A 144,179-nucleotide genomic window follows, 5' to 3' on the forward strand; every position below is an offset into this window, starting at 1 on the left:
CATCTATTGCTGGAACTGGGGGTGTGGGGAGAAACCTAAGCTGTTGTAAAGTATATTATCTTAATTCTGCGGGTTACATAGAGACACCAAGGCAGGATACAGAAGAAATTTTAGGAGGAGATTTATTAATAAGCCGGCTACATGAGACTTACACGGGGTACAGCTAACCCAAATCGTGCCACCTCGAATATAGCTCTGAGGCTAGTTATATAGACTTGATGACACACAGGTTGGGAGGAAAAGAGGGGGCGCATGGCACAATAGTCAATCATTAACAAGCTTACAACATGTATCTATTGGATCTATTAAAAGGAAAAAAACATTCCTACACATTAAAACTTACAAGGTAACACATTAGCGATAAAAGTTGTTTTACGTATTAAGACATTCCCAAATTTTCCAGGGTCCTTACCACAACAGTGAAAAGTTTTTTAGCTTAGGATAAGGAAATAAGAAATCACCTTTGTTAAAAGTACTGAGGTTAGCTTTAGTTTACAAGTTTTATACATATAAAGGATTTCAAAAGGGATGATTATTAGAAAGCATATGCAGGTTTTTCAGGCAAGGGGAGTGGCCTTGTGATCCCTTTGTCTAGAGGTATACTTTACTCTCAGGACTCCAGGAGGGGAGGAAGAGTTAAAATCAGTGTAGGATATGTAAACATTGTCTCCTAAAGGATCTTATTGAAAGGGAAGAGGAAGTTTTCAGATAACCTTTATCTTCTTTGTTGTCTACCAAGTAATGGCCTCAGTCCTTACAGAGAACTATAGTTAAATTATGACTAGATGGCCTATTTGTCCTTGCAAGCCAGGACGCTTCTGCATTCCTCTCCCTCCATTCTCCACAGAAAGGAGGGTGCAAGAAGCCCAACCTTTCCTCTTTAAAATGGCGTTGCCAATACCAAGCCCTACAGTTCTTTGGTACCTTATCACAAAGCAACATTGAGGTTCTCTTAGTGAGGAAGCAGAAGTCAGTAACCAGCAGTGTCCACTTCACTATAATGCACGTTTGGTTAATTGATTGTACAGAGACCTACATATGATATCATATCTGTATATAAAACAGGAAATTTGGCATTATTTCTAAGAAAAAAATAAGTACAAATTTAAAGGTGTTACCCAATACCAATTTTTAAATGTACAGAAACAAGAATTTGATGATTTGAGCTGAGTGGAAAATTCTGGGATTATTGGAAACATAGTACCTGTCCTGAAATCTACAACCTTGTTAGAGCAACGCAACACTAAGAACTAGAGTAGCCTACTACATAAACAAATGAATTTTTTACCCACTCGGCCTATAGTTACTCGGTAATCACTATGAACAGAGAACTGTGTCAGGACTGTGGGAGATCCAAAGATAAAGCATAGTCCCCTCCTCCAAAGAATCCTACAAGCCAGTAGGCATGGCCACCATCACAGCCGCCTGGCCCATGCAGGTTCGCATTAGATTCAGACAGACGGTAATGAAACAATGGAGCCAAGAACTGGTGGGCCATTAGCTTTAATCCTAGCTTGCACCTGGTGGGCAAGAAATACACACAGTGGGAAAACACTTCTCTTTCCATTCAGGGCTCCCAAAGCCACTGACTTATCTGAGTTTCCTAGAATCAAAGGTTTCTAGCTCAGCAGCCTTATTCACCTCTGTTCCCCATCTCCTTCTCTCTGCACAAACTCTGCACAAACTGGCTTCTCCTTCAGCACTCTGCCATCTTGGCTGCTTCTCCTCTCCTCCACTTGGCCTTTCTCTGCTCGCCTCCTGCATGGGCTCCTCTGCCCCATTTTATAGTGTAGAAATCAAAACCTTTAATCAATATACAAACAAGGAAGTCTCTGATACAAAGTCACTTAAAATGGGAAAGGCTTAGTGACTAAGCCTTAGGCCAGGGGTCAGGAACCTTTTTGTCTGAGAGAGCCATGAATGCCACATATTTTAAAATGTAACTCCGTAAGAGCCATACAATATGTTTAACACTAAATACAAGTAAATGTGTGTGTTTTCTGTAAGATCAACACTTTTAAAGTACAATAAGTCTCTGAATTCTTTCTAATAACATTGTTATGCTGTTGCTAACCAATGATGAATAAAGTACTTCTTACCATTAATGTGACTTCTGGTGCTGCATGGTTTTGCTGATAGCTTTGTAGTCTGGTTGATGTATGGTGAGGTTAAGCTTCATGCAGGCATTGAGACTTCCATCCATTAAACGTGACCATAGGTTGGTCTTAACGTTCTTTCGATGTGAGAAAGACTGCTCACATGCATACATAGAGCCAAACATTGTCAGTACAGCAATACTCACACGCTGCAGTTGCTGTGGTACATGACAGGAAGCGTGTTCCAAGTTTTGACAATCAGCTGGTTCGCGAGTTGAAGTTTTTTCATTTCTCTCCACTTGTGTTTGCTTGCCAACTCTGCTTGCTGTCATGCAAGTCTTTCCAAATCTTCATTCAGTGACTTGAACTTATTCACTCACATGTCTGAGGCCTTCAGGTCAGCAGCTTGTAGCTCAAAATCTCTGATGGAGACAACGGGGATGTAACTCAGGTCAGTGCTGTCCACTGCACACTCATGTGGATGCTGATGAACTTAAAAAGACGAGTGCGCTCACAAAATTCTCGAAAGCACGCTTTGAATGACTGCAGGAGATTAGATGTGAAGCCCACTAGCTGCTGGAGATCAAGATGTTGAGCAGGGTCACCTCGCTGTGCATGCATCTTTAAACTCTCCCAGTTTTTCAAAGTGTAGTAAACGACCTGTTTCAATGTCGGCAATAAAGAGTTCCAGCTTGTTTTCAAATGCAAACACTGCTTGTTGAAGGGATAAGACTGTATTTCCAATGCCTTGCATTTTCACATTGAGCTGGTTCAGATGTTCAGTCATATCCACGAGATAGTAGAACTTCAGGAGCCACTCAGTGTTAGCTAACACAGGATGCTCGACATTTTTCATTTCAAGAAAAGTCCAGCCCTGGCCGGTTGGCTCAGTGGTAGAGCGTCGGCCTAGCGTGCGGAGGACCCGGGTTCGATTCCCGGCCAGGGCACACAGGAGAAGCGCCCATTTGCTTCTCCACCCCTCCGCAGCGCTTTCCTCTCTGTTTCTCTCTTCCCCTCCCGCAGCCAAGGCTCCATTGGAGCAAAGATGGCCCGGGCGCTGGGGATGGCTCTGTGGCCTCTTCCTCAGGCACTAGAGTGGCTCTGGTTGCGACATGGCGACGCCCCGGAGGGGCAGAGCATCGCCCCCTGGTGGGCAGAGCTTCGCCCCTGGTGGGCGTGCTGGGTGGATCCCGGTCGGGCGCATGCGGGAGTCTGTCTGACTGTCTCTCCCTGTTTCCAGCTTCAGAAAGATGGAAAAAAAAAGAAAAAGAAAAGTCCAGATTTCACTCAGATAAGCCATAAAATGGCTAAGCACCTTCCCTCTTATAAACCAATGCACACTGCAGTGCAGAAGCAGACCAGGATAATTATTCCCAACTTCATCCAGCAGTGTTTTAAACTGGCGATCATTTAAAATTCAGGCAACCATAAAGTTGAACACCCAAATGATCAGCGACATCACCTCACCAAGCTGCTCGCCACACATCTGAGCACAAAGCGCCTCCTGATGTAGGATGCAATAAAAAACTTAGGATGGGTCTCTTTTCATGTTCAGGAAGAGGTGCTACGAATCCTCTGTTTTTCTCCACCATGCACAGAGCACCATCAGTACACACCAAAATAAGTTTATCCATTGGTAGATTATTTTCTTTAGCAAACTCAGTCAAAGACTTGAATAAATCCTCCCCTCTTGTTTCTTTCATAGGCAAAACAGCAAGACTTTCCTCATGTAGTGTGTCACCAACAGCATACCTTGCAATCACGCTGAACTGGGATAAATGGCTTAAATCTATTGACTCATCCAAAGCGAGAGAAAAGAATGGTGCTGTATTTATGTCCTTCACTTGTGTTGCCTCAATTTGATTTACCATCATGATGGTACAATCATGAACAGTTCTTGCCGACAGAGGCATGTCTTTTATTCCTTTGATTATCTTGTCTTTATCCAAAAAGTCGTCAAAAAGTTCATTGGCAACATCAAGCATGAATGTTTTGGCATACTCCCCATCTGTGAATGGCTTTCCATTTCTCACAATTGCTAAAGCACCAGCAAAGCTAGCTGAATTCCAGTCACCTTGTTGGGTCCAAGCACGGAGTTGCTGCTGACTAGCTTGCATTCTGCACAGCTAGTCTGTCCCCCGCTGGATATTTCAATGCAAATGTAGTATGGCATGTGTTGAAGTGCCGCTTTATATTTGACCATTTCATCGATGCAATTTTATCATTGCATATTAGACATACTGCAGAACCTGTTCTCTCCACAAAGGTGAATTCCTATGTCCATTTCTGCTGAAAAGTACGATACTCCTCATCTTTTTTTCTTTTAGCCATCTTCTTCATCAAAAGGTTTCTGCAATTAGCTAGCTGACTACTTGATTAAAAGGAGAAAAGTTTACCTCCTGACCTCACAATGACCCATGTACATTATGCATTATTCAATAAAAATTTGGTGTTATCCCATTGGACAGCTGTGATTGGCTCCAGACACCCACATCCATGAACATGAGCAGTAGGAAATGAATGGATTGTAATACATGAGAATGTTTTATATTTTTAACGTTATTATTTTTTATTAAAGATTTGTCTGTGAGCCAGATGCAGCCATCAAAAGAACCACATCTGGCTTGTGAGCCATAGGTTCCCGACCCCTGCCTTAGGCTATAACGAAGCCTGCTTTACAGCCTGTCTCCCACACCCAATGCAAACTATAAGTGAGCAGAACTATACATTATATTTACAAACTTATTTGACCAACAAAGACACATACACAAATAATGATGGGTACAGCATATAAAAAGATAAGCACCAAAAAAAATGATGAAATAAGATGTATGGAAGCCCAGAGGAGGGCAACAGCCCCTGGGAAATACCATCTCTAGTGTTAGCCTTGAAAAATGGGGAGGTTCTTAATCACTGATGGTGGTGGCCAGAAGGGAAGGATTGGAGAGTGAGAAGATGGAAGAAATAAGCAGTTCCAGTGGGAGGAAAAAAAACAAAACTATAAAAAGTGAAACAAGTGATGTGGGTGTGAGAAAAGCAGGTATCCTCACTGAATTCCTGCTATAATCTCTTACCAACAGGAAGGCATAGATGACATCAAGTGTCAACTCATAGATGGAGAGAGCAAGACAAGGGCAGTTCCTGGGAAGAGAGTGGCCTGAGCCATCTGTGTAAGAAACAATGTCCTTGGGCAACCAGGAGTTGGAGTAGGCAAGGTAGGAGGTTAGGAAAGCAGACCCAACTTCATGGTTTATAACCCCTAAATATGAGTATCAAGGACAGAAAGAGTTTCTTTGGTGAATAAATTGGAACAACAACAAAATGATATGGAGGGAGAATCTGTTGATTAAAGGAGATCTAAAAGACACAGCAATCCATTGCAATGTGTAGACTTTATTTAAATTCTGCTTCAAAGCATCAACCACTAAAAAAAATATATATATTTTATAATACTTATGACACAATTGAATACAGAATATTTGAAGATGTCAGAATTATTGTAATTTTTAGCTAAAAATATTATAATTATTTTAGGTACTAGTATTGTGGTTATATTTTCGAAGAGTCCTTATCTTTTGGAGTTATATTCTGAAATACTTGGAATATAATTTGGGTAAAATGATGTTTGAGATGTCCTTCAAAATAATACAGGAAGCAAAGGAAAGGTACAAAGTAAGATTGGCCATGATTTAATTATTGTTGCAGGTGAGTGTTGAAGGTTTACCATACTATTCTGCCTACCTTTGTATATATTTGAAATTTATCATAATAGAAAACAAATTAACCTAGGGCAGTGGTTCTCAAACTTTTCGAAGTCGGGACCCATTTAAAATCCTACAAGTAATTGTAGGTGCATTATATACAAATTTCTGAGAAATATGTTGTAAGGTCGGTGGGCAATGGGGGAAGGTCACGTGAGGAACCAGGCCCGGGAACTTTGGCTGGAACCACCCACACACTCATGCACCCCGAAAGAAACTTCCCAGGAGTCCTTTGGAAAAAAGCGACCATCTGTCAGCCAATGACATTTTGCCATGACATATTACCTCAAACACCCTAAATGACCCTTTAAATTTCCCCCATGCAATTTCCTCCATATGATTTCTTTGTCCCCTGTCCCCCAGACCAGAGAACCTCGTCGGGCAGGATGCACTGTACTAAATAAAGCTTTTGCTATTCCACACTTCGTGGCTACACTTTTCCTTCTTTCTCGGCAGGGAAAAATACCTTACATATGTTATAATAATTAAGTCACATATTAAAGAAAAAAATATAAAGTCCAAATGTGCTTTTATGGTAATTAAATGAAATAAATACAACAAAATTAAATTTATTCTGACATTAAAAAACATTCTTATGTTACATTTTTTGTTATGCTTTTTAGAATTTGTAAAAAAGAGGAGTTAAAAATAAAAAGACAAGAAAGTTATCTTTTATATATATATAGATACATTCTTAGTAAGACTTAGTAAATTGGGCAGGTCCCGGCATGAATGTGTTAAGTTTTTTCATGCTTGTGTTTATGAGAAAAATGAGCCTGATATGTCCTAGCAATTTCTTCAATGTTTGGGCATATATTTGAAAGGCAAACTCTCATTTCCTTGTCAATACATTGAAGAATTTTTCTCTTTTAACTCTTAATTGTGTTGAGGGTAGAAAATCCTAATTCACATAAACAGGATGTTGAAAATTATAGTAAAATGTTCAAAGCTTTTTTAGATATTGCCACATATCCTTTTTTTTTTATAGAAACCCAAAAGGCTTCAAGAGACCATTCCTTATGTTTAATTATCAACCTACGATAGGTGGATATAGCTGCCAGTTCTTCTTCTTCTGTTAATGTTAAATCAAAATCACTTGAAGCTTCCATGAATGAGTTTCTAATCCAATCGTATTCAGTGTTAAGAGATGAAAAATGCTATGTTAAATTCTGCCCGTCAGCCTTGAAGTTCTATTTTATTTACACTTAACTTTTGCTCACTTCCAGAATCAGATTCTTTAATATCATGCTTCTTTCTGAGAAATCTATCCCTTTTATTTGGGTGTGTTTATCTAAAAATAATATAATGATGTGTTAATAATAAATATAAAAATGATGTATTAACAAAATGAACAGTATTTCTGTATTAAAATGGTATAATAGAGTAACTATATTTATTTTTATATCTGGGCACATGCCATGAACCAGCGCTGCTAGTAATTCCAGGTACCCAGTAGAAACTGGGTGCGGAATTAAGAAAATACTGGGTTGGAAGGGCCCTGTAATTACTGCCAACAAGAACAAAGCGTGCCCAAAAACCACATCTTGCTTTATTTATAGGGCAAAGTGGTCCATTAGCAAATCAATGAGATCTTTGATTGTTTCCAAGGCAACCCAAGAATTTTTACCAAGTGCAGAAAACCCCACCATACATATCATCTTAACTTTACACCGAACAAAGGATAGAAGAAACTTGCCTCTAGTCTTTCCAGGGAACATGGCAGGCAGTGTAAACAATTCAGCACCACAATTTAACAGCCTCTGGCAACCTAATCAGGCAAGTAAGTGGGGGGAGGGGGGGGGTTGGGCAGACTGCCAGCTTACAGCCAATTCCCCACACCTCTGTCCCCAAATATCTAAACTCCAAAAACCATGTTGGTTTAATGGTCCCCAACAGGCACATATTTCTCTGGAATACCATAGGGAGCACCTAGAAATCTTCTGGGGCGCACTTTCAGAACCGCCCTAGGTCCTAGGGCGACACTGAATGAATTATTTTAGGAAGCTCCACCTTCTGTGCCCGAGGCCCCGCCCCTTTGGGCCAAGGCCTCTCCTGCGATTTGCTCTTGCTGGTGTCCAGGATATAGTCTCTTCTGACTTTCTCCTTTCTCCACAGGAATCCATTCTCCTCACACCCCCTAAGTCGCTTTCAGTGTTCTCTTGAAACCTCAAAGAGGTCTCAGAGACCCCAGAAGAGGCTCACAGGCCCCAGACCCCGCGCTGCCACAGCGCGGCTTCCCCCACCTCCCTAGGGAACTTGGTCGCGCCCGGGCCTACCCCAGGAGCCCTACCGCGTCGTCTTGGCAACGCTCTGAGTTGTGGGCGGGAGAGGGCCAAGTCAGGTGCGGCGATCTTCTGAAGTAGGAGCAGTCCTGCGACCGGGGGCGGGGTGGCCCCCTTGGCCGCCCCTGAGCTGCCCTAGCAACCTGAACCTCTGGGAAGGGTCCGAGCGCAAGTCCATCTGGGCTGGGGCCAGGAGGGCTTGGGCCACGCAGGTTAATGGGGATGCGGTGGCGCGTGGGTCTAGGTCGACCCCTGCTCCTGACCCTAGCAGGGAAGGGAGTAAAGTGGGGCTGATGGGGCAGGCGTTTGCGGGATAGAGAGGTTGGGGCAGGGGATCCAGGACGTGGTGGGTGTAAAAGGGAGACAGGTTCACCCTTGGGGGTCAGTGCATTGGTGACGGTTTTGCCCTTTCTTGCACTTGCTTGAAGAAGGGCAGGGAATGCGAGGAAATCAGCGGCTGCGGCGTCGAAGGGGCTGGAAAATGAGCTTGGGGGCAGGGATGAAGCAAGTGAGGTGGAGGCTGCGCTGAAGTGTGGGGAAGCTTCAGCGATGCTACGGAGAAGGATGGGGGGGCGGGGAGAGAAACTTATTGCAGAAACCGATTATTGAGCACCTTCTTCAGTATAGTCAACTACATTTTGCTCAATGCCACAGACCTTTTGGGAATCTAAAGCTATGAACCATCTAAAAATAAATTTTAAAAAAGCACATAGAGCTCCACTCATGATTTCACGTTCAATGTCAGGGGCTTCACAGAGCAGTCCCCAGTCTGTGCAAATGCCCCAGGTTAAGATCTTTAGCTGGGGAAAATTAAAAATCTGTGGGGTTTGTAAAGTGCCATTACAAGGCAATAAATTGTTAGTGCCAGATGAGAAGTAGAGGCAGTAATTGTTAAGGAATGTTAAAGTATTGGGACCAGTGTGGACTTTATGAAGAAAGTAGAACTTAAAATGACTGTTCAGGCAAGGCTGATGAAGGGTATGACATGATCTGGGACCCTAGGTCCTCAGACAGAGCTAGGAAAGACCCAGTGGAGATGGAGGATGCCTATGGTGTCTACCTCCTCATTGCCCCAGAGAGGGACCCAGGAAGATGGCTCATAAATGCCAGTGTCCTGTACAGTGTCTCCAAATGTTAAAGAGTTTCACAGTCACATCTGAGAAACTGATTAGGAGAAATCTCAAAAAGAAGAGGCCTGTTTCTTCAACATTTTCCAAACGTATTCAGCTGTGTGAGAGCCTTTATTTTTTCCTTCACATGCCTCAACTAATAGCTCAAGAAGCATGTGAGAACTACATTCTGGGAAAAACTCTTGAGAATCAGGACCACAGAAGGGCTTTAACCAATGGCACGATATTGGGTCCTGATGTGTGATGCAGAAAAATTCGTGGGACAGCCGTGTGTCAGGACAGACTTGCCAGCAGAGAGACTAGAGGCGGGGCGGGCCTGAACCACAGTAAACTGTGCAATAACAAGAGGTACATTTGTCAAGGATTGAAAAAAAAACAAACATGTGTGTGTGGTTTCTCATGGATAATTAATTATACTGCTACTGTTTTCTGCCCAGGAATTGACCTTTGGCTCTAAAAAGAAGATTCCATTTTTCATGATAAAATGTCAGCCGTGAAAACCCCCAACAGAGAACTGAAGAATGCTGAGGAACCATTTAATAACGTATCGCCCTTTCTTTTGAAGAGCCTAGTTGAAGAGCCCAAGAAAAGAAGGGAAGTGCCTAATCACCTCCTAGAATCAAGTGAGTGCTTAGGAACATATTTACTGTACAACTCACAGCTTCCCAGAGGCTCCAAAGTCCATAAAGCAGAGTGGAATTTTGGGTGCTGATTTGTCTACATGGTGTTTTAGGCTCAGTGGTTTTTATTAAGAACAATGGTTCTATTTAGATCCATCCACTTAACTGATAGATTTTTTTGAGGTGTGAATTAGTCACCAAGTTCTATTGCTTCCACTTCCTCAAATATCTTTTCTATCTGTCCCCACTGCCTTGTCCCTCATCCTCAGTAGATCACCAGGGCCATTGCAATGCTCTTCACCCTGACCACACTCTCCTCCAGACCACCATTCATACCCTAGTCAGTTTCCTTTGTAGAATCCCAGCTGGGGCCCTGGCTGGTTGGCTCAGTGGTAGAGCATCCACCTGGCGTGTGGAAGTCCCTGGTTCAATTCCTGGCCAGGGCACACAGAAGAAGTGACCATCTGCTTCTCCACCTTTCCCCTCTCCTTTCTCTCTATCTATCTCTTCCCCTCCCGCAGCCAAGGCTCCATTGGAGCAAAGTTGACCCGGGTGCTGAGGATGGCTCCATGGCCTCCACCTCAGGCGCTAGAGTGGCTCCAGTTGCAATGGTGCAACGGCCCAGATGGGCAGAGTATCGCCTCTGGTGGGCTTGCGGGTGGATCCCAGTCGGGCACAGATGGGAGTCTATCTGTCTGCCTCCCCGCTTCTCACTTCAGAAAAATACAGGGGGAAAAAAAAGGAATCCCAACTGGTTTCTGTCCCTGTCCTACTGGAATACTCTGAGAGGTTCCCCTTGCATACAGAAAAAGTTGCAATTCCTTCCATTGACGTTTGGCCCTCTTTGTTGCTGATCTTGACCTGCCTACCCAGCATCACCGCCACTCCCGGCTCCAGCCCCTCCATTTTACTCCTGCTCTGCCAACACCTCAGGCATCTATACCTGCTTGCCTTTCCCCATGCATGTTCCTTAGCCTGAAAAGCCTGGTAAATTCTATAGCTATTTTGTAAAAGGCCAATCATTTTACCTACGTTATTTTCATTTAATTCAAATGACATCAACATCCTATTTCCATGTTACTGTCGGGGAAGCTGATACCCAGAGAGGTCAAATGAGTTCCCCTAAGTGGCACAACTAAATGGAGAGTTAGTGTCCAGCTTCCTCTTGTCATACTAGGTTGCTTCCTGTCTTCTTTCAAAGTGCAGTGCAAAAGCTGGAAATGTAATATTTGGTGTGGCTCTTTTGTCATTGTAGAACCTGTTGAGTGAAAATTAGTATACTTGACTATTTCTGGGCATTAAGAGAAATGCTTATTTGCATATATTTTATGCCCCTAAAAACAAAAACAAAACATTAAAAAATCATCAAATAATGTTAATTTTAATACTTAAATAATTACCAGATTACCTACAGAGACCGTCAGTCCCCCTGAAACCCATCCTTATCCCCATTCCAGCCCTTCAGTTTGGCCCAAAGCTGATGACAGCAGCAGCTCACCTGGTGAGAAGCAAAAACACAAATGTTTCACACCCACTTCAGGTGTATTCTAGAATCACAGTGAGCTCAGGGTGGGTGAGGGTGTCTGTGGCTCATGAGACTGGGATATAGTCAAAGTTGAAAATGATCCTTTATAAGAAACTGGATAATGTCTTTAAATTGAGGGAGGCAGTTTAGTGGTTAGAATGATGCAGACCTGGGCTTGATTTTTAACTACCAGCTGTGGGCAAGTTGCTTAATCTTGGTGAGTCGCACTCAGCTCTCTTATCTACAAAATGGAGATACACAGGGTTGGAGTGAGGATTACAAATGCACGTGTGGCATAACGCACTGGAGGCACGGAAACAATTGTACAGTGGGTTCTCGGTGCCTTCTCCATACATCTTGGCTCATGTCTGTATGAAGAGCAGGGGAAAGTTTGGTAGACCTGGGCCCTTTTGTGAGCTCAGCTGTTTTTAACCTTGTACTCAAAACTAGAAAGAAAAAAAAAGACACTCATATTACAATAACAGTTTGAGACTTACTCTCCAGAGCTATAATTATTCAGAGTTTTAAGATTGCTCTATATCAAATAATAGATATTACATAATATCCATTTTAAAAGATTACTATATATCACATTGTAATTCTATACAGAGGAAATCAAATAATAAGAGTTAAATATACAGTTAAACACTTAGTGTTCATATTCTTTGAACTGGCATTCAGTACATAATAAGTAGGCACTGTGCTGTGCAGAGCAAAGACAGGCCTGCACATTTTATGAGCTTGTGTTTTTCTAAAAATACTTGCACAATATGTAAAGGGCAAATTATTTTAATAGGTAATTAACAATGAAGATGAATTTCTATTATGATGATCTCTCCCAAGTAATGTGTAAAAATAGAAGGAAAGGCCCTACAGTTTTTGGAACAGATCATTAATCTTGTTGACAGCTATATCTTCTGAAACTTTCGTTTGCTTAAAATATTCTAATTTAAAAAGAGCCCATGTTAATAGAATTTTCTTTTACTTAACATTTTCTTTTATGTCTCATCTCATCATGTATTTATTTACATTGTTTTCATAGAAATTTATGCAAAACTTCTGAATAATAAGGTCATACAAGCCAAGCCTGGGATAGTGCACTTTGGAGGCTATCAAGTAGAAAAACAACACCAACAGTTTCTGGTAGGTACTTTGTAAGTGGATTAATTAATCATAATAGGCCCTGGCCTGTTGGCTCAGTGGTAGAGCATTGACCTGGTGCATGGATGTCCCAGGTTCTTTCTCCAGCAGCCAGTTGGAGAAAGTTGGCCCCAGGGCACTCAGGCTGGCTCCATGGCCTCACCTCAGGTGCTTAAAATAGCTCGGTTGCCAAGCAACAGAGCAATGGTTCCAGATGGGCAGAGCATCTCCCAGTAGTGGGCTTTCCCCATAGATCCGGGTTGAGGGCATGGAAAAGTCTGTCTCTCTGCCTCCTCGCTTCTCACTTAAGGAAAAAAAAATCATTAATCATAATAATGAGAGATATGGATTTTCTTCATTTAAACTACTCATTCATCTAATTAGCAACAGAAGTGCAGGTATAAATTGGGCCAGAAAGATAGTTCAAGGGTGAGAAATTTTCAAGTCACATCAATGTCCTTGGACAAGTTACTTCCCTCAGGCCAGAGGCTCTTCTCAGCTCTCTTAACAAATGGGTGTCCTTGCTGTGTGACTGTTCGAGGCAAGGAACTGTGCTTGTGTCTCACATAATTCAATTTAGTGCTATGCTAGCTCTGTGGAAGTTGTCATCTTCCTCTAATTATATAGATGTGGAAAACAAAATTCCAAAAGGTTAAATAGTTGGCTCAAAAACACAGAGCTACTAAGTGATGGAGACAGAGGGACTCAGGCTGCCTTCCTCCAAGCCAGCGCACTACTGATCCAGGCCCCTTCCTAAGAGGCCCCAGCGAGGGTTTTGTTTCACTTGCCCAAGTCAGAGGCCATGCCTAAATCAATCATCCTGGCCAAAGAGATTCTGGCCAGGTCTTGGATGGCAGGAATCAGCTCCATTGAATGAGCTGCAGAAGGGACAGATGAAGCCTACAGTGACTGCCATCTCCCACAGAGCCACATGGAGGCCCAGTCCTTGCTGGGTCCCTTCCATTGACCAGGACATTCAGACTGGAGTGGGTTATGCGTGACTGCAGCATTGCTAACTTCCATGCCAAAAGGGACCTGCATGTTTAAGTCTATACTGCAAACCTCGGTGGCCTCAGCACTGAGCTCATACCAAGCAGGACATCAGAACTACTCCAGCTGGACCTGAGAACAAAGCCGGACTGGCTTCTGAGCATGTGTTAGGAAGGCAGAGGTGGGCTTTCTCCACGTGGGCCCTCTGGGATCTGGCTTTGTATGTGATATCACCTTCTGTCCCCTGTCTCCCCACCAAGAGAGTCTCCACTTTTAAATGTACTACATTCTTAAAAGCCATGTCTTAAGTCAGGTAACTTTAAGAGAGAATTCTGACTGTTGTGTTAGACTTCTCAGAGGAGAATTGCTGAAAGAAACTGACAAGTGGCACAGCTTCTCGGGAAGAGAGGGCAGGCTTTCTCAAGCTGTCCTCAGTGAACAGAGTGTTCAGTTTTCATGAGTTCTTGCATCTCGCAGTGGGTGGAGAGAGGACAGGTCAGGAGAGAAACCTGGTAGGTGCCATGTGTTTCCACTCAGGAAAAGGGTTAGGATTTAAAACTGACTAGGAACTTCACCCATTAACCTACAGGGACACAATTCTTAGAACATTGCATCAAAGACCAAGGCTAGTAATACATTCTGGAGCTTGCTTTTCCTGGTTATTAGGTCTCCTGTCTAAATTATAGTAGGATAGATTTTAAATAATTAGCATTCATAAATATTCATTGTTTATAATGAATAAACAATTCACCACCCATCCCTAGCCCCCTCACTCTCCTCAACCCCCCACCCTAGGCAGCTACAATCTACTTTCTGTTGCGATAGATTTGCCTATTCTAGACATTCCATATAAAAGAAATTTATGGACATATGGTCTTTTGTGACTAGCTTTTTTCATTTAGCATGTTTTCCAGGCTTATTCAGCTTATAGTATATATCAGTACTTCATTTCTTTTAATGGCTGAATAATATTCAATTGTACAGATGTATATCATCACTTTGCTTATGCATTCATTTATCCATTGATGGACATTTGGGCTTATACTTTGGGACTATTTTGAATAATGAATGCTGTTATGAGCATTCATGCACATGTTTGTTTTTCGTTTTCTTTTTAAAAATTTTTATTTTTAATTTATTGTGTGGACATGGTTTCAAGTGCCCCACTCAATATAACACCCTCTACCCACCACATTGTGCCCCCATGCCCCATGCCAAGTCTCTTTCCACCCTATTCCCCACCTCGTACTCCTTGCAATTATTCGTATTTACTCTTTTATTTTATTTTTAAAGGAACATTTTTCTGAGGAAATACTATCTTTTTTATTACTATTGATTGCTTTTAGAAAGAGAGAGAGAGACAGAGAGAAGCATTAACTCATTGTTCCACTCAGTTGTTCCATTTAGTTGTGCACTCATTGATTGCTTCTCATATGTGCCCTGATCGGGGATTGGACCCACGAACTCGGTGCACCAGACAATGCTTTATTCACTGGGCCATCCAACCAGGGCATGTGCACATGCTTTTGTATGAACATAGTCTCTTGGATATATATTAAGGAGGAGAACATTAGTTTTCTGTGGCTGCCATAACAAATTACCACCATCTTAGGGCTTAAAAAGAAAAACCAGAAAATTATTCTGGATACCAGAGTCCAAAACCAAGGAGTCAGTAGGGCCATGTTCTCTTGAGAACTCTTGAGAAGACTCTTTCCTTGCTTCTTCCAGCTTCTGGGGCTCCAAGGGTTCTTTGTCCTGTGGCTACATAACTCTAGTCTCTACTTGCATCTTCACATGGATTGATTCCCTATATCTTTTCCTCTGGTACTTAAAAGGACTTTTTATTGGATGTAGGGCCTATTTGGGTAATCAGGATGTTCTCATTTCAAGGTCCAGCTTAATAATATCTGCAATGACCCTTTTCCCAAATAAGGTCACATTCTTAGGTTCCAGGTATTGGGGTGTGCACATATTTTTTGAGGCTACCATTCAACTTTTTTTATTTGCATTTTCTTAATGACTGATGATGTCAAGCATCTTCTCATTAGCTTCCTGGTCATGATGTAAAGAGGTTGTGCAGGGTAAGCTATTTGGGATAATCTGTGAACTAAGTGAGGAGTGGAGATGACATTCTGGGCCTGGAGGAGGTGGTGGAGAGGGGCGAGGGTAAGCCAGCATGCAGCACATTTGGAGACCTGTATGCAGTCTTGTTTACATGGGCTGAGGATTTTTCAAGGGAGGCAAAGCTTCATTCTGCTGAAAGACAGAGCTGCTTCTGTCTTTTGTATAACACAGTGCCTTCCACACAGAAGGCACCCAATAAACACTTGTGAAGATATTGAACACCACTTTATAGTGTCAACTAATGATTCTTGGTGCCAATTCAATGTCAACAGGAATCCCTAAATTGGGGTATAGTGAAGAAGGAAACTTTATTCCATGCAAACAGCTCAATTGTGCTACAGACTGACTGTGAAGCTCAGTTATGAAGCAGCACAGCCGTGAAGGTGGCCCGGGCCAAGATGGCCCTAGGGTGAGGTTGCGCTGCTCTGCTTTGGTCTGCTCCACTTGCTCTGTTCTGTTTCATTCTGCTTCATTCAACTTTGGTTTCTTCAGCTCCAGCCAGGAAAACAATCTTCTGTCTTCAGTAAAAAGGGAAAGTGCTTTCTCTGAGCCAGAGGGATGCTGGCTTATACAGAGAAAAGGCCCTGTCCCTTTTCCCTGATTGGTCCATACTCATACAAATAAAATCTCCAAGTCTTCAAAATTTGATTGGTCCCAAAGGCAATCTCCTGATTGGTCAAAATGGAGTCACTCTGATTGGTTAATGAAGATACTGGGTTTATAGCTGTGCAGCTCCAATTAGACAGAGTAAGCTTCAGTCCTGTTGGTTGAAATACAATTGCAGGAACTCCTTAATCAGGACTGACTCAGATGGCAGGAGACAGTGCGGACAGGAAGTTCAGTGTGGGAAGTAGGCAGCTTAGTGCAGGCTTATCGCTGAAGTATGGTTTGTGTTGATGTTTAGCAAGAGCTGTTAGGTACTTTTTTTTAAAGTTGACCCCAGTCATCCACCAGGAGCCCTTCTTGGTAGGTATCTTCTTTCTCGGGGTCCACAATTGGAAGTGAGTGACTTGGCAGAGACTCAGTAATTCCAAGTAAATGCAGATTAAAGTCTAAATTATCATACTGCTTCTTTTGGACTTTAAAACACACAAAAATAGCCTGACCAGGCATGGCACAGTGGATAGAACATCAGACTGGGATGCGGAAAGACCCAGGTTCAGAACCCAAGGTCACCAGCTTGAGCACGGGCTCATCTGGTTTGAGCAAGGCTCACCAGCTTGGACCCAAGGTCACTGGCTTGAGCATGGGGACACTCACTCTGCTGTAGCCCCCCCCCCTCCACCAGTCAAGGCACATATGAGAAAGCAATCAATGAACAACTAAAGTGCCACAATGAAAAATTGATGCTTCTCATCTCTCTCCCTTCCTGTCTGTCTGTCCCTATCTGACCCTCCCTCTGTCTCTCTCTGTCTCTGTCACAAAACAAACAAACAAACACAGAAATAAATAAAAACACAAAATGATTTCATCTTAATAACATTCTAGGAGATCTTGGAGAGCCAGCCTCCTGTTTCCTTCGGTAAAGTTAAGCAAAAGCTTAGGGCAATTACCTTGAGATTCTTGCCAAACAAGGGGGGACATCCAACTGCTTTTATCTTGGTTTTGCTACAGGAAACTATGCAAATTGCCCAAGAATGGAATGACTGAATGTGGGTTTAAAACCACAATGAACTGTTCACTAACATTTGAGATTGATCCAGACCTGTTAAAAGAAATGAAAGCATTTTGCTTGGATTTATATTTAAATCAATGCTTTCATTTACTTTAAAATTTGAAACAGTGATGTCCAGTGTTCTCAAAAACTAAAAATTCTTAAGTTCTTTTTCCCCTCTGTGTTAAGGTTTTGTCTGGGAAACTATATTTATTAGTTAAATAATAATTTCCCCATGAGACAGCCGGTGTTAATGTTGTCAGCCCAAAAGAAAGTTGTCAGCCTCAGCCTTGCCTTTCATGAATTCACAGTTCCTTCAGGCTTTCTGAAATAATAGTGTTTATCTTCAATTTCGTAGTGCAGCCATTAGAAACCCCCCCCCCCCAATCCCAGCAGCCTCTCCTCAGTGTGCAAGGGTGGGAGGCAAAGCCTGGGGGTGAGCTCAGAGCATTTCTGGGGCTTCCACTTTGCTCTCTTGTTTTAGAGAAATGCATTAGAGAGCAAAATTTTAGAGCAAAATGCATGACCAATGTGCATTTTAAGATTAAAAAGCTCTTTTAAGGCTGCTTAAATTTTGTCCCCAGACGCCTGGGGTTAAGTATTAACCTTCTCTGAGAAGCTGTGCCACTGAAGGGAAGTATTAAAAGATGCCAACCTCCTGTCTGAAATTTGTTTGGGGCAATACGATGAGAAGTGCTTGGGATTAAAGGTGAGCCCCTGTCCACCCGAAGCCAGGACTTCTCTGGAGGGTGGGTTTTGCTCTGTCCTGTCAGGGATGAGTGGACTCTCCTGAGAAGACCCAGAGGGGCAGTGATGGGAGGGGAAATGAAGAGTGCTGTGGGCAATATGGGGGAAATCGCTGTGACTCTCAAGTAAAAGCTATTAAACCCACTGGCTGAGTGGGTTTTCGTTTGTGTGTTGTGAGGATCAGTTCTGAAAAACTGAAGCTGGGGCTGAATTTCATGTGATTCCCTGATGAAGGGACATTAAGGTCATGAGGGCCAGGAGAAAGTCAGCCCATGGTGGACCAGATATCTTAGAGCAGTGGTCCCCAACCATTTTTGGGCCACGGACTGGTTTAATGTCAAAATATTTTCACGGACCAGCCTTTACGGTGGGACGGATAAATGTATCACGTGACCGAGACAAGTGTCAAGAGTGAGTCTTAGATGGATGTAACAGAGGCAATATGGTCATTTTTTAAAAATAAAACATCGTTCAGACTTAAATATAAATAAAATGGAAATAATGTAAGTTATTTATTCTTTCTCTGTGGACCGGTACCAAATGATTCACAGACCAGTACCGGTCCGCAGCCCAGGAGTTGGGGACCACTATCTTAGAGGGTTTGGGGACATCTACTGACCCCCAAAATGGGAAGACAGGGTAAGATTTTAGGCAAATCTCAAGGGTAACAGGGGTAATCATTCATGCTTTCTTATGTTTTCAAATAAACTGTTATTATTAATTTAAAATACACTTTCTCAACACTTCCTTCACCTTCTCAAGGCTCATTTTTCCTTGATTATTACTTTTCTCTCCAGTTTTAGTTGCAAGTAGGTAACTAAAAGGGCCCCTTGAAGGTCAAGAGATGTCGTAGCAACTTTTTAAAAAAGTTTTTAACATATATATGTGATGTGTCAAAACAAGGTCACAAAAATTGTGGTATTTTAAGAATGTTCACAGGTGACAAATGAGAACTTCCAACAAATGCAAACACCAGTGTAACCTCACCAAGAAATAATGCCTGAAGTCTAATTTAGGGCTTTGATAAATGTGAGGCTTTAGGCAATGGGCTCAGTGACAGTCCCAGCCTCTGCCCTAGACTTTGGAAACCAAAGACCTCTTAACTGTCCCTTGGCCCAGGCAGAGAAGCCCAGATCCGCAGAATAAGTCCTGCTCCCCTTTCAAGAGGAAGGAAAAACACCTCTATTCAGAGACTCAGTTGATTTATCCAGCAAGTTGTCCCGCTTCACAGGACTGGCCTCCTGTCACCATCAATGAACTCCCTAACTTGAGTTCTTTTTATTTTTTTTCAAAAAAATTTTTTTTAGATTTTATTTATTCATTTTTATTAGAGAGAGAGAGAGAGGGATAGATAAAGAACAGGGGGAGGAACAGGAAGCATCAACTCCCATATGTGCCTTGACCAGGCAAGCCCAGGGTTTTGAACCGGCAACCTCAGCATTCCAGGTCGACGCTTTATCAACTGCGCCACCACAGGTCAGGCCCTAACTTGAGTTCTTTTAAATTTCCATGGCCCTAGCCAGTGAGCTCAGTTGGTTAAGAGCATCATCTGAAATGACGAGGTTGTGGGATTGAGACTGATCAGGGCACACTCGGGAAGCAGCCAAATGCAGGACTGAGTGGAACAACAAATGAATACTTTCCTTATCTCTTCCTTCTCTCTCCCTTCTTTTATCTGTCTCTCAAATAAATAAATAAATAAATAAATAAATAAATAAATAAATAAAGACTTAAGCCCAGGCTAGATAGCTTGGTTGGTAGGAGCATCCTCCTGGAGTGTGGAGGTTGCCAGTTCAATTCCCTGGTCAGGGCACATACAGAAACAGCTTGATGTTCCTGTCTCTCTCTTTCTCTACCTCTCTCAGAAAAACGAAATTCCCCCGAGATGGATAGGAGGCTATCCTACCCACACTGCCACACTCTTTTTTTTTTTCCTTCTGATTTTTTGACTGCCTAAGTGTTTTGGGGTCCCCAGGACCAGTGGCATGTAATTAGAGAAACAGAGTTGGTGGGTGGCTGGCTTCTTAGCTCAGTTAAATCACAGTGCTAAATTAATTTCAACAAGAAGATTCACACAGTAACCTGTCAGGATTGGGGGTCCTGGCGGGGGCAAGGGGTACAGCCTCTGGTTCAAGTTCTTAAGCTGAGCAGGAGGCACATGGGCACATTTCATTATTCAATAAATGATGTTTGCTGTGTTTATTTCATTACTCTTTAAATGGCATTTGATAGATTTAGAAACTTTTTATTTATTTATTTTTATTTTATTATTTTACAAAGACAGAGAGAGTCAGTTGCTGGCTCAGCAACTTGGGGCTTGAAGCCAGCGACCTTTGGGCTCAAACCAGTGACCATGGGATCATGTCTATGATCCCATGCTCAAGCCAGCAACCCTGCACTCAAGCTGGTGAGCCTGTGCTCAAACTGGCAACCTCAGGGTTTCAAACCTCGGTCCTTTGTGTCCCAGTCCAAAGCTCTATCCACTGTGCCACCGCCTGGTCAGGCTAGAAACTTTTAAAAAATTAAAAAATACATTGTATCACCTGACCTGTGGTGGCACAGTGGATAAAGTGTCGACCTGGGAATGCTGAGGTCGCCGGTTCAAAACCCTGGGCTTGCCTGGTCAAGGCATGTATGAGAGTTGATGCTTTCTGCTCCTCTCCCTTCTCTCTCTCTCTCTCTAAAACAACTGAATAAAGTTAAAAATAAAATATTTAAAAAGAAAAAAATACATTGTATCTTCTCAAATCCCTTTAGGAATAAGATGAGGGATAAATAAATGAGGAAATGAATATGCAAATATTAAAACAATATGTTCATTCTGAATGCTTCTTTTTCTCTCCCAGCATCTGGTCAATGTTTCCAATGAGGACACACATGTTCATATTTTACCACCACAAACCAAATATTTTCAGATCAAATACGTGAAAAAGGTAAACTCCTTGGGATGGCCTGCTCTCCCGCGGTGCTCTTTGTTGGGTTGTGGTTTTCTGTGTCACAGTCACCTTGCGATAGGGGTGTAGCATGTTGTTAGCAGAGTCCTGTTCTCTGAGTGCTCTAGGGCTTGTGCCAACAGGCGTCCCTTGTCTTCTAGGAACACCGCCTTGTCCCTGGCTTGTCCCTAACGGTCACCATTACATTTTCTCCAGACGAGTGGCGATACTATTACGATTGCATCCATGTCCACTGTAAAGTAAGTTTCTTAAAATCAGGTTTTTGAGGGTGGGAAAAGTGTCAAAACTAATATCCTCAAGGGAAGAAGAGAGCTGGAAGGATAGATGTGATGTTTCTCAGCCTGTTGCCTGGAGCTCCTTATTCAGCCAGTCTGAGTGGCATAGGTTCCCACCCAGGGGGTCCCAGGTGGGCTGCGTTAGGCTGCTGAGAAGTGGGGCAGAGTGCAGATGCAGTCTGCAGCTGGTTTCCCACCTGCCCTGACCTCGAAACCTCATTCATCATCTGGAGCCGGTGGCTGATGACGACTTTTTCAATAACTCAGCCTCACTCCTTTAAGTGCTAGACCCCCGAGTTATGTTTATAAACACTGGGACTGTACTTTGTGTGGGAATGTCTCGGGGTGTACAGGATGTGGGAGCCTGTGTGGCCTGGCCCCAGGTGGCTGTCTGTGCTGTGCTGTGTGACTTCACATGAGCCTTTTCTAGGTCACCCAATTCATCCTTTGGCCTCCAGGCAGGGCCAGCGCCCTGCTGTTAATCCTCCTCTGACACCAGTCATTTCCACACTTCTCTCTGCTCTAATGTCCAGCCCCAGCTCTTGTAAGCTAAGAAGCCTTAAGGTTAATTAAATTCAAAATTTCAAAACTAAAATGGAAGAGTTTGCTTTAGTAACTAACAATTATCAATTTTTAAAAAGAAAAAGAAAACCTAAAACTGAAACTGGAATATTGTTTTCTGGAAAAAATTTTCATACCAAGAACACAAATCCCTAAGCCGGGCATTGTATAGAGTGCCCCATACCTCTCCTGCTCCTAATATGCTGCTCACAAAAATTTGGGGATATTTCAAAATGAATATGAAGCAATAAAAAAAAAGCATTTGATTTTTTATTATTAAACAAGAACATCAGGAAAGCAAACAAGTCAAAGAAAGTTGTTTGATTATGCAATTAAGATGCAAAATGAACTTTATATTTATTTATTTATTTATTTATTTATTTATTTATTTATTTATTACAGAGACAGAGAGTGAGTCAGAGAGAGGGATAGACAGGGACAGACAGACAGGAACAGAGAGAGATGAGAAGCATCAATCATTAGTTTTTCATTGCGCATTGCAACACCTTAGTTGTTCATTGATTGCTTTCTCATATGTGCCTTGACCGCGGGCCTTCAGCATACCGAGTAACCCCTTGCTGGAGCCAGCGACCTTGGGTTCAAGCTGGTGAGCTTTTACTCAAACCAGATGAGCCCGCGCTCAAGCTGGTGACCTCGGGGGTCTTGAACCTGGGTCCTCTGCATCCCAGTCCGACGCTCTATCCACTGCGCCACGGCCTGATCAGGCGCAAAATTAACTTTTATTTCATTGGTGAAAATGCACTATACCAAAGGCTGAAAGTACTGGAGTATTTGCACGTTCCCTGATCCCCTAATTTTTGTGAGCAGTAGTAGTACTAATAATACCTTGCATTGTTACAGTACTTTTAACTTCTTAAGGCCATCAGCTACTTTAATTCTCAAAAATACCTTTAACAAAAGGCAGAATATCCCTATTTTGCACAGGAAGAAATAGGCTGTAGAGGTTAACGGTCACGTTTAAGGTCCACCATGGTGCGGGACTAGAAGCAGCATCCATCCTCTTCCAGCCTCTGTTCGCTATTGGGCCCAGGAGCAGCTGTTCTGTGCTGGTTTCTCTTTCTCTCGGGCCACCAAGGGCTGTGTTTCCCTCTTTCTTTTATTTCTTTTCTTTCTTTCTTTTTTTTTTTTTTTTTTGTGACAGAGACAGAGAGAGAGGGACAGATAGGGACAGACAGACAGGAAGGGAGAGAGATGAGAAACATCTTCATTACACCACCTTAGTTGTTATTGACTGCTTTCTCATATGTGCTTTGAGGGTGGCAGGCTACAGCAGAATGAGTGACCCCTTGCTCAAGCCAGTGACCTTGGGCTTCAAGCCAGCAACCTTTGGGCTCAAGCCAGTGACCATCAGATCATGTCTATGATCCCACACTCAAGCCAGTGACCCCACACTCAAGCTGGTGAGCCTGCGCTCAAGCTGGCGACCTCGGGGTTTTGAACCTGGATCTACCGCGTCCCAGTTTGACGCTCTATCCATTGCACCACCATCTGGTCAGGCTCCCTCTTACTCTCTGAAATAGAAACAAACTACTATCTTTATGTCTATGTGAAGTCATATTTGTCTTTAGCTTTCCTGAATAATAATGAATATCATTTCAATGAGATATGTTTAAAATTATTTATGCTTTGTTTGTAGCTAAGAAAAATCAACATTTTAAATGCTGTATTTAAACACTTAAGTTTCTTAAGGAAATATTTTTTTAAGAAATATTTTTTAATGATAGAAAACAAAATAAAATAGCTACAAGTCATTTTTAAAACTTGTAGTCTTCAGTGTGTAAACTTGACATTTTCCCCATTACCTCTAGGATGATGAAACTTTGCTTATTCCCATCCATGCCTATCCTGTCATGAACACACTGGATTTCCCCTCATTTATAAATCTATCTAATGTGCTACTCGGTGAAAGGTGAGTTTATCAAAATGGCCATAGGATGTGAAAAGCTAAGAGATATTCACATACATAAAAACTCATATTTGTATTTTTTCTAATGGAAGGTTATCTTTCTAGCTGAGTTATACTGGACTATGACTGAAAAGAAAAAGAAAACACACACACAAAGTCAAAATACTATAAGCAAGAGAAGGAATTAATTGGGTCATTTAACTGAAAGATGCAAGATGGACCTTCAGGCATGCCTGGGTCTAGGAGTTTAACTCCGGTTGCAGGACCCTGACTCTGCCATGTCTTGGTTTTCTACAGGCTTCCTTTTCAGGCCCCTCTTCACGGGGCTGAGACAGCGGCCAGAAGCTCCAAACACTATTTGTAGCATGGGTGGTTGGAAGGGCTGGAGGGATTGGACATTTAAGCAAACTCTCAGGACCAAGTTTTAATAGAACAACTTGGAGCTCCCGCCCATCCACTAACCAATCTTTATTTTTAAATGAAGGGGGAAATGAATGCAGGGATGACAAACACAATAGACCGTCACTATAGAAGCCAAATTTCAGATTTCTCCTCCTTATTCTTGGGAAAATATTTGATAATTTCAGTTGTAATTTAATATATGTTTTGTTTTTTTCAGTAAATATTTATTAAACATCTACTACCAGGCACAGTGCTGTCTGTCCTCAAGGATATAAAAGGGATGGCTATTGAGCTGTTAGATATTGAGATATAATGGCCATGCCAGCTGTTAAAATACTGAAATACAGTACTTCTCTTCTAGTTCAGAAATACATACTGTCCCGAGTTCCACCTTCCATCCCTCCATCACCACTGCCTGACCCCTCTCTCCTGCCATCCAATCACCTCCCAATGATTCAGCAACTAAGTTGTTAATATCTAGCAATGTGGGGGTAGGGGAGGCACCTGCAGAATGTGGCTCCAGCCTTTTATCCATTCTAATTGCATACTGGGAAGTCCTGACTGAAGAGCAAAGGTTCCGACTCTAAAGGTCTTGCAGTCTAATAGGAATAGAACCCTGTCATCAATCAATTACACTAATTACCAAGCATGGTAATAGAGGCTCACACAGGGTCCTTTGTGGTCCCAGAGAAGCACAAAACTGACTGGAGACATGGGGATGGTCCTCACTAATATGGAGATGACATGTGGTTATACTAAGAGGACCCCGTGGGCTGGGGTGTGAGGATGACACTCCAGACAGGGAAATGGCATGCACAAAGGCATGGCAGCAGTGGAGAGCATGGGCTACATCTTGTAGGTGCTGAAGGGCCACTGGACGATATTTCTTTTTTGTTTTTAAAGAAAACTGTTTATTTGTATTCAACACAGTGCTTTCCAAATTTATTTGAGCATGTAAACATTTTTATATTATTAAAACATAGTTAACGATTATTTGCAATTATATAGCATTAGTTTGTACATTTATACATGGAAATATCAAATCAGATGTCCAAACAAGAAAAAATAGTGATAAAGAAAAGTGAAATTATCACATTTATATTTCACTTTAGCGTACACTACATTGTCATTAGGTGCTATATTATTTTAGTAAAGAATAAAATATTTGGTTATAGTCATATATTTCTCACCTTTAGTCTACCAATGATAAGAATACAAGGAAGTTCTGAATATTTTCCACCACATATAATTAGCTAGATCAACCAAAACCAGCTTACCATTTTTTCCCTTACAAATGCAGAGACTTTATTCTAAATTTTACCCTAAGACTACAAAGACAGACTGAAAAGGAGAAGCATAGCACTTACGTGAATAGCTGAAATATTCTAGAAACATTCTCTATACTTCCAATTAGCCTAAATTATTCAGATGTTTGCTTCCCTAAATGTTATAAAATAAGTTACACTTGGAAATAATTAGATTCTAATTATTAAAACAATAAAAGTTGCAGTTTAATATATGCTCAAAATAAGCTGTATGGGGAAGTACCATTTGTATTATTTCTCAATGCTCCTTGGTGGCCACAGCATATAATAGTTTATGTTTAGTTTGAACTGAGAACTAAAGATATAGTTGTTAAATAGCTGTGGCAGGATCAATTTATATTCTAACTTTGGCTTAAAAAAAAAGGTACAGGTTAATACAGTTTTGTTTACATTTATTTACTTTGCAGTATGATTGTAAGAAAAGTACCATGAGCTAACAGAATGTAATTATGACTTTGAGGGTCTTTACTTTTGATATCATTTTATTTTACAAAAAATTAAACTAACCAAAACAAACATAAATACCAATACAAAAAAATTACTAATTTTTTCTGTGTTCTTAAAAAGTTATTTTGCAACCATGCATTGCTCTTATTTTTTTCCTTTTCTTCTTTTTTTAAAATTAATTTTAATGGGGAGACATTGATAAATCAGGGTACATATGTTTAGAGAAAACATCTCCAGGTTATTTTGACATTTGATTATGCTCATTCCCATCACCCAAAGTCCAATTGTCTTCTGTCACCTTCTAACTGGTTTTCTTTGTGCCCCTTCCCTCCCCCACCCACTCCCTCTTCTCCCCCTCACCCCATAACCCCCACACTCTTGTACCTGTCTCTGAGTCTCATTTTTATGCCCCACCTATGTATGAAATCATATAGTTCTTAGTTTTTTCTGATTTACTTATTTCGCTCAGTATAATGTTATCAAGGTCCATCTATGTTGTTGTAAATGATCCGATGTTATCATTTCTTATGGCTGAGTAGTATTCCATAGTATACACGTACCAAAGCTTTTTAATCCACTCATCTACTGACGGACACTTGGGCTGTTTCCAGATCTTCACTATTGTGAACAATGCTGCCATAAACATGGGGGTGCATTTCTTCTTTTGAAACAGTGCTATGGTGTTCTTGGGGAATATTCCTAAAAGTGGGATAGCTGGGTCAAAAGGCAATTCAATTTTTCATTTCTTAAGGAATCTCCATAACGTTTTCCACAGTGGCTGCACCAGTCTGCATTCCCACCAGCAGTGCAGGAGGGTTTCATTTACTCCACATCCTCGCCAGGACTTATTCTATGTTGTTTTTTTGATGAGTGCCATTCTGACTGGCTTGAGGTGATATCTCATTGTGGTTTTAATTTACATTTCTCTAATGATTAGTGATGTTGAGCATTTTTTCATATGCCTATTGGCCATCTGTATCTTTGGAGAAGTGTCTATTCATTTCTTTCGCCCATTTTTTGATTAGATAGTTTGTCTTCCTGGTATTGAGTTTTACAAGTTCTTTATAAATTTTGGTTATTAACCCATTATCAGACGTATTGTCAAATATGTTCTCCCATTGTGTAGTTTGTCTTTTTATTCTGTTCTAATTGTCTTTAGCTGAGCAAAAGCTTTTTAGTTTGATATAGTCCCATTTGTTTATCCTGTCTTTTATTTCACTTGCCTTTGGAGATAAATCAGCAAATATATTGCTGCAAGAAATGTCAAAGAGTGTACTGCCTATTTTTCTTCTAAGATGCTTATGGTTTTATGGCTTAAATATAAGTCTTTTATCCATTTTGAGTTTATTTTTGTGAATGGTGTAAGTTGGTGTTCTAGTTTCATTTTTTTGCAAGTAGCTGTCCAATTTTCCCAACACCATTTGTTAAAGAGACTATCTTTACTCCATTGTATGCTCTTACCTCCTTTGTCAAATATCAGTTGTCTCTAAAGGTATGGGTTTATTTCTGGGTTCTCTGCTCTGTTCCATTGATCTATATGCCTGTTCTTATGCCAGTACTAGGCTGTTTTGAGTACAATGGCCTTATTGTATAACTTGATATCCGGAAGTGTGATACCTCCCACTTAATTCTTCCTTTTCAAGATTGCTGAGGCTATTTGTGTTCTCTTTTGGTTCCATATAAATTTTTGGAATATATGTTCTATATCTTTTAAGTAAATCATTAGTATTTTAATCGGTATTGCATTGAATTTATAAATTGCTTTGGGTAATATAAAGATTTTAATGATGTTTATTCATCCTAACCATGAAGCACGGTATATGCTTCCACTTGTTTGTATCTTCCCTGATTTCTTTTATCAATGTTTTATAATTTTCCGAGTACAAGTCTTTAATCTCCCTGGTTAAATTTATTCCCAGGTCCTTTATATTTTTTATTGCAATGGTGAAGGGAATTGCTTCCTTAATTTCTCTTTCTGACAGTTCATTGTGAGTGTATAAAAATGCCTCTGATTTCTGAGTATTAATTTTATATCCTGCCACCTTGCTGAATTCATTTATCAGGTCCAGTAGTTTTTTGGCTGAGACTTTAGGGTTTTTTATATACAATATCATATTATCTGCAAATAATGATAGTTTTACTTCTTCTTTTCCAATTTGGATGCCTTTTATTTCTTTTTCTTGCCTGAGTACTGTGGCTAGGACTTCCAGAACTATGTTGAATAAGAGTGGTGAAAGGGGGCACCCCTGCTTTGTTACAGATCTTAAGGGCATTGCTTTTAATTTTTGCCCATTGAGTATGATGTTGGCTGTGGGTTTGTCATAGATGGCCATTATCATATTGAGGTATGTTCCCTGTATTCCCACTTTGCTGAGAGTTTTGATCATGAATGGGTGTTGGATTTTATCAAATGGTTTTTTTTTTCTGCATCTATTGAAATTATCATGTAGTTTTTCTCCTTCCTTTTGTTTATGTGATGAATCACATTGATTGATTTGTGAATATTGTACCAGCCTTGCCACATGATCATGGTGTATGATTTTGTTCATATATTGCTGGATCCGGTTTGCTAATATTTTGTTGAGGATTTTAGCATCTAAATTCATCACGGATATTAGCCTATAATTTTCTTTCTTTGTGTCGTCTTTGCCCGATTTTGGAATCAGAATTATGCTTGCCTCATAAAAGGAGCTTGGAAGTGTTCCTTCTTCCTGAATTTTTTTTTTTAAAATTATTTATTTATTTTTACAGGGACAGAGAAAGAGTCAGAGAGAGGGACAGACAGACAGGAATGGAGACAGATGAGAAGCATCAATCATCAGTTTTTCATTGTGACATCTTAGTTGTTCATTGATTGCTTTCTCACATGTGCCTTAACCACAGGCCTTCAGCAGACCGAGTAACCCCTTGCTTGAGCCAGTGACCTTGGGTCCAAGCTGGAGAGCTTTTTGCTCAAGCCGGCAACCTCGGAGTCTCGAACCTGAGTCCTTCTGCATCCCGGTCTGACGCTCTATCCACTGCGCCACCACCTGGTCAGGCATTCCTGAATTTTTTGAAATAGCTTGAGAAGGATAGGAGTTAGTTCTTCTTTGAATATTTGGTAGAATTTACTTGTGAAGCCATCAGGCCCAGGACTTTTCTTTTTTGGGAGTTTTTTGATAACTGTTTTGATCTCATTTGTTGTAATCGGTCTGTTTGGGTTTTCTGATTCTTCCAGATTAATTTTTGGAAGATTATACATTTCAAGGAATTTTTCCATTTCATCTAGGTTGTCTAGTTTTTTGGTGTACAGTTCTTCATAGTATTTTCTTATAATATTTTGTATTTCTGTTGTGTCAGTTGTTATTTCTCCACTCTCATTTCTAATTTTAATTATTTGAGTCCTCTCTCTTTTTTTCTTTGTGAGTCTGGTTAAAGGTTCATCGATCTTGTTTACTTTTTCAAAGAACCAGCTCCTGTTTTCATTGATCCTCTGTATTGTTTCCTTAGCCTCTATGTCATTTATTTCTGCTATGATCTTGATTATTTCCTTCCTTCTACTAGCTCTGGGCTTTACTTGCTGTTCTTTTTCTAGTTCTTTTAGATGCTGGGTCAAGTTGTTTATTTGAGCTCTTTCTAGCTTCTTAAGGTTTGCCTGTAATGCTATGAACTTCCCTCTCAGGACTCTTTTGCTCTGTCCCATAAATTTTGAGTTGATGTATGCTTATTATCATTCGTTTCTAGGAATTTTTTTATTTCTTCTTTGCTCTCATTGTTAACCCATTCGTTATTTAATAACATGCTATTTAGTTTCCATGTGTTTGCGTATTTTTCAGTTTTTCTGTTGTTCATTTCTAGTTTCATGCCATTGTGATCAGAGAAAGTGCTCGATATGATTTCAGTCTTCTTCAATTTGTTAAAACCACTTTTGTGCCCTAACATGTGGTCTATCCTAGAAAATGTACCATGAGTACTTGAAAAGAATGTATATTCTGCTGCTCTGGGTTGAAAGATTCTGAAGATATCTATTAAATTGAGTTGATCTAGTGTGTCCTTTAAGTCTGCTGTTTTTTTGTTAATTTTCTTTCTTGAGGATCTATCTAGTGATGTTAGTGGGGTATTGAAATCTCCTACTATTATAGTATTGCTGTTGATCTTGCCCTTTATATCCATCAAAGTCTGCTTTAGGTGCTCCTATATTAGGTACGTAGATATTTATAATGGTTATATCTTCCTTTTGGATTGCTCCCATTATCATTATGTAGTGACTTTCTTTATCTCTTACTATAGCCTTTGTTTTAAAGTCTATTTTTCTGAAATAAGTATTGCTACCCTAGCTTTTTTTTTCATTTCCATTTGCATGAAATATTTTTTTTCCATCTTTTTATCTTCAGTCTATGTGCATCGTTTGTTTTAAGGTGTGTCCCTTGTAGACAGCATATGTACGGGTCCTGTTTTCTTATCCATGCAGCTACCCTATGTCTTTTATCCAATCATTTAATCCATTTACATTTAAAGTTATTATTGATATGTAGTTGTTTATTGCCATTTTATTCTTTAAAATGTATTTCTCTTTTGCTATATTCTTTTTCTCCTTTGATCTGTTTACAACAGGCCCCTTAACATTTCTTGCAGCATTGGTTTGGTGGTAGTGAATTTCTTGAGTTGTTTTTTTGTCTGTAAAGCTTTTTATTTCTCCTTCAATTTTAAATGATAGCCTTGCTGGATAAAGTATTCTTGGGTGTAGGCTCATGTTCTGCATTACTTTGAATATTTCTTGTCATTCCCTTCTGGCCTCAAGTGTTTCTGTTGAGAAGTCGGATGTCGTCCTTATGGGGGCTCCTTTGTAGGTGATAGTCTTTTTTTCTCTAGCAGCTTTTAATATTTTCTCTTTATCACTTAGCTTTGGTATTTTAATTATAATGTGTCTTGGTGTAGATTTTTTTGGGTTTCTCTTTAATGGAGGAGTTCTCTGTGCTTCTTGAACTTGTGAGACATATTCCTGCCTTAATTTAGGGAAGTTTTCAGCTATGATGTGTTTGAACAAAGTCTCTATCCCTTGTTCTTTCTCTTCTTCAGGAACCCCTATGATGTGGATGTTATTTCTCTTCATGTTGTCACAGAGCTCTTTTAGAATTTCCTCAGACTTTCTGAGTCTCTTTTCTTTTTTCTGCTCTGCTTCTATGCCTTCATTTATCTTGTCCTCTCACTTGCTGATTTGATTCTCAGCTTCATCCCACCTGCTTTTAATTCTTTCCATTGTGTTCTTCATTTCTGATATTGTATTTGTCATTTCTGACTGATTCTTTTTCTTATTTCAATGTCCTTTCTTATATTTGCTATCTCTTTATTTAGATGTTCGTAATGACCATCTATTGTTCTAAGATCTGTGAGCATCCTAACAATCATTATTTTAAATTCTGTATCTGGTAATTTGGTTATATCTGACTCATTCAGGTCCTTTTCTGGGGATTTCTCTTGATTCATTTGTGTTGCATTTCTCTGCCTTCTCATTTTGGCCACTGGAGTCCACTGGGTGTGGCCTCTGTGTTCCCTAGGTGTAGTCTGTCTGCAGGCCCACCATCCCCTCTGCTGCTGCTGCCTAGGGCATATGGGTATGGGCATTGCCAGTGTCAGCCCACTGGGGCTGTTGCTGTGGTTTCTGCCTTTCCTTCACAGGAGTGGCTGTGATCATGTGCTCGGTGTACAAGCCTTGGTGGCCTTGGCCTTTGCCCCACCCCTGTGGGTGGGCCACTGGAGTATTTTAATCCACCCAGAAGCTGGCATATACTAGCTGCCTCTTGCTACAGGCCCAGAGAGTGAGCAAAGACCTTGGGATTCAGCACATTCAAGTATGTGCAAGCAGTGCTGAGTAGGGAGGGGGTTACAGGTTGCTGGAATTAGAGAGGTGTAGCTGAACTCCTTTGGAGATGGTGGGGGGATTAGCATATATGAGTCTCAGGACCCTTCTATTTTAGTACTATCTGTTTTCCTTGAATAGAACTCCCAAATTTGCTCTGGTCCCATGGCTTTTGTTCAGCTGGTGAGTGGGTCTCTTCTCACCCCCAGGCCTTTCCATGAGCTTCTGACTCATATCTCATGTGATCTTTTTTTTTTAACAACTCTTTAAGAATTGTTAATAAATAAAACATACAAAAGAATACATAATGATCTATGAAAATTAATGAATAATAAAAATAGTATAATGAATAATAATATTAAGACATAAAACATTACCAGTAAATTTGCAACCACTATTTTGAATTTTGTGACCATTCTTTTCTGATTGATTGTAATAATTTTGACACACACATATGTATTATCCTTAAATAATATGTTGTTAGCTTTGCCAGTGCTTTATCTTTCTAGAAACATGATAATGGTGTCTGTAAGCTCTTTTGTAACTTGCTTTTTCCATTCAATATTATCTCTTTGTAGTTCAGCCATGTTAACGATTACAGCCATAGTTCATGGCTATAATGTCTGATGCATGGAGTTACCACAGTTATTTTTCTCCGTTCTATTCCTAATTTACTTATGGGTTGTTTTCACATTTGTTTTTTTGTTTGTTTGTTTTTTGCTTTGTCCAACACTTCTATTGTGTATCTTTGTACATGGCATGGGGCACATGTTCTAGAGTTTCACATGGGTATATACCTAGAAATGAAATTGCAGATTTAGCACAAATTCATTGTTACTATCTAATGTCAGATTATTTTCCAAAATGGTTGTACTATTCATACACCCACCTGCAGTGCATGAAAATTTGTTTTTCTACATCACTGCCAACAGTGGGTATTATCAGACTTTTACATTTTGGGTGACATATATTCTTGGCTCTTTGTTCTTTCATTTCCTGTTTATTGTCCCCCAAATTCTGCCAGAACTCTATCCCATTACTTCCTCACTATCCCTCTTCAGCCCTTCTCATCTTCACCTGGTCCTTCTCAGTATTAAGTGGTCTGTACAGGGACTTCAAGATTCACCTGACAGAGATGAATCCCTCCTGGTAAGATCCACTCACACTATGCATTTTGAGGCCAAATAGTTATTTCCTTTAAACAAGTGAATATAGCAATTTTTACCAAAATTGTAGTGGCAGAAAACAAGTAACTTTGTAATTCATTCTTTCTTTTTCCTCCCTCCCTTCCTTCCTTCCTTCTTTTCTTCCTTCTTTCCTTCCTTTCTTCCTTCCTTCCTTCCTTCCTTCCTTCCTTCCTTCCTTCCTTCCTTCCTTCCTTCCTTCCTTCTTCTTTCCTCCCCCTCTCTACTCTCCCACACATCTCTCTTTCCTTTATTTTCCTTCCCTCTCCTCTCTCTCTCTCTCTTTCTTTCTTTCTTTCTTTCTTTCTTTCTTTCTCTCTCTCTTTTGTCTGTTTCTTTCCATCCACAAATTACTTTTTATTTGGACCATAAACCAGGCTTATGAGAACACTGGTTTACTAAACTGGCGAAAATTATATGCCTTAAAATTCAAACATCAGTCTTGGTTAAAACACAAATCTATCAACTTCCCTACAGGTTTTTGGAGCTATTTTGTATATAATTTCCTTCATTTGTAATCAGAAAGAATATTTCAGTTAAATAGTTTATTAAACTGAGCTATTATGTATAATGATATATACATTTTTTAAATCTTTCAAAACACAACCATGCTGCTTTTTTTCCTGCCAACAGTCTGGCAGCCAGCAGTGTCTTCCTAAGACTTTGTGTACTCAATGACCCTGGCTGGTTGGCTCAGTGGTAGAGCATTGGCCCAGTGTGTGGAAGTTCTGGGTTCGATTCCCAGTTAGGGCACACAAGAAAAGTGACCATCTGCTTCTCCACCCCATCCCATTCTCTATCTCTCTAGCTCTCTCTTTCTTTTCTCTCCCACAACCATGACTTGATTGGTTTGAGCACATGGAACCCAGGTGCTGAGGATGGCTTCATGGAGCCTCTGCCTCAGGTGCTAAAAATAGCTCAGTTGCAAGCATGGCCCCAGATGGGCAGAGCATCCACCCCAGACAGGGGTTGTGGGGTGGATCCTGGTTGGGGCACATGTGGGGGTCTGCCACTCTATCTTCCATCCTCTCACTTGGAAAAAGAAGAAAAAGAAAAGAACCACAAGAGAAAAGCAGTTAGTTACCTACCAGGAAACTCCCATAAGACTGTCAGCTGATTTCTCAACAGAAACTTTGCAGACCATAGGGAATGACAAGAAATATTCAAAATGATGAAAACCAAGATTACTCTACCCAGCAAAGCTATCATTTAGAATCAAAGGACAGATAAAGAGCTTCCCAGACAAGAAAAAGCTAGAGTTCATCACCACCAAACTAGTATTACATGAAATGTTAGTGACTTCTTTAAGAAGTAGAAGAAGAAAAGATAAAAATATGAATATTAAAATGGCAATAAATATATCTATCAATAATTACTTTAAATAAAAATGGATTAAATGTTCCAATCAAAAGATACATGGTGGCCCTGGCCAGTTGGCGTAGTGGTAGAGCGTCGGCCTGGCGTGCGGGGGACCCAGGTTCGATTCCCGGCCAGGGTACATAGGAGAAGCGCCCATTTGCTTCTCCACCACCCCCCCCTTCCTCTCTGTCTCTCTCTTCCCCTCTTGCAGCCAAGGCTCCATTGGAGCAAAGATGGCCCGGGCGCTGGGGATGGCTCCTTGGTCTCTGCCCAGGCGCTAGAGTGGCTCTGGTTGCGGCATCGCCCCCTGGTGGGCAGAGCGTCGCCCCTGGTGGGCATGCCGGGTGGATCCCGGTCGGGTGCATACGGGAGTCTGTCTGACTGTCTCTCCCCATTTCCAGCTTCAGAAAAATAAATAAATAAAAAATAAAAAGATACATGGTGACTGAATGGGTAACAAAACAAGACTCTACATATATTGTCAACAAGAGACTCTGTTCAGATTGAAAGACACATACCAACTAAAAGTAATGGAATGCAAAAAGATGTTTATGAAAATGGAAACAAACCAATATGCTGGGGTAGCAATACTTACACCAGACAAAATAGATCTAAAAAACAAATGAGCAAGCAAAGCAGAAACATACTCATAGATACAGAGAACATTTTGATGGTTGCCAGATGGGAGGGGGATAAGCAAATGGGTGAAAAAGGTGAAAGGATTGAGAAATACAATTCAGTAGTTACAGAATATTCATGGGATGTAAAGTACAGCATGGAGAATATAGTCCATAATACTGTAATAACTATGCATGGTGTCAGATGGGTACTGGATTTGTTGTGGTGATCACTTTGTAAGTTATATAATGTCTAATCACCGGGTTATATACCTAAAACTAATATAATACTGTATGTCAACTGGAATTGAAAAATGTAATTATTATTTAAAGTTAAAAAAAAAAAAAGCAATGATTGCAAATATTTAAATGTAGCCATAGGACCTTAGGTCAGGTTCCTTAGAATTAGAAACAAGGGTTCTTTCCACATGATTTATGATATATTAAGGCATAACCCATAAAGTAGTGAAGGTTAGGGATGGGATGCCCAGCAACCCAGCCAAAAAGAAGTTCAAGGTGAAAGTCATCAGCCATAGCACTCCCAGATCTGGGTGATGGGTGCACCAGCTGATGAGAGAGAATGCTGTCAGCGTTCACTACAAATCTACAGCAAGCAGGTTGGTCTTGGATTTACACATCCACTTGTCAGTGCTCCATGTGACTTCATATATCTCTGGAATTATACTTACATGAAGCGATGGTATGGATTCCATGAACAGTTGAACAGTTATAAGCTGTCGCTTGGCACAGGTGATAATTTCCCAATGGATTGTATCAGAATTGGATAGTGCAGGGCTGATGAACTATCATCAGGATGCCTTCCCTCCCCAGGACAGGGACAGTGGTCTGGGCAGCCTCCAGGACTCACACTGGGGCTAGAAGTGGGTGGTAGAGTGGTCCTGCCTACATGAGAGCAATAATGAGAGTTCATTGTCTGTAGAAAAAATTTAAAAGACAACAAAACTTTTTGAATATTTTTATGTACCAACAATTCTAAATATTGTCAGTGATAAAATACTCCTTACAAGCCACTGTTAAGAAACATAAGGAGAAGTGATCACCTCGTCTGTGATCTCTGTCTCACTGTGGCCTCCAAGGTCACTGCTCTCATGTTTGCTCTTATCTGTGTCTCCTTGCCTGTGTGGCCCATCAGGCCCTCTTCCTCAGTGCTTGACGACCATCAGCTCCTGCTCTTCCTCTGCCTTAGTTTGAATCTCCTACTCCATATACTGTATGGAGGAATGCCTTCTTCAGAGGCTGCTTGTGAGATCAGGCTGTGGGACCAGAAACAGATGTGCCTCTGAATTGCTGCCTCTCTAAGCCTGTGCCAGATGTTTGACAGCTTCTGAGCCCAACCTCACCCATTTCTCTTCTTTATGCTACCAAACCAGAGGGGAGCTCCAGTCAGCACCTCCCTCAGCTCTACCATCTACCTGTCATTGTCTTCAATAGATGAGATGCCTGATTGCTTCCAGTTTTGCCCCTGGCTCATTCTACTCCCCTCTTAGCTCCTCAACTTCAGCCTTTCCATTTGTACCTCCTTAATGGAAAGTTGAAAGCCCAGGATGGTTTTACAAGGGATTTCTAGATTGTTGGAACGAAACAAAGAAGTGGTCCATCAATTCTCAAATCTTGTCTGAAGATGATTTTATAATCTCAACTTGTCATTGCTTCACCATTTACCCATCCATTCATCTATCCATCCATCCATCCATCCATTCATCTATCCTGATTTTGGCCTACTGGCCCCCATTTCATACTTCTTGACTTTTTTGTTTGTTTTTTATTGATTTTAATTTGTTGTGTTTACATAGTTACAAGTGTTCCCCGAATATATCTCCCTCCCTCCCCCCATATTCTACTTGATACCCCTTTGCCCTCCCCCACCATCTTCTCCCCTTCCCTCCATGACTTACTATCCTGCCCACTATCTCTCTGTGTTAAGTGTATATATTTTCATTACTGTCTTTTCTTTCTTTGATCCTCTCTTCTCATCCCCTTTCCTTCTGACTGCTTTCCCTCTGGACTCTTTGACCCCTTCTCTGCCTCTCTTTCATTCCTCAGTTCACCTTGTTCATTGGATTCCTCATATGAGTGAGGTCATATGACACTTTTCCTTCTCTGCCTGGTTTATTTCACTTAGCATAACAGACTCCAGGTCCATCCATATTATCACAAAGGGTAAGATTTCCTTCTTTTTCATGGCTGCATAGTATTCCATTGTGTATATGTACCACTGCTTTTTAATCCACTAGCCTACTGACGGACACTTGGGCTGTTTCCGGATCTTGGCTATTGCAAACAATGCTGCAATAAACATGGGGGTGCATTTTTTCTTTTGAGTCAGTGATTTCTTATTCTTAGAATATATTCTTAGAAGTGGAATAGCTGGGTCAAAAGGCAGTTTGATTTTTAATTTTTTTCTCTTTTTTATTTATTTACTTATTTATTAAATTTAATGCAGTGACATTGATAAATCAGGGTACATATGTTGAGAGAAAACATCTCTAGATTATTTTGACATTTGATTGTGCTGTATACTCCTCCCCCAAAGTTAAATTGTCTTCTGTCACCTTCTATCTGGTTTTCTTTGTGCCCCTCCCCTCACCCAACCCCTCACTCCTTCTTCGCCCCATCCCCTCTCCCCCACGTCCCACTCCTATTGCAATCACATTCTTGTTCATGTCTCTGAGTCTCATTTTTATGTCCCTTCTATGTATGGATTCATATAGTTCTTAGTTTTTTCTGATTTACTTATTTCACTCCATATAATGTTACCAAGGTCCATCCATGTTATTGTAAATGATCCGATGTCATCATTTCTTATGGTTGAGTAGTATTCCATAGTATATATGTACCAAAGCTTTTTAATCCACTCGTCCTCTGACGGACACTTGGGCTGTTTCCAGATCTTCGCTATTGTGAACAATGCTGCCACAAACATGGGGGGTACATTTCTCCTTTTGGAGCCGTTCTATGGTTTCCTTGGGGTATATTCCTAAAAGTGGGATAGCTGGGTCAAAAGGCAGTTCGATTTTCAGTTTTTTGAGGAATCTCCATACTGTTTTCCACAGTGGCTGCACCAGTCTGCATTCCCACCAGCAGTGCAGGAAGGTTCCCTTTTCTCCACATCCTCGCCAGCACTTATTCTGTGTTCTTTTGTTGATGAACGCTATTCTGGCTGGTTTGAGGTGATATCTCATTGTGGTTTTAATTTGCTTTTCTCTAATGATTAGTGATGTTGAGCATTTTTTCATATGCCTGTTGGCCATCTGTATGTCCTCTTTGGAGAAGTGTCTATTCATCTCTTTTGCCCATTTTTGGATTGGATTGTTTGTCTTCCTGGTGTTGAGATTTACAAGTTCTTTATAAATTTTGTTTATTAACCCCTTATCAGATGTATTGTCAAATATGTTCTCCCATTGTGTAGTTTGTCTTTTTATTCTGTTCTTGTTGTCTTTAAGTTATTATTGATATGTAGTTGTTCATTGCCATTTTATTCTTTAAAGGTGTATTCCTTTTTTGCTATATTCTTTTCCCACTTTGATCTGTTTACAACAGGCCCCTTTTCATTTCCTGCAACATTGGTTTGGTTGTAATGAATTCCTTGAGTTGCTTTTTGTCTGGGAAGCTTTTTATTTCTCCTTCAATTTTAAATGATAGCCTTGCTGGATAAAGTAGTCTTGGTTGTAGGCTCTTGTTCTGCATTACTTTGAATATTTCTTGCCATTCCCTTTTGGCCTCAAGTGTTTCTGTTGAGAAGTCGGATGTCATCCTTATGGGGGCTCCTTTGTAGGTGATAACTTTTTTTTCTCTTGCAGCTTTTAATATTTTCTCTTTATTGCTTAACTTTGGTATTTTAATTATGATGTGTCTTGGTGTAGGTTTCTTTGGGTTTCTCTTTAATGGAGTCCTCTGTGCTTCTTGGACTTGTGAGAGTTTCTCTTGCATTAATTTAGGGAAGTTTTCAGCTATGATATGATTGTTGAACAAAGTCTCTATCCCTTGTTCTTTTTCTTCTTCAGGAACCCCTATGATGCGGATGTTATTTCTCTTCATGTTGTCACAGAGCTCTCTAAGAGTTTCCTCTGACTTTTTGAGTCTCTTTTCTCTTTTCTTCTCTGCTTTCATGCCTTCATTCCAGTTGTCCTCCAACTCGCTGATTCGATCTTCAGCTCTATCTATCCTGTTTTTAATTCCTTCCATTGTGGTCTTTATTTCTGATATTGTATTTGTCATCTCTGACTGATTCTTTTTTATACTTGCTATTTCTTTATTTTGGTGTTCATAATGACCATCCATTGTTGTTCTAAGATCCCTAGGCATCCTTACAATCATTATTTTGAACTCCGCATCTGGAAGTTTGATTATTTCTATATCACTCAGTTCATCTCCTGAAGGTGTCTCTTGTGGTTTCATTTGGATTGCACTTCTTTGTCTTCTCATTGTCTGTTTTTGGGTGTTTTATTTGTAGAGTTGGTTGAGTCTAGGCTTGGTGTTGCCTGCCTCCAGTTTTCAGATGTGTTATTTCTAGGTCTTCTTGGATTGATATCAGCTGTTATCTGTAATCCACTTTTGGATTTGGGCAGCTTTGAAGTCTTGATTTGTTTGTTTTCTTAACAGGTAATAGTCTTGTTTACTGATCTCAGCAGGGGGCTTCCTTGAAACTGTATCCAGGAATGCGATGGGTGTAACCTGAGTCTCTGAAGGCCTCTTTAGCCAAATAATCTCTCAGGGGGCAGGGTGTTTTCTCAGCTTCAGTAGGGGGAGGTGTATCTCAGATCTCCATGGAGACCTGAGTTACTGCCCCTCCTCCCCACTTCTTCTTTTCAGCTGTGTCTTGTTGCGCTGATTGGAGCTGGATAGATGTCCGGAGATCTCTGATCCGGAAGCAATTCAGCTCTGTTTTGTGAAAGGTTCAGTCCCTCCCCCAGCTATGGCCGCCTCCAGCACGGATGAGTCAGCTTTTTTCAGATCGTCTCCTGCATTGCTTAGCCCCTCACAGTCTGTCCCTCTCTCTTTCCTTTCCACTTGGGAGATAAGCTGGTCTTTTCAACACACCTTGCTCCCTGGTCGCCAGGCAAGTGACTGTGAGCAGTATTTTCTGCTCTTTTCCCTTGTGTGAGATCCCCTCTGGGCTCTCAGCCTCACCCCCCACCTCCGTTCCTGTAAGCAGAGGAGATTCAGGCGCTCTCTACCAGGTTTTTTGTGGCTTCTTCTTTGCTCCTTGGTTTTTGAGAGCTGTTCTTGTAGTTCAGAGTTGGTTTTTCATGCTGATTTTTCCTAAATTGATTTGTATTCCAGTTTGGTGGTGAGAGCTGGGCGTCTGTGTGTCCGCCTACTCCAGTGCCATCTTTTCAGTCCCTGATTTTTAATTTTTTGAGGAATCTCCGTACTGTTTTCCACAGTGACTGCAACAGTCTGCATTCCCATCAGCAGTGCAGGAGGGTTCCCTTTTCTTCACCCCCTCACCACATTTGTTATGTGTTGTTTTGTTGATGACTGCCATTCTGACTGGTGTGAGGTGATATCTCATTGTGGTTTTAATTTGCATTTCTCTAATGATTAGTGATGTTAAACATTTTTTCATATTCCCATTGGAGAAATGTCTATTCAGTTCTTTTCCCCAATTTTTGAATAGATTGTTTGCTTTCCTGGTGTTGAGTTTAACAAGTTCTTTGTAGATTTTGGTTATTAACTCCTTATCAGACATTTTGGCGATTATGTTCTCCCATTGTGTGGGTTGTCTTTTTTTTTTTTTACGTTGTCTTTTGCTGTGCAAAAGCTTTTTAGTTTGATGTAGTCTCATTTATTCAGCAAATATATTGCTGCAAGAAATGTCAGAGAGCTTACTGCCTATGTTTTCTTTCAAGATGACCATGGTTTCATGACTCACATTCAAGTCCTTTATCCATTTTGAGTTTATTTTTGTGAATGGTGAAAGTTGGTGATCTATTTTTATTTTTTTGCATGTACTTGTCCAATTTTCCCAGCACCATTTGTTAAAGAGACTGTCTTTACTCCATTGTATGCCCTTACCTCCTTTGTCAAATATCAGTTGGCCATAAAGGTGTGGGTGTATTTCTGGGTTCTCCATTCTGTTCCATTGATCTGTATGCTTGTTCTTATGCCAGTACCAAGCTGTTTTGAGTACAATGGCCTTGTAGTATAACTTGATATCAGGAAGTGTGATACCCCTGCTTTATTTTTCTTTTCCAAGATTGCTAAGGTTATTCGTGTTCTTTTTTGGTTCTATATAATTTTTTGGAATATTTGCTCTATATCTTTGAAGTATGATATTGATATTTTAATAGAAATTGCATTGAATTTATAGATTGATTTGGGCAGTATAGACATTTTAATGATGTTTACTCTTCCTATCCATGAACATGGTATATGTTTTCACTTGTTTGTATCTTCCTTGATTTCTTTTATCAATGTTTTATAATTTTCTGAGTACAGGTCTTTAACCTCCTTGGTTAAATTTATTCCTAGATACTTTATTTTTTTGGTTGCAATAGTAAAGGGAATTGTTTCCTTAATTTCTCTTTCAGACAGTTCATTGTGGGTGTATATAAATGCCACTGATTTCTGAATATTGATTTTATATCCTTCCACTTTACTGAATTCATTTATCAGTTCCAGTAGTTTTTTTGACTGAGACTTTAGGGTTTTCTATGTACAGTATCAAGTCATCAGCAAATAATGAAAGTTTTACTTCTTTTTTTCCAAATTGGATGCCTTTTGTTTCTTCTTCTTATCTTATTGCTGTGGCTAGGACTTCCAGAACTATGTTGAATAAGAGTGGTGAAAGGGGGCACCCCTGCCTTGTTCCTGTTCTTAAAGGAATTTCTTTTAATTTTTGCCCATTGAGTATGATGTTGGCTGTGGGTTTGTCATAGATGACCTTTATCATGTTGAGGTATATTTCCTGTATTCCCACTTTGTTGAGAGTTTTGATCATGAATGGGTGCTGGATTTTATCAAATGCTTTTTTCTGCATCTCTTGAAATTATCATGTGGTTTTTTTCCTTCCCTTTGTTTATGTGATGAATTACATTGATAGATTTGCAAATACTGTACCAGCCTTGCCTCCCCAGAATAAATCCCATTTGATCATGATGTATGACTTTTTTCATGTATTGCTGGATCTGATTTGCTAATATTTTGTTGAGAATTTTAGCATCTAAGTTTATTAGGGATATTGGCCTATTGTTTTCTTTCTTTGTAGTGTCTTTGCCTGGTTTTTGAATAAGGATTATGTTCACCTTGTAAAGGAGTTTGGAAGTTTTTCCTCTCTTGAATTTTTTGAAATAGCTTGAGAAGGATAGGAATTACAGTGGTACCTTGAGATACAAGTTTAATTCGTTCTGTAACTGAGCTCGTAAGTCACTCAACTAGAATATCAAACAAATTTCTCCCATTTAAAATAATTGACATAGACTTAATCTGTTCCAGCCCTGTGAAACATTCCCAAACCATCCTAAATTATGGAAAAAATACATGTTTTTAATTAAGAAACACACATATATACTTTACCAATGCATAACAAAATATATGAAATAAAAGAAAAAAAATGTTATTTAGTACTGTGTTCTTACCTTGGAGACAGAAGAGTGTGGCTAATGGAGGTAAATGGCAGAGGAGGAGGGAGGAAGGAAGGGATGCAGGCACTGTAGACACGTAAACTAAAACTGCACTTTCTTAACACTAAATGTAAACTAAAATTGCATTTTCTTTAAACAAAACTACAACTGCACTTTCTTTACTTAAAATGAAGCCACAAAAACTTAATTGTAAAAAAATGCACTTTCTTAACATTACGTATTTTTCATTCAATCATTACCTGTTTTTGCCTTTCTGGCTGCACTTTCGGCACTTTCACTTGCAGGACTTTTGAATAAAAATCTATCCAAAGAGGTTTGCTTTTGCCTGCCTTTTAAAATGTTATGGAAATGTGACAAACAAGTGTCATTAAAAAGTGCTGAAGCACAAACAATTGAAACTTTTTCTGGGTGTTTCTTTTCAATGAAACTTGAAAGCTTCTCCCACATTGCCAGCATGTCTTTAATTTCACAAACTGGACAACCTTCTTACACCATAAACAAGAATAAACTCAAAATGCATTAAAGATTTAAATGTTAGACTCGAAACCATAAAAATCCTAGAAAAAAACAGAGGCAGTAAAATCTTGGATATTTCTCATAGCAATATTTTTTTCTGATATGTCACCTCAGGCAAGGTAAACAAAAGAAAAAATAAACAAATAGGACTACATCAAACTACAAAGTTTTTATATACCAAAGGAAACCAACAACAAAATGAAAAGACAACCCACCAAATGGGAGAACATATTTACCAAAACATCTAATAAGGACTTGATATTCAAATTCATAAGGAAATTATAAAAATACCAAAAATCAATCCAATTAAGAAATGGGCAAAAGACCTAAATAGAGACGTCTCCAAAAAGAACATACATTTTGGGCGAGAAAACATTTCTGAATACACAGACCTACTCCAGGTCCAATACTGGTTGTTGGACTTCTAACCAATCAGGCTCTAGTGTATTTCCATCAAATAGCCCATAGTGTTGTTTGTTCTACCATGGTCTGGTTCCAAGCTCTGTAAGGGCAGGGACTTCCCAGCTTCTGTGAGGCCTGTTTGTCCAGTGGTTCCCTGGTGCCTTGGGGCCTGGTTTGTGAGGGAATGTCTTTCCCCTGTGATGGTGAGTAACCAACAGGATAAACCTGAAGTACCTGAGAGGCTGCAAGGACAGAGGCATTTGAAGTGTGGGCACTCAGAACAGTAGACCACCATTAAGTTCTGGTTCTGCCACTCCCTAGCCATGTCACATTGGGCTGGATACTTATTGTCTCTTGTGCCTCAGTTTCCTCTTCTGTAAATAGGGAGATTATAGTGTTACCACATAGGATTAGAATAGTTCCTATCTGGGAAATGTGTAGAAGAGCTGGCACCTAGAAATTATTGTATTGGTTTTGACTATTGTCATTACTAGTTGTTCATTACATAAGTTGAGTATCTACTCTTTGGTATCAAAAGAGCTAGTTGCAAAGAAAAATGATATATTCTATTTTTCCCTTTTTGCAGCAAAAAATACATTATTCCTTTGCAGTGCAGCTGCCCTGTGGATTTTGAGTTTCATATCACTTTGATTCAGTCTCATCAAGCCTTTACTATTGAGCCAACATCAGGTAAGGAGATTCAAGATTCCAGGTTCTCAATTTCCTTAAGAGTTCTTAGATCACAGAGGATTTGTAGAGTGGGTGTCAAGTTAGAAAAGAGAATCATCCATATTGAAATATGTTATTTTCAAATGTATAGCAGTAACAGATTTTACTTGTCTGACATAATGTAAGTTGGAATTGGACACTTGAGAATAAGGACACTTGGGATCATTGTGACATCCAGATAATTTATAATAATGTCTGGGTACATTTCTTCTAAGATCAAAACTTGAAATCAGAAGTTAATCCATTCTAATTCTAATTTTGGCTCTTTGTACCTCCTTGGTTTTGTATTCACCTTTCAATTCAATTTGAAATAAAATAGGAGTATCATTTCTTCCCAGGCTTTCAGAATCTCAGTGAAATTTCAAATGAATTGTGGAAGTGTGCCTTTGCATGCCACAAAGGACACAGATCCCAGTGCTGCTCAGGGCCTTTAAAAGTGAAGTCTGCACTGAAGTGATTCTGCTCCTGTTTCTGTCTCTTTTTTTTTTTAAATTTTTATTTATTTATTTATTTTTTACAGAGACAGAGAGTGAGTCAGAGAGAGAGGGATAGACAGGGACAGACAGACAGGAATGGATAGAGATGAGAAGCATCAATCATTAGTTTTTCATTGCGTGTTGCAACACCTTAGTTGTTCATTGATTGCTTTCTCATATGTGCCTGACGCGGGCCTTCAGCAGACCGAGTAACCCCTTGCTGGAGCCAGCGACCTTGGGTCTAAGCTGGTGAGCTTTGCTCAAACCAGATGAGTCTGCACTCAAGCTGGCGACCTCGAAGTCTCAAACCTGGGTCCTTCCGCATCCCAGTCCAACGCTCTATCCACTGCGCCACCTCCTGGTCAGGCCTGTTTCTGTCTCTTGATGTTTCAGTTTGAGGTTTAAATATCTGTCCACAGTGGTCTGATGTGAACACTAAAATTTTGTTTTTAAATAAATGTCAGGGAAGTTATCCATATGTTGCCTGATCTTTCATCATTTCAGGTGCCTATTTTGTCCAAAATGAGGGTTCAAATCAGAAACCTTGAATCACTTCTTTTCTTTTAATGAGAGAGAGAGAGAGAAAGAGAAAGGGACAGACAGGGATTGACAGACAGGAAGGGAGAGTGATGAGAAGCATCAGCTCATAGTTGCAGCATCTTAGTTGTTCACTGATTGCTTTCTCATATGTGCCTTGACTGAGGGGCCTACAAACGAGCCAGTTACCCCTTCCTCAAGCCAACGACCTTGGGCTCAAGCCAGCGACCATGGGGTCATGTTTATGATGCCAAAATCAAGCCGGTGAGCCAGCACTTAAGCCAGCAACCTTGGAGTTTTTTGAACCTGAGTCCTCAGCATCCCAGGCCATTGCTCTATCCACTGTGCCACCGCCTGGTCAGGCTAGACTATTGATTTCGGAATTCTGCTTCTATGATTTTGAATGATCTGCATCATATGGAATGGTATTGCCAGCATGGCTTCACAAACTGGCCTCCTAGGCTGGACCACTCAGCCTTCTCAGTAGCTATTTGATGAGGCTTAGGCCATCCACTGCTCCACTGGTCTCTCAGGCATTTTCTTACTTTGGCTTCCCACTTTGTTGCTATCCTGCTTTGTTGATGTAGCTGTTGTACTTTTGAGGCTATAGAATTTAGGGCTGACTTTTCTCCACCTGCAATAAAACACCTCAGCTGCATGAACAGTGAAGGGCAGCACTCAGCCCTGACAAGCTCTGGGCTTTTCTCACTTGTCAGGCTTATAGATGGGCATTTGTGGATCACTTTTTTTGACTAGTGAGTCATTTTGCCTCCATTTCACAGATAAACTAAGAACCGTAGGCCAATTTTACACAGTCAACATGTGTATTTTGTAGACACTGTTCTACACACATCTTTGGTAACTGACTGTCTAAGGCTTGTGGAGATCTCTGTAATATATTATTTGGTTGTAAAGCAACATTTTCTCTGGTAACTAAAAGTATCATGTATCCATGCCTTGCAGGCATTTTGTGCTCAGGCTTGCCAAATGAAAACATTTGAATGAAGCTAATTCCATTTACAAGATATGAACCTAACATAGTGACCTCAACTTTAACTCAACTAGCCATTTGCCCACTGGGCATCCTTGAGGCACAAGTCTAGACCAGGGCTCTTAGAAGCTGAATCTAACAATGACTCTAAACTTTCCTGAGATTGAGGAAAAGAAGTGAAGGATTTTGTGGCCTACCTTGTACTGTTAACAAGAAATCATACACAAAACATCAGGATGCTCTGTTGATAATTTTGGAAGAGCCAATGATACACAAGTTTGGCCAAGATCTTATTAGTGTTGGAGACCAGCCAAATTCCACAAAAAGTTGTTGAACTTATTTACTTTCAATGACTTTGAGATTCTGGACATTCATTTGGTGTCACACACTCAGTAAGAATGTATCCAATTTATACAAATGGTGACTTGTAGCATCAAATGACTAGTTCCGCAAGAGTTCTTGGGGGTTACTGCCTGGAGTTCTTACTTCAATACTTTCATTCTCCTTTTCTTTTTCAACTATGATGAGCATTACAGGCATTTACAAGTAATTTTCTATTTTAATTTTCTTCCAAAATATACATTTTTACAACTTTATATTGATTTGGGAGTAATCCCAGAGCCTCTGCCCTTGCTTTGGCCTCAGGCTACATTTTGGTCATAGGCGTTACCCACAGGCCCCGGGCAACCCTCCCAGCAGGCAGCACATCTGGCAAAGAGCAAATTCCCTTCCCCCAGGATGAGCACTAGGACCACATGGACACTGCACCTGCTGTAGAGGTCCAAGGTACCCCTGTATACCTCCTGACCTGGGTGGCCCATCCAGACTTAGCCCCTAGTCCAGTTACATCACCTCTGTCAAATTCATTCATACTTCTACAATATTTGCCATCATGCTGTCCACATCCCAGCATTTAGATTTCAAAAAGAAGTGAGTTTTAAGCCCTGTTTGCCTTTTTTTCTCTCCAAAGGCCCCTTGACTAAGGTTTTGTTGTTGTTGTTGTATTTTTCTGAAGTTGGAAACTGGGGAGGCAGTCAGACAGACTCCCACATGCGCCAGACCGGGATCCACCCAGCACACCCACCAGGGGGCGATGCTCTGCCCATCTGGGGCTTCACTCTGTTGCAACCAGAGCCATTCTAGCTCCTGAGGCAGAGGCCACAGAGCCATTCTCAGTGCCCGGGCCAACTTATTTAATACTCCCAACAACTCTTATGAGTAGATTTTCTTAGACCATCCACTTTATAGATGTTATAGATGAGGAAGGGCCACATGGAGCATTTAGGTATGTCACCCAAGGGTAGAGCTGGGATCAGAACCCAGGGAATCTGGCACCACTCTCTGAGCTCAGGCACCCTAGGAGGATATCTCCCCAAACTGCTCTGTGCTCACGAGAGTCCCTACACTATCTGTTCTGCAAACTGCCCTTCTGTGGTCACTCACTCTCCACTCTCCTACCATGTCACCTACAGCCACCTTGGAAGCAGGCTTTGGGTCTAAGGACCAATGACAGTGGCTTATCAGCTCCCGTCTTTGTCATGATACCCACTTCTCCAGGGCCCTGCCACATTCCTGCACTTTGTCCTGTTAATCACAGAGTTGTTGGATATGTTCTCAGGGCTGGGACTCTTGCCTGAGGGGGACCCACTGTCCCCCCAGGGCTCAGCATGCCACATACCTCGGTTTCTCGTATTGGGCTGGCATGCTGCTCACCTGTGCTTTGTTTCCCTTGTTTAGTGGATTTCTCTTCTCTTTCGTTTGACATGTTTGTTTTCCCTTGTTGTTTTGGTGAGTTTCTCAGGAGGGTAGTCAGGTTAAAATAGCTCTAGTTCATCATCTTTCACCGGAAGTGCTGCTGGGTTTGTTTCTGCGGAGTGTGCTCCCTTCCCAATTTATTCATCCAGGCGTTCATTCCAGAATTCCCCAGCACCATGACGGGCTGCGATGCCACAGGGAACAGGACAGACACACTGCCTGCCCTGCTGGGGATGACATTCTAGTGGGGGACAGAGACAAGCACACAGAGAATAGCCTTGCTTAGAGTAGAAATGGTTGTGAAGAAAAATGAAACATGATGATGTGACCAGCTCACGCCTCCCAACTAGATGATCAGAAAAGGTGTCTCCAAGGAAAGGTGGTGTCAGCTTAGGCCTGATGGAGAAACAGGTGCCAGGCCTGGTTAGAGTTGGGCAGAGGAGTGCAAGCGGAGGAGGCTGTCAACGCAAAGGCCATGGGTGGAAGAGGTTTGGCACAGTCACATTGCAGGAGACAAGGAAGCCTAGTGTATCTGGAGGGTGTGAGCAAAGGGGTGGGGTTGTGAGACCAAATTGAAGAGGCTGACAGGGACTTCATCAGGTAGGAGCTGCAGTTTGGTTCTGAGCTACGTGTGAGTCCAATTGAAAGTTTCCAAGCAGCGTGGTGGCATGGCTTAATTTATGTTTAAAAAGGTCCCTTAGAGCCTGACCTGTGGTGTCACAGTGGATAAAGTGTTGACCTGGGAACGCTGAAGTCACTGATTCGAAGCCCTTGGCTTGCCTGCTCAAGGCACATATGGGAGTTGAAGCTTTCTGCTCCTCCCCTTCTTCCTCTCTCTCTCTCTTCTCTCTCTAAAAAAAAAAAAAAAAAAAAAAAAAATTTTAATAAATAAATTAATTAAATATATCTTTAAAAAAAAGGTCCCTTAGGCTCCGAGGGGAGAATGAACTAAAATAGTATAAGGAGCAAACAACCCCCTTAGGAAGGAGGCTGAGGTGGGTTTGGATGAGTACTGGCCATGGAGATGGTGAAGCGTCGATGGTGGAGTGGATGAGCCTCACTGAGGGCTGGTGAGGCTGGTGAGGTAGGATGTGGCTCCTGATTTTAGTTTGAGCAATGGACAGGTACAGGGGCTCTTTGCCATGCTGCGAGCTGTTCCTTGAGCTCAGCAGTAAGCATGGCTATACAGTCACACTGCCCTCACAGGGGCTGTGATGTGGTTCAAGATACAGTGCCCAGGACAGGGGGCATGCAGTACACGCGTGCCACACTCAGCTCCCAGCCAGCAGGTCTGAGACTCAACAGACATCAGCTTCTGAGCTAGCTAGTTTTCCCAGCATCCTTCACTCAAATTACTTCTCCTCAGCTTTCCATTTGACAGGCAATGCCCTGGGGTGTTCTTATCCTACTCCAATGACTGCATTTTGGGTGTTTAATGGACAGGGAGGAGGGGGAAGATTCCAATACTACGTATTTCTGTCTCCAGTCACAAAAGCTTACTGGAGGGAGAAGGGATTAAAGATTAGAAAAGGATTGGAAATATTAAGAACTCCAATGGGTCATGTTTTAGTTTTTCCAAGAAACTTTTCCTCTTCTTGACATTTTAATGGTAATTTCATATACAAGAAATTATAACTCATTTACTTGGCTCAGACATTGAGAAGGACACACACTATATGCCAAGCATTATCCAAGACCCATACATTATTTTCTCCTCCTCCCATTTCACAGGTGAGGAAAATGAGCATCAGGTAAAGTAGGCAAGCCAAGTTACAGAGCTTGTGGAAGTCTGACAAGGGCATGAGTCGGGCTGTGTGGTCTCAGGGGCCTTTCCTAGTCCACACTCCCTGGACATCGGTGACGGCCTACAGTGGTCCCACTAGGGAGCAAGTGCCTCACAGGGTGAGGCAGAGGGAAGGGACACCTTGAAGACATCTCTTCTGTAATCCAATAAATCAAAAACTTTTAGAGTTTACAATACAGTGTACAGAGATGTGCTATGGAATTTTGCCTCCAAAACCTGTATCATTTTGTGATCCAGTGTCACCCCATAAATTTAATTAAATTAAAAAAAACTGGAGAGACAAGATGACGATGGAGTAGGCAGACGTACCAATTTCTACCTCCCAGAACCAAAGTGGATTACAAACTAATTTTAAGAACCATCATCTGGAAAAACCAACTTTGTACTAAACTAAGAGGACTCTTCAACCAAGGAACACTGAAGAAGCCACACCAAAACTGGTAGGAAAAGCAGAAATGCAGAGAGGGCTGCCCAGCTCCCCGGAGCAAACAGCAGCTGGGAGAGACTCATGTGGCAGGAAGTGAGTTTAGCAGAGAGGGGAGGATCCTGAGTCCCAGGAACAAAGCCCCAGCCTGCAGCCCCAGAACCTAGAAGAGGCATATGGACAGTATTTAGCTGGAAACAAGTCAGGATACTGTTTGTGAGAAAGAGACTGATTTCTCAGACCCAGGATTCTTCTTAAAGGTACCACGCAGAATACCTCTCTCACAACCACTCACCCGGGGGACAGGGAGAGAGGAAAGGACCGGAGTAGCAGGAAGAGAGTGTAATCTAGGAGGCACAGGGAGAAACATTTTGAGAGACAGCCACCCTAATCTCTGGGATGAGTCACTCCCCAAATCTGAAGTGAATATTTCCCCTGGAAACAGCAATACCAGCGAAAGGAGGAGGGAACTTTCGGGACTACAGTAGTAAGTCTTAGGGTCTGAGCTGCAGCGCCCCCACCCACACGGCTGAGGGCTCGCAGGAGGGCGGGCGACTGCGGGACACGGTAGCGTGGTTCTGTCGGCAAGGGCGGAAGCCGGCTGGCCACCACTGAGGCCCTGGTGTGAGCTCAGTCTTGCCCGACTGGGGAGGAGGGGAGGCGCGAAAGTGGTCAAGCCCAGCTGCAGACTGCCTGCAATCCAGCCTGCAGGGAAAGGGCAGGAGCTCCGGAAGGGGTGGAGACCTGCCCTTGAGCAAGGGCACAGGAGCACACCCTTGCCTGGCCTGCAAAACCAAGGCTTGAGGCCTGACTTGGGAACCAGCCCCTCTGGCAGGGGTGGAGCCAAAAGCCCAGAACAGGCAGAGTCCCGCTACTGAGCATGGGCATGCAGTTCTATCCAGCATGTGGAGCCAAGGCTTGCAGCCGTCTCACCAGGGGGCTCCTCCTGCAGGGGCGGGTGAAAGCCCGGAATCAGGCAGAGACCCGCAGCTGAGCAAAGGTGCACACCCTTGCCCTCAGGGCCTAGCATAATGCCACCAGCGGGGGCAGGGTGAAGGCAAAGGCCAACAGGCTTGTACATGATCATAGCCACAACCCGTGAAGGAGAGGCAGAAACCACAAAAAAAGCCCCAGTGGGGAGGCACCAGCAATGTCCATACCTGAATGCTCTAGGCAGCAACAGCAGAGGGGGTGGCAGGCCTGCAGACAGACCACACCTAGGGAACACAGAGGCCACACCCAGTGGACTCAGGGGCCAAAACTTTCTTTTACACAGACAAAATGAGAAAGCAGAGAAATGCAACACAAATAAATCAAGAGAAATCCCCAGAAAAGGACCTGAATGAGTCAGATATAACCAAATTACCAGATGCAGAGTTTAAAATAATGATTGTTAGGATGTTCAAAGATACTAGAACAATAATAGATGGTCATTACAAACATCTAAATAAAGAGATAGCAAATATAAAAAAGGACATTGAAATAAGAAAAAGAATCAGTCAGAAATGACAAATACAATATCAGAAATGAATAACACAATGGAAGGAATTAAAAGCAGGATGGATGAAGCTGAGAATAGAATCAGTGATTTAGAGGACAAGATAAATAAAGGCATGGAAGCAGAGCAGAAAAAAGAAAAGAGACTCAAAAAGTCTGAGGAAACTCTAAGAGAGCTCTGTGACAACATGAAGAGAAATAACATCTGCATCATAGGGGTTCCTGAATAAGAAGAGAAAGAACAAGGGATAGAGACTTTGTTCAAACATATCATAGCTGAAAACTTCCCTAACTTAAGGTAGGAAACATCTCACAAGTTCAAGAAGCACAGAGAACTCCATTAAAGACAGGGGTCCCCAAACTACGGCCCGCGGGCCACATGCGGCCCCCTGAGGCCATTTATCTACCCCTGCTGCACTTCCAGAAGGGGCACCTCTTTCATTGGTGGTCAGTGAGAGGAGCATAGTTCCCAGTGAAATACTGGTCAGTTTGTTGATTTAAATTTACTTGTTCTTTATTTTAAATATTGTATTTGTTCCCGTTTTGTATTTTTACTTTAAAATAAGATATGTGCAGTGTGCATAGGGATTTGTTCATAGTTGTTTTTATAGTCCGGCCCTCCAATGGTCTGAGGGACAGTGAACTGGCCCCCTGTGTAAAAAGTTTGGGGACCCCTGATTAAAGAGAAACCCAAAAAAATCTACACCAAGACACATCATAATTAAAATACCAAAGCTAAGTGATAAAGAGAAAATATTAAAAGCTGCTAGAGAAAAAAAGACTATCACCTACAAAGGAGCCCCCATAAGGATGACATCCGACTTCTTAACAGAAACACTTTGAGGCCAGAAGGGAATGGCAAGAAATATTCAAAGTAATGCAGAACAAGAGCCTACACCCAAGACTACTTTATCCAGCAAGGCTATCATTTAAAATTGAAGGAGAAATAAAAAGCTTTCCAGACAAAAAAAAAACTCAAGGAATTTACTACAACCAAACCAATGCTGCAAGAAATGCTAAGAGGCCTGTTGTAAACAGATCAAAGGAGAAAAAGAATATAGCAAAAGAGGAATACAGTTTTAAAGAATAAAATGGCAATAAACAAACACATATCAATAATAACCTTAAATGTAAATGGATTAAATAATCTGATCAAAAGACATAGAGTAGCTGCATGGATAAGAAAACAGGACCCATACATATGCTGTCTATAAGAGACACACCTTAAAACAAAAGATGCACATAGACTGAAGATAAAAGGATAGAAAAAAAATATTTCACGCAAATGGAAATGAAAAAAAAGCTGGGATACCAATACTTATATCAGACAAAATGGACGTTAAAACAAAGACTATAGTAAGAGATAAAGAAGGTCACTACATAATGATAAAGGGAGCAATCCAACAGGAAGATATAACCGTTATAAATATCTATGCACCTAATATGGGAGCACCTAAATATATAAAGCAGACTTTGATGGATTTAAAGGGCGAGATCAACAGCAATACTATAATAGTAGGGGATTTCAATACCCCACTATTATCACTAGATAGGTCCTCAAGAAAGAAAATTAACAAAGAAACAGCAGACTTAAAGGACATACTAGATCAACTCGATTTATAGATATCTTCAGAACCTTTCATCCTAAATCAGCAGAATATACATTCTTTTCAAGTGCTCATGGTACATTTTCTAGGATAGACCACATGTTAGGGCACAAAAGTGGTCTCAACAAATTTAAGAAGATTGAAATCATATTGAGCACTTTCTCTGATCACAATGGCATGAAACTAGAAATCAATCACAACAGAAAAACTGAAAAATACTCAAACACTTGGAAACTAAATAGCATGTTATTAAATAACAAATGTGTTAACAATGAGAGCAAAGAAGAAATTTAAAAATTCCTAGACATGAACAATAAGTAGCATACATCTACTCAAAATTTATGGGATAGAGCAAAAGCAGTCCTAAGAGGGAAGTTCATAGCATTATAGGCAAACCTTAAGAAGCTAGAAAAAGCTCAAATAAACAACTTGACCCTGCATCTAAAAGAACTAGAAAAAGAACAGCAAGTAAAGCCCAGAGCTAGTAGAAGAAAGGAAATAATAAAGAAGAGAGCAGAAATAAATGACATAGAGGCTAAGGAAACAATACAGAGGATCAATGAAACTAGGAGCTGGTTCTTTGAAAAGGTAAACAAGATCGATGAACCTTTAACCAGACTCACCAAGAAAAAAAGAGGACTCAAATAATTAAAATTAGAAATGAGAGTGGAGAAATAATAACTGACACAACAGAAATACAAAATATTGTAAGAAAATACTATGAAGAACTGTATGCCAAAAAACTAGACAACCTAGACGAAATGGACAAATTCCTTGAGACATGTAGTCTTCCAAAAATTAATCTAGAAGAATCAGAAAACCTAAACAGACCAATTACAACAAATGAGATTAAAACAGTTATCAAAAAACTTCCAATATAGAAAAGTCCTGGGCCTGATGGCTTCACAAGTGAATTCTACCAAATATTCAAAGAAGAACTAACTCCTATCCTTCTCAAGCTATTTCAAAAAATTCAAGAGGAAGGAAAACTTTCAAGCTCCTTTTATGAGGCGAGCATAATTCTGATTCCAAAACCAGGCAAAGACAACACAAAGAAAGAAAATTATAGGCCAATATCCCTGATGAATTTAGATGCTAAAATTCTCAACAAAATATTAGCAAACCAGATCCAGCAATATATGAACAAAATCATACACCATGATCAAGTGGGATTTATTCTTGGGAGACAAGGCTGGTACAATATTCGCAAATCAATCAATATTATTCATCACATAAACAAAAGGAAGGAGAAAAAAATATATGATAATTTCAATAGATGCAAAAAAAGCATTTGATAAAATCCAATGCCTATTCCTGATCAAAACTCTCAGAAAAGTGGGAATACAGGGAACATACCTCAACATGGTAAAGACCATTTATGACAAACCCACAGTCAACTTCATACTCAATGGGCAAAAATTAAAAGCAATCCCCTTAAGATCAGGTACAAGGCAGGGGTGCCCCCTTTCACCACTCTTATTCAACATAGTTCTGGAAGTCCTAGCCACAGCAATCAGGCAAGAAAAAGAAATAAAAGGCATCCAAATTGGAAAAGAAGAAGTAAACCTATCATTATTTGCAGATGATATGATATTGTATATAAAAAACCCTAAAGTCTCAGTCAAAAAACTACTTGACCTAGTAAATGAATTCTGCAAGGTGGCAGAGTAGAAAATTAATACTCAAATCATAGGCATTTCTGTACACTAACAATGAACTGTCAGAAAGAGAAATTAAGGAAGCAATCTCCTTCACCATTGCAACCAAAAAGTAAAGTACCTAGGAATAAATTTAACCAGGGAGATTCAAAACATGTACTCGTAAAATTATAAAGCATTGATAAAAGAAATCAGGGAAGATACAAACAAGTGAAAGCATATACCATGCTTATGGTTAGGAAGAATAAACATCATTAAAATGTCTATATTACCCAAAGTAATTTATAAATTCAATACAATACCGATTAAAATACAGATGACTTACTTCAAAGATATAGAACACTTATTTCAAAACTTTATATGGAACCAAAAGAGAACACAAATAGCCTCAGCAATCTTGAAAAGGAAGAATTAAGTGGGAGTTATCACACTTCCGGATATCAAGTTATACTACAAGGCCATTGTACTCAAAACAGCCTGGTACTGGCATAAGAACAGGCATATAGATCAATGGAACAGAACAGGGAACCCAGAAATAAACCCACAGCTCTATGGACAACTGATATTTCACAAAGGAGGTAAGAGCATACAATGAAGTAAAGACAGCCTCTTTAATAAATGGTGTTGGGAAAATTGGACAGCTACCTGCAAAAAAATGAAACTAGACCACCAACTTACACCAACTCAAAATTGATAAAAGATTTAAATGTAAGCCGTGACAACATAAGCATCTTAGAAGAAAACATAGGCAGTAAGCTCTCCAACATCTCTCGCAGCAATATATTTACTGATTTATCTCCACGGGCAAGTGAAATAAAAAACAGGATAAACAAATGGAACTATATCAAACTAAAAAGCTCTGTACAGCGAAAGACAATAAGAACAGAATAAAAGACAAACTACACAATGGGAAAATATATTTGACAATACGTCTGATAAGGGTTTAATCACCAAAATTTATAAAGAACTTGTAAAACTCAATACCAGGAAGAGAAACAATCTAATCAAAAAATGGGCGAAAGAAATGAATATACACTTCTCCAAAGAGGACATACAGATGGCCTATAGGCATATGAAAACATGCTCAACATCACTAATCATTAGAGAAATGCAAATTAAAACCACAATGAAATATCACCTCACACCAGTCAGAATGGCACTCATCAACAAAAGAACACAGAATAAATGCTGGTGAGGATGTGTAGAAAAGCAAACCCTCCTGCACTACTGGTGGGAATGCAGACTGGTGCAGCCACTGTGGAAAACACTATGGAGATTCCTCAAGAAATTAAAAATTGAACTGCCTTTTGACCCAGCTATACCACTTATAGGAATATACCCCAAGAACACCATAGCACTGTTTCAAAAAAAGAAATGCACCCCCATGTTTATGGCAGCATTGTTCACAATCCCGAAGATCTGGAAACAGCCCAAGTGTCTGTCAGTGGACGAGTGGATTAAAAAACTTTGGTACATATATACTATGGAATACTACTCAGCCATAAGAAATGATGACATCAGACATTTACAGCAGCGGTTCTCAACCTGTGGGTCGCTACCCCGGCGGGGGTCGAACAACCAAAACACACGGGTCGCCTAAAGCCATCGGAAAATACATATTTATGACTATAGGCGACCCCTGTGTTTTGGTCGTTCGACCCCTGCCGGGGTATCGACCCACAGGTTGAGAACCGCTGATTTACAGCAACATGGATGGACCTTGATAACGTTGTTCTGAGCGAAATAGGTAAATCAGAGAGAACTAAGAACTGTATGATTCCATACATAGGTGGGGCATAAAAATGAGACTCAGAGACACGGACAAGAGTGTGGGGGTTATGGGGTGAGGGGGAGAAGAGGGAGTGGGTGGGGGAGGGGAGGGGCACAAAGAAAACCAGTTAGAAGGGGACGGAATACAATTGGACTTTGAGTGATAAGAATGCAGCATAATCAAATGTCAAAATAACCTAGAGATGTTTTCTCTAAACAAATGTATCCTGATTTATCAATGTCACCCCATTAAAATTAATTTAAAAAACTTAGAGTTTTTCAGCAGCTTGTTTAGGGAAATTTTTAAACTATGCAGCTATTCATTTCCAAGCTGAGACCTAAAGAAATTAAGAAGTTTTCCAAAATTCATAGCTAGTGAAATCCTAAATTTGGAAGGTTAAGATTAATACTTTCTAACACTTCAAGCATACAGGAGAATGGTTTGTACTTTCTGAGATTTTTGAAGAAAAAAGTTACTTAAAAATTATAACAACATTATTTCTAATTTGGCCTGACCAGGCGGTGGTGCAGTGGATTGAGCATCGGACTAGGATGCAGAGGACCCAGGTTCGAGACCCTGAGGTCACCAGCTTGAGCGAGGGCTCATCTGGTTTGAGCAAAGCTCATCAGCTTGGACCCAAGGTCACTGGCTTGAGCAAGGGGTTACTCAGTCTGCTGTAGCCCCATGGTCAAGGCACATATGAGAAAGCGATCAATGAACAACTAAAGTGTCACAATCAAAAACTAATGATTGATTCTTCTCATCTCTCTCTGTTCCTGTCTATCTGTCCCTATCTATCCCTCACTCTGACTCCCTCTCTGTCTCTGTAAAAAATAAATAAATAAATTATATATATAAAACTACATTGTAATAACAGTGTATGGACATGTAAAAGAAAAAAATTTTTAAATTATCCCCATCATGGGCCTTATATCCTAACAACTAAGGTATGTTCATATTTCCATCTCTGTTCAGCAGTTGCCCATATTGGGGCACGTTTTACATTATTGTAATCAAGAAGATAATAGTCGTATTTTCTGGTGACTTCACTTTTAAATGTTGTTACATTTTCTTCATAATATTCATTTTATTGATAAACTGGGGTTTTCTTAGCCTTTAGTTTATTCCTCTGTTTTGTTCTCTCTTCTCTTTCTCTCTGCCTCTTCACCCTCCCAGCCCTGTGATGTAACATTATCCTTGGTTGTATTAAGGGTAAAAATCTGAACTAAATTGAAGCCATAAAATCATGGTTTGGGTTTTTTTTAATGAAGTAGTAAAATTTGGGGTGCTTTTCTCACTTTTAAAACGTGAAACGAACTCTCGTTTCTTTCACCGTTCATTTTTGCCAACCAGGAAGCAATGACGACCTGGCACAGCTCTTGTGGCTGTTAACATCTGACAGTCAGATGCGGCCAAGTTCTGCTAACAGAGCTGTGTTAGCCATTGTCCCTGCTCATGGAAAAAGCAGTGTACTGTGGTTGCCTAGACTACAGACCCAGTGTGTGCTATGCATGAGGCCTGAGCTCGGAGCACTTAGAAGTAAATCAGCCAGGTCAAGGCAAACATTAATCCCTACTCTAGAACTTGTTCTTATTTTTTTTAATAAGCTGGAGCAGAAGCACTAGAATGTCCTTAGTCTAAAGCCCCCCAATGAATTGCAGGTCGAACCGGTGTATTTTCTGACCAAGTGGGTGGTCAAGGTATTGAACTCCAGGCCTTCGTGGCATTCCTGTTCTGCTGATCTTAGGTTGATGGCTACAATGGAGTACTTCTGTGGACTACTCTTCCCTGCATGGTCCCTTGAATCACTAGTGAGTGTTATGTAAAGATTTTTGCTTCTGTTCTCAGGAAATCAACAAATACTTATTTCTGACGCACTGTGCTTGGGATCCTGGAGGATGAAAGCGCTTTGGGTCTGTTATCTGCCTTCTGGGTGTGCAATCTAGTGAGGGCTTTGTAAACTTTGAAAGGTGACAGTTCAGGCAGCACCTGAATCCTGGAGAGCTGACAGAATTTTGGGAAGAGTCAGGAGTTTCATGCAATATGTAGGATGACATAGGCTTTGAAGTTTGGGTTTATTTGCTCCTATTGCAAATATTTATTGAGGTGAGAGCACTGTTATGAGGAGGCTTCTGCTTTTGTAAAATTTACACTCAGTGGCCCTGGCCGGTTGGCTCAGTGGTAGAGCATCGGCCTGGAGTGCAGAAGTCCCGGGTTTGATTCCCGGCCAGGGCACACAGGAGAAGCACCCATCTGCTTCTCCACCCCTCCCCCTCTCCTTCCTCTCTGTCTCTCTATTCCTCTCTCGCAGCCGAGGCTCCATTGGAGCAAAAGATGGCCCGGGCGCTGAGGATGGCTCTGTGGCCTCTGCCTCAGGCGCACGAGTGGCTCTGGTCTCAACAGAGTGACACCCCAGATGGGCAGAGCATCGCCCCCTGGTGGGCATGCCGGGTGGATCCCGGTTGGACGCATGCGGGAGTCTGTCTGACTGCCTCCCCATTTCCAGCTTCAGAAAAATACAAAAAAAAAAAAATTTATAATCAAAGCCAGGGAAATGCAGACAGTAGAGAGGTAATTTCAAAGAACAGGATGGAAAAACTAAAAGATCTGAGGAAGGGGCTCCCCAGGCTAAAGGAACAGCAGTGGCAAGCCTGAAGGCAGCAGAAGCCCATCATCTAAGGATTAGAGCAAAGGCCCCTTTTCCCCCAAATCTCAGCTGCAGCTTTTTCTCCCCAGAGAGGCCTTCCTGTTCATCCTGTCTCAGGGAGCATGTCAGATTTTGCTTGCCTCCCCATACCCTGCTTTATTTTCTTCTTGGTATTCATGATGTAATATTTTATTTTTGTTTGTTATTAGAACTTGGATCTGTGACAATGCTTTGTTTATTATTGGTTCTCAAGTGCCTAAAATGGTGCCTGGCACACAGTAAGTGCTCAAGGAATACTTAGGTGGCAGAGTGAGCAGCCCTGTGGTGAAGCATAGAGAGCAAGGATGGTCCAGGGTTCAGAGGAGGGTTAGATGGGAAGGGGGTATGTTGGGAATTTATGAGAGGATGTGCAAGGCCTCTGCAGGGACAGGAAAGGACAAATGCCCAGGGGCATAAGGAATCATCTAGAGAACCTTCTGTGGAGGTCAGAACATTAACCCCTCTCAAACTTAGCACGTTGGTCCTCCCTCCTCCTTCCTCTCTCCCTTTCTCCCTTTTACTTTTTCTGTTCACTCTTACTGAGCACTTACTATGTCCCAGATAGAAAACAACAGAGATTCAAGGGAGGAATAAGACATGGTGGGATATTTGCCTTTGAAGAGGACAGTTGTCCATCCTGAAGATTTTAAAGGAAAGAATCAAATTATACCAAAATGTAGGGAACAGAATTATCTGGACAAAAACTGTTATGTGCTCTCTTAGCTTTTCATTGTTGTTCACAGCACTAACATTGACCTCTGGTAATTAGTTTAAAGATGACAGTTCTGGGAATTTAACGTGATTTCTGATTGATATGTCTATGTTTATATAACTGTCACAATCAAATAATTATTATAAAGGATTAATGTAGTAATTGGTAGATAAAATCAATGTAAATACCAGAAGTCGATTCATGTGTATTTAAGGAAAAAAAAACTATATAAAAATGATAGAGCCCTGGCCGGTTGGCTCAGCGGTAGAGCGTCAGCCTAGCGTGCGGAGGACCCGGGTTCGATTCCCGGCCAGGGCACACAGGAGAAGCGCCCATTTGCTTCTCCATCCCTCCGCCGCGCTTTCCTCTCTGTCTCTCTCTTCCCCTCCCGCAGCCAAGGCTCCATTGGAGCAAAGATGGCCCGGGCGCTGGGGATGGCTCTGTGGCCTCTGCCCCAGGCGCTACAGTGGCTCTGGTCGCAACATGGCGACACCCAGGATGGGCAGAGCATCGCCCCCTGGTGGGCAGAGCTTCGCCCCTGGTGGGCGTGCCAGGTGGATCCCGGTCGGGCGCATGCGGGAGTCTGTCTGACTGTCTCTCCCTGTTTCCAGCTTCAGAAAAATGGAAAAGAAAAAAAAAAAATGATAGAAATACTTGTGCTTATATGGAAAGAATGCACACATGTACATGTGGTGGGGGGGGGGTGTATAAGATTCTTTGATGGGACTTTGCAAAGAAAAGGTATCATTATTTTTCTCATTTCTCCCCTCTCAGGAATAATCCCAGCAAATGGGAAAATGAATGTGACAGTAGAGTTCACGCCCCTGCAGTATGGGATGGCACAGATGAAAATGCAGCTGTGGGTCTCCCAGTTCAACTCTCAGCCCTATGAATGCGTCTTCACGGGGACATGCTACCCCAGCATGGCTTTAAAGTACTGCAGCTTTGGAATGTCTTTGTTTATTCTTAAAACTTTGTTTTAAAAAAGCCAAGTCTTCCTTCTATTCTATTTTTCTTTCTTGTAACCAAATTGTTCTCTCTCTCTCTCTCCCTCTCTCTCTCTCCTCTCTCTCTCTAATAAAAATGAATAAATAAAATCTAAAAAAAAAAAACTTACTTAAAATACACTTTAAAATATAATAGGCCTGACCAGGCGGTGGCGCAGTGGATAGAGCGTCAAACTGGGATGCGGAAGACCCAGGTTCGAGACCCTGAGGTCGCCAGCTTGAGCGCAGGCTCATCTGGTTTGAGCAAAAGCTCACCAGCTTGAATCCAAGGTCACTGGCTCCAGCAAGGGGTTACTCGGTCTGCTGAAGGCCCGCGTCAGGCACATATGAGAAAGCAATCAATGAACAACTAAGGTGTTGCAACGCGCAACAAAAAACTAATGATTGATGCTTCTTATCTCTCCATTTCTGTCTGTCTGACCCTGTCTATCCCTCTCTCTGACTCTCTCTCTGTCTCTGTAAAAAAAAAAAAAAAAAAAATATATATATATATAAAATAGATGGCTCTGGCCGGTTGGCTCAGTGGTCGGGCATCTGCCTGGTGTGTGGATGTCCCAGGTTTAATTGCTGGTCAGGGCACACAGGAGAAGTGCCCATCTGCTTCTCCACTCCTTTGCCTCCTCTCTTTCTCTCTCTGTCTTTCTCCCATAACCATGGCTCAATTGGCTCGAGCGAGTTAGCCCCAGGTGCTGAGGATGGCTCCATGGCCTCCACCTCAGGCAAAAAACTAGCTCAGCTGCTGAGCAACGGAGCATGCCAGATGGGCAAAGCATCACCCCACAGGGGGCTTTCCAGGTGGATCCCAGTCAGGGCACATGCAGGAGTCTGTCTCTGTGGCTCCCCTGCTCTCACTTAATTAAAAAATAAAAAATAAAGTAAAATAAAATAAAATATAATGGTAGTACATAGAATATTTCTATGCTTGTAGCAGTAATTGCTTCTGCCAAGAGGGGAAGCGTTGACTGATAAGAAGGTATTTTCAGGGGATACAAACTTTCTCTGAGACTATTGGTGTACTGTTAGAATTGTTGACCTTATGTATGTATTATTGTTTACTCAATTTAAATCACAGGGCCAGAATAATATGATTCTTTTCAAAGTTTCAATATAATATTTTAATTAATTGAGTGCCTGCTCTGGGAAGTGTCCATTGCAAAACCTCATGAGAAATGGTACACTGAAGATATCTACAACAGAGGAGTTGAAATAACTCATGTATATCAAGTGACTTTGGCATAGGCAGAAAGGGAAATGTGCCACATGAGAGGATTTTTTAAAACACCATCAGTGCTCAAGTCAGAGTAAAGATGTGAATTTGGCCTGACCTGTGGTGGCACAGTAGATAAAACATCAACTTGGAATGTTGAGGTCACTGGTCGCTTGCCTGGTCAAGGCACACATAAGAGCAATTACTATGAGTTGATGCTTCCTGCTCCTCTCCCCTCCTTTCTCTCTCTATCCTCTCTTTAAAATCAATAAATAAAATCTTCAATGCCTAACCAGGTGGTGGTGCAGTGGATAGAAAGTCGACCTAGGATGCTGAGGTCCCAGGTTCAGAACCCTGAGGTCTCCAGCTTGAGTGTAGACTCATCTGTCTTAATCGTGGGATCACCAGCTTCAGCATGGGGTTGCAGGCTTGAGCATGGGATCATAGACATGGTCTCTGGCTTGAGCCCAAAGGTTGCTGGCTTGAAGCCCAAGGTCACTGGCTTGATATGAGAAGGCAATCAATGAACAACTAAAGTAACCCCAACTAAGAGTTAATGCCTCTCATCTTTCTCCCTTCCAGTCTGTCTCTGTCTCTATCTCTGTCTCTTTCTTGCTAAAAATTAATTAATTAAGATCTTTAAAAAGAACAAGATATGGGCCCTGGCCGTTTGGCTCAGTAATCAAGTGTTGGCCCAGTGTGTCGACGTCCCAGGTTCAATTTTTAGTTAGGGCACACAGAACCATCTGCTTCTCTTCCCCTCCCTCTTCCCCTTCTCTTCCACTTCTCCTCTCACAGCCAGTGGCTTGATTGGTTCAAGCATTGACCTGAGCACTGAGGACAGCTCTGTTGATATGAGCATTGGCCCCAGACGGGGTGTTGTCCAATGGATCCCAGTCAGAGCACAGGAGGGAATCTTTCTCACTATCTCTCATCTTCTCAAAAAAAAAAAAAAAAAAAAGAAGATATGAAATGGGGTTGTGTTTCTTCATAACAAATACTTTCTGAAACTCTATTTTCATTTGAATGTGAGCTTCTATTTTTATATCCCAATGTATCTAGTTAATATTATAAGTTTTATACTAATATGTATAATTTTTATGAAAGTAAAAAGGTAAATTTGTCATGCTATATATATTAATCTTGAAAAATCCTTATGAATATTTTTTTTTTTTTTTACTTATGAATATTTTGAAAGTGATAAAGAAATAGCTTTTATTTTTCTCTTCTTATCATGCCCGGATATGCATTACACATTTACATCATAACACATATTAAGTGTAACTTCCTGATTTATCATTGCATATGTATGTCATGATTTTCTTCCTAAAGATATTACTTGAGCAGGATTTTTGCTTATATGTCTTTCTACAGATATGTTCTTAACTACATGAAAGCACTGGAAGGGAGGAGCACTATACGAGTGCTGACATATACTATGTCAGAACTATTGTTTTGGTTTCCCAACTAATTTAATGTCTTATTTAGCACAGTCTTGACATTTCAAAGGACTATGTCTCAAGACCTGCACATCTCCCCAAACTGCAAATAGTCCTATAACATATAAATTTTACCCTGAAGGAAAAAATTATGATTCTGGCTCCAGTGTTCTCAAAAAGTCTCATAGGTTGATTTTTCTGTTCCAGAATAGGGTCTATGATGGATTTACTCATGTCCTGAACTTGGCACAGCCAAATATCATGTGTCAGTCTTTAGTTTATCACTGTCTTAGACCACTCCATTTTTATTGTTAACACTAGCAATTAGATTTCTTAAGGAGATTGTTTTATAGCACCCTCGCGTTGTTGTTTCTCAATTTTACAGCAGAAGTGATGTCAGAGCTCTGTTGAAATGTGGGTGCTGAGCCACTGCTCCCTCCCTAACCAAGCACCTCATCCCTGCACACCAGTCACAGCACATCCATCAGTGTGCGTCTCACCAGAGGACAGGTTCTCCCATGCCAGGAACCTTTCAGGATACTCTTACTTAGATGATGTTACATTTGAGATTGGCATGTTGCTCATGTTGAGTGCTGGGTCCTGTGCACTAAGTGCTCAGCAAGTGCATATTGGCTGTCAGAATGAATGAACATCAGCATATTCTTATATCTATAATATCATGGAAACATGTATCCTGTAAAACAAAAGTGTTCAGGTATTCTTACTTAAAGAAATGCTTCCTAGGTAGCATTTATAAACATAATGTAGTTCTACTACATGTCATAATAAATGACTCGAATAGCTTTTGTAGGCCTATTAGCAGCACTATCTATGCCTACATATGTTCAAAGGCAGTTTGCAGTTACAAAAAAGATCTCAAACGTTGGTCTGAATCACCTTTTGAAGATCTTATTACAGACAGTGAGCATAATCATTCTTTTACTAGAAAGATAAATCAATGTAAGATTTTTTAAATATAGTAAATTTAGCTATTGAAAACCAATAGTCTAGAAATAAATTATGATAGACCATGAGAGCAATTTTCAGCATGTCATGTTTTCCACTTGTTATGTTCTTTGAGAATGTAAGGAAAAACAGCCATTGGTAAGCTATTTTGATGTAAATTGCTATCCTTTGGTATGCTGGCATTGCATTTTTTTTAGTAAACCAATGTTTCAGCACACCAGTTGATTTTCAATTACAAATTAATGGACTATACATCATGGCATCATCAGAAGGATGGTAAAAATAGGAATCCTGAGTTGTTGGATTATATACTAATTTAATGTCTGTTTTAAACTATAGATTAGAAGAATTTGAAAGATTAAACACTCTTTCTAAGAAGGTAGAGATTCCTCCAGAAAAGTCAATGACATGGATAAAGTTTCACCAACTGCCAGCAAAGTTAACACCTCCGAAGATTAAGGTAAATGGACATCATGCTGACCATAATGGGGAGGAATGAGAGAGAAACAAAATAGTGAATTTTTTCCTTCTTATTTGGTCCCAGGAAATTGAGTATCAGAACTTACGATTTCCAGTGGATTTATCAAATCCATTTGCTGTGGCAACTGTTTTAAACCAAGAACCAGGAAAATTAAAGATTAAAGAATTAAGAGAAGGTAACTAGCTGATCCACCATAAATCAGCACCTGGGCAGAATATGAAAGGATTACTGCTTGTGGCATTTACTATTTATATTTATGCACAATACCTACAGAACTCAGATGGCTAAGTTTTGCCATTAGAAAGGTGCGTTTCTCTCGGCAGATGACTTTTATTTGATTACTGGTGTAATCATTGTTTGCTCCCACCCTCAGTTTTGGACCAAGGAAATGGGATTTCAAAAACAAGACAGATGAAGGAAGCACTGTTTGAACAGAAAGTCAGACAGGAGACTTGTGAAGAGACTGAAAATCACCTTAAGTGGTAAATACTGAGCAATTATTTCTATCAGGTGACAGTGCTTTATTTTTGGTAATGGCTTTTCTATATGAAACAATGAAATGTCATAACTTTTGAGAAAATTAATGCTGATACAGTAATATTGTAGTCATCAGCCCGTGCACAAAAGTACCTAGTTGTCCTGTTACTGTCCTGTAGTTGTGGGTTTTGTTTTTGGAGAGGAGGAGTCCAGGGTCCAATCAAAGACCATACAATTTGTATTTAGTTTTCATGTCTCTCTAGTCTCCTTTATCTAAAACAGTTCTCTAGACACCCCCTTCCATTTTAAAACCACAGCTACTACTTATTTTGAACATGTGCCAGGCTTCATGAGATACAGTATACACCAGAGTTTTTTAAAATGTGATAAAATTCACAAAACATAAAATTCACCATTTTAATAATTTTAAAATGTACAATGCAGAGGTTTTAGATGTATTCACAGTGTTGTGTAGCTATCACCATTAATCAATCCCAGAACAATTCTATCACTCCAGAAAGAAACCCCACACCCATTAAGCAGTCGTTTCCGTTCCTCTCTCGCCCAGGCCCTGGCAACTGCCGGTCTACTTTCTATAGACTCTCCTGTTCCGGACATTGCATGCAAATGGAATCATACAATCTATGGCCTTTTGTAACTGGCTTCTTTCATTTAACATGTTTTCATGGTTCATCCATGTCATAACATCTATCAGGATTTCATCCCTTTTATGGCTCAATAATATCCCATATCCCACTGTACAGACATACTACATTTTGTTTATCCATTCATCAACTGATGAACATCTGGGTGTTTTTCTTTTTTGTGTGTGTGATTGTAAATAATGCTGTTATGAACATTAATGTACAGGTTTTTGTATGAACATATCTTTTTTGTTTTTATGGGCATATACTGAAGAGTGGATTGCTTGGTCATGTGGTAATGCTGTGTTTAACTTTTTGCAGAGCTGCCAAAGTTTTCCACAATGGCTAAATCATTTTATATTTCAATCAGAAATGTTTAAGTGTTCCAATTTCTTTACATCCTTGGAAATACCTGTTATTTTTCTTTGTTATTCTCACCATTGTCATCATTATCATCGTTGTCATCATCCTAGTGGGTGTGAAGTGGTATATCATTATAGTTTGATTTACATTTCCTTGATGACTAATGATATTGAACATCCAGATATTATTTTAAGTAAGAGGAAAAGAGATAGTGAGACAGACTCTCGCCTGCACCCAGACAGGGATCCACCCCGTAACCCCTGCCTGGGGTCGATGCTCAAATCAACCAAGCTATCCTCAGCACCCAGGGCCAACACTTGAACCAATCAAGTCACTGGCTGAGGGAGGAGAAGAGAGAGAGAAGGGAGAGAGGGAGAGAAAGAGAAGCAGATGGTCACTTCTCGTGTGTGCCCTGACCAGGGATTAAACCTGGGACATCTCTATGCTGGGCCTATGCTCTATTCACTAAGCCAACCAGCCAAGGCCCAGATTTATTTAATTCATAAATACTTCAGCATGTATCACTAAAAGATAAGCTTAATTTTATGGAATATTTTATTCATCTTAATTATGTTAAAGTTTACAACTTCTCTTTTCCATGGAGTCTCCTTTAATATCCTAGCATCCCTTTCAGTCAGAGACTATAGCTAAGACACTCCATTCTAAAATTGCCTACTGTATTCTGATGGGTTCTGGAAGTTGTTTTTTTTCTCCCCAGGCAGGTGCACCTTGGTAAAGATAGTATGTCTTTTAAATTTAGAAAAGACATTACTGAAGAGTGGCAAAGAGTAAACGCCAAATACAAGGTTAGAATCACTGCTAACTGGATATCATTTATTTCACTAACTGTTTGAATTCCTGCTGTAGGCAAGATGCCATTTCAAGGGAAAGAAAACAGTATTAAGTTGGAGGGAAGGAGACTGATGGCAAGTTAATTGTTAACTATAAATCAAGACTGGCTGTAAATGTCACAAGAGACCTCTCCAAAGTATTAGGGGGATCCAAATGCCAGAGAGGAGAGAGAACTCATCTCATTGGAAATCTTCCTTTGAGACACAGTATAATTTTGTAAAGTCATAAAGATGACAAAGGCATTCAATTGAGGAGGGAACGCTTCCAGTTTGAACTGGAATTCCAGGTGTGCAGTGATCTGTGATCTGCAGAGCATGAAGGTGAGAGAAACCCAAAGACAATAACCAGGAGCCATGCCAGACCCAGAGCCAGAGCCAGATCCAAACAAAAGTTCCAAGTGAGAGACATCCAAAGCAGCTGAGCAGAGAGGGGAAAACTGGGTGGGGGAGGAGGACACATCTGAGTCACCAGAGCCTCACCTGTAGGTACAGGGAAGGCAGCCATGGGACTGTGCAACCCCTGGGCTCACCATGGATGTTAGACATTGGTATGTGCTGGGCAGGTGCAGAGAACAGTAAGGGCAAGTCCATAATGGCTGAAGCACAGGACGCACAGCAGCCAAAAGTGATAGGACATAGCTGGGGCTTCGTGTCACAGGGGTTTAGACTTGATTGGTAGGACTTGCAGAATCATCACTTTGTATAATCAGCTAGGGCTGTCATACAAAATACAACAAACTGGGTGGCTTAAAGAACAGAAATTTATTTTTCACAGCTCTGGAGGCTGGAAGACCAAGATTAATGTTGGCAAGATTGGTTCCACCCGAGGCCTCTCTCCTTGGCTTGTAGATGACCACTTTTCCCCTGTACCTTCACACCGTTCTTCTTGTGTGTCCAAATTTCCTTCTCTTCTAAGAACATCAATCACATTGGATGTGGGCCCATTCTGCTAATCTCATTGTAACTTGTTTACCTCCTTAAATATCGTATCTCCTGACTAGGAGTTAGGATTTGAACCAATAAGTTTTGGAAGGACACAACTCAGTCATACACATATATTTAAGCTTTGGAGTATGTGCTCTCCACACTCGGAGCTGCCCACAGGGGCAGTGTTGGGTAGGAGGGACGGGCAAAACCATGTATCTTGTCAGGTATGAATATATTTCCCCTAGAGAACACATTTTCTTCCTAGATTTGGAGTCCAAATCAGATATTTAAATAAAGTAATTTATTTTTTTAAAAGGATGTAAAATCACTACATTGATAAATCTCAGCGTTTAGGAAAGGGACATATTAGATTAGCATTTAAATTTAGTGTGTTGTTCAGATCCTTTGCACACTATTTTAAAAACAAAATACCAAGTGTTTTCTGTGAACCATACAATGGAATATTTTCTGTTTAAAGATGAAAGGATACAGACATGCCACACCCAGTCAGTGTGAGAGCTAAGGCTGGAATCACCAGCATTTGAACAAACCCAACTGTTGATTCACTTGACACATGTATTGACTGAATGCCCATTGTATGTAGATTCTGTGCCAGAAAATGAGCCATAGTACCTGCCCTCAAGATCACAGTATAGAAGGGGCACATGTGATACACAGTGTGCCGGGGCAGCAATAAAGCTAGAACCTGTAGATAAATTGGAAATGGGGACTAAGGAAAGGGAGAACGGTTCCTAGGTTTCCAGCTTGCGCGTGCCTGTGTGGTTTTAAATAAGATCTCAAATATGGAGGAAAGTATGGCTTAGTCAAAGATGGAAAGTTTAATTTGGGACATGTTACATCTGGGATGAATGGAGGGCATCCAGCTAGTCGCTGAAGGAGCGAGTCTGAGCTGGAGACAGAAGCTAGAGAGTGATCAGCATAGAGTGGAAACGGAAATCATGTAACAAATGTGGTGACCTGGAGAAAGTATTTTGAGAAAGATGGCCAAGGCATGAATTCTAGAAAATTTCATGATGTAAGGAGAGAGCAGTAGAGACTAAGGAGATGGAGGAGAAATGGTTGGGAAATCAAGGGGCCTGGAGAACAGAGAGAGCAGATGTGCAGGCATCAGTCAAGTGGAGAGAGCATTCCAGAGTAATAAGGCCTGCAGAGTATGCAGTGGACATGGCCATGTGGAGGTCCCTGTGTGCCTCAAGGGATAGTAACTCCAGTAAACCTGAGGAGGGAAAAAGCCACACTATAATTCTCAAGGAATGCGTAGAAGTGAGTAGTTTCTGGAGAAGTTGAGATGAGCAGGAGCAAGTGAACCCTGAGCGAGAGGGAGTGTTCAAGGAAGGGGTGTTTTAATTGGAAGAACTTGAGCGTGTTTAGAGGCTGAGGGCAAAGGGCCATCACAGAGGGAAAGATTGTCTTTGAACAGGAGAAGGGACTGGAGAAGGCAAAGAAAGGATGGACTGTGGGTATAGTCAGGTTTGCACACAGAGAGGGAGCTACTGATCCCGGAAGAAAGGCCAGCTGCAGAGACTGTGGGGACAGGGTCTGGAGAGAGACTTGCAAAAGATATGGAGGGGAGCAGGAAAGGACCTGTCACATCCTCACCATCCATCACCAGAACAAGCAGAAGGAAGAGCAGGCCACCCTGAGACCCCAGGGCAGTGGAGGAGCAAGTGTTGCAGGACCCTGTTCTGTGTGGCCGGATTTCATCTGGCAGCTGAATCCTGGCAGGCGACCCAGTGGCAAAGAACACCTGGAAACCCAAGGCTTATGGCAAAAAGAAGGAGGGGGAGGGCTGGAGAATGTAGAGGGAGTCAGCACAATAGCTGCATGATGAGCCTGTGGGGAGAGCAATCATACTAAATTCTGAAATGTTTGCCATAAATAAGCAGAGTCCTAACCAAGACGTAAGAAATATTCCTCATTTTTTCTAGCTAAGAACCTATTTGCCATTCTTTAAGCTACCTGTTTTATTTTACTCTTAGTGGTTGTGGGGATCTGGGTCTTTCTCCACAAAATCTATATTTTGAACCCTAAGATCCACAATCTCAAATTCAACTTCCTGGTATGTACAAATCAGAACTCAACAGCTCACCACCCTGGAGACAGTACTGTAACTCTCTTAAATCTGAATGGGTGAGAATGTGGAAGACAGTACTTTACTCTCTTACCTCTGAATAATGTGGAAGACAGTACCATAACTCTCTTACGTCTGAATAGGGTGGAAATGTGGTGATCAGAAGAGGTTTCTTCTAGTTCAGTCTTTAAAAATGATTATGAACAGCCTGACCAGGTGGTGACGCAGTGGATAGAGTATTGGACTGGGATGCGGAGGACCCAAGTTCGAGACCACGAGGTCGCCAGCTTGAGCGCGGGCTCATTGGATTTGAGCTAGGCTCACCAGCTTGCGCCCAAGGTCGCTGGCTCAAGCAAGGGGTCACTCGGTCTGCTGTAGCCCCCTGGTCAAGGCACATATGAGAAATCAATCAATGAACAACTAAGGAACTGCAATGAAGAATTGATGTTTCTCATCTTTCTCCCTTCCTGTCTGTCTGTCCCTATCTGTCCCTCTCTCTGACTCTCTCTGTCTCTGCCACACACACACACAAAAGATTATGAACAGTGTACCTATGAGCCACGCTAGTTTTGGAAGTTAAAAACCAGAGAGGCGAAATCCTCTTTCCCATGGAGGCCAGCATGTGCAGACACCAATCCAAGCCCAGCCAGCCTCCCCTGACAGTGCCCATGGCTCCTGAGAGTAGGAAAGAGTAGTGGAAGCAGGGAGGGGAAGGGGAGCAGCCTGGGGGGCACGTACTCCAGGCAAGAGGCCGACTCCATCAACCTCCACCACGCAGGAAAGGTGGAGTTTGTCTTAATTAAAACCTGCTATTTGGATAATCAGCTCTGAAGAGCTTAACATTTCACTGGGACATTAAATTGCTTTTAAATCAAATCTCTATACTCCCATGGTTACACAGTTCCCTAAAATCCTTTCTGTGACTTTTAAATGTCTTAGAAATAATTTCCAGACACTCTCCTCTAGTTACAAAAAGAATGTATTGGGTTTGTGCTTATATAAAAACTCCCTATGTTTAAACAGTAAGTATAATTATAATGATCATTTTAACCTAATTATGTCATCACCCCTTCCAACAAGAACTTCTTGGGTAGATTTGACCAACTGTATATTGGGTTTCTAGCTATTTTAAAGAGAAATGAGGTTGTGTGCATTTGTGTTCAATTTTAATATTTTTGATGACTACAAAACCAGCTAGATAGAGGAGACCCAGTTTTGGATGAGGAATTTCAGCGACTGAAGACAGAAGTTATCCACAAACGGGTTGTTCACAACCTAGAAGAAGTGAGTAACTTTCCACTATTTGGAATGTAATTATTGGCAGCTCTTTATGTGCTTGCTTTTAAAATGCTAAACAATTTTAAAGAAACCCTTTTTGCAAGAGATATTTAACAATTTTTAGTATGCTTATGGCTTCAGAGTGCTTTTTACTACATCTTCACAAAGAAAGTATCAAAACTCCTAATTCATGTTTTCCTTGAAGTTAATAGCATTACATAATTTGGTTTGTCCTTCCCACTCCTCTACTTTCTCCTTCTTGGTCTCCTTTTCTGTTTTCCTTTGCTCTCCAGGCCCCTGTCTGGAGGTCCTCAGGGCAGGTCCTTGGGTCTCTGTTCATTGACTCTCCCATTGCTGTAAAGGGTACAGACAGGAAGTCAGAAGCTAGTGTTCTCGTCCCAGCTCTGCCCAGATCTGAGACCTGGGAAAAGCCCTTTGGGCCTTTGGGCCTTAGTCTCCTCAGATGCAGAATAGGGACAAAGGCCTGAGTCTCCGCTGTCATGTGATAGCTTCTGATTGAACTCTAATTTTTAATTTGAACAATGAAAAACTCTTCCTAATCTCCCCGCCTCCATTGTTCTCACTTTCCTTTTCTGAGTTTGCTACATCTGAATTATTTTAACCTCTTTTATTTCCCCTCACATTTAATCTGGCCACCAAGTCTTACCAGTATAGCTCTTCCACAAGGCCATACCCAAGTCAACCTTCATGTGTTACCACCTGCCCTCTCCAGCCCGCTGCATGTGCCCACGTGAGACTAATTTGTTTCTGATGCCTTTTTTTTTCATATTACTTCTATGTTCAAGAAGCTATAGCCAGAGGCTTTGGCAGGCCTCAGTCCACTGCCTGGCACTTTTTCCTCTGCATTTACTTACCCATCGGCACACGCGGGTGCCCAGACATGCAGACACCGTGCTGGTCCTGGGCGCAGGCTGAGCACAGCAGTCCCCGCCTCCACGGGCATCGCAGGTCTGCTCCTCGCCATTCTGATGGGGTGCCCGTCCCACCACTGCAGCTGAGTTCTGTACTACATTATTCTTATTCCTTAGGGCCGCGTGTGTTGGATTCAGCCTCCTGGACTTTAAATTTTTTAAAGCCCAAAGCTTCCACTTTGGCCCTCAACCCAAGAAATATCTCCTCTGATGCTGTTCATACTCAAAGTGTTTAATAAATGCTTATTATGCATCAGGACAAATAAATAATAACTAGATTAGAGATCAGACTCTAAAATGTTTTTATTAAATGTTTATACCAAGGGTTAAAATTCAAATCTAAGCTGGGCCTATATTTTGTATTCACAGAAAATCAAGGAATTTCATCCCAAATTTGATCCACTTACTAATATTCCTTGGGTCAGCAGGTTCAGGGCACAAAGACGGTTTCAACAAGCAGCACGTAAGGTAAGACTTACCACCAGATTGAAAACTTAATTTGTTTAGTTAGCAGCACAAGGAAATCAAACAGTAAGGTTTTTTTTATAACAGCTTTATTGAGATATAATTCACATACCATAAAATTTACTCTTGTAAAGTGTACAATTCAGTACATTTTAGTGTATTCACAGTTACACAGCTATCGCCACTATCTAATTTTAGAACACTTTTATCACCACAACAAGGAACCTGGTTCCCATCAGCAGTCACTCTCTGTCCCCCCAGGGCCTGGCAACCACTGATTTGCTCTCTGTCTCTATGGATCTCCTACCCTGGGCATTTCATAAAAATGGAATTATATAATACATGACCTTTTGTGACTGGCTTTTTTCCCTTAAGGTGTTTTCAAGGTTCCTCCATGTGGCAGCACAAATCAGTACTTCATTCCTCTTTATGGGGGCATTCTGTCCTATGACACAGAGAGTCCACATTTTGTTTATCCTTTGCCAGCTGGACCATTGGGGCTGTTCTCACTTTTTGGCTACTATAAATAATGGTGCTGTGAACGTTTGTGGATGACTTTGTGGACATGTTTTCAATTCTCTAGGGAGTCTATACCTAAGAGGAGTATTTCTGGGTCATGCGGTAACTCTGGACTAGTAGGATGTTGATCAGCACTTTCTAGAGAGAATAACTGAGCATTGCTGTGGGAGCTTGTCTCTTTCATTCTGGCTACGGCTTCCCCTTCATGGCAGCCAGCTCACCCTGCTCTGTCATCTACCACTGCTCGCCCTCAGCGGCTTCCTGGGACAAGAATAAAATGAAGATTTCTTAGCCTCTAATGCCAGTAACGGGTATAAGGTGGCTCCTTGGTCAGGCTGCAGCCACACCTCTCCAGCTGTCCCTTGTTCTGTGTTCCAGTCCTCATCTTCTTCCAAGTACATCAGCTTGTTCCCTGACACTGAGCTGTGTTTCTGCGCCTCCCCCTTCCTCCCCCTGACGTGCCATTCTCCCTCCCTTCCACCTGTTCACACCTGTCCTTTGGGCCAACTCAAGTCTACGCTTCCTCTGAGAAAGAGTCTCTTGTGAGCTGTAGCACTTAGCAATCTGTGTGGTGCCTCTTGCATCTCACCCTGCCGGCAGATAGATCTCTTGCCTCTAAACTGTGGCTGCCTGGAAGGGGGCAGGAGGCAAAGCCACTCCTCGGGCCAAGAGAGCAGAGGTAAAGACTTGGTCCCTGGAGCCGGGTGCCTGCCCTTCGTGCTTGGTGCCACTTCTTATGGCTTTCTAATCTGGGACAAGTTACAGAATGTCCATGCCTTGGTTTCCTCATCTACAACTGAGGATAACAATAAGGCTTGTCTCGTAGGGTTGGTCTGAAGAGTAAATGAGTAAATGTACCCAGAGGACTCTAAGTTTCTGATACAGGTATCTTTCAAACAGTGCTCTCTGACTGGATTGATGACAGTGATAACAGTGTAGGAGGAGAGCAACAGAGCCCCGCCTTCAAGGCCCTTGAGACTAGGGTCACCACCGAGGCTTTGTTTGGGTGCGCTCTGTATGGGTGCAGAACAGAGGTGGCCACAGGGTTCTCAGAATGGGGAAAATAAGGAGTGGAAGGAGGGGAGCAGAGCTGTGGCCAGTGGGTGGACAGACAATCACAAGGACAGGCTGGCTGGCTTCCCACTGGTGGGAGCCCTCAGCCCTTTTGGAACAAATCTGCTAGGGTGAAAACACTATTGTCAGCAGTTATGTGTTTGGTTCTGAGCGATGGCTCATTCCTTTGGCCACACTCCCCAGCAAGCACTGTCAGTTCAATGCAGGTATGTTCCCAACCTGACGACTTCCGGCCGTCCCCCCAGCTCCGTCGCAGCCCAGTCGTCTCCTGCCTGGACCCCAGAGGCAGAGTCCCCTGCCTCCCGTCTCCAGGCAGCAGCCAGGGTAGGGTCCCACAGCTGAGAGAGGCCATCTCTTCGTGGTGAGACCCTCCAAAGTCTTCCTGCTGCAATTAGAACCCAATGTATAATTTTACCGAGGTGACAAGGCCATACTCAATTTCTCTCAGCCCCTTCAACATGTCTCCTTTGTTTCTGAATCAGGATCTTTGTGCCTGCTGCTCAGAACTCCCTTCCCAAGATCATTGTCCCTTAGTCATTCAAGCCCCAGATCAACCCTCACCCCTCAGAGAAGCCTTCCCTAATTACCCTCACATAAATGGCCAGAGCACTCCCTTCCCAGCCCCTCAGCCCTGCTCTCCTGCATTTACTCTCTTTTATCTCCTTCGTGGTGATTACTTGGTTTATTTGTTTAAGTGTTTGCTACTATTTACTCTACACACACCCCCTCCCCCACATACACACACTTGGACCATCACTCCTGTCCAGGCTGACATCTGTTTGTTCCCACTGTATCTCCAGAACCTTGCACAGAGTAGCCACTTCATAACATCTACTAGATGAAAGGGTCTTTTACGTGATGGCAAGGAGGGCTACTGGAGCAGGGGCCCTGTCGCTGCAGCTCTCCGCCCAGGTGGTGCTCACGTTCGGTAGCAGCTGCTCTGAAAGCAGAGCTCCGTGGCATACAGTCACCACTGCCCATAGTGCAAGCCCTGTTTCCACAGGGCTGTCCATTCAGTCTGTCACCAACTCCGACAGCAGCAGGGTGGGGGCATTACTGGTCAGTTATACTGTAAAGAATGTAGAAATAGTCATTTTTTTACTCTGGAAATATGCAAAAACTGGTTGTCATAAATTGGGTGAGACAAGGCCAGATGACAACCTGGTCTTTTTTTTTTTTTTTTTTTTTTTCCAGGAAAGTCAACATCACCCTGACCTTGAAGCAGCCACTCTCCTTGGGAATTCTGACCTAGAGTAGTGGCCTCACCCCTTAGCTGTGGTTGGGAAAAATTAATTAAGTTAAAAGACAAAATAAGCATGTGCCAATTAATCATTTGAAATCATTATTCTTTCTAATTCTAGATCATGATTCATCGACGATTACTTAACATGCTGGACGCTATTCGTGACATGGACAGAGAGACCATAACAAGAAGGCTCAGTTACGGCAGACAATCGATAACACAAGGTGAGGTACAGCCAGGAAGCACAGCGATGCTTCAACCAGGAGTGGGCTGAGCACGAGGTTTCTTTATAATGAACTTAGCTGTGTAGAAATACAACATTTTCATAAATCACATGTATTGGTTTTCTAGGGCTGCTATAACATATCACCACACTTTGTGGCTTAAAACAATACAGATTTATTATCTCATAATTCTGGTGGTCAGAAACCTAAAATAAAGATATCAGCAGAGCTGGCTCCTTCCAGAGGCTCCAGGGGAGAATGTGCTCCTGGCCTCTTCCAGCTTCTGGAGGCTGCTTGCATCCCTTGGCTCGTGGCCAATTCCTCCCATCCCTCTGACCTCTTGCTTCTGTGATCATGTTTCCTTCTCTGACTCTGACCCTCCTGCTTCCCTCTTTTATGGATCCTGTGATTACTTCGGGCCCACCTAGATAACCCAGCACCATCTCCCCATCTCAATCAAGATCCTTAACTTAGCCTGACCAGACGGTGGCGCAGTGGATAGAGCGTCGGACTGGGATGCGGAAGACCCAGGTTCGAGACCCTGAGCTCACCAGCTTGAGCGCGGGCTCATCTGGTTTGAACCCAAGGTCGCTGGCTCCAGCAAGGGGTTACTCGGTCTGCTGAAGGCCCACGGTCAAGGCACATATGAGAAAGCAATCAATGAACAACTAAGGTGTTGCAACACGCAATGAAAAACTAATGATTGATGCTTCTCATCTCTCTCTGTTCCTGTCTGTCTCTCCCTGTCTATCCCTCTCTCTGACTCACTCTCTGTCTCTGTAAAAAATAAGTAAATGAATAAAATTTAAAAAAAAAAAAAAAAAAAAAAAAAAAAAAAAAGATCCTTAACTTAATCACATGGTCAAGTCCCTTTGACCATGTGAGGTCACCAGACACTAGGGTAGCAGGCACTTACACTTGTTGATTGATTAGCTGGATCTGGTTTTATCTCAATCTAACATTTATACATAAAGCTTTTTGTCTTATATTATATTAGTAGCTTCTGGAAGCCCAAAAGCCATGTCACCATGTTTTCCTAAAATACATATTTCCAATTTTTGGCTGATACACAGTTCCACAGGCAGATCCTGAGCTTTCCAGAGCCTTCCTCCCTTCCTGAGCCCAAGACACTGAACTTGTTCAGGCTTCCCTATCCCCACCCCTTCCCCCACCACCACCACCAAGGAGCAACATTTTGGAAGTAAAAATAAAATAAAATAATTTTTTTAATTGGAAAAGGGGTTGAGGTAAAGAACAAAGGAGACACTAAAAATGGGACTACATACAGAGATATATACATACTGTTTTTGAAATGGCACGTGGCAGGTATCAACTAATGATGTGTGACACGAATGTGCACCTGAAGATGGTGGTTTCATATAAAAATGCCTTAAGGAGCCCCAAAACATGCTGTTTTGTTTTTCCCTCATAGACAAGAATGCTTCCAAATACTTTCTGCAGTGGATCAGTCAAGATGATCACTCCAGCCGGATCTCTGTGTCGCCCAAGCAAGTGCTGCCCTTCGCCTTCCCATCCCACAGTCCTGCCCAGGGCTCCGACGAGCTGGTGGGTGCTCCAGGCTGGGATGGGGCGGGCATGATTAGACGGTGGTCAGGCAGACACCACAGCAGGCCCGATCTCAGTCTCGGTCCCTGGGCCTCCTGAGAGGCTCCCATGTGACCAGGGAATTGTGACCAGTAGGAAACCAGGGATCATCTACAGCCACCTGCCTGGCATCTGACATACCTGTGCAGAGCTTCCTGACAGCCTGGGCTGGGTCCTTTCCAGCCTGAAATGGCAAGAGCATGAGCCTGACTTGACAGCCTGGGGCCGAGCCCAAGAGCAAAGGAGCAGATGGAGAGCCCCAGAGGATCTGGCTAGGGGGTGAGGGACAGGCCTTGTCCGGCTGAGCCCTTCTGCTGTGTGAGCAAATAAATGGCAAGGCCAGAGAAGGATGGCCCAGAATCCAATAGTCAACCCACGAGACCCACAATTCCCTCTCTCTCCCTCTCTTTGCTGCTACAAGAGGTGTGACAGTTCATCCCTCTTGTCTAATGGGGACAGTGTCTTAAGTGCTCCAGTTGTACCAATTCTTCCATATGTGCTACAGTCCTCTTAGAGATGAGGAGAGAACTGAGACCAGGGCACATGGCCAGTAAAGAAATGCTGTCCGTGCTCATGGAGTTGACAATAAAAAATGTGTTTGAGATTGAAAATGCATATGCAGAATGTTTTATTAGTTTCAAAGAATAAACTTGCCATTCACATCCTAATATATGTTAAGCATTGCAGGTTGATCTACTCAAGAATTACAGGACTGACTTTGGAAACCCATGTCTTGTCTGCACTAGATAATTAAGTGACTTAAAAAATTAGAATACTTAGTTCCTAAATCTGTGATTTCCCAGCCACAGGAAAAGTCTGACACGGAGTAATTAGTTGGTGGAAGGGATCGCCACTGCACTGAGGAGCTTGTGTCACTCTGTTCTGATAGTTCAAAGCGTACGCTTTTCACTTGGTGCTTCTGCTAGTTCTGCAGAGCCTTCTCTGTGGCTCAGGGTGATGGAAAGCAGGCTTCTCAACATTCTTGCCTTTAAAGAATTTTCTAATTTATAACATGAATGCTATATTTTATCAATTCTGAGATCACTTTTTTAAATATTTAGCATCTTTGAAATTGGGAAGGGTCATAAGTGTTGGCATATTAACATTGCATCATACTAGTTCAAATGGTGTCTTAGATTAGTCAGAATACAGCGTTTATTGAGGGCCCATAATGTGGCAGGTGTTCTTCCGGGTTCTGTAGTTATCTGAGGCACATTGGCCTACAGGAAGTTTACAAGGTGGTGATTTGGGGCTTAGCAGCTGTGGAAGAAAGGTGGCAGGAGCAGGAGTGGACAGAGAAGCAGGATAGCTGACCTTCTTTGACAAAGACCTCAGCTGAATTCATCCTCATGACAGGGTGAGAGGACCCGGCACTTACACCTGCCTCAGCCTGTCATGGGAGGGGGCTGCCTTCAGAGGGGCGCACGTGGCCTTGACTGCCACAGCCCCTTCCGCCAAGGCATCTCCTGAGGAGGGCGATGCTGAGAATTGTTGGTGTCAACAGGACTCCTAGCAGCTGGGGGACTAAAACCTTCAAGCTTAAAGGGGATTCTGGGTGACACATGTAGCATACACAACAGCAGAAAATGAAAAACAACAATCACATACACTATAAGACCAGGAGGACCCGCACAGCCCACAGCAACTGTGGTTGCGGGAAGGACTACTTTAAGACTAGAACTGTCCATTTAATGTTCAAAATGTATAGGAAAAGAAGCATAGATGCTTCTGCTCAGTGTTGCTCATGTTTCAATTTCTTGAATTTTCACATTTTAGGCTCCTGATGGCCTTGGACCAGTTCCAATTAAATCTTCAGAAGTTCAAGTCAAGCATAGTCATTCCTTCTTCCGTCTGCAGGTCAGACCTGTCATATGGTGTTAGTTAATTAGGTTTCTTGTGAAGGAAACAAAATATTCTTGAATTTGAATTGCATTATGTTATTAGTTTGTTCTATGATGGGTTATATTGTGTAGCACACTGTGTATATTTTTCTGCTATTATTTTATGGCATGTGTGAGATATAACAGATCCTGTTTTCCTAATGTGGCTTACGGGAACCAGAATCCTTACTTTTTCTATGAAAATATCATATACTATACATGCACAAAGCTACCTGAACTACATATGTTAGAAACTTTAAGAAAAGCCACACATGTAGTAAAACCATTAGTCCTCCTTGAGTATCTATAACCACTTCTGGTTTTGAAAAAATATATAAATATTTTAAATTGACAAACCAGTACTTGATATATTCTGCAGTTCAGCCATAGGGTGCCAGAGAGTAACCATGAAAGTTCCCATGCACTGGCTGCAGACCAGGGCTCAGGGCCAGCACTGTTCTCCCTGGTGCTGGTCAAACCAACAGCAGCCACATCTGATGGCTACAAGGGGTGCACCAGCAGACGTGTCTCAGAAGTGCTGTTGTTGAGAGCAGGTCCCACTAAATGGTCTCAAGTTTTTATTCAGTCATCCTCTTTCACCCCCAGGTTCCTCAACTGTACAAAATTAAGGGGTATCAGCCATTCTTTGTTCAGAGGTCTTCAACAAGTTACAGACCTCAAAATCTTGCTCAGGCCCTGAAGCAAGGAGCGGAGGTAACACATACCCAACTTAGGAAGTGCCCTCTCCTGTCCCCTCTTGTTCTGGCATCAAGACTAACGCACAGCTCTTGGTCCTTGCACAGGATGAAGCCACTGCCATTACAGCCCTGCCAAAGCAGGACATCACCCTGCAGTTCCCTGGCCAGACCTCAGTCTTGAGCATGAAACCACCTGAGGCCTTAGCCGAGTCTCTGGATTATGACCCACTTTACATTTTTGTAAGTGACAATTGGCAGAAGTTTTGTGTTCCATGTTCCTTTATTTTATCAATTACTTTATAAGAAAACAGATACATTAACTGTGAATATTTTCACCTCTTTGGACTTTCAAGTTTTATACAATATTGCATCTTTGAAATAGCTTGCTTAGAGAATATCAATGTTTCTGTCTTTTAATAATTCCAGCATTTATTTTTATGAAATAGCTTTGTGATCTTTTCTAATTATATATTATATAATATATATTATATAATACATGTACACACACACACACACATAATGTTTAAAAAAGAGAAATTAAAAAAAACAATAAAAAATGAAAGCTGAGGATAGCCCAGCTGATTCAAACCTCAGCCCTGGACGGGGGTTGCTGGGGGGGTCCCCGTTGGGGCCCATGCGGAGTCACCTCACTAACCCCTCCTCTCACTTAGGAAAGGAAAAAAATAAAAAGAAAATAATGTAGGTCTCAAATTAATGTCCTCAGCCACCCCTTTCAGAAACTCAAAAAAGAAGAGCAGATAAAACTCAAACTAAGAGAAGAGAAATAATAAAGATCAGATTGAAAATCAGTGAAATAAAAAACAGAAAAATAGAGAAAAGCTGGTTCTTTGAGAAGATGAATAAAATGGATAAACCTAACTGATCAAGAAAATAAAAGGGTAAAAGACATAAGTGACCGAGAGAGGTGGCATCACCACAGATTCTACAGAACATTAAAAAGATAAGTTAATATCATGAAAAACTTCATGCCAGTAAGTTACCAAGTTAAATGAACACATTTCTTAAAATGTATAAAATATTTAAATCTTATTCAAGAAGAGATAGATCATTTCTACTAGTTCTTTACATATTAAAGAAGTTGAATTTGTGATTAAAAACCTTCCCACAAAGAAAACTGCAGGCCCAGATGCCTTCACTGGGAAATTCTGCCAAACATTTTAGACAGAAACAATGCCAAATCTACAAAAAGTCTTCCAGAAAAATGGAAGAGGAGATATTACCTCCCAACTCATTCTAGAAGTCAGTGTTACTTGGATACCAAAGCCAGACAGAGACTTTACAGGAAAAGAAGAGGTTAGAGCATCCTTCATAACTATAAATGCAAAATATAGTCAAACCAAATCAGATTCATCATTATATAAAAGGGATGTATCATGAGCAAATAGAGGTATATTCCAAGAATACAAAATTAGTTTAACATTCAAAACTCAATGTACTTCACCATATTAACAGGCTAAAAAAAACACAATATGATTATCTCAGTAGGTACAGAAAAAATTATCTGACATCATTCCTGATAAACACTCTGCAAATGAAGAACAGAAGGGAATTTTCTCAACTTGATAAAGGGCATCTGTTAAGACTTGTTGCTGGCCCTGGCCAGTTGGCTCAGTGGTAGAGCATCGGCCTGGCGTGCAGGAGTCTCGGTTTGATTCCCGGCCAGGGCACACAGGAGAAGCGCCCATCTGCTTCTCCACCCCTCCCCCTCTCCTTCCTCTCTGTCTCTCTCTTCCCCTCCTGCAGCCAAGGCTCCATTGGAGCAAAGTTGGCCCGGGCGCTGAGGATGGCTCCATGGCCTCTGCCTCAGGTGCTGGAATGGCTCTGAATGCAACAGAGCAATGCCCAGGATGGGCAGAGCATCGCCCCCTGATGGGCATGCCGGGTGGATCCCAGTCAGGCGCATGCGAGAGTCGGTCTGACTGCCTCCCTGTGTCCAACTTCAGAAAAATACAAAAAAAAACAAAAACTTTTTGCTAAAATCATACTGAATGGTAAGTAATTAAATGTTTTCCCCCTAACATCAGGAATAAGGCAAGAACATCTGCTCTTACTGACTATTCAAGATTGTAATAACAGTAGTGCAACTAGGCAGGAAAATGAAATTAAAGGCACGCTGATTTAAAAGGAAAAAGGAAAACTGTCTTTATTCACAAACAAAATTATTGCCTACATAGAAAATATAATAGAACCTACCCAAAAATTTACTAAAATTAGTAAGCGAACTTGCTAAGACTACAGGATCAATATATAACATTCAGTTATATTACTGTACACGCTGGGGCAAAAGTTGTTGTACAGTGGTTCATATGGAAATTAATAATAATACAAGAATAAACACAGTGTTTCATGTCCTCACAACTGTAAACCTACTTTTGCCCCACCATGTATACTAACTAGCAACAAACTATCCAAAATTAATATTTTTAAAAGCTGTCCCACATAATAGCATCAAAAAAGAAAAAAACACTTAGGGATAAATCTGACAAAAGTATATAAGATGGATAACCTGAAAATTAAGGAACATTGATGAGAGAAATCCAAGACTTAAATAAGAGGTAAATATACTGTGTGGTAGATTCAGAGATATAACATTAAGATGCCAGTTCTTTTCAAACTGATCTAAAAGTTCAACAATTCCCAATCAAAACCCAGCAGGCCTTTTTCCTTTTTCAGTAGAATTCAACAGACTTATTGTAAAATTGATACGGAATGCAAATATATACAAAACAACTTTGAAGGACAAAGTTGAAGGACTTACACGACCTGACTTCAAAGCTTATTGTAAAGCTACAGTGATCAAGGAAGTACAGTATTCACACAAAATAGACAAACAGACCATTGGAACAGAATAGAGAATCCAGAAACAGATACAGTCATACAATTGTGATCAGTTGATTGTTGACAAAGGTCAAAGACAATTCATTGAAGGAAGGAAATGTAGTTTTTCAAGAAATAGTGCTGGAGAATTTAGATATTCTTTTACCAAAAATAAAAATAAAGGACTTTAATCTGTACCTCCCATCATTAACAAACATAGAACTACAAATACCATCTAAAACTAGAAAACTTCTATGCTGTCTGGCCAGGTAGCTCAGTTGGTTGGAGCATTGTCCCGACACACCAAGGTTGCAGGTTCAGTCTCCTGTCAGGGCACAGACAAGAAGCAACCAATGAATGTACAACTAAGTGGAACAACAAACTGATGTTCCTCTCTCTCTTTCTCCTCTCTCTCTCTTTCTCTCTAAAATCAATCAATAAATTTTAAAAATTAAAATAAAAAGAAAGAAAACTTTTATGAAATACATAGGAGAACATCTTTGTGACCTTGGGTTAAACAAAGATTTCTTAGATATAACATCAAAACTATAATCCATAAATGGAAAAAATTGATTAATTGAACTTTCTCCAAATTAAGAATTTCTTATTTTCTAAAGATACTTTTAAGAAAATGAAAAGGTAAAGCAGACTTAGAAAATATTTGGAAATCACATATCTAATAAAAGACTTGTACGCAGAAAAAAGAATTCTTAAAACTTAACTGTCAGAGCCTGACCAGATGGTGGCACTGTGGATAGAGCATCGGACGCAGAGAACCCAGGTTCAAAACCCTGAGGTCACTGACTTGAGTGCGGACTCATCTGGCTTGAGCACCGGCTCACCAGCTTGAGTGCAGGGTCACTGGTTTGAGCCCAAAGGTTGCTGGCTTGAAACCCAAGGTCACTGGCTTGAAGTCCAAGGTTGCTGGCCTGAACAAGGGGTCACTCACATTGCTGTAGCCCCCCCCTCCCGTCAAGGCACATATAAGAAACCAATCAATGAACAACTAAGGAACTGCAACGAAAAACTGATGCTTCTCATCTCCTTTCATGTTTGTTTGTCCCTCTCTCTATCTCTGTCAAAAACAAACAAAAAACGTAACTGTCAGAAAACAAACAACCCAACTTTAAAATGGGCAAAATACTTCATTCACTAAAGAAGATACACAGATGGCAAGTATGCACATGAAAACATGCTCAAAATATGCATCATCAGCAAAGTGCAAATTAAAATCAATGCAGTATCTCTGTTAGACTATTTAAAATTTAAAAGACTGCTAGTGAGAATGTAAAGTGGTACAACTACTTTGGAAACAGCTTGGCAGTTTCTTAAAAAGTTAATAGTAAATATACGCCTACCATGTGATCCAGCTTTCTGCTCCTAGGTATTTACCCAACATAGATGGAAGCATAAGACTTGTGCAGGAATATCTATAGCGGCTGTATATATTCTCTAAACTGAAAAAAGTGTCCATCAACAGGTTAACGGACAAGCAAATTGGCTATTATTTATTATATAGTGGAATACTCTTCAGTAACTCTTGATAAACAACAACATGAATGGTTCTCAGAATAATTATGCTGGTTAAAAGAAATGAGACAAAAAAAGTATGCACTGTATGATTCCATTTCTATAAAACAAAAATAGAACATCTAAAGTAATCTACATATAAAGACAGAAAGCAGATTAGTGGCTTCCTGAGAATGAGTTTAGTGAATGGGTCAGCAGGGGCAGGAAGGAGGGATGGAAAGATTTGAGGGTGATGGTGATGTTTATTATTTGTATAGGAGTGATGGTTTTTCAGATGTAATATGATGAAATGGATCAAATTATATACTAAACTTTTTATATGTGAAGTTTATTGTATATCAATTATATACCAGTGTAGCTATAAAAGAAAGAATTTCAAACCCAAAGAAAAGAAAAGGAAAAGAAAAGAAAAGTAATACCACTTACAACCAGTAAAGCATCATAATGCAATTCTGGGATGATTTCTGCGAATTGGCCTAAACTCTGTCTGGGAGGTGGGGCTCTGTCTGGGAGGGCGGAGCCAGGGGAAAGGAAGAGGCTATGCCCTCCTAGTGCTGCTGGGGGGATGGAAACACCCAGGATTTTATAAAGGCATGACATTCAAGCAAAAAAAAAAAAAAAAAAAGCCATTATAAACTCCAGGGAGGGGGAGTGTCAACTAAAAATCAATACATAGAAAAGGTAAGGTATTTTTCCCCACCGAGAAGGAAGGAAGGGGGCCGGAGCCTCGAAGTGTGGAATAGTAAAAGGCTTTATTGAGTACAGAGTGCACATCCCACCTGACGAGGTTCCCTGGCCCCAAGGAAAGATGGAGGCCAAGGAAGTCGCAAGTGGTAACCCATGTGGGAGATATTTAAAGGGTCCCTAGGGTGGTCGAGCTAATATGATGTGGTGAAATCTTACCGGCTAGCAGACGGTTGCTTTTCTCCAAAGGACTCCTGGGAAGTTTCTTTTGGTGCGCTTGGTTGTGGGTGGTCCTAGCCAAAGTTCGTGGGCCTGAGCTTTCCCCATTATCCACCGACCTTACAGAAAACCCAACTAAAATTTGTTGTGATTTTTAGGAGTTGATGGCAAATACAAACAGAATCCACTTGGCCTTGACACCAGAACTCATCTCCATCAGAGGTCATGGCACTGAACCTTCACAAAAGAACTAGTCCAAGGCTCTGCTTGGCCTTGGCAGAAAAACATATTTACACAGTTGAGACAAAATAAATGCTATTTGCTAGTTTTCAACTTTGAGAGATAACCTATGAACAAGCACGAAAGCCTTGGGTGTTGCTCCGAAGAGTGAATGTAAACAACCTTAATTAATACTGTGGAGGGACAGGAATTTATCCAAACGGTGATGTTTTAATTTCACCAGAGGGGAAGGCAAAATAACTAGAGAAAAGGAAACAAGAAAGTTGCAAAGATAACCAACACTCAACTAAACTAAAAATAACATTGTAATTTTCTAAATTCAAAGGAAGATGTTGGGAAGGAGCATTTGTGTACATGAGCAAATCCTTATATCTTGCATAGTAATGAGTCAACAGATGCTGTCTGAGGATGATAACCAAGAAATTGAAGAATTAGAGTAATGTTTTGAGTTAGAATACTGACCATCAGTAGGGTGGGGGGGGTGGGGACCAGAAATAACGGAAAGAAAAGCATCTGGGATGTGGGTCTGGAGACAGGAAGGGCCCCAGAAGCAGTTCCTTCTCCTCGCAAATACTTCCAGCTGGGGTGAGTTGCCATTGTGTTCATGCATTACTTTGCAGAAAATTAAAATTAAAAGTGGGCAACCACTCAGATCACTTACTCCAGTGGCCACTCAGGGGAATCTGAAGTATGACAGCTATTAGAGACAATGATATTACCATTTTGAAAATATGTCACTCATTACATTTGGCCTAAGGCAGATCAAGAGAGCTGGCCACACAGCAATTCCCCATGCCCTCAGGGAACTAGTAGTGAAGACACTCCCAAAGGCCACACGGCTAATGTCCACTCCCTGGCGCTTTCCACCACCACCACATGGTATGGCCAGCCCTCTCCTCTATCACACCGCCTCCTGGTCAGCTGGGATCTCTGTCCCTCCTCCCCCAGTTCCTTTTGCGGTCCCTTCTCAGCACAGAGGTGACTCTGGCAATGAGAGTCAGCTATTTTCAGATCCTTACACTCCAGCCACTCCCCTTACCCATGAAGTAGAGCTGATGTCCTCTTCCCATTCTTCAGTCCTGCCTGCTGCCCCCACTTCCTGGCCGGGGATGGCCAAGGTTCTCCTCACTCTACTTCTGCACAGCTCTGTAATTATGTTCAGAGGACCTGGTCAGCCCAGGGTGGGAGCGCTCGCTCTGTCTTCTGTCCTTTCGTTCTCCTTCCACAACTGTCCTGCACTCAGAACTATTTAAGGTGACATGCACTGGAACAGGAAATGTCTCCCGCTTTTCCACCCACCACCTCCTGACACTCCTTCCTCTTCACCCCCCTTTCTCTGTAGTCTCAGGCCTCCCCTGCTTTGCCTCACCAGGGCCCCCACCTTTCACCTTGCTCCCTTCCAACCCTCCAGCCCCCAGGGGCTGAAAACCAATGTTGACATTCTCTTCTGTCTCTGCCACCACCCCATACAGTGCTATGAGGAAATGGAAGAGAACCTGCTGTTGTAAAAAAAGAAAAAAAATGTATATGTACCCTAACCCTTCCCTTAATGGCTTCTGGGAGTGTTGGCTTGTTTCTGCATTACTGTAGCCACTGCGGAACCCCTCAGTGGACATCTCCACCTGCTGGTGCTCCTCCTTCCTCTGAGTCATGAGCTCAGGCAAGGGCCCTCTCCCAGACTCTCCCTGGCCCTGAGGGTCAGTCAACTTCTCTGCCCGACTCCTACAGTTGTCCTGTCCTGGGTTAACACCAGCACCACACTGTGCTCGCTCACCCCTGGCCTCTGGGCCTCCCTGGTCTTGCCGCATTTCTCTTAAGCTGTGGGAGACATTTGTTTCTTGGCAATGAGATTGGGTTTCTATACAAGTCATGTGGAGTTGTATTGTTCTTTTGTTTGTTTGTTTTTTAAATTATACAAACAAATAAATAGAACAAAATCTCAGCCTAGTAGTTCTTAAACATCTGATATTAAACAACTGAAAGGGCAAAAGCTCTGTTGGACAAGAATGGAGTTTTTGTTGGACATGTCCTGGAAGGATCATTAAAAGGTCCTCTATTTTCATATTTTGGTATAATTGCTCTGTGCCTCCATTAGTTCTGCTGGAAAACTAATAACAAACAGGATCTTCCTTAAAACCAGGCTCCAAATGGAGCCCTCCTCAATTAAAAACATCACCCAAACAATGTTGAATGTTGACATTTCCTAATACAGCAAATGTCACCCTCTTTGTCTTCTTTTTAAAGTAGTTTTTTAAAAGGCTACTTTTTTTTAAAACCCGCAAGCTTACTTGCTTTTTCAAACCAGTTTGCTTATTTAATAAATCCCCCTAATTCATCAATTAAGAAACAAATACTTTAAGCTGTTTTAAGCTGTGATTTCAACTCTGCTTGTTTCCATGTGAGCTTAGCAAATTCATGTGGCATGTAATGAAACCCTCAAGCCAGAAAAGTGACATTTGTGAATGACTGTGACATTTAAGACACTGCCAATTTGAAGGTACCTCTGCTCTCCTGCTTCCCTTCCTCAGGGGCATGGACATGCAGTGAGAGGGCCCATGTCAGTGGGAGGCTGGAAGCATTAATGGACTCCTGTCCTCTGCCTGACTTAGAAACTAGTAAACAAATGGGAACCTTTTCTCTCTCTCTCTTCTGCAGTACCCCAACCCGGGACTATTTGCTGTGAAGCATCCTCTGACCTATGCAGAAACTCTGATAGATTACCATCTGTGCTCTCACCCCAAGTACAAGTTCACTAAGGAGTCCCACAGTGGGTCCAGCATTCCTCTCACCCAGAAGCAGTTTCTCCATCCCACGGTAATGCCATCACCACGCTCACTGGTAGAGCTGACTGGGCTATAGGGAAGGGCAGAGAACAAGAATGGGGGGTCACAGATGGAAATAAGACAAAAGATTTGCGGCTGTGGCTGCAGAACAGGAATGGTAACCACGGTGGCTGTGCACACTGGGTGCCATCAGCCCCAGCAGCACAGGTGAGACTCTATGCCACCTTGTCCTGTCCACACCCACCTCTCAGGCTGCCAGCTGCACTTTTTTGACATTCTCACTCTCTTTTTCCCTTGAGGATTATGCTTCATATTCATTTTATTCCTATTCCAACCACGTAAAAATGGTCACATGGCAGGCATAACCCCACAGTCGGCCTTCTCTTTCTCTGTGTGGAAACATCAGAATAGACAAGGTGATGATATGATAAGTGCACAGTAAGGAAGAGGCTTCAAAGAATTCTTTCTTCCCCTGGATAATCAACCTGACCTGAACATCCAGAGACATCTTTTGGGAGTTGCACTCAGAACCTTCAAATTCAGTAAATTCCTAACTCGTCATCATCTATGCCCTACTGCTGCCAACCACACCTCAGACTGCTCCCCTTCCTGCCTACCTTTTTGTTCTATGATTTGTGCAATTGCCATGTGATCCTTGATCCCTGCCCCCTCCCCATCCCCATCTCTAACCTTGACTGGATTGCACCAGTCTGCCTCAGCATGCGAATATCCCTCCACTCCCCCAGGGCCACCACTCTGCAGTCAGCCCTCTCCAGAGATCTGCCTTAGACACACACCCATCTAATCATGTTGTTTTCCAGTTTGAAGACGCTCTGTGGTCCTGCTGCCCAGGGGGAGAAGCTCCAAGCTCATCAGCTTGGACCATAGGCCCTTCGTGCCCAGCCGGCTGCTCCAGACCCATTTCCTGCAGTCTGGGCATCCATCCATCCCACACTCAGCCCAGCTGGTGCCCTTCTGACAGGTCCCTCCCCTGATCCTCACACACTTGCAGGTGCTGCGCCTGCCCGGATGCCATCTGATGAATCACCAGCCTCTTTGACCAGGGCTTTAGCACCATATTCACAATAACCAAACAGACTGAGGTTGAGTCTGCCTCTCTCACCAAGGCCTGGTGTTAACGTGCCTCCTGAATCGAGGGGAAGGAAAACACTCCTTTGGCCCTATTTTAATTCTGTGTTGCATTGCTTAATGCCTTTTGCTAGAGCAGTTGTCTTTTAGTTTCACAAAAAATTCAGTCAGACTGAATGAAATTATGAATTTTGGAGCTAAACTTATAAACAGAGTGAATGGTCAATTGGCTGAAATGGAAGCCTGTCCTTGACTTCTCCTTACCAAACAGTCCCTTTACATGTCATTGCTCTGTACTGACCTTCATTCCAGGACATTATACGTGGAGTGATGCACTGGAAGAGGTTCAAGTCACTGGATCTGTCATCTCTGCCCAAGACCTCCAAGACAGAGACGACACAGAGGTAAGCTCAGCTCAGTTGTCTGTCTCACAGAAACTGTGATTCCCAAACATGGAATGCCAGTCAGGTGTCAGAGCACGCTGTTAGTGCGTGGGGAAAGTTTGCTAGTCATGGAAACATGGTGATGTATAATGGATCTTCATATTTTGACTTGGTCTCAAGATACACTTTAAAAACAATTATTGTCACAGGAGGCTAGTTGGCCGTATCGCAATAAAAGTGGACAACAGTCCATATAATTCAGCTGAAACATTCATGGTCCGTTTTTAACATTTTAAGATTGCCAAGGTGAGCCTTCAACACCCTCCATGTCCAATTCCAAAGGGTCCACCTGTCTCTCATGCCCCAGCCTGAGAGACACCTACACTGAGGTCCCATGGTCACCACAGGAGACATAGTTCAAATCCAGATTTGGCCAATGGCTCAGCTCCAGAAACAGAATGGGTAGATGAGAATGCTATTGAACCAAAGAAAGAAGAAATTTAGAGGAACCACACCGTCCAATTTGCTTATACCACACTTCTTCGAAGCCCTAAGGTATCAAACAAGGAGCCTGGGGCCTTTCCTTTATGACTCTGCCTAGTCAATCACTCACTTCTGAATCCTTGAATTTGCTTCTTTAGTTGCTTGTCCTTATATACACAGTTAATAAGTGAGCAAATTGGACTAGTGTCCCAAAATCATTATTATCACCTATGTTCAAATCCTTGATTCAGAATGAAGCCTGCCCCAAGGTAAGAGCCCTGTCATGGTGCCAGGGGTGGTCAGGAAACCAAAGCTCTGCCACCAACCAAGATCAACAGGTGACCTGTCCTCCTAGCTCCCGCCAGTGTGTCGTGGATCCCCTGGCAGAGAAACTCAAGCTCCTCCCCCTCAGCAGAATGCCATACCACCTCGAGGAGCTGTGCACCTCAGCCAACTCTGAACCTAGTCCTCCCGCCCAGAAGACAAGGGGATTGAACCCGAGAAGACCCTTCTCAGTCTTGACATTTTTATTTAGTAGGAGGAGGAGAGCTTACCCAATATGCATAGCCCCGTGCATAGTACTGTCCACCAGCCCCTCCCCAGCATTTGAAGAGATAGTTGAAATCCAGTTTGTGACTCCAGAACACATCGTTTACTTCTTCCTTCTTTGCCAGCAGAAAAGCTTTTCCTGAATTAAGCAAAACTCAGCCTTGCTCCCGGAGGCTTTTCCATGTGCTGTCCCTTTGGGGTTACTCGCTAGTTCTTCTCTACTGCTCTCCTTTGCCTGGAGATTAACAGGAGACCAAGCATAGGATTTAGGACATGGTAGGAGTTTAAAAATATTAGTTTCTTTTCTATGAGTTTATTCACACCTCATCCACCCCACTGCCATCTCAGAATAAACTAAACATCTTTGTTCCTCATTTTAGCATATCTCTAAAGCCTGAAGTCTCCAGAACCGGAGCAAGACAGTGACAGGGTAGAGAAAGATGGCTTAGCGACTGAGAAACCTGCCACCATTCCTTGTTAGCTGTGTCCCAGCTCAGTGTCCTTGGGCAAGTAGCTTATTACTGAAGCCCTTTCTGCAACAATTTTCCCACCTGTGAGACAGGAAAGGTAATGGCATCCTCATCCCACTGTTGCTAGGATTAGAGTAACACGATGATGTGAAGCATCTAGCAGCTGCTTTAATAATTTTCTGCTCTTCTGCCCTCCTTACCTGCCCACTAAACCTGGCAATCACTGTGCTGCCACCAGATGGCGATGGTCTGCCACGACCTTGCCACACTGCCTCCTTTTGCTGTAGGGTAAGGACACTTCCAAATTGACCTATGTAATCTGTAAACATAGCTGGGTGTAGGGTACTGTCACTGACTAAGCAAAATGGGAAATGGTGAGAGGTGGAGCCTGTCTATGGCCACCAGCTGTCTGCCCCTACTCCCTCACAGGTCTCCAGAATTAAAGGGAGAAAATCCCTTTTTTCCTTCTAAAGCGATGCCTTTGGAAAAATTTCCCAAAGATGTTCTTTCAAAAAGCAGTCAGAAAGCAATTCCTTGGGCTTGAATTAAACATGAATTCTACATGAATTAAAGAAAATTCCCCACCACAAGTTGTCATTTTCAGCTTCTGTGTCTCAGTGTTCTGTTGGACCAATTTGTTTCAAAATAAACCATAATTGTACAACAGATTATAAAATCAAGAGGATTCTATACTTCCTTATTGTAGGCTTTTATGATGTAAGACTCTAGATCATGTTTTTATTTCTAAAAGGTGGCATTCTTTTTAAGTTCCTATAAATCCATTAATGATACTTCAACTTTGCAATCATTTTGCCTGAATAAATTACCTATTATTTATGAGATGTTTCCTTTGTGTCTTTTCCCCCTAAGAGTTATGTTTGGCCTGACCTGTGGTGGTGCAGTGGATAAAGCGTCAACCTGGAAACGCTGAGGTTGCCGGTTCAAAACCCTGGGCTTGCCTGGTCAAGGCACATATGGGAGTTGATGCTTCCTGCTCCTCCCCCCTTCTATCTCTCTCTCTCCCCCCTCTCTATAATGAATAAATAAAATCTTTAAAAAAAAAAAGAGTTATCTGTTTGCTATAACCATGTGATATAGTTATTTAGTGTTTATTTCTTCCAAGTCATTTTTGTATTCATAATAATACAGCTCAATTGGCTTCTTTACTCTTTAGTAAATTTAGAGAGAATTTGTTTAGTCTCTGGGACTTTCAAAAAATCTGAGAGTTGACAGCAACTGAAGAAGTTGTGCCCAGACTGTGGGGTTTTATAGATACATGAAATTGCCAGAAGAATTTTGGGACTGATTTAACATTCTCGGAGTTATCCTGTGCCAAGTAAGGTGTTAAAACAAAGAAAAACAGAACACCCAACCACCATCTGTTGTTGCCACTACTTCAGTTTCAGAAGAACCACACTTAAAAGGAAGAAGTAAGAGGAACATGGTCTGAGAACTTTAAAATTGAAAAAGTTTTGCCTCATGAAAAGCACTTCGCTGCTGCCATTCTGCCTTTGCCAGGCCAGCCGTTTCTGGCAAGCAGCCTGGGTTTCCCTCCCTCTTCTGGGTAGGGTCCCCTCCAAGTGCACCTGTGAGGCCATGATGGGGTTGTCCATTAGAACCTGATTCTTTGTCATAAGTCAGTCAACAGATGACTGGATGGTGGAGCCCAGATTCCTTTTAGTGAGGAATGATAGTAAAGACCAAAATGGGTGGGGTTGTTTCTTGGCCTCAGCAGATAAACCAGGGTGTGTATGTAGAGAAATACATATAAATATATATAGATACACACATGCATACATGCACACACATAGTATATGCACATATACATATATACATGAACATAAACATATGAACACATGCATATACAGTGTTTATTTCAGAAATCGTTCATTTATACCAATGCTTATCATTTCAATCCATACCTAAAGAGTTACTGCTCGCTTTCCCCCATTCCATATTTTTATGTTCCTTCTTTCTGTTGGAGAACCCTGGCTCCTAACACATTTACTCAATTTTATGGTGCATCTAAAACAGTTTCAGAATTACTGTGCCTATAACCACTTTAGTAAGCAAGCATACTAGAGTCCAGATTTGTAGTTTCTCCCTACCCTGATCTCATTTAAAGCTGGAAATATACAGTCAGGTACTATATTTATATATAGCACTTGACCCTTCCTTCCTTCCTTCCTTCCTTCCTTCCTTCCTTCCTTCCTTCCTTCCTTCCTTCCTTCCTTCCTTCCTCTTTATTTTTTCCTTTTTCTTTCTCTTCCTCCCTTTCTTCCTCTTTCTTTCCTTCTACTGTGATTATGGAATTCATGTGAAATGTTTCAGTTTGCCTTGTTTGGGCTTTTCTCTTTCCTTTCTCAAACCCCAGAACCACAGGAAGGCGTGCTCAGGGAAGTGTTGCTCCCTCCCGTCTCCCTCCCACCTTGTGGGTAACCTGCTTTGTCTTCTCACTTAACCGTCTTGTCCTTTGTTTCTCTTTATAATGCTAAGCAGAATGTTCCAATTTTTCTTACAGCCCCTTCTTTCTTATACAAAAATTATATGTTTCTAAACCCTGGAGATTGACTGGTACCTACCCACCCCTTGCCTTTGCCTCTAGGGAACCCTGAGTGGGCTTTCAGGAGTACAGGAAGACAGAAGGGCAAGGTCTCAGCTGGGATAAAATAAAAGGGCTCTAGAAAATTATACAAAGACCTCCAAGCCTGCTAACATGATCATTTATCTTTGGCTGCGTGTATGATTTTTCCACAGCTGTGATCCTCTCAATTCAGTTATGCTTCCTCTAAATGTCCCTGCCGTTCACAGTGCATTACCAGAAGAAGACAGACTGGAAACAGTTGAACGGTACAGTTTTCACCTTTGGTCTCTAAGGTAGTCTATTTAAAAAAAGTGTGGATGCTCTGAGAAATTTCAAAAGAGCACACAGTGCCTGACCTTGCAACCCAAATGAGATAAGGCTACACCTAGCCTTACCCCTAAGTAGATGAGATGCTAAGTGCATGGTAGGAAATATACGGCTTCAAATTTGCTGGTCTTCAGGTACTCCAGGAGAGCAAGGGAGGGGAGAACAGAGGCGGTGCTAAGTAGGTTTAGAAGGTTTCAGTGGTCATATGGACTTGGGTCCTTCCTTGATGGATAGGTAGGACTTGGAGAGGCATAAAGAAATATAGGCCCCAAACCAAGGCACAGTTGTGGATTTATTTAGTTATCTTCTTTGCAGTTGATTTCTATTTGAATTCCACTGGCCAGAGAATGTACTTTGAGTGATTTCAATCCTTTGAAATCATTCAGGCTTTCTTTACCAGCCCGGATATGGTCAATATTGATAAATGTTCCATGTGCACCTGAAAAGGAATATGAATTCTGTAACCCTTTTTTTAAAATTGCTTTTTATTCTCCAGTTATAAATAACCACTCCTACTGTTGTTCATTGGTGAAAAGCAATTTATCAGCCTTATGCTTTTCTTTTTTTTTTTTTTTTTTTTTTTACAGAGGCAGAGATAGACAGGGACAGACAGACAGGAACGGAGAGAGATGAGAAGCATCAATCATCAGTTTCTCGTTGCGCGTTGCGACTTCTTAGTTGTTCATTGATTGCTTTCTCACATGTGCCTTGACCGCGGGCCTTCAGCGGACCGAGTAACCCCCTGCTGGAGCTAGCGACCTTGGGTCCAAGCTGGTGAGCTCTTTGCTCAAGCCAGATGAGCCTGCGCTCAAGCTGGCGACCTTGGGGTCTCGAACCTGGGTCCTTCCGCATCCCAGTCCGATGCTCTATCCACTGCGCCACCACCTGGTCAGGCAACCTTATGCTTTTCTTAACACAGACTTAACACAAGTAGGCAGAACTGACATTGAAGGCCACAAGAATTACATAGCTCTTAAATGATCACAATAGTTCTCTATTTTATTCTGGGATGAAAAAACTGTTTCAGCTAAACCTTTTATTTTTTTCAGCGAGCTTTGTGAACAAAATATGGAAGTTATGTTGACTCCAGAAATGATTGAAGTGGAATTTACTATGTTGGACCAGAAAGACACCAAAAAGGAGAAGTAAGGGGACTCTTTCATGCCTAATAAGAGGTAGCCTTGGGTAAAATTGGTCCACCACAAAGCCCAGAAAGTCACATTGTCTGAATCTAAGTGTCTCAGGTTTCAATAGAGATAGAGAGGTTTCCAGTGCTTTCAATATTTAGATGTGTATTTGGGTTTAGTCATGGTTATATTCCCTTAAACATTGTTGGCCAAGTAAGCCTTTAAAAAACTGAATCCAGGCCCTGGCTGATGGGCTCAGTGGTAGAGCGTCGACCTGGCATGCGGATGTCCTAGGTTCAATTCCCAGTGAGGGCACACAGGAGAAGTGTCCATCTGCTTCTCCACCCTTCCTCCTTTCACTTCTCTCTATCTCTCTCTTCCCCTCCTGCAGCCATGGCTTGGTTGGAGCAAGTTGGCCCTGGGTACTGAGGGCGGCTCCATAGCCTTGTCACAAGTGCTAAAATAGCTCGGTTGCTGAACAACGGGGCAACGGCCTTAGATGGGCAGAGCATCGCCCCATAAGGGGCTTACCAGGTGGATCCCAGTTGGGGCACAGGCGGGAGTCTGTCTCTCTGCCTCCCCACTTCTCACTTAATAAAAAAGAAAAAGAAAAGAAAAGAAGAAAAAAGCTGAATTCAATTTTTCCAGTTGCTCATCATTTAATTTCAGAGATGTATTTTTTCCTACTGATAGCTAAATGAGTTTCATTCAGTATAAAGAACCCAGGCTCTGGAGCCAAATGATTTCTGTGGCTGAATCCCAGCTTCACCACTGATTACATGTGATATCTCCAGCCAGGTTACTTATCTTCTGTAACCTGGCTTCAGTTTCCTCATTTGTAGCATGCAGAATATAGACTCTGTTCACAGGCAGTTATAAAGATTAAATGAGACACAAATGCAAAGACTTCTAACTAGTTGCTTGATGTGACCTAGATGCTCAGAAAATGTGAATTTCTCCCTTTGCATCTATATCTGGGGCCAACTAGCTAAGCAAACATCATCATCACCTTGAAAGAAACTGGTGCTGATAAATACTTGTATATATACCATATTTCTCCATGTATAAGACGCACCTTTATTTTGGGTCCCAATATTTGAAAAAAAAAAGTATTACATAAAGTTATTGAACTCAAATTTTATTCATTATAAAATTCATACATTCCTCATCACTATCAATACTGCCATCCATTAGCTTGTCTTCATCTGTGTCTAATGACGAATCACTGTCTCCATATATTGCCTCGTCCTCAGTTCCATCTATGACATTTGAAATGCCACATTTCTTAAATGATTTGACAGTGATCTCAATCTTGATATTATCCCAGGATCTTTTCACCCAGGTAAAAACTTCTCCTATAGTTGGTTTCTTCACTCTTCCTGCTGGTGTCAAATTGTCCCCAGACTTCATCCATTGGTTCCATTCATCTCTCATGGCAGCTTTGAAGGGTTTGTTAATGCTGACAAGAGGTTGGAGCTGGGATGTCAAGCCTCCAGGTATGACAGCAAGTTTTGTTTTCTGCTTTGCAGCAATCCTTTTTGTGTTTTTTGTTATGTGTGCCCTGAACTGATCAAGCACCAATAGGGCAGGTTTGTATAAGAGCCCACCTGGTCTCCTTCTCCAGACTTTCTCAAACCAGATCTTCATCCCATCCTGATCCGTCCAACCCTTGTCATGAACATGTATAATCACTCCTCAAGGGATATCTTCTTTTGGCATTGTTTTGTGTTTGAAAATCAGCATAGGAGGCAGCTTGGTTCCGACGGCACAACAAGCTAGAACAACTGTATAATGGCTCTTTTCATGTCCTCTTGTCTTCACAGTTACAGTTTTCACCTCCTTCTTATCAACAGTTCTGTTACTTGGGACATCAAATTGCAGGGAGACTTCATCCATATTTGCAATCTGTCCCTTCTCAAACTGATGTGTCTGTCTTCCAACATTGAATGACAAAATGATGAAATTCAAGGACCTTTTGCTCATAGCTTTCAGGCATCTTTTGGGCAAGTCTGGTGCATGTATGCATGCTGAGTCCATTCCGTTTCATGAACCTGAAGCACCAATTGTGTCCTCCTTTGAAATCAGTAACTTCTTTTTCATCAGCAATTCTTCTTGCCTCATGCTGAACCATCTTCGTGGACACAGGAATTCCAATTGCCCTTTGCTCTTCAATTCACATCTTCAATTCCTCTCTAAATCAGGCCATTTTGCTGACCTGCCTCTCATGGTCTTCTTCTGCCATGGCGTTTTCAGTAGGGTTTCTACTTCCTGTAGCCAGTCTCGGATTAATTTCTCATTATGAGGAGGACCAAACTTATGTCAGCAGCACGATTTCCATTCACTTTTGCAAACTGGATCACTTTTAACTTTAATCCAGCACTGTACAAAAATCTTTTCTGAGCCATTTCTGGGCGGAACATGGCAAAACATAACCTACTGTAATATACCAGTAACAAGTTCGAAACAATGAGCAAAAGACAAGCAGGAAATGCAAGTAAAAAAATCTACAACAATGAGCACAAAAACAAGTGTGAAAAAATGGAAAATGAAAGTAAAAAAATGTATAACCACTATATAAGACACACCCAATTTTTAGACCCCACATTTTTCAAAAAATGGTTCATCTTATACATGGAAAGATACAGTAACCACATATGCTAGAAATGACTACACACAGTTCATATGGTTTATAAGTTTAAAATTTTACATATTCCTTTTATTTTAAATTTTCTTTTTATTTTATAAATGCTTTTTATTATTAAAAAATAAAAATACAGCCTGACCAGGCAGTGGCACAGTGGATAGAGTGTCGGACTGGGATGTGGAGGACCCAGGTTCAATACCCCGAGGTCACCAGCTTGAGCGAGGGCTTATCTGGTTTGAGCAAGGCTCACCAGCTTGAGCCCAAGGTCGCTGGTTTGAGCAAGGGGTCACTCGGTCTTCTGTAGCCCCCCAGTCAAGGCACATATGAGAAATCAATCAATGAACAACTAAGGAGCCGCAATGAAGAATTGATGTTTCTCATCTCTCTCCCTTTCTGTCTGTCTGTCCCTATCTGTGCCTCTCTCTGACTCTCTCTGTCTCTGCTACAAAATAAAAAAATAAATAAAAAATAAAAATACAGAAAAATATGAAGAATAGAATGAAAACAACAATTCTACCACCCAGAGGCAGTAACTTATACATTTTGACATATGGTCCTCCAAATACTTATTTATTTAAGTGTACAGATATGTGTTTTAACAAAATTCAATCATATTGTTCATATTATTTTGTCTTTTACGCTTTTATTTAGCAATTTATCATAAATATATATTTACAAAAACAGATATGCATCATTATATTTCACTGGGCAGTGTACCATAATTCAGTTAGGCAACCCTCTTCTGATGGTCATGTAAGTTCCTTTCAGTGTTTTGCTGTTACCAGTATGCTTCAATAAACATCCTTGTGCCATAATTTCTTGCAAACTTATCAGACTGTTTTCTTAAGATAAGTTCTTAGAAATGTATGTGCTAGATCAATGTGTACTATAAAGGTTTTTTTTTTTTTCCTTCTTTTTCCAAGTTAGAGGAAGGGAGATAGAGAAACAGACTCCCACATGCACCCTGACCAGGATCCACCCAGCAACCTCTATATAGGGCCAATGCTCTGCCCATCTGGGGCCATGCTCACAACCGGGTTATTTTTAGTGCCTGAAGCAGAGGCTCCAGAGAGCTATCCTCAGCACTTGGGGCCAGTGTGCTCAAATCAATCAATCGAGCCATGGCTGCTGGAGGGGAAGAGGGAGAGAGAAAGAAGCAGGAAAAAAAGCTTCTCCTGTACGCCCTTATGAGAAAGCAAACCTGGGACATCCACACACCAGACTGACGCTCTACCATTGAGCCAACCTGCCAGGGCCATAAAGTTTTAATATATATTGTTTCATTGCCATCCAGAAAATGCATTAACCTATCTCCTACCAGCAGAGACCAAGACTGCCCACATTCAAATGTCCATCTTCTTGTTTTAATTTTAACTTATTTCTTTTCAAGTCATATTAAGATTTTCTGATGCTTAGAAACTATTGTATTGTTCTTTTATGAGGGCCTTGTTTCGCCCATTTTATAAGAAATTTTAATTTTTTTCTTATATATTTGTAAGAATCCCTCATATATTAAGGATAACTACCCTTACTTATATGTGTTGTCAGTTTTCAGTTTGTCTTCTAACTAAGTTTGGGCTGTTTGGGGAGGCCCTGCCTTTTTTGAAAGGAATGCCCACATGTCTTAGAGTAGTCTGGGGTCCCTTGGGTGTGTTTGTGATAGTTTCAGAGGCCTACTGCAACCAGCACTCATCAGAAAATAGTTTGGCAGTGTGTGATAAAAGAAATTTAGGAAACAAAAATTTTAAATAGCATTTCAGTGAGCACCTGTTTTGATCAGTTAATTAGCAATAACTATCATGTTATACTACATAGCACATAAAACCTCTTCCACCTCAACAAAGAGGTGCTCTCTGCATTGCATTCTGTTTCAGGTTTCAGACAGTTGACTAGGAGTATTAAATAAAAATGTTTTTTAAAGTTTCCATTGATTTGAGAGAGAGAGAGAGAGGAAACATCCACTCATTGTTTCACCTAAGTTGTTCCATTTAGTTGTGCACTCCCTGATTGCTTCTCGTACTTGCCCTGACCGGGGATCAAACCCGAGACCTAGGTGGGCCTGGATGACACTTTATCCATGGAGTCACCCAGCCAGTGCTTTTTCTTTTTTGTCCTTTTTAAATCTATTTCAGCTACTTTATCAAACCAAGTGAACTAACAATAAACTCTAAACATTATTTTGCATGCCAAATTAGTTTTTAATTTTTTCAAAATACACATATATTTCAGCCATTTATTAACATAGCCATGCACTTGGAATTCACATATTTTGCCCTTTAAATTATTTTATGTACATTTTTTCCATATGCCAAAATTTTCAACATAATTATCATTTTATTAGCTGATTAGTATTTCAACAGGTTGATAGATATCCCAAAGAAGATTTTCAGAAGTTCTTGGTTCAGAAATTCTCTCCAGCTCTTATTAAGTATTATCCAATGCTCAGTTTTCTTTTCTGCCCTTTCTTGTTCCTTTTTCTCACCTCCTTCACCTCGACCAGAAGCTGACAGTCCTCACTGCCAGGCATACACACAACCAGAGCTTGGACAGACCAGGACAGAATAAGAGAAACACGTCGCTGGTGTTTAATTTCCCCAGGAAGACTGCTATCTATTTGGTTTCTGGCAAACAATATTTTCATGGATACAAAGAGAGACACTTCTGCTCTCCCACGACGGCTGTGATTAACCCGAAAGATCCTTTGCTGCCCTGGTGGTGGTCTCAGCCCTCCGAGACCCACTAAAGGAATTACATAAAACCTCCAAGAAATGAGAGACTAACTCTGGTTGCTGATACATCATTCAACACTCCTTAGAGTTTCACAATAGCACTCAATAATTAATATCTTTTTTAAAAAGACACAACCTATATATTTTTAATGATTTCATATAATGATGCTAATTAATTTTTTAAGTATATGTGTAAACATTTTAATTCTCTACTTTCAGTTTTTCTGCCTTTTCAAAACTACCCAGCATTTAAAGAACTTTCCATTTCGCCCTCTTTAGAAAATGTTTCAGAATCACTAGATTTCACTACTTCTATCTAGGTTGATCATATGACTGAGCTCACAATCTTTATACCACTGTCCTTTGAACCAAAGGCATTCATCATTTCCTTCTAAATATTGAGAAAGTTCTACCCAGCACTCCTTCCCCATACCCAGCAAAGGTCTGGGCTCCAGGTCAGCCACTGTACTCATTAGGTGCTTAACCCTCCCTCTTCTGGAGCCTTCGTCAGAGTCAGAGACACATACAAACATGAAAAATCAGCTATAGCCAACTGAGCATTTGGAAGACATCATGCTAGAATAATGTCTCATTTCACCTTCACAATAGTACTGGGTTATGGGAATTACCACCATTTCCACATCTGGGAAAGGAGACTGAAAGTTTAGGTAAATTGGCCATGCTAAGAAATCGGTGCAGCTGAGATTGGAAGCCAGATTTGAATCACTTAGCCAAGTTTTTGCTGGCAACTAAATTTTCACTAATATTACATATATATATATATATATATATAAAATGAACTATATATAGAATACATATTATGTATTACATATGCATAATGTGTATCCTTAATATGTAATATATATTACATAATATATATCATTATTATATATACATAAAAAACTCCTTAACCCTTCACTGGAGGCATTAGTAGTAACTTGATTGTTGTATGAAGCACCCTGATGTATCCTTGTCTGGTTCTTTGATCTCTAGGGAGGTGAGAGACCCAGCACAGCCCATGGAAAAGGCAGGAGAAAAGGTGCTGGAGGAGATGAAGAATTTGAGGGCCAAAGCTCTCAACTCCTATGTGATTCTGGAATAAAAGTCACTAGGTCAGTTCTTCTCATTTACTTTCTGCAAGTCACTGTGGTCCTTTGTGTCCACTTATATTCCAGCCATTTGGAATTAAAGTTTCTAGTAAAAAAAAAAAAATTGAAATGTGATGATGTATATATTTTTAAGTTGTAATTTTTCTTTCTAAAAATAAAATGTTATTAGTAGGATGGCAATGTTAAAGTTTCTTGTTTCAATAATCCTTGTTTTAGCCCTAGCCTGTTGGCTCAGTGATAGAGTGTCAACCCGGCATGTAGAAGTCCCAGATTCAACTCCTGGCCAGGGCACACAGGAGAAGCACCCATCTGCTTCTCCACCCTTCCCCCTCTCCTTTCTCTCTATTTGTCTCTTCCCCTCCTGCAGCCAAGGCTCCATTGGAGCAAAGTTGGCCTGGGCCCTGAGGATTGTTCCATGGCTTCTGCCTCAGGCGCTAGAACAGCTCTGGTTGCAACAGAGCAATGCTCCAGATGGGCAAAGCATTGCTCCCTAGTGGACATACCACGTGGATCCCAGTCGGGAACATGCGGGAGTCTGTCTCTCTGCCTCCCCGCTTCTCACTTCAGAAAAATACAAAAAAAAAAAGAAAAAAAGAGTTTTTGTTTCAAGAGTTCATGATGAGACTTTCCAAGCAAGGCATGAGCCTCTGTGATGAAAGGCTAAAGGCCAGGAGCTGGGAGTCTTTTGGAGGGGTGGTACCCTGTGGGGGGAGGAGCATGCATTTGGGGAAGAAGTTCTTTCTTTCCCGCCTCTGCACAGAACCAACCCCCTCTTCCCCCTAATCATCACTGACTCTGGCTTTGACGGCCATTCCCATAAAGATCAGCCTTGGTGAGGACACGGGCTCTCCCAGTAGCTATGTGATGGCAGACACTAGCAAGAGGGGATTAGAAATGGAGGGACAACTAGAGCTTGCAGACTGCTTTGGGAGCAATGGGAAAAACACCCCTCTGGGAACTCTCAGAACTACCTAGGGCAGATTATTGCCAAGGGGCCAGGAGTTAGTAAAAACCAGACCCTTGGCTGTGTTTGTTAATATGGCCTCATTCATTTGCATGAGCTGGTAAGGGTGATGGCATTTGGGCTATATTATAACAACCTATAATTATCCAAATATATTTGGATGTATTTCCTCCATTATTTTCATGCATATATTTAAATAGCAGCTATCAGACTGTGTATACAATTTTGAAAGGGCTCTTCATTAATTCATTGATTCCAACATTTTTCTGGGAGTTGTTATTCCATTATGAAACCAAGACCAAGACCATCTGGCACACCCAAAGCTATATTTTTTTCTGACCTGACAAAAAAAATAGGTATAATTTTGATTCATTGACATGATGGCTATGGTTGTGCTGGCTGTTGTTATTTTTTTATTTGAAAATGTAAGGGAAAAGAGGTCAGTGCCTCTGACTAAATAGTCAAGTATCACACATTGGTTGAAAATTGCTGGCTTAAGGAATAAAATGAAGTCACATTACTTTTACTACTCAAAGTTCAATACTTGTATCTCCCATCCACCTTTAAAAAAATGACATACTTGCCTTTCAGGGGTTAATTTTCTTCCCAAGATAATTCCAACCAGCCCAGGGTGCCATACAGTGCCCATGAGGCAGGTCCTGATGATCACTCGGGACCCTGAGCCTTGGCCGCCCCAGCATCGGGGTCTTTGCAGTTTGCTGGCCAGGAGCAGACAGGAGGAGCAGCCCCTCATGCCCATGCGGACTTGGGAGACAACACACATCACATGTGCACACATGCAGATTGCTGGGAAATTTTCCCAGGGCTGAAAGATCAGGGAAAGATGCTGACAAATCATCACATTAAGAGTTAATTAAAGACCCCCATAAATTCAATTAAAAAGTTTTCAAAAAAAGAAATGTAAATTGTGATTGTATCCCATCTTGGGTTCCCCCACATCCTCATTGGTGTTTGTTTTTGCTTTAGAGCAGGGGTCCCCAAACTACGGCCCGCCCCCCTGAGGCCATTTATCCCGCCCCCACCGCACTTCCGGAAGGGGCACCTCTTTCATTGGTGGTCGGTGAGAGGAGCATACTTCCCATTGAAATACTGGTCAGTTTGTTGATTTAAATTTACTTGTTCTTTATTTTAAATATTGTATTTGTTCTCATTTTGTTTTTTTACTTTAAAATAAGATATGTGCAGTGTGCATAGGGATTTGTTCATAGTTTTTTTTATAGTCTGGCCCTCCAACAGTCTGAGGGACAGTGAACTGGCCCCCTGTGTAAAAAGTTTGGGGACCCCTGCTTTAGAGAAAGTGACAGACAGGAAGGGAGAGATAGAAGCATCAACTCGTGGTTGCGCATCACTTTATGTTCCTTGATTGTTTCTCATATATATATGCCTTGACCTAGCAAGCCCAGGGTTTCAAACTAGTGACCTCAGTGTTCCAGGTCAAAGCTCTATTTATTCACTGCGCCACCACAGGCCAGGCTAAATGCCTGTTTCTTCGTCTATAAAATGGGACTAATCTGCTGCAAGGGTCCATAGACTTTTTCTGGAATGGACTGGTAGTAAAAATTAGGTTTCCTGGGCCAGGCTTTCTCTGCCCTCACTACTCAACTCTGCCCTTCTAGGGAAAGCAGCCATAGACAACTTGTAAAGACATAGTCCTGGCTCTATTCCAAAAAACCTTTATTTATAAAAATAGGTGGCAAGCTGGGTTTGGTGCAGAGGCAAGCGCATCCCTGACCTGGGAAGGTGAAGTGACAGCTGTGACGATGCTCTGTGGCCTGACTGTACAGCGTAAATCACTTGAGAGGAACTGGGGGGTGGGGCACTGCACGTGGTAATTTATATAAAGCCCAGAGCGCCCCTCGGCGGTGAGCGCTTCCACACAGGAAAGGTCACGGACCTGGCAGTAAGGCGCACATGGATTCCCATGATGGCTCTGCTATCAGCCGCCTCCTTCCCACGTGGAAACGCCGTTCTCTCCAGCGTTAAACCGAGCGACTAACCCACTGCGAGCACTTTGCAGGTTGCAGACCCACTTAACCCGCTGAGTCAGGAAGGGGCCTCCCAAGTGTCTGCAGTGCCGTTCGCCTAGACACGCCCTAGACACGCCCCCAGGGCCTGGCCAGGGTGCTGTGCGCCTAGACACGCCCCCAGGGCCTGGCCGGGGTGCTCTGCGCCTGGACACGCCCTAGACACGCCCCCAGGGCCTGGTGGGGGTGCTGTGCACCTGGACACGCCCTAGACTCGCCCCCAGGGCCTGGCCCCCTGGGGGGGGGTGCTGTGCACCTGGACACGCCCTGCGCACTCGCACTCAGTAGTGGCGGCGTGAGGGCGTGAGCTGCGGTGAGGAGGAGAGTGTTTGGGGAAGGTTGGGCTGGTGAGGGCAACCAGGGACTGATCCTCCTCTCCAGGTTCCTTGGGGGTAACGTTTTCGAGTCCCAGGAGTAGCCTAGGGGGCCCGGATGGAAGCAGGGGGGCAGGGGAGGTCCTCTTCTCACAGCTGCCTGAGTAATGCGAGGCGCTGCCCTCGAGGCCCACCTGGAGCGCGGGTTTGGCGCTGGTGGCCCTGGGGGGCACTGGGCCCCTAACAAGGACCCTTTCTTTCCTACCCTCAGTTTCCTCTTTGGAAAGGGGCCAAATTTTGTTACTCTCTAGAGTTTTTTATAAAAAATAAATACCCCACGTTCTTATTTGCAGCAGCTTATTTGTTAATTATACACTTTTCACAGGCAGGAAGACAGCTTCAACCAAAGTTAAGTAATTGTGAATTTTTCTGAAATGTTAAGGGATGAAATAAGGGGATGCCCGGGATGTATTTCCAAGTAAACCAGTTGGTGGGGGGCATGTGGTTGGGAGTAGAGATGAAGCGAGATTGGCCGTGATCTGATGATTGACGTTCATGTACTATTTTGTATACTTTTGTGTATGTTTGCAATTTAGTATTAAAGTTTTTTTCTAAAGTGAAGTTTTCTGTGAACGCCTGATAACCTCTGTTTAAATACTGTGCTTGTATTGGTCTGCTAGGGCTGCCATGGCATTACTGGGTGGCAGAAATTGATTTTTCTCAGCATTCTGGAGGCTGAAAGTTAAGATCAAGATGTTGCAGAGCTGGTTTCTCATTGGCTTGTAGATGATCACTTTTTCTCATGATCTTTCCAGTGGTTGTGTCTGTGTCCTGTTTTCATAAGGACATCATATTGGAATAGAGCCTATACTAATGACCTCATTTAACTTCATTACCTCTTGAGAGGCCCCATCTCTAAATACCATCTGACTTCCTAGGGGTTAAGACTTAAGCATACACATTTGGGTGGACCCAGTTCAGCTGTTAAATGCCACTTTAATAGTTTGGAAGTTTGACCAATTTACTTAGCTTGTCTCTGCCTCAGTTTTCACTGCTTTAAATAGGGGCAATAGCAGTACTTAGGTCATGGAGTTGTGAGCATTTGGTTGTGAGACAATAAATGTAAAGCTGTCAGGACTGTCTAGCATAGAGTTGTACTCAGTAAGTTGAACACATGCTTCACCTGTAAGTTAGCAGTCCATAGAGCCTTACTAGGGAATGAACAAGTGGAGTAAGGCAGTGGGATACTTAGTATTGTGGGAATAAAAATAGTAATCACAGATATTATCACAAGGGGTGTCCACTACTGTGTCAGATACTACTTGTTTTATTTGTGTTCATTCATTCCTCATCACAGCCATCCTAGTAGTGGGCCATTGTCACAAGGATGTGGCCCTGTGGGGGTGTCCAGTCCTGAAGGCAGATGGAGGGAACTGTTGGCTGACTTCTCTTTTTCTTGGCCCAGGTGTATAGTGGCGGCAGCATCCATGGCAGGCCCCCTGTGGTGGGCCACAGCGTTTGTGCAGAGACACAGGACAGGCCCGTTGGGGCCCAGATCTTGCACTACCTTTTCCCAGAGCTTGTGTTTCAATGGCTATATCAGTACTGGCCTCAGGGCCTGCCAGCTCCCCTCTCCCCAGAGCTGCAGAGATTCTTCCAAGAGGTGTTGCAGGACCTGGGAATCTCATCAAGCCATTGCTACAAGGCCTTCACCACCTTCACCTTCCAGCCTGTGAGTGCTGGCTTTCTGAGACTCCCTGCTGGGGCTATGGTGGGCATCCCCGCCAGCTTCCTGGGTACTCCAGTGACCAACACTTACCACCCTGTGGTTGTACATAGTCAAAGAATGGACTGGAAGAGCCCAGGAGGTGCCCGGCTGAGAGATGCCCTGGCTGTGCTCCATGACGGCCGGAAGTCCCCTTGGCCAGGGAGGCAGTGTGTCTGGAGAGCGGTGCAGCTGCTCTGCAGGCCCTGCCGACCCCAGCTTGCCTGGCAGGAATCTGCACTGAGCATGGGTGCCAAGCATGCCCTGGGGCTCTATGGAGGCCCCATGAAATTATGGGCTGCCTTCAACCTGGTGGCAGCAGTGATGGGCTTTGTGGCTTACACCTTCTCCACAGATTTTCTCACTCATGCCCTGGAAGTCTGGCTGAACCACCACGCAGCCTTCCTATCTGTAGCCTATACTCACGGTGGAATGGAATTCTATGAGAAGGTTCTGTCTGGCAACCTGGCCCTACGCAGTCTCTTGGGAAGGCCTGGAGAGAAGCAGTATACACCCAGCAGGAACATTGTTCCCAGACATTGGTTCCACATCAAACATTTACCCTTCACAACCCACCGGGACTCCATGCTGCAGATGTGGAGGGCCACAGTCAACCCAGGCCACTCCTGAAGGGCTCATCTCACAGACAATTTTAGCACGTGCAGACCCTGCCCTAGCATTGATCTTGGGGGCTCTCTTGGTGCCTCCCACAGCCTAACAACAGAAAAATCAGGGGTTTTAAGTCAAAACAGCCTAGATTCTACCCCAACCCATCTTTAATGATCTCAGCAACCGTGGGCACTTCCCTCTCTGAATCTGAGCTTTGGTTTCCTCTACTGTAAAATGGGGTCATGTAAAATAGCAGAATTGTGGGGTCTCCTGACAGAAGAAGTGTGCCATAAATAAACAGGATGTGCCTCCTTGTTCGTCTTCAGTTACCAGTGGGCTGTGAACACATCTCACCACCATAGGTGCAAGCACCATGTGAACATTTTCCTATAGTGGAGAACAACCCTGTATTTTACCTGTTGGTCAGATCCCAATTTCCTTCTAATTCAGTAGCGATTAAAAGCTTTCAGTAGCCAACGTAAGCTATTGTGTGCCTGTGAGGCTGGAAATAGGAGCTTGCAATAGGGCTTTAAGGGTGGTGTACCCAATACAGCTGGCATGCTCAGAGAGCTGGGCAGGAGAGCCCCTGGGCCTGAAGGGGAGAGGTGTTGCTGGAACCTGCCAAGACCTGTGGCAAGGGAGACCTGGTTGGAGCTCTGGCCAAAGGACAGGGAAGGAAAAAGCCTTGGCTAAACTGGCCTTGCAGGGACAGAGCCCACTGATGCGGTGTAGAACATGGGCAGGGCTTGCAGAGGAGAGGGAGTGAGGGGGGCTTAAGGGATAATGGAGAAGGGATGACCTTGGCTTACGGCCCAGTAATGAGAGCAGGATGGGGATGGACAGTGGACCAGCCCAGTGTCACACATTGTGGGGATGATAAGGAGAGTTGTGATCAGCAAGCCAGGCTTCCTGTATTGTTTTTGTTGGCAATTATGTTTTCCCTGGAAGAGCTAAAGAATTCTAGCGTGGTTGCCAGTGTAACTAGGAAAGGGATGAGCAGTGCTGGGGACAGGCGGTTCCTGCAGGGAACTGAATGGAGAGTGAGTGATGGGGAAGCACGCCTTCCTACTGGTTCCTATTCTGTGGTCTGGTATGTAGTACTCTGGCTCCATTCTGTTCCAGTCTGCAGCTCCCATATCAGGCCTAGGCAGACTGTACCTACCTCTCAGGTCCCTGGTACAGTGTTGGGCATAGGCTCAATATGTGCATAGAAGAATGGATGAGTTAGTGAATGGGTGAACAAGTCCCCACTCGGAAATACCACATTCAGCGGCCACTCAGCATGTCACCAGCGGCTGCTGCCACCACGTGGGACTGTCTTGGCTGGAGATGTGTTGTTTGGAGACTGGAATTGATGCACTCCACTTTCTCACCACTCCTGACCCACAACCCAGCTACTGTCAATTCTGCGAGAGCCAGGATGGTGTCATCAGGCATTCCTGCCCAAATGGTAAGATAAGGGAGCCCCGTTGTGCATGGGGGGGTCCCTAAAATGGCTGCTTACTAGGCTTCCTCTACTTTATATCAAATATTGTCTGCACTTCAGGGTTGTTCCAGTCCAACCTCCAAACCTTGGCTCACAGCCTCCATCCTGCGAGCTGTCCCTTATCCTTACTGCACTCCACACATCACCCATCCTGGCTCAAGCCTAAGCAGCATGAGCATCAGAAACCCTGCCACTGCAGCCCTCCCCTGGCACTTCCTTGCTCTCTGGCTAAAGTTTCATCTCTGAGCCGAGGCCTGCTGGCTTCCCTGCATCCCATTGCCCCAGCTCTGTGATTGGTAACCTCGTCAGAGTTGTGGTTCCTTAGGTGCCTCCCTTCCTTCCCCACGCAGGCCTTTACCACAGCTGTTCTTCACCTGAGGTGCTCGCTCTCCCCTAGAGGATGACTCAGGGACCTGACTGCAGTCACCATCCCCATTCATGCCATGTGGCACACCTTATGCCTCTCCCTAACCCTCACTGCTACTGTAATTAAATAAGCTGTTGTGGAGTTAGTGGCTTGACATTTCCTGCCAAAATGTACTATCTGCAAGGGCAGGGTTGTGTGTCTTGTTTACAGCTCTGGACTGAAGTTCTCAATATTTTTTAATACAAGAATGAGGCTCTTGGCTACAACAGACAGTCCTGGCACCTCAGAGTCTGAGCCATTACAGTAAGGCTGGCTTGATGTATAAATGGTATGTGATCCCAGCCCTGTCTTCCCAACTTGGGACTTTCCAAGGATAGGACCTGACCCTGATCTCCCATGATTACTGATTTCAGTGGGGAAACCAGGACACTTTTGGGTCACTTCCTACACAGATGACTACTCAGGGAACCAGGGACCCCAAGAGGCTTCAGGGACCTCCAAAATTGTGTGATATATTGGGTCCTGCACAGTTTGGGGGTTGATCCTAGAAAGATGAAAAAACATGGTCTAGGGCTTTGCAGATGGGCCAAGTGACAAGAAGTTACCTGTGAGCATTGCCTCGCGTCTTCCTTCTCAGATGCCTGCTGTGTGCCTCAGTCATCAGCACTTTGCCCTGGATCCCTAGGCAATGTTGTTCTATTGAGTCATGCCGCCCACATGTTCATGGTTCTCAGAGCTACCCCAATACACAGATACAACCCACCACATCCGAACATAGCCAGAATACAGGGAGGGTAGTCCCCAAGTCCTGGTGCTGGCATCAGCTCTGCCCAGCGCTAATCCTACTGTATTGCTTCTGTCCCCTCCAGCCAGTGTCCACAGTGCTGGGCCCGTGCAGCCATGCTAGTGCTGTGCACATGTACATGGACTGCAATCCCCACCTTTTTTGAGCCGTGGCATATTTTTTACATTTACAAAATCCTGGGGCACACCACCTACCAAAATGACACAAAATGACACTCTAACACAGTACATATTATACATATAGTTAATAATGTAGTTTCTAAATGTATTTATACTCACTTAGTGTGAAACCTGGGCCTGTTTCGATGAACACAAAAGGGATATCCTGGCAGGAATGGTAGAAAGATACACACGAAGCTCTTCCTCAACAGTTCTCAGTCTCTCTCTGTTTTTAGTTTTTATTGCAGTCAAGCTTGAGAAGCTCAGCTCACATAGATATATGGTCGAAAATAGGAGCAATGTCCAAAATAGCTTTGTTGGCCAGAATGGGGAAACTCCTTGGCAACAGATAACCAAAAACTGTCCAAAGGAAGATCAGCAAACTTTAGCTTCAAAGTTAGATAACATTGTGATGCATTGTATATCACCCTCTGCAGGGGCCTCTTTTAAAAAGAAAAAGGTCAAATATCTATATACACCATCAGGATAGACATAACAACCAGCTGAGGCTGAGGCTTCATCTAGTGGTGGCAACATTTACCTCCAGTCCTGACCAGGATTAGAAATCGGGACCATGGGGAGGAGTAGCAGCTTCAACTACTCCCCGCGGCCACACAATGACAAGTGCGCTGCAGCCCGAGCGGGGACCTTCCTGGGTGTGGATGAGAGGTGGCCTACTATTGGTTCATCGCTAGTGGTCGGGATGAATCCTAGAAGGTGATTGGTCAGTGAGCGTTCCCTGTGCCTTCACTCTTCCTGTCGCTGATAGCTGGAGGGATTGTGAAGGGAATATTTATGTTAGGATGGAGGTGGCTGGCAGCGGGCCGGATAAATAGCCTCCTCCGGCCATATCCGGCACGCAGGCTGTAGTTTGGGGACCCATGTTTAATTTCCCCATGGCACACCTGACCATGTCTCACGGCACACTGGTTGAAAAACACTGAGCTAGATCACAGGCAGGGTTCCAGATGGATGTGAGTCCTCACCCAGTGAGGGCGACCTCCTGCCCACATTGTAATGTTAATGGGGCTTTTTATTGTGTCCTAGACACTGTGCTGGGTTCTTAGAGGCATGTTTAAAAGTTTAATCACCAAATTGGAACATGTAGTTGGTAAGATTATTTCAATTTTACAGGCAAGCAGACAACACAGAAAGGTGAAGAAATTTGCCCCAAATCATAAAGCTTTGGAAGTGGCAGAACCAGGATTTGAAGCTAGTCATCTGGCTCCAGCTCCCATTCTTGAAACTACATTTATACTGTCCTGTTTATCCAGAGGGTTTCATGATACACTGCGGACTCTCCACTCTTTCTCTCCAGGCTGGTTAGAGGTGACCTTCCAGTCTCACCTCTTTTATCAGGAAAAAGTTTGGTCACTGAGCAGAGCCTCTGGAATTTCCAGGGCAGACCCTTTCAGCTAACTGAAGAGAAAGGGGCCACCAGATAGATATGTTTAGTGTTGAGGTGAGAATAGGGTGGAAGGGCAGTGTTATGGAACTCTCAGAGGCCCCAGCTGAGGACAAGGGCGTGTTAGGAGGCAGAGAAAGAGCACAGTCTGGGCAGCCAGCTGTGGGTTCAAATTCTGGTCCTGTCACTTTAGCAGAATAACCTTGAACAAGTGATTTCACATCTTTGATCTTCAGTTTTCTATCTATATAATTGGTATATTAGTATGTATCTTAACAGCATTGTTTTCACAATAAAAATGAAATAAAGTTTGTAAAACATGAAGCCCAGTGAGGGTATGTAGTAAGCTTTAAAAGAAGATTAGTTTCCTACATTTTATTATTTTTAAGTGGTACAAGTACCAGAGTGTTCAGGTCTTGGAGTTGCTACCCAAATACCAGCTATTCCTTGAGACTTGAACCTCTCAGGGAACTCACTGCTGCCTAGTACAACTCTGCGCTTACAGCTTTTCAAATCTCAGGACTGTTCTTTAGGTTACTGTTAGCTGACACCTTTTGAGAAATTACTTGGCAGCAACTGAATGCAAAGGATTAGGTGGCCATAGGGAGAGAGACCAGACTGGAGAAGAGGGCATTAAGATAGAGATAGTCTTTTACACCTACTGTACTGGTAATTTTTAAATATGGGAGCGTTTGGTATTAGTAAGACTGTGGTGAAATTGGCACAAGCATACGCACTTGTTGATGTTTGCAGTAAGCAGCTTCCACGACGGCCCCCACCAATCCCTGTTCTGTATTCTTGGTCTAGTGTCATCTTTCCTTTGCTCCCCTTTGTTTTAAGGGGACTACAGCAACATTAAAAGGATGTTGCTTCTGTAATTAAGTTACAAAAGATGTGACTTTTGTCTTGCTAGCAGGATGTTACCTTCTTGGATGCTTGCTTTGAATGAGCAAGTTGCCATATTGAAGAGGCCTACTTTGGAAGGAATGAAGGGCAACCTCTGGCCAACAGCTGGCTAAAACTGAGGTCATCAGTCTGGCAACCCCCAACAACCATGGGAACATGAAAGAGAACCGTTCCCCAGTTGGGTCTTCAGATGGTACCCCAGATGCTGTGACACCTTCATCTCAGCCTGTGACAGACCCTGAAGCAGGGGCACAGCTAAGGCACATCTGGATCCCTGATCCATAGGAACAGTGGAACAATAAGTGTGGGTTGTATTACACCACTTAGAGTATGATAGTATTTTCTTATGCAGCAATACACAAATAATACACATTGTTAATTGACTTAATGTTTTTAGAAAGTAATTTGTCAAAACTTGATACAATCGTAAAATTGCATTTTTGATCTAGTAACTTCAAACCTTGTAGTTTATCCTAGAATTATAATCCAACAGAAACTAAATAGTATACATATGCCCAAAGATGTATCTATATAAGAGCTGTAATACAAAAAAATAGGAATAATGAAAATATTGAACAGTAATGACTTAGGAAATTGTGCTACATCCATTTGTTGAATATTGTTCAGTCACTAAAAAGTATAATGATGGAGATTATAGTAGAAATATGGAAATATTAGTTATAAATATATCTTTAAGAAATATGAATTACTACTTGCACAATGATTGCAATAATGTAAGCATGATAAGACCTGAAGGAAATTCACACATTAAAATTAAAAGTAATTTTGTTATAGTGAAATTTTGATTGAATTTATATATAAGTACAAAGGCTTACTCTGGGAGGGCCATGGACCCACTCCCTATCTCTACATCAAGGTGACAGGTTCTGGCATCACTGGTTTTGGCCTTGTATCCTTGCATGTGACCAGCCTTCTGTTAGTTACCATGTCTGTCATGAAAATGTGCTGCACAGGTCTACTGTGGGACCAGACCTGACTGACAGCCCCAGCTGTTGTTTCTCCAGATTCAGCACCACATTTCCACTGAGGCCTTGCCTCCCACAGGCTGCTTTCAGCAAGGACTGGTCACTGTGGCAGTACCTATGCAGGCCCAACCAGGGAACTATAGGAGTTCTCCAGTGAGTGACTAAGGCTCAAGGACACCCCAGTGTCCTGGGCAGGTCTTTCTTAGAACGGCTCTGAAATCTGAGACCTTTCCTACCCTCCCCTCCTTCCTTCCTTCTCTCCTTCACAGGTGTCAGACCTGCACAGGCAGTATGAAGACTCTTCCTACCTTCTCCTGTTCCCTCCCCCTTTGTGCTCAGGCACTTCCCTCAGTACATTTTCTACACGGCTAATCCTGTCTTGGTGTCTACTTCTCAGAGTACTTGAACTGACAGGTCACTCCCTCCCTCAAGTGCAGTGAGGTTCTGAGGACACCCCTGCCCTCACAGAGCTTGCAGTCCTGCAGAAGAGACTGACAGGTAAACCTGCAGTGACCACACAGTGGGATCAGTGCAGTGAAGGGGTGTGGGAGCACAGGGGAGGGGCACCTACTGACCTGGGATGGGAGGTGGGCAGGACAGCTTCCCAGAAGAAGGGACCCTGGTGCTGAAACCCCTAAGTGTGAGTTGAAAGAAGCTAATGCTAATAATATTAAAGATATAGAACAGTGATGCGCCATACCCTTTACATATATTCAATTATGTAATCCCCACAATAATTATAGTATCCCCATTTTACAGAAGGGAATATCAAGGCATAGGGAGATTAAGTGGTTCCCACCACCATTGCTAGGCCTGCGATCTGAAAAAAGGTAGTTTGCTCTAATATTCACACTCTTAGACACTATACTGTGTTAGCCAGTTGAAACAGGCTGTGTACATAGCCTGTACAAAAGCCAGAAATTAGTTCGTGTGGTTTTATGTCAGGGCCCAACCAAGAGACTGAAACCACACAGTAATTTGAACAAGGAAAGTTCAATATGGAGAATTATTATTTTCTAAGAAGTCTTTATTACTGTTATAACGGGATTGGAGTGGTGAAGGATTAGCTTGTAAGACATCGAGAAAACTCTAGGAGTACGTGAGGGCAGTCCCTGGCCTACCCTGGCTGAGACCCAGGACTTGCTGGGGGTCTACCCCTTCAGTAACAGGGAGGACATCCACAGCAGGTACCCCACTGTGGAGCTCAATATAAAACCATCTGAGGGGATGCTGGGGTCCATGGGGAGGGGCCTCACCATTGCACTTGGGTGTGAAGCCACTAAAGCAGCGGTTCTCAACCTGTGGGTCACGACCCCGGCGGGGGTCGAACGACCAAAACACAGGGGTCGCCTAAAGCCATGGTAAATACATATTTTATTTAAAAATGTATTGTATAATAAATATGTATTTTCCGATGGCTTTAGGCGGCCCCTGTGTTTTGGTCGTTCGACCCCCGCCGGGGTCACGACCCACAGGTTGAGAACCGCTGCACTAAAGGGATATGAGGGCAGCTACAGCATGCCAACTCCCAGCCCCCCAACAGCCTGGAGGAGCCCGCTGTTGGAGAAACTGCCGTTCGAGAGCCTGGCAAGAGGAGCACATTGGAACCAGGAGGAGAAAAACCCAGTCCTGCCCTAGGGTCCCCCCAGCACCATCTACTACCAAATTCAACTTTGTGCCAACTGGGGAGAAGTGTCTAGTGTCTGTCTCCATTTTCTCACAGCAGGCAATGAAGGATGGATCTACAGTTGAGAGGCAATAAATTAATAACTCATCCAGTTATCAGAGAATAAAACGCAGCATGCTGGCACAGAGCGCAAGGAATGTGTGGGTGAGATGAGTCTGGGGCCTGAGGGACCAGAGTGCGCAGGCCCCGTGAGAGAGTCAGGGAGTGCTCTAACTGCAGGGGGGCCTTTGAGACTTACAGCAAGCGAAGCCATGGTTGTGCTTGAGTTTTAGAAAGTGACTCCAGTGCAGACAATTGGTTGAGAAAGGGCAGAGTGACCAATTTGGTGAAGGAGGGGGCCATTGTAGTAACACAGGAAAAGATGGTGACCTGAACTTGGCAGTGGCAGTGGAGATGGAAAGAAGCAGGACTCAGGCTGCATCTAAGAGGTAATATTGGTGAAAGTTGGTAGTGGACTAGGTCTCAGGTGTGGGTGAGGAATGTCCACGGCCAACGGTCAGGAATGTCTCCTGGGTTCAGGCTTGGTAGCCGGGCATCTGGGGTGCACCCCCTGCTGTCTCTCCCTGCTGCAGAGCTCACAGATACTTAGTCTCATTCTTTCTGTCTCCTGGAACATCCCTCCTCCCTTATTGATTATGACTTCTTGGAAAAACAGTGTTGTTCTTATTGATGATGATGATGATGATGGTTGAAGCCTTTCAACTCACCACAGTGTTCCCTGACTGAGGCAACATGGGTAAGAAGAATAGGAAAATGGTCTTTAAGGCATCCACAGGTTATTCAGAGGTGAGGACTGGTGTCTGTGGGGTAGATGCTCCTTCTTCATGTGTGCCTCTCCCATTCCTCTCCTCCTGGTACCCTATAACTCAGCCCTGCTGAACTCTAGCAGGCCTAGGAGCACTGCCTGAACCACTCGGACTCAAAGCTTCTGATCTGGAGTTCTTCCAGTCTAATCCCTTAGAGCCTTTGTTCCCCAAAGGGCCCTGCTCCCTGCTACAAGTCAGGGTAAACCATATTGACGGATCCAGACCCCTGTTCTCACCACCTCTACCCACTCGCTCACCCCACCTCTTGCACAGGATGGTTGCAAGCACTGCCGGCATGGTGAAGAACTGGAGGGCTCTCAGCTGCTTCCCGGCCTAAGGAACAGACCAGAGCCAGAGCCCATGTGGAAAGAGGGAGGGGGACAGGCATCCACACAACACACGTACAGCAGTGTCACTACTTCATAATCAGACCCTCTGACTATGTTACAGATTTTACTGATGTCATCAAACAAGACCATCCAGAGCCTAGCACCTTGACACTGACCGGCTAGTCAAGCAAGGACACTTCACAGCCTGGCTGTAGCTCTGCTTGCTTTCACACAGCAGTCAGGTGGACACTGTCTGCCCGCTGGCTCCGTTTTCCAAGACCTTAAGTCAATGTCAGTGTTGAATTTTCCCTAATTTCCTCCAAATGTGAAAAGATGAAGGTCCTAACCCTTTTCCCAACAGGTAGACTACCTCACTTTCCTGAGCTTAATTCTCCTGAACTGGTCTCAGAGCTAAACACGGGAGCCCCCTGCTGGTTCCGTGTTGTGAGCAGTCCTGAGGGCCTGAAAAACGTATGTTTTGTCAATTTGCTGAGACCTGAAAGAAGAGAATCAGGCTCCAGGAGACTGGGTCCACCAGGGTGCTGCTGGCTGGGGGCCAGTCTGCCAGTCCAGGCTACCTTTGGTCTCAGCACCGCACACCTGGGTTAAGATCAGCTCTGCAACTCACTACCCTGGGCACGTTACTTACCCTCACTGTTCCTCAGTTTCCCCATCTGTGAATGGGAATGACGACAATGCACATTCTGGGGTGGTTTTTAAAGAATTTAGTAAGTTGATATTTGTAAAGCACTTTGAACAGTGTCTGCACAGAGCGGCAACTTGAAGAAGTGTTTATTCACCACGGTACACCGGTGCCTTTGGAAATGGCTCAGGTGAGTGTGATGTAAGCCAGGGTTGGCAGTACTGCCCTCCACAGCATTCTCAATCTCCCTGGCAGAGTCTTAGTCATGTGTCCGACTCCTCCCCCAGCTTGGGACTTTTCTAAGGGCAGCGATAGGGCCGTCCACACCCTCTTATTCCCAGCACGTGACAAAGTCTGTGTTCAGGAAGTGTGTGTGGAATCCAGGAGTGAGCTGCGCTGGGAGTGAAGGAGCGTGACTGGGGGGAGACCACAGAGGCGTTGGCCTGCAATGGTCAGCCTGGCGCATATTTATCTCACTGCTGCAGCAAGGCCTCTGAATCTGTCTCGTCCCTTCTGGAAAAGGTACCTTAAAAGGGGCTGCCAGCATCTTCTGACATCGCTCCCAGCAGCCGCTGGAAGATGCCCTCCAGCAGCAGTCTCCAGGACCACACTGGCCTGATGCACACTGATCATCCTGTGCTAGTCCCTGGGGCAGAAGTTGTCCCAGCCTTGAGGTCTGGACGAAGCCCTTGCAGAGGAAGCATGTGCAGACATCAGGGCTACAGAGACACAGGCTCTTGGGGGCCCCTCAGAAGCTGGGCCACAGCCGCCCTGGTCTGGCCCTGGCCAGCCTCCTCACTGCAGACCCAGAGTTCTCTTCATTTCCTAACTCCCGTGTGCTCCATTATGGATCCCACACCTAAGGCTCTCCTTGCCGGGCAAATGAATATCAGCAGCCATCTGTTGCAGAAGCCAGGGACAGCTGTTGGGAAAGTGCTTGCGTACATATGAATCAATTCTGTTTTGCCTCATGATAAGATCTTCAATTGAGCAAGGGAGATTTGCTAAATTATTCAGAAGTTACATTAACCTGAGGAAGGTGCATCTGATGCCCAGGGGAAGGGCAGAAGCTAAAAGCCTAACAACAACCAAGGAGGCCCCAAAAGCGGAATGCTCTGTGGCCTAAGAAGTCACTGTGGTGGTGTAGCCACAGGCTTGTGACCCCTCATAACAAGGCTGAGCCCATGTCCCCCTGACTGGGATGATGCTGAGCTGGTCCTCAGCAAGAGGTGGCTTTTGGTGCTTACCAGGGTGGGCAGAGCTTTCATATTTCCCCAGGCCCTTGCAGGGAGTGTCACCCTGGGCCTGTCCTGCAATGTCCCACAGGGAACTTCCTTCGTGGTTTAGTGGCTCCCGTGCAGGGAGCAGCTGCTCTGTGCCAGGCTGTTTCCTCACATTATCTGGTTTAATGACCAAAAAACCATTAAAAGCAGGTATTAGTTCCCTGGTCCACATGGGAAGTAACAGCTCAAAGAGGTTAAGTAACTTGCCCATGAACACACAACTATTTGAGACTCCTGGAGTCCTAAAGCAAAGCCAGTGCTGTTTCTACTAGCAAGACCGCCGCCTCACTGGGGAAGTAGGGATCACCTAGGTAGGGTTTCCACAGCTGAGACAGCAGCACCCTTTTGTGAAATGACAAAGCCTCCTAGAGACCCCGGGAGCTCACTGCCCTGCTGGGTCATTCTAGTTGAACAGATTTGAAGTAGCAGCACATGGGACCCCAGGAACCCCAGTTGGAGCATTTCGGTCACTGAGTCACTGCTTTGTCATATAGGGATATGATGCTGGCCTGAGGTCTCTCTTCTAAAAGTTGGGTTCTTCATAAACCTTCCTCTAAGGAGAGAAAGATGGGGAGGGAAATTTGATCAGCTTTCAGAAAAGGAGGTTTTTGAACTACCAGGCCCACCTGAGAACTACTGAATCAGACCGCAGGACGCTGCACTGTTCACAAGCTTGTACCTAAGGTGATTCATGTGAACCCAAAGTTTGAGAATCACTGCTTTTGGATAAGACAGCACTTAGTTCAATGTTCTTTAAAGACCTGAGAAGTTGAGCCTCTCGAATCCATGCAGCCCCTTCTGAGGGAGAAGGCCTCAGCCACCCCTGAGACAAATGTCTCTTCCAGGAACCACGTGGCCCGTCCACGTGATCTCTGTACGCCAGTGGGAGCCTTGAAGAACACACACACACAAATGCACACCATACACCACACACACACACACACACACACACACACACACACACACACACACACACAAAATGTTCCAGGCAGCATTTGGAAATCCAGCCCAAATAAAGTGATATTAATTCCCTGGCCTTATCACATTCTCTCTTAAGTAGTTAAATCAGAGATGTGGGGATAGTTGGTTATCCAGAGGGGGCCTGAAGAGCCTTGTGACTCTAATTGACTAAAGGATGGAGTCCATGCTATAAGTGGGCAATGTTCTTTGTCCCCAACTACTCCCTACCCCTTTTTGAGGGTAGGCATGGCCACGTGACCCACTCTAGCTAGGGGATAAATGGGGGGGTCGTATCTACATGAAAGCCTTCAAGAGCCAGGGTGTCTCCATCTTCCTTTTCCCCAGTGGGCTTCAGGATGCTGGTTCCCCAAGTGGAAATGACCTGGGGCAGAGACCTGCCACTCTATGAATGGACATGTGGTGAAAGCAAAATCTTTGTGGTATTCAGGCACATATTTGGAGTCACTTGTGACCACCTAATTATCTACCCCCTCCTGCTGCAATACCACACTTAAGAGCCATACCACCACGAAGATTAAACTCACTCTGCTGGGACAATTCCTGCAATGTGGGCACTGAACTAGTAGTGGGTTGTGGAGGGGCGCATTAACAGGAGGTGAGAATTCTGCTCACTAAAAACAATCAAGCAGATTCTTAATTCCCAGGCCTTTACAGTCATTGTCAGTTGATGCTGCAAAGCCTTGCTGAAAAACAAACACCAAGAAATGATGTGTGACACAGAGCTGCTAAATATGCGTTGTTTATGGGTGGGGAGAGTGTCTATGTTTTTCTTCTTTTTTCCTCCATTGAAAGAGTTCAACTGAGGATGAGAACAAAACAGGTCCCCCGGCACCCTGACCCCTGCCCTTCACACCCATTTCTTTGAAAAGCTGAAAGCGATGCACAGATGTAAAGCACTGTGTTCACCCTCGTGGTTCTGAGCCCCCCTCAGTTCCCATGGCAGCCAGGCATGCTCAGCCTGCATTTTTCATACTGCATTTTGTCTGGTACCTTGTCAGTCTCTCCCAACTGAGCTATGAATGTCTTGCAAGCAGAGTGGGGCCTTCCTTCCTGCAACTCAGCCTCCTGGCTGAGCACCGGCTGCTGTAGGTGAGAGGGGAGGGCAGGGCAAGAGCAGAGAGGCCAGGAGGCAGTGCCCTGCGAGGACGTGTTACAGTAATATAATGTTATAGTAATTAAATATATAGAAACATAAAAAATATGGAAGATATATAGAAATAAGTTAGGATATAATATTGAAAGCCATTAAGGCAAGTGAATAAGGCTATGCCCTCTGGGTGGGAACTAATCTAGTGTATACAGATATGACAGGAGACTATGCCTTTTGCTCAGGGCCCTGTTAGTGTGTGTGAAGTTATATATAGATAAAAAGTGGCTTGATGTGACAATTCTGTAGTGTGCACTTAAATGCACACTCGGGAAATGGATAACCTGATGGGGCAGTGGCCAGCAATCCCAGCTGTTCGAGCCCATGGGCAGAGATTGGTGCTCAGAGAATAAATCTGACCCAAGGGTCCATGTCCTGGGAGGGTGTGCCTGGGCGAAGAGTTGTTAAGGTCCCTGTTGAGAACCTGCAAATCCCAAGAAGACTGGACTGGTATGATCACTGACCTCGTGGTAACCACCACATTGGGGGTAGGGGGTCATCTTGACATATATCTACCATACCGCTACCTCCACCCTTTATTCATCAGCACACAATTATTGAGCACCTGCTATGTATCAGGCTCTGTTCTAGACTCTGGAAACAGCAATGGATGAAAACCCCTGCCTTTATATTCTTGACAGTAAACAAGGAATAAGTAGTCACAGAGAAAATAAGATTTCCATAAGGGCTGCAGAGGGACAAAGGGTTAGCTGTGCTGGGTGGGAGCACAGGTGCTTTCCTGAGTTGGGTGGCCAAGGAAGGCCTATGCTGAGAAGGTGACCTTGGAGCAAAGACTTGAGCAAAGGGAGGGAGTGAGTCAAGTGGAAATCCGGGGAAAGAGCATTCCAGGCTAAGGACGAAGGCAAAGGCTGTGGGGCAGGAGCCATGCCTGGGGTTAGAGACTAGAGCAGGAGAGGGAATGGGGAGAAGCTGGAGACGAGAGAGGTGAGGGAAGGGGCCAGATTATGTAGGGTGTGGATCTGAGAAGATTCCTCTGATGTGAACCCTGAGAAGGAATTTATCTGCTGTGATGGACTCTCCATGGTCAACTAAAGACACACATTTTATGAATAATAAGAGCCTTGTGGCCTTTTGCCCACAGGGCCTCCTCACACACTCTGTCTACTTTGGAGAACCTCAGACTAAACTCTTGGTTTCCTGTGCTTGTTTAAGCTTGAAGACACCCCCCCCCCCCCGCCCCCTGCATGACTTGTTTAAGCCAACTGGTCAGCCACTGCAGGGACACCCTCGTTTCATCTTCCTACCACAGGACTGACACCTGCTCCATCCAATCAGAAATGCTCAATTTGGTACCTTACTCACTTCAAACAGACCTAATTGTGAACCTGGGTGGGAACTTTGTAAAGGTGGCCTCCTCTTTGTCTTGGGGGAACACAACTAGGTTGCTACCTGAATCAGTGTCTCCTGGGCTGCAGCTCCTTTTTGCTCAAATAAATACTTTTTATTCTTTATTGCAATCTAAAATTAATGTTGGTTATAAGAGTCTTGTGAAGGAAGGACTGCCTTCACCATGAAACCTTTGTTTAACTTCCCTCTGTCGTTGGAATCCGTTGTCTTACCATCGTGGGAGGGAACCCGCCTGAAGATCATTTCTCATGGCTGCCTATGGCAGTCACAGGTCGGCACTGACCACCCGCAGGCGTAGAGACAGCTCAGGTGTACCCTGGCCCTTCCCAGGGGACCCAAAGACACAGCCCTCAGAGGTGCAGGTCACACCCAATATGCCTTTGAGTGGTGCTGCCACAGAACATGGACCCAACACCCTTACAGGACTGAGAGGTCAGGGTATCCCTCTGCCTCTGCTACATGTCATCCCACAGCTTCACTTTAGCATCCAGCTGTATGGAACTACAGGCTCTTCTTCTTCACCTCCCAATATTTGCACATCCCCAAACCACTCACAGCCTTCTTTGTCTGGCTCTGTCAGGCTTTGCTTCCCAGGAAACCTTCCTCTCCCATCTGTGAAGCTCCCTCCTCTTCCTCTGTCCTCATGCTGAACTGCTGTTCTGGGTGATTTCCAGGTTTCTTTCTCCTCCTGCTTTGTCTATTTCATTCCCCACTGCATGAGGTCTCAAGAAATTCTGGTTGAACAGCAAGGAGAAAGGAAGCTGATTATTGGCTCCCTGGATCTGGTGACCGGACTTCAAGGTGGGGAGGAACCAGGGGTAGAAGTGAAACAGGAGATGGGGACAGGAGGCCAGTGCACCCAGGCCATAGAAGGAGGGTAGGACGAGAGAGAGCTAAATGTGGTGGAAGCCTGCAGGCTTGCCAGGCGATCCATCACTAAGTCTTTCATTTACCTGTGCTAGGTGCTGTCTCTGGTTTTCCTGGACATTTCCACCATGACTTGTCCACCTTGGGAGAATGCTCATGCCAGGCAAGTCCTTTTGTGGTAAGCAGTTAGACAGGCATGAGCATGGCAAGGAGGCTGGGCTAGGGACAGAAGGTCACCAAGATAGAAAGCCCTAGGTGCCTAACAATGGGCAAAACTGGGACCTCACCCCCAGGGTAACCTTTCCTCCCCCAGCATCTCTCTGATCATGTGGCTTGGATCCTCCCCTGACCTTTCCTCCCCTGACATGTTGCTAGTCATGTGGGTTAGACCTCTGTAAAGGGGGAACAGGGACAAGGGCCAGAGAATAGCCCTTAAGCATTATCCCCTAGGAATAACATCTAGGCCTCAGTGTGTTTCAGCTCCAGGACCAGAGAAGCAGCAAAACCAGATAGCAACTCCATGCCTGACCTTAGGACCAGCTACATTGACCAGTGACCCCCTGCCCTGGCACCAACCAATTAGAAGAGACCATGAGCCTGAAAGACACACCTGGAAAGTGGATGATATTCTATTGGGATTCTCCCCTGAGACCTCCAAAAAAAATACCCTCAAGATAGAGAACCCAGTGTGGCTCTCCCTCTTGGGAGCACACCTTTGCCTTTCCTGTTCCCCTGTTCTTCCCCCACCAGGCTCATTACCTTTACCTTTCTCTTTCTAAGCTCCAAGGAACCTTCCTTTGCTTCATAACTTGTTTCCTACCCCCAGTTGTTCTATGGCTCACTTCTTCTGTTGTAAAGTACTCGTACCTCACTTCCACGGGTTTACGTAGAGACACCAAGTCCAGATGAATTTTGAAGGGTTTTATTAAAGGAAGAGATTTATTAAATATGCCAGCTGCATATGGCTAACACAGGGCATTGCAGTCCCAAATCGTGCATGCCAAATACATCTCAGAGGCTGGTTATATACCTTTTATCACACACAGGCTGGGGGGAGCATGACATTATGGCACAAGCTTATAACATTTGTTTAGGGGATCTGCAGAAACATTAAAACTTTTAAGGTAACACAATCAAAGACATTTACAAATCTTTCAGTGTCTATCTCCCCTCCTTTGCCTAGAGGTATATTACTCTCAGGATTCCAGGAATGGAGGAAGAGCCAAAATCAATGTAGGGTGGTATGTAAATTCTGTCTCTTATTGTAAGAGAAAAGAAGTTTTTCAGACAATCCTTATTCTATAGTTAAAACTAAATGACCGAGAGTGACGTCACGGAAATGGCACCGTGAGAAGCGCGTCCGACAGCTCTCCCCTAAATCACAACAAATTTATCAACTAGAAACAGAAAAATTTATCCTCGGAGCATTCCGGAGTTCCACACAAACTGAAAGCAAAAGGACTGTTATCACTTGAATCTGAGAGACGAGGGTGTGGAGGAAGCTACCTCAGCGACGCTCATTCAAGCCGCCAGGGAGTGCGCCTGCGGTGAGTCAGCCCATATACTTGGGAACCTCAAGCTGCCGCGAGCGGCCGACCGCGAGCCGCCGCGAGCCCCTGCGAGCTGTCGCGAGCCCCCGCGAACCGCCACCACGAGCCGCCGCGCGCGCGCCCGGTCCGGTTGAGCACCGCTGATGTTCCCAGCGGCCCGCACACTGCGAGTGGGGGTCGCCGGCCACCGGTGCCCGGAGCGCGCCATTCGCGCGCGTGCCTTGGGCATTCCACGCGCCCAGGGCGCCCTACTGGCCCGCACACCCAGGGGGCTCCATTATCCTGCACCTGGTGCGGTCCAGCCACCAGCGGCGGGGCGAGCGGGAGAGGCTTGGGAGATTCTCTCCGTGGGCGGGGCACCTCACCCAGCCATTCAAGCTAACAATCAAGCGTTGGGGGAGGGGCGCGCGCAGGCAGCCTAAAATACCTTCGGAAACAGCTGCGACCCAATCACTGAAATTAGCTTAACCCATAAAATCTGCGCACCCTCGGTTCTAATTGATAAGATCTCTCTCAGTTCAGCGACCCAAGACAAGAGGCATAATATTTTTTAGTGCCTCTCGCTAAAGGGGGGGGGGCAACTTCTGATTGATAGAGCCTCCATATTCAGGGATAAACGCTAACAAGAAGGACTTGGCAGATAATAAGGTCTATACTACACTAGTCGTAAGCAGAGACTAGTGCCTCTTCTTCCCTGCAAAAACAGGCTACAAAGTGTGGAAAGCCTGGGTTGAGAGGTCCAACTAAATGATAGGCGCTGAACAGTCACCTTGACAACAATTGACTCCCACCCCCGCCTGATTACACTGGAGGCCCTGACTCTCAGAGCCTTTCCCAAAGCCTTGCACTGAGTGGAGATAGAGTGGGGATTTCCCAGCTCTTTGAGCCTCTTACTCCCCAGGCAGAAGCAGTTGCAGCCTTATAGCTGGATCACCAGGCTGCTAATTCAGAAAGGGGGGACTAGGAGAGAGAATCCAGGAAAGCAAACTCTCTCATCGTTGGACCCTGCAAACGCCAACAAGCCTTTACTTCCAGCAAGACTAAAGCCAATTATATGACATTGCCATAGAATCCCATCAACTGCAAATCCCTACCTAAGAGTGACACAGGGGCAGAGCCTGGGGTACAGAGTCACCGACTAGGAAGAGGGAGAGAAAAGAAAAAGGAAGAAGTTAACCTCTCAAAATCAAGAAAAACCCACAGACTTTACAACTTGATCCACTAATTTTTTTTTGTTGTTGTTGTTGTTGTTTGTTTCTTCTATCTTTTTGCCTTTATTTCCTCCACCTCGGTCCTTCTATTCTCTGCCCATCTTATGCTTCCCCTTTCTTGAACTACACTACCCATGAGTGTTGCATTTTATTTTTCTTCTTCATCCTCACCCTCCTTTAAGGTTATACTCCAAAACACTTAACTCTCACTCTCTCCTCTTTTGTTTGTTTTTTTTTTGTCTTGCTTTATTTTGTTTTTTTCTCCTCCTATTTTATTTCTTCCTTCGTTTTTCTCTTTTTCTTATTTTTTCCTTTCTATTCGTTTTTTCTTTTCTCATTTTACTTTCCTCCCATATAATCCTCAATCACGAACAAATTAGTTAATTTGGGACTCAAGGCTTTTTTTTGGCTTTATTTCTCTTTTTTACTTTTTTTTTTTTTTTTCTCTTGTTTGTTTATTTTTGTGGCATTTTGGGTCCTCCCAACCCAAGGTCTCCATTGTATTTAGTCTTCGCTCCACTTAATACAACAGATTTTTACTTATTATTTTTATTTTTTCTTCTTTATTATTCTTTTTTGGTCCTTTTTTCTGATTCCCTCTTATCCCTCTCATTATATCTCTTAGTTGACCATCACTTACAAGCAAATCATCTTATGCTTGTCTAAGATTTTCTTCCTTTTTTTTTTTTTTTTTTTTTTTTTTTTTTTTTGCATTTAGTAGGTCCCTACTCCCTTTTTTTGCCCCTTGAACTCTTCACCCCAAATCAGGCCCTCCATTATAGGCACAATATTTCCCTGAGGAGGGAAGAGGAGGGAAAGAGAAGAGAGAAAAAAAGGGGGAAATAATAAATTATTACTGTTTTTTTTTGTGGGGTGTTTTACCCTTTTTTTTTTCTTTTTACTCTTTATTAATTCTAATTAGTGCTATCAATAAGACCACCCTCAGATGCCAATAAGAAAGAGGAAATCGAATATTATGGATACAAAAGAAAGAGAGGTAACACAAATAGATGTGGAAAAATCTATGGAGAAAAGACTTAACATATTGGAAGCCTTGGAGCTAAATGACAGAGAATTTAAAATAGAAATCCTAAAAATACTCAGAGATATACAAGAAAACACAGAAAGGCAATATAGGGAGATCAGAAAACAACTCAATGAACACAAAGAATATATTACCAAGGAAATTGAAACTATAAAAACAAATCAAACAGAAATGAAAAACTCAATTCACGAGCTGAAAAACGAGGTAAGAAGCTTAGCTAACAAAACAGCCCAGATTGAAGATAGGATTAGTGAAATAGAAGACAAACAACTTGAGGCACAACAGAGAGAAGAAGAAAGAGACTCAAAAATAATAAAAAATGAGAAAGCCCTACAGGAATTGTCTGACTCCACCAGAAAAAATAACATAAGAATAATAGGTATATCAGAGGGAGAAGAGAAAGAAAATGGAATGGAGAATATACTCAAACAAATAATAGACGAGAACTTCCCAAGCCTGTGGAAGGAATTAAGCCTCAAATTCAAGAAGCAAACAGAACACCAAGTTTTCTTAACCCCAACAAACCCACTCCAAGGCACATCATAATAAAGATGACACAAACCAATGACAAAGAAAAAATTCTCAAGGCAGCCAGGGAAAAGAAGAGTACAACATATAAAGGAAGGCCTATTAGATTATCATCAGATTTCTCAGCAGAAACTCTACAAGCTAGAAGAGAGTGGACCCCAATATTTAAAGCCCTGAAAGAGAGGAACTTTCAGCCAAGAATACTATACCCATCAAAGCTATCCTTCAAGTATGAAGGAGATATAAAAACATTCACAAATACAGAAAAGATGAGAGAATTTATCAACAGAAAGCCCCCACTCCAGGAAATACTAAGGGGGGTTTTCCAACCAGATTCAAAGAACAAAAGAAAACAACACCACAAGTAACAGCTCCACCAAGAACACCATAAAACCAAACTTAAACTGTGACAACAAAGGAAAAAAGGGGGAGAGGATGGAGATTAACAGTAGCAAAGGATGATGAAGTGCAGAAATACTTATAAGATAGGGTACTACAATGAATATGGTAGGTACCCTTTTCATTACTTAATGGTAACCACCCTTAAAAAAACCACCACAAAAACACTTGACTTAAAAAAGGTAGCAACAGAGGAAAGAAGTATGGAACACAAACAAACAAAAACAAATGATAGAAAAACAAAAGAGAAGAATCAAACTAGATACAAAACTAACAGAAAGCAATTTATAAAATGGCAGTAGGGAACCCACAAGTGTCAATAATTACACTAAATGTAAATGGATTAAACTTACCAATAAAAAGACACAGAGTAGCAGAATGGATTAAAAAAGAAAATCCAACTATATGCTGCCTACAAGAAACACATCTAAGCAACAAAGATAAAAACAAATTCAAAGTGAAAGGCTGGAAAACAATACTCCAAGCAAACAACACCCAAAAAAAAGCAGGTGTAGCAATACTCATATCTAATAATGCTGACTACAAGACAGAAAAAGTACTCAGAGACAAAAATGGTCATTTCATAATGATTAAGGGGAAGTTGAATCAAGAAGACATAACAATCCTTAATATATATGCACCAAACCAAGGAGCACCAAAATATATAAGACAGCTACTTATTGACCTTAAAACAAAAACTAACAAAAATACAATCATACTTGGAGACCTCAATACACTGCTGACGGCTCTAGATCGGTCATCCAAACAGAGAATCAATAAAGATATAGTGGCCTTAAACGAAATACTAGAACACCTGGATATGATAGACATCTATAGGACACTTCATCCCAAAGCGACAGAGTATACATTTTTCTCTAGTGTACATGGAACATTCTCAAGAATTGACCATATGTTGGGCCACAAAGACAATATCAGCAAATTTAGAAAAATTGAAATTGTACCAAGCATATTTTCTGATCATAAAGCCTTGAAACTAGAATTCAACTGCAAAAAAGAGGGGGAAAAACCCACAAAAATGTGGAAACTAAACAACATACTTCTAAAAAATGAATGGGTCAAAGAAGAAATAAGTGCAGAGATCAAAAGATATATACAGACAAATGAAAATGAAAATACGACATATCAGAATCTCTGGGATGCAGCAAAAGCAGTAATAAGAGGAAAGTTCATATCACTTCAGGCCTATATGAGCAAACAAGAGAGAGCCGAAGTAAACCACTTAACTTCACACCTTAAGGAACTAGAAAAAGAAGAACAAAGACAACCCAAAACCAGCCGAAGAAAGGAGATAATAAAAATCAGAGCAGAAATAAATGAAATAGAGAACAGAAAAACTATAGAAAAAATCAATAAAACAAGGAGCTGGTTCTTTGAAAAGATCAACAAAATTGACAAACCCTTGGCAAGACTCACCAAGGAAAAAAGGCACAGGACTCAAATAAATAAAATCCAAAATGAAAGAGGAGAGATCACCACAGACATCATAGAAATACAAAGAATTATTGTAGAATACTATGAAAAATTATATGCCACCAAATACAACAATCTAGAAGAAATGGATAAATTCCTAGAACAATACAACCTTCCTAGACTGAGTCATGAAGAAGCAGAAAGCCTAAACAGACCAATCAGCAGGGAGGAAATAGAAAAAACTATTAAAAATCTCCCCAAAAATAAAAGTCCAGAGCCAGACGGTTATACTAGTGAATTCTATCAAACATTCAAAGAAGACTTGGTTCCTATTCTACTCAAAGTCTTCCAAAAAATTGAAGAAGAAGCAATACTTCCAAACACATTTTATGAGGCCAACATAACCCTCATACCAAAACCTGGCAAGGATGGCACAAAGAAAGAAAACTACAGACCAATATCTCTAATGAATACAGATGCTAAAATACTAAACAAAATACTGGCAAACCGAATACAACAACATATTAAAAAAATAATACATCATGATCAAGTGGGATTCATCCCAGAATCTCAAGGATGGTTCAACATACGCAAAACGGTTAACGTAATACACCATATCAACAAAACAAAGAACAAAAACCACATGATCTTATCAATAGATGCAGAAAAGGCTTTTGATAAAATACAACACAATTTTATGTTTAAGACTCTCAACAAAATGGGTATAGAAGGAAAATATCTCAACATGATAAAGGCCATATATGATAAACCATCAGCCAACATCATATTAAACGGCATAAAACTGAGGACTTTCTACCTTAAATCAGGAACAAGACAGGGTTGTCCACTCTCTCCACTCTTATTCAACGTGGTGCTAGAAGTTCTGGCCAGAGCAATCAGACAAGACAAAGAAATAAAAGGCATCCATATCGGAAAAGAAGAAGTAAAGCTATCACTTTTTGCTGATGATATGATCCTATACATCGAAAACCCGAAGGACTCCACAAAAAGATTATTAGAAACAATAAACCAATACAGTAAGGTCGCAGGATACAAAATTAACATACAAAAGTCGAGAGCCTTTCCATATGCCAACAATTAAATATTAGAAAACGAACTCAAAAAAATAATCCCCTTCACGATTGCAACAAAAAAATAAAATACCTAGGAATAAACATAACAAAGAACATAAAGGACCTATATAATGAAAATTACAAAGCATTGTTAAGGGAAATCGAAAAAGATACAATGAGATGGAAAAATATTCCTTGTTCTTGGATAGGAAGAATAAATATAATCAAAATGGCCATATTACCCAAAGCAATATACAAATTTAATGCAATTCCCATCAAAATCCCTATGAGATTTTTTAAAGAAATGGAACAAAAAATCATCAGATTTATATGGAACTATAAAAAACCCCGAATAGCCAAAACAATCCTAAGGAAAAAGAATGAAGCTGGGGGCATTACAATACCTGACTTTAAACTATATTATAGGGCCACGATAATCAAAACAGCATGGTATTGGCAAAAAAATAGACACTCAGACCAATGGAACAGAATAGAAAGCCCAGAAATAAAACCACATATATATGGTCAAATAATCTTTGATAAAGGGGCCAACAACACACAATGGAGAAAAGAAAGCCTCTTCAACAAATGGTGTTGGGAAAACTGGAAAGCCACATGCAAAAGAATGAAACTCAACTACAGCCTGTCCCCGTGTACTAAAATTAATTCAAAATGGATCAAAGACCTAAATATAAGACCTGAAACAATAAAGTACATAGAAGAAGACATAGGTACTAAAATCATGGACCTGGGTTTTAAAGAACATTTTATGAACTTGACTCCAATGGCAAGAGAAGTGAAGGCAAAGATAAATGAATGGGACTACATCAGAATTAAAAGTTTTTGCTCAGCAAGAGAAACTGATATCAAAATAAACAGACAGCCAACTATATGGGAACTGATATTTTCAAACGACAGCTCAGATAAGGGCCTAATATCCAAAATTTACAAAGAACTCATAAAACTCAACAACAAACAAACAAACAAACAATCCAATAAAAAAATGGGAAGAGGACATGAACAGACACTTCTCCCAGGAAGAGATACAAATGGCCAACAGATATATGAAAAGTGCTCAGCTTCATTAGTTATTAGAGAAATGCAAATCAAAACTACAATGAGATACCACCTCACTCCTGTTAGATTAGCTATTATCAAGAAGACGGGTAATAGCAAATGTTGGAGAGGCTGTGGAGAAAAAGGAACCCTCATTCACTGTTGGTGGGACTGTAAAGTAGTACAACCATTATGGAGGAAAGTATGGTGGTTCCTCAAAAAACTGAAAATAGAACTACCTTATGACCCAGCAATCCCTCTAATGGGTATATACCCCAAAACCTCAGAAACATTGATACGTAAAGACACATGTAGCCCCATGTTCATTGCAGCACTGTTCACAGTGGCCAACACATGGAAACAACCAAAAAGCCCTTCAATAGAAGACTGGATAAAGAAGATGTGGCACATATACACCATGGAATACTACTCAGCCATAAGAAATGATGACATCAGATCATTTACAGCAAAATGGTGGGATCTTGATAACATTATAAGGAGTGAAATAAGCAAATCAGAAAAAAACAAGAACTACATGATTCCATACATTGGTGGAACATAAAAATGAGACTAAGAGACATGGACAAGAGTGTGGTGGTTACCAAGGGTGGGGGGGGAGGGAGGACATGGGAGGGAGGGAGGGAGAGAGTTAGGGGGAGGGGGAGGGGCACAGAGAACTAGATAGAGGGTGACGGAGGACAATCTGACTTTGGGCGAGGGGTTTGCAACATAATTTGATGACAAAATAACCTAGACATGTTTTCTTTGAATATATGTACCCTGATTTATTAATGTCATCCCATTACCATTAATAAAAATTTATTAAAAAAAAAAAAAACTAAATGACCCATTGTCCTTGTAAGTCAGGAAGCTTCTATATTCTTCTCCCACCTCTCCTCCAAGGAAAGGATGGGACAGAAAGCCTGACCTTTCTTCCTAAAATATCAATATTAATTTTGCAGCTTTTTGTATCTTACCACATTCCCCACTAGTTTTATATCCTACGTCAAATCATTGACTTAATTTAATGGTGGAGCATGAGGCTGTTGAGTAGGAATATTAGCTTATAACATGTAACAGATATTTAACAGACAGCATTAATAGCAATCCAGTTCATTAAAGAAACAAATATTACTGATTATTTCTTATAAACTGTACAGACCTTTTGTAATTTATATAAAATTAACTGGCTTTTCTAATTATCCCTTTCCCATTGGCAAAATCTTTTTCTAATTGGTTGCTAATAAACTTTTAGTAACAAGGGTTTTAATGAAGTTATTAAAATTTCCTAAAAACCCCAGTGGTTTTGAGTAACATCTTCATACCCATTTGAATTCCCATGTTCTGATTTTGAGGCAGACTGGAAAAATATAAAATAAACAACAAAATTAAAACAGCTAAAGCTAACAAATACTATAACAAGTGTTCTAATACAATGAAGTAATTAAAAGCCAATTAGATTATTAAACAATCTTAACTAATACAACAGGATCTAAAATAAAATCCTTACCATCTTAAATGTCCTTAACATGTTAATGTAATTTCACTAAGTCCATGTTGACACCATCACCACTTCATGTTATTTGCAAATATAACCTAATCCCCATTTCAGTCTGAGAACTGTCCCAAGGAGTAGGAGTCACACATATTCAGGAAAAGTCCACAAGGCACTGGAGTTGTGGTCACACTTCCACACTTTGCAGCTAGAGTCCAGGTCCCAATGACCACTGCTTCTAGCTGGCAATGATTCAGGTAGACTGGAAAAGCCATCTGCAGCATGTATGGAGACAGAGCTTTTGTTTTCTCTAAACTGAAGAGATGAACCCGGGGGGGGGGAGGGGCTTCCCCTGGGGCACTGCAACCGTGGCATGGTGAAGAGAACCTTGGGATACACTATGCTGGGTGGCAGAGGTAAATTTGTCTAAATTAGGAGCAAGTCCCAGCCTAAAATAGGCATGGTACATTAAGACAAGAGGAATAAAGGAGACATTATATATTAAACAAAGCAGCAGAAAATAAGACTATCAATACCCACAACAGAGATCTTTGAGGGATAAATAAAACCCGAATACTTAGACAAGGTATAGTAAGTTCCCTCATGTCCATAAGAAACAAGATCAGTTTAACAGCTACTTGGAAGAAATACCCTAGGCTCATCCACGGTGTCGCAAGATGGGACTTATGGCCCTGGGCACCTTTAGCCTTCAGTGGCAAGTCCCAGCAGGCTGGGCAAGGTTAGGTCACAGGTGGCTGGAGCAGGGCTGGAAGAGATTGAACCCTCCCTTAGAGGAGCAAAGAGGCAGCTTACCTTTCAGTGGCCCTTTTTCTCATAGCAAAGGCATGTCCCTGGTGGGGGCCGAGAAGCCTGGCAGGCCTTACTTCAATTACCTTTTTTTCCACTCTTGAGAAGCAGGGCCCTGATGGAGTCCTATGAAGCCCCTTCAGGGCGTTGGAGCCTTTAAGGGCGTATGCCAACAGCTGGTATTTTGCCTGATCTCTTTTGGGCTCTATTTGCCTTTTCTGTTCTTCTCTTGGTCATTATAGATCTTAAAAGCCATGCTCAGAAGATCTCACTGAGGGGTTTGAGGACCCACATCTGCCTATATAAACTTTTGCTGTATATCTGGAACTGATTGGAAAAATACAAAAACAGCATTAGTAGCTGGATCAAATAAAAGAGGGTAGAAGTTTGCAGGAAAAACAGGTTTGGCATCTCCTGTAGGATTCCAAAGTCTCTCTGCTGCTGAATAACTCAGTACATTAGCATTCAAAAGAAATTTTTAAGCAAAAAAGCATGGTAAAAATAAACTTGCAGGAGTTCCCGGATATGACTCTCCCTTTTTTTTATTATTTACAATTGACCTGTAAGCATTTGTTGAGCACACTTTATTTATGCTGTAATTTTACTGTTCAGTTAATCAATAGTAATATCTGTTACTCTGGGTTTTGGTGACCTAACATTGAACAATACTGCTTCAAAAATGATAATAAACTAAATATTACATAAGTAGACATTATTAACAATTATTACATATTCCCTAAATATCCAAACCAAGATTTCAATATTAAAGGGCTATGAAATAACAAAATAAAGAGAATTAACAAAAGACTTTTGAAATAATGCATATAATTTTAACCTAGTGGTCAGGAAACTTATTAGTCAATATAGCCAAATATTAACAGTACAATAATTGAAATTTCTTTTGAGAGCCAAATTTTAAATTTAAACTATATAGGTAGGCACACTCCCTACCACGGTAGTGCCCATACATGGCACTCCGCTGGAGAGCTACACCCAAGGGGGCAAAAGGCCTCATGTGGTCCGTGAGCTGTTTTTGAGCAGCAGTTTGCCAACCAGGGTTCTTAGGGAAGGGGGGAGAGGCAGAGGCATTCAGCAGGCCTGTCTCTTCTTGCACAACCAGCATTTCCAAGAATTAAGCTCCCCTCCTCCCCCCGGCAGCTGTCTAGCTTTATTTCTTACAACCAAAGCAACAAATTTAAAAAAATACAAATTTTATAAGTTTACTTTCCTAACAGTGGGTTGCTTTTAGCCTATATGAGGTTTTTAATTTCCCTGCAATTCCCTGAGAATTCTTTGTACAATTTTTTACTATTATGGCTAAAGCAGTGGGTCTCCCCCATGAATCAATCCCATGCCTCCCATGTCAGACAACAACCATGCCACACGAAGGCACTGGGGAAGGGTAGGGGAAGCTGGAGGGGACCAAACACCTGCCTCGGCCTCGCGGGAGAGAGTCAGAACCCTTTTCCCGGTGCTAGTTTTTTATATTTTATACTTATTTTCCCTTTTATAATTTTTACACCAGTGGAGGGCAACAAGCCACCACCCTCAACCCATGGAGGGCCCTTGCGACCCCAGGTCCTAGGGAGGGGGAGGGGAGAGGCAGCTGGAGGGCCTGTCTCTGATAAGCCCATCCCCTATAATTCTGTTATTAGTGATTCCATTATTCAATCTGGAGTTGCAATTTATTTTAAAGAACTGATTAACCAGCAAGGTCCACACCTGTGGTTTGTTGATTTCTAAACCTTTTTATTTGGCCCTGTTTTTTTTTCTTTTTCAAAGATTTTTTCTAAAGCAAAGTACCAATTTTTAATACTATTCCTACCCTGTATTTTCCAAATGGGCAAAACCTCTTCTGGTCAGTAGGTGGATATCTGAATATCTGAAACTAGTTTTTATTTTATACATCCTCCAGTCACCTCACCCTCACTCTAGCGCCCTTCCCCCCACTGCTCCACACACAGCACTTCCCAGCCCTGCCTTCCACTTTTCTCTCACCCAAACCACTTACTTGCCAGCCCTTCCCCCAGAGGCTGGAGAAACACTTCCCTTGGCTGCTTGTAATGTGGGACATTTATTTTTCCAGTGTTCCTCTTTTTTTGCAATATGTGCATTGATTTTTTTCTTAGCGTAGTCCTAGTTCTTTTTCCTGAATTGCTTCCTTCCCCTCCTTTATTTTGCTCCCCTACGGGCCCTTTGTCCTTAAAAGAGTTCATTTCTTGAAGTGCTGTTACTGTTACTTTAGTTATTCTTCTATCCTGTTTCAGACTCAAATCTGGCCTAACTAGGAAGATGTGGCACCCTCTCTGTATCAAGCATGCTTTTAGCCACTGTGGTGGATTCATTGTTAAATTTAGCCATTGATCAATGTATGGAAACTGATCTGGGTGGCCCAGATCCTTAGTAATGATGTTCCAAACTGCCCTTACTAGCCAGGGGTTAAAAGTCCCGGCTAATGGCCATCCAACCCCGAAGGTGGGCCATTCTGATTACTCAGAATAAAGTATGTTTGACTATAGAGGTATTAATTATTACATTAGACAAGGGGAAGGAGCCAACAGAAGAGAATAATTTCTTCAGGGGAGAAATCAGACAGAGTGCCCTGAAGCCAGAGGTGCATGTGAAAACTTAATTCAGGACTTAAAAACAGACACTTTTAAACATTAAACAAAGACTTCACATACACAAATTATAAATAAAAAAAATTTAAATGAGTGCGCTTTACTTATTCCAATTAAAATTATACTAGAGATGTTTCCTGACAAAACAAAAAGACAAAACAGATCATTTCACACAGTTCAATAGACAAGGGGAGGGTTCCCCCTAGTGGCCTCTCAGGTGCTCACAAGCCGCATCCCTGGAAGGAAGGGCTTAGGCTCCTGCATCAGAGATTTTCACTCACACACTAATTCACTCAGGGGTTTTAGACAGAAACATTAAAAACAAAAACTGAGATCTCGACAAACACAAAGCTGTCTCTGGAAGTCCTGAAACAGGACTGATCAGCTCAGTATTAACTCAGTCCCTACTCAGGTCTCTTCCTGAGAGCACCCCCAAATATGGCACCACCAAATGTCCCCACTCAGGTCTTTTTCTGAGAGTACAACCAGATGTCTTCAGAAGTTTGGGGTTAACTTAGTCCCCACTAATGGTCTCCCTAGAGCAAACTTAGTCCCCACTAATGGTCTCCCTAGAGCATGAACAAATGTGCAAACACAAACAGATGCCTCTGGAAGCCCAAGACAGAACTGATCAACCTGGTTGACTCAGTTCCCACTAATTGTCTTCCTAGAGCACGAATAAATGTGCAAACAGAAATGGACATCTCTTCCAGCGTACAACCAGATGCGTCCCAGATAAGCCTAAGGCAGGACCCAAAACTCTCCGCCAACATCTTGGTCTTGGAGAGCCCACTGCATGAGTAAGATTCCGTCCAATCCCCGTACCGCAGAGCCAGACAGATAGACTAGTCCCAAACAGCAAAACAGAAGATGGCCCTACCTACACCGGTGACCTCAGCATTTCCAGGTCGACGCTTTATCCACTGCGCCACCACAGGTCAGGCTAAGGCTTAGTTTTAAGACTAAGCTTTTCCCCACACCCTTGACTGTTGCATGATGTGGGTGGTGCGCTTGGTGGATGCAACACTCACAAAGCTACTGACTTATCCGAGTTTCCTAGAATCAAAGGTTTCTAGCTCACCAGACTTATTCACCTCTGTTCCCCATATCCTTCCTTCTCCCTGCACAAACTCTGCACTAACTGGCTTCTCACTCAACACTCCGCCATCTTGGCTGCCTCTCCTGCCCTCCTCCACGTGGCCTTTCTCTGCTCTCCTCTCTGCTGTCTCCTCTAATGTTAATCTCAGGAACCAAGAGAGCAAGCTCCTGTTCTGCCCTCATTTTGTAGTGTAGATTCATAACCTTTAATCCAATATAGAAAATAGGGAAGTCTCTAATACAAAGTCACTTATCTGGGGCATGATGAGATTATACCACCCCACATCAAAAAGGGTGGGAAAGGCTTAATCCTAAAACCAAGCCCCAGGCTACAAGGATCCTGCCTGCTCACAGCCCTTAGAGACACACATTAATATCACCTGGGCAACGGCCTCCACATGGGCAGCGCCATCTTTAACAAAGTGAGCATAATATATTTTATCTGCACAACAATATGTAAAACAACATTTATTGCTACTGTGTTGCTATGTAAAACATTTATTACTACTGTGTTATCTTGTAGTCTTGATATGTAGGAATGTTTTTCCTTTTAATAGATCCTATAGATAAATGTTGCAAGCTTATCAGTAAATAACTTTTGTATCATGCGCCCCCTCTTTTCCCCCCAACTGGAATGTGATCATGTCTATATAACTAGCCTCAGAGCTATATTCGGGGCTGTATAGTTTGAGTTAGCTGTATCCCGTGTAAGTCATATGATGTAGCTGGCTTACTAATAAATCTCCTCATAAAATTTCTTCTGTATCCTGCCTTGGTGTCTCTATGTAACCTGGGATTGAGTTATTTAGAACAAAGTGATTGCCCACAGTCACATCCACCAGTAGGCTGTTTCATAGGGCAGGGTCAACTGCAAAGACCATGATTTCTTCTGTCTCCTTCTTCACTCAGTGAAAGGACCTGCCCATAATAATGTTACAGGAGGAGCGACAAGACCTCAAGCCTTGTCTTCTTGAGAGAAAGAATTCAGTCAGGAGACAAAGTGCAACAAGTAAAAAAGAATTTATTGGCTGTGCAAAAGGAAAGTCAGAGAAAAGAGGCCTTGGAGACAGGCTCAGGAGGTTACTCTGGGGCGAACCACTGCTGCCCACTGCTTCTCTGTTTGCAGGTCTCCTGGGGTCTGTTAGGTACAGCCAGAAAAAAAGTCACGCAGCCTCAAAACTAATCAAGAAAAATATTTATTTGAGATTTGTTTGAGTGGGGGGAGGTCGTGTCTTAAGGATGACACCCCCCTGAGCAAAGTGGAGGAGGGGTTAGATAGGCGGATGGTGGGTGCATGTTTCTGGCACCTAGTTAAGCTGTTCAAACATACGCAGACACTCTTACTGACGTTCTTTGTTTCATGGTAGCTTTTGCCCTCAGGGATGGAAGGTTCCTTCTAGCCTGTGGTTAGAATTTACAGAAACCATTGTGATTCCTGTCTAGTTAGTTATTTTTACAACTTGACTGAAACTGGCTTGGGGCTAGACTATTGTGATTTTGTTAGGGTCAGTTATCTTAACTGAAACTGGCCAGGCTGGCAACAACTTTTAAGGTATGCCTAATAGGATCCCTCAAAGCTTAGAAGGAACAGAGGGGTAAGGAAAACACATCTGGGGTAGGAAGGATGGGGGAGAAGGAGGAGGAAGGCACAAGTATGCTCTCTGAAGGAAGAGCACCCGGAGACCTCAGTGCTAAGGGATTTTAAGGGTGGGGATTTTAGGGGAGGTCTCAAGGGAGGGTTTCAATAGAGTATTTATCAGCTCCAAGTGTGTCATTTTAGGGTCCTGGTCTCCATTGATTTGTCAGCACCAAGACAGGAGGTCATTAGTCAATGGTCCTGAGGTCAGCCTGACTTCCCTTTGTCTGGTTTTGCTGCTTTTCTGAGCCTAGAGCTGAAACACAGCTGAGGCCCGGATGTTATCTCTAGGGGTTAATTCTTAAGGGCTATTCTCTGGCTTTCTTGTTTGATCCTCCTCTAAGGGGTCTAAAACCACATGGCTGGTGACGTGCCAGTGAAGGAAAGGTCAGGGGAGGGTTCAAATCCCATGACCAGCTTGATGAAATCAGGAGATCTAAACTGCATGACCAAATAAGGGAGGAGGAAAGATCACCTGGGGGTGAGGTCCTCATATTCCCAGGTGTCCCCATGGCCAGGCACCTGGGCTTTCTGCCTGCTGACTGGCTGTGCCTGGCCTGGGGTCCTTGCTCTGCTCTTGTCTGTTTAACTATCTGCCACCATTTCTTTTTTTTTTTTTTTTTTTTTTTCTTTTTATAATTTTATTTTTTTAATGGGGTGACATCAATAAATCAGGATACATATATTCAAAGATAACAAGTCCAGGTTATCTTGTCGTTCAATTATGTTGCATACCCACCACCCAAAGTCAGATTATCCTCTGTCACCTTCTATCTTGTTTTCTTTGTGCCCCTCCCACCCCCTATCCCTCTCCCATTCCCCCCTCCCCCCCGTAACCACCACACTCTTATCAATGTCTCTTAGTTTCACTATTATGTCCCACCTACGTATGGAATAATACAGTTCCTGTTTTTTTCTGATTTACTTATTTCGCTTCGTATCATGTTATCAAGATCCCACCATTTTGCTGTAAATGTTCCGAAGTCATCATTTCTTATGGCTGAGTAGTATTCCATAGTGTATATGTGCCACATCTTCTTTATCCAGTCATCTATTGATGGGCTTTTTGGTTGTTTCCATGTCCTGGCCACTGTGAACAATGCTGCAATAAACATGGGGCTGCATGTGTCTTTACGTATCAATGTTTCTGAGTTTTGGGGATATATACCCAGTAGAGGGATTGCTGGGTCATAAGGTAGTTCTATTTTCAGTTTTTTGAGGAACCACCATACTTTCTTCCATAATGGTTGTACTACTTTACATTCCCACCAACAGTGTATGAGGGTTCCTTTTTCTCCACAGCCTCTCCAACATTTGCTATTACCTGACTTGCTAATAACAGCTAATCGAACAGGTGTGAGGTGGTATCTCATTGCCGTTTTGATTTGCATTTCTCTAATAGCTAAAGAAGATGAGCATCTTTTCATATATCTATTCTGCCACCATTTCTAAGGTCTCCCTGCACATGGGTCTCCCAGCTCCGAGTCTTCATTTTTCTAAAGGCCATTTCTCCCTGAAGATTTCTCTCCCTTTCATTTGCTCCCTGCCTCTCGCCATCTCTATCTCTCTCTTTCAGGAGTAAGCAAGGAGTAAGCCTCCTTGCTTTTTCTGGCTGTCTTAAGACCTTTAATGATGACCGGCATTGACTGAGGATGTGCTGCAGGCCAGGCATGCTGCCAAGGGCTCATGGTCTCCTCCTCCGTGTCTGAGAGCCCTGACTGCCCCAACCTCCAGGGGACAGGAGAGGGGAGGACAGGTGAGGTGAGATGCCTGCCAGAGGGTATGGAGTCCTGCCCCTTGCTTGTCTACTGAAACATTAGAGGATTGTTTCTCCATTTCCCCACCTCCTTTTCCCTTCTTCCTCTCTTCTCCCCAATTAGGCCAGTGTTCCTTTCCTCCTGGAACGATGGGAAGAATGAGAGCACAAAGCCGAATAATAGCCATCACTTTCTGGCTTTTATGTTTCGAAAGCTCTCTCAGATTGTTAGAAGAATCTCTTGGACAGGGACAAAGGATCTGGGAGGAACTCGCTGGGGAATGAGAACAAGGTTTCCTGGCCAGGCTGAGCTTCCCAGAGCAGAGGGGAGGAGGTGAAGGGTAGACCTGGGCCCTGCTTCCTGAGCTGAGCCCCTGGAGTGTGAGGGGAGCAGGAGGCCTATGTGAGAGCAAAGGGTACCAGGCCCTCATTTCCAGGGAGGCGCCAGGTAGGGGGAAGGGAGAAGTTGAAAAGAGCATAGCTTATTTTAATTCCTTATCTTTTCTTTAAGAAAAGCCAGTGCCCCTGTGCAATGACAGGGTCACCAAGAGGTTCCCAGTAATCCAAATGTAACCAGTGAGGGAGCCCATGAACAGAAATACAGGGCCTCTCGGTGGGGCTCCCTGGCGCTGCCCAGGGGCATCTCAGCAGGTGCCTGAGGACAGATGAATGAGAGGCTTCCCATGTCCTGCCCCTCTCCCCACCCCCTCCCTCTAGCTCACAATCCCAGGGAAAGAGCAAAAAGAAACCATGAAATGATTGAAATCAAGTTACTTCAATTTCTTGGCAGAATTGGCATTCAAAATAGAAATGTTAAACATTAGAGCGAAATAAAGTTTCCTTTTCACCCAAGTCAGAGGCAAGCACAAAGCTGCAGGAGCAGGAAAAGGGGCCATAGAGATTACACTGGAGGTTGTGAGTGTGGTTGTAGAAGGCTTCCTGGAGGAGGTGAGGCTGAATTAAAAATATATAGTTTTTCAGTAGGTATACTAGTTTAAATTTCCACCAGTGTCCAAAAGATCCTGTTATAACCAAGACAGTTTTGTCTCCCAGGGAGGTGAAATGCAAGTATCCTTCGGGTGCTCAAAGCCTTATAGGAACTTTTCAGCAGGCTAGTCCCAGAGCCAGGGCTCATACTGGTGTCTAAGGGTCAGAGTGGCTGGTGCACACAGTACTGCAGGAGCTGGGCGGGGCACTGTTTCTCACAGATGCCATGGCTCGCAGCAGGGGGAGCAAGTTCACCACAGCCCAAGGCCCCAAAGCCACAGTGAGAAGGGTGGGTAAAAGCCCAGCATGCTGACTCTCCTGGCATTTAATAGTCTTCTAGGAGTGGGCACCTTTGTGCGTGTCAGACCCAACCCTGAGCATCCACCCGCCCTCCCTCAGCCCTGAGCCCAGCCTCGCATTTTCTGAAGAACTGCTCTTTCAGGGGGCACCCAAGCCACCTCCTGACTCACAACTGGGCAAAGAAAGGTTAGGATTTGATGGCCCAAGGTGGTTTCCAGGAATCCCGGGATAGCTGGGGCTCTGGGGACTCACCTAAACTCTCCAAGCCTGTGAGCTATGGAAAAACCTCCATGAGCCAAGTCACTAAAAATGGCAGGTGTAGAAGAATCATTATAGGAAAAGACGATTTTTGTAGTGATTGAACAGAAAGCAATCTAAGTATCCTCTAATATTACTACTGCTGCTGCTACTGCCTCTACTGAAAATGAATTGTAGACCCACCAAATAATGAAATATGACTTAGCCATTAAGAATACCATCTTCAAAGGATATTTAGTGACATGGGATAGTGCTAATACACTGTGCCAATTTTTCTCCTTTTGTCCTTCCAGATTCATTTCCTGCCTTGCTCCACACCCAGGAAGTTGACCCCAGAAGACTACTCTATCCTGATTCCCTTTCCTTCTGGCTGCATTTGGTTCAGTCAATGGGGGACACCAGCAGGAAATCAAAAGGTGGGAGGAGGGAGAGGCCAGGTATGTCTTCTCCATTTTCTCCTTGTCTCACACCTTCAGAACTATAGCTACTGCTGGGCAGCCCTGCTCTGAGTCTGCAGCCCTCTCTGGTCTCCGTTATCACCATTTCTCCCCTTGTCCTTTGGGCCAAAGGTGGTAACAGCTCTCTGCTATGGCCAGACCCTGGGTGCCTCAGCATCCTCTGTTGGATCCCTTCAACTTACCACATGTCAGTAAATCATCCTTCACTAAATGGCTCTTCATTTCCGCCATCAAAGTAGATGCTTTTCTCTGCCAGGACTCTGACTGATACCATGTCAAGCGTAAAGAAAAGAGCACGAAGCTTTGTATAGAAGACAAGGACAACTGCTTTATCTGCTTTATGTCACTGGGCCTCCCAGCAGTGTAGTGGGACACAGTTGAGAGGAGCATTGACACCAGAATCAAGTTTAGAAAGAGTTTGAAGAGCTGTTCCAACAATGCCTTTTCCGAAACGGAAAAACATGCCGATAAAAGAAAGGTAAAAAGGCACCCTTGACATTTCTTTCATTTTAAAATTCCCATAAGTTACAGGTTGAATTTTTTTTAATGCAGAATATTTTAACTCTTTTAAGAACATGCTCTGAGAACAGGATAAGGAGGCAGAGGAGGCCACGTGAGCTCAGGTGACTTGATTTTTCCCTACGCCAAATTCTAACCCAACTTAGAATGGGAGGAGGTAACTTAATTTATTAGAATCTCAGCTCTACCATTGTGTGACCTCACTTTTATTAAAATCTGTAAAATGATCGTATTAATATTGACCATAAGGGTCATTATAATGATTGATGAGTCAGTGTACGCAAAGTGTCATGCCCTGTAACCAGGTCATTATGGGAACTCTACAATTATGAATTCCCCTTCGATCCCTTTAACCATGTCAAGAGTGGAAAAAATACTGCTATGGCTACCTCTAAAAGGAGGAATGAGGTGTGACAGGTAGAAGCTTTATGTTGTGACCTAGTGCTCAGCACATAATAGTATCCCTTAAGAAGTAGTTGACAAATCAATGAAGGAAGAAAAGATCTGCCCTCCCCAGGCTGGGTCCCAGAACAACTCTTCACAGCCTCCTCTCTTTCTACTAAGGATCTTCATCAATCTCATTGTATTCATTTTTTATTGCTGTGTAAAAAATTTCCACAAACTTAATGGCTTAAAACAGCACCCATTTGTTATTTCAGACTTTCTGGGCAAGAGTAGCTGGGTCTGCTGCTTGGGTGACAGGCTCTGATCACCCAAGGAGCTGGCGAGGCTTGACCAG

At 42.5% G+C, this 144,179-nt stretch overlaps 2 protein-coding genes across 3 annotated transcripts; both read left to right on the top strand.

Annotated features, from left to right (window-relative positions):
• Positions 1 to 8,188: 8,188 nt before the first annotated feature.
• CFAP221 (cilia and flagella associated protein 221) lies at positions 8,189 to 102,379 on the top strand. 2 transcript variants are annotated; one of them, XM_066280217.1, is made up of 24 exons: positions 8,189 to 8,351; positions 9,707 to 9,892; positions 12,457 to 12,557; positions 20,916 to 21,002; positions 21,164 to 21,262; positions 23,689 to 23,789; positions 44,071 to 44,174; positions 60,906 to 61,065; positions 65,090 to 65,210; positions 65,295 to 65,406; positions 65,605 to 65,713; positions 67,434 to 67,521; positions 71,780 to 71,869; positions 73,165 to 73,263; positions 76,215 to 76,320; positions 77,753 to 77,886; positions 79,702 to 79,782; positions 80,412 to 80,519; positions 80,609 to 80,743; positions 88,670 to 88,828; positions 90,199 to 90,290; positions 94,529 to 94,621; positions 95,732 to 95,827; positions 102,176 to 102,379. In XM_066280217.1, the coding sequence occupies exons 2-24, from the start codon at positions 9,754 to 9,756 to the stop codon at positions 102,282 to 102,284; spliced, it is 2,523 nt and encodes an 840-aa protein (XP_066136314.1). In that variant the 5' UTR covers positions 8,189 to 8,351; positions 9,707 to 9,753; the 3' UTR covers positions 102,285 to 102,379. The 2 variants fall into 2 exon arrangements, with proteins under 2 accessions (XP_066136314.1, XP_066136313.1); XM_066280216.1 differs by having other exon boundaries at positions 8,210 to 8,299; positions 94,529 to 94,648.
• A 4,719-nt stretch (positions 102,380 to 107,098) lies between these two features.
• On the top strand, positions 107,099 to 108,009 carry TMEM177 (transmembrane protein 177). Its single transcript, XM_066233377.1, is given in 4 exon segments — positions 107,099 to 107,153; positions 107,156 to 107,527; positions 107,530 to 107,614; positions 107,616 to 108,009. Coding segments are annotated over 4 exon segments (903 nt in total). The 5' UTR covers positions 107,099 to 107,101.
• Positions 108,010 to 144,179: the final 36,170 nt, after the last annotated feature.

The sequence above is a fragment of the Saccopteryx bilineata genome, chromosome 5, assembly GCF_036850765.1.
Source record: "Saccopteryx bilineata isolate mSacBil1 chromosome 5, mSacBil1_pri_phased_curated, whole genome shotgun sequence".
Lineage (NCBI taxonomy): Eukaryota > Metazoa > Chordata > Mammalia > Chiroptera > Emballonuridae > Saccopteryx > Saccopteryx bilineata.

Coding starts and splice junctions, on each gene's coding strand:
- CFAP221 (XM_066280216.1), top strand. CDS start 9,754: ATGTCAGCCGTGAAAACCCCCAACAGAGAACTGAAGAATGCTGAGGAA. Junction 44,175..60,905: donor TACTATTGAGCCAACATCAG/GTAAGGAGATTC, acceptor CTCCCCTCTCAG/GAATAATCCCAGCAAATGGG. Junction 77,887..79,701: donor CCCAGGGCTCCGACGAGCTG/GTGGGTGCTCCA, acceptor TTCACATTTTAG/GCTCCTGATGGCCTTGGACC.